This window comes from Urocitellus parryii, chromosome 7, assembly GCF_045843805.1.
Source record: "Urocitellus parryii isolate mUroPar1 chromosome 7, mUroPar1.hap1, whole genome shotgun sequence".
Classification (NCBI taxonomy): Eukaryota; Metazoa; Chordata; class Mammalia; order Rodentia; family Sciuridae; genus Urocitellus; species Urocitellus parryii.
This window is the reverse complement of record NC_135537.1, coordinates 139,850,716-139,994,894: the sequence shown is the minus strand read 5'-3', so window position 1 is coordinate 139,994,894 and position 144,179 is coordinate 139,850,716. Positions and strand designations below refer to the sequence as shown.

General features: G+C 37.4%; 2 protein-coding genes, 1 non-coding gene and 1 pseudogene across 3 annotated transcripts; 1 reads left to right on the top strand and 3 right to left on the bottom strand.

The window, feature by feature from the left end:
* Positions 1-7,769: 7,769 nt before the first annotated feature.
* On the bottom strand, positions 7,770-21,422 carry Tmigd1 (transmembrane and immunoglobulin domain containing 1). The gene is made up of 5 exons (XM_026389019.2): positions 21,341-21,422; positions 18,654-18,935; positions 13,659-13,937; positions 8,838-8,941; positions 7,770-7,814 (listed from the first exon to the last, which is right to left on the bottom strand). Exons 1-5 carry the CDS (start codon positions 21,420-21,422, stop codon positions 7,770-7,772), a joined length of 792 nt encoding a protein of 263 aa, XP_026244804.1.
* Positions 21,423-53,532: 32,110 nt separating this feature from the next.
* Positions 53,533-53,604, bottom strand: Trnat-agu (transfer RNA threonine (anticodon AGU)). Its single transcript has one exon. It is a non-coding gene; the product is annotated as a tRNA-Thr (tRNA).
* Positions 53,605-69,742: 16,138 nt separating this feature from the next.
* On the top strand, positions 69,743-141,823 carry Cpd (carboxypeptidase D). Its single transcript, XM_026388811.2, has 21 exons — positions 69,743-70,545; positions 76,730-76,977; positions 100,351-100,493; positions 101,362-101,531; positions 102,365-102,717; positions 103,538-103,729; positions 105,929-106,096; positions 114,885-114,994; positions 120,131-120,233; positions 120,890-121,032; positions 122,502-122,671; positions 124,752-125,075; positions 126,849-127,044; positions 129,895-130,030; positions 131,596-131,727; positions 132,512-132,607; positions 132,713-132,777; positions 134,820-134,951; positions 135,595-135,780; positions 136,074-136,173; positions 137,715-141,823. The coding sequence occupies exons 1-21, from the start codon at positions 69,809-69,811 to the stop codon at positions 137,939-137,941; spliced, it is 4,131 nt and encodes a 1,376-aa protein (XP_026244596.2). The 5' UTR covers positions 69,743-69,808; the 3' UTR covers positions 137,942-141,823.
* Positions 108,604-109,661, bottom strand: LOC113182766 (heterogeneous nuclear ribonucleoprotein A3 pseudogene; annotated as a pseudogene).
* Positions 141,824-144,179: the final 2,356 nt, after the last annotated feature.

Sequence of the window (144,179 nt, the reverse complement as noted above, 5' to 3'; positions counted from 1 at the left end):
AAGGTGTGTTAATCAGCTTTCCCATCATCATGACCAACTACCGGATATAATCAACCTAATAAGGGAAAAGGTTTATTTCAGCTCCCAGGTTCAGAGTTTTTCAGTCCATGGTGGTTTGATGCTGTTGCTATGGGTCTGAGGCAGCACAGGAGACCATGGGGAAGCATGTGCGGGGTGGGAGGAGGAACTGTTCATCTGATGGTGGTCAAGAAGCAAAAGAGCAAGAGGAGGAAACTGGTGTCCCCTTTGAAAGCACAACCCCAGTGACCGAAGACCTTCCACTGGGCCCCACCTCTCAAAGTTTCCCCCCACCTTCCAATAGCATAGCAGGCTGGGGACCACACCTTTTAATACATGACTTTGGTGAGGGGGAGACATTTATGATCAAAACTATAGCAGAAGGTATCCTCAGAGACCTAAGACCCTTCTCTTCGAAAGTACAGTAGAGCTGGCTCTTGCTTTAGCTGGTTCTTGCTTGTTTCTTTGGCTGAGAACAAAAATGAAGGAGTTGTAAATCCTTCCTTCCTTCCTCTCTCCTTCTCCTTTCTTTCCTTCCTGCAGTGCTAGGCATCAAACCTAGGGCCTCATGCGTGCTAGGCAAGTCGTCTACCACTAAGCCATATCCCCACCTCCCCGCAGAAATGCAAAATCTTGAACACTAGATTCATCCTCAGTTCACGAGATGCTCATACTTAGAAAGCCGGAGGGAATTAGAATTGGCCAGGGTAGCTGGTCTGGCACCCTCCCTCTTCATGTTCATTTCAGGGCTGGCGTTCTTTAAATAAAATGTCAGGCCTCACCATGGGCACTTCAGGTTAATCTCTCTCTGCCTCCACCTTATTCTCCTCTCCCTCTCTGTATTTCTATATCTGCTTTCTATTTGAATCCAAATGTTAAATGTGTCAACAGTGGGTGTTCGCTTATTCTCTGCATATGTTCTGGTATGTAGGAAGTACCTTATAGTGTTCATTTTTTTTTTTTTTGAATGTAGATTGAATTCAGGGGCACTCAACCACTGAGCCACATCCCCAGCCCTACTTTATATTTTATTTAGAGACAGAGTCTCACTGAGTTGCTTAATGCCTTGCCATTGCTGAGGCTGGCTTTGAACTCACCATCCTTCTGCCTCAGCCTCCTAAGCCTCTGGGATTCCAGGCATGTGCCACTGTGCCCATCTTTGTGTGTGTGTGTGTGTGTATTTTTAAGTTGTTGATGGACATTTATTTATATGTGGTGCTGAGGATTGAAACCAGTGCTTCACACATGCTAGGCAAGCGCTCTACCACTGAGCCACAACCCCAGCCCTGCAGCTTCATTCTTAATGTAAGAGACAGTCTAATGATTAAGGACCCAAGAGTCCAGATCTTACTTCAACCACTAATAAGCTACACGACCTGGGACGCGTGACTTAAATCCCTGGTGCCTCAATTTTCTTCCCTTTAAAAGGGGCGTAATAAAAGTAGGACCCTTGTTCTGTGATTGTTACAAGGATTTAGTGATTTATATTTAAAGTGCTTAGGACAACTTAAAGCAAGTGCTTATGTGAATGTAACTATTCTCATGTGATGCCACAATACCTCTGGTAACTCAGAGAACTCAGTTTTGATGATTCCTAACAGTATCCAGTAGAAACAAGTAGTGGTTATGTGGGATAGCTTAATCACTTAAATTTTCTGAACTTTAGTATCTTCAGTCACAAATCATAAGAAATGACAGCACTATGTATCTCACAGAGTGGCTTTATGAATAAAAAAGATAAGTATAAAAATGCTTTATAAACTATAAGTTAACATGACAATGTAAGAGGTGAATAGTATTAATTTATTCAAACAGGGGCTAACACTACAGTTGCTATCAAAAGTGACAGAAGCTGGCTTTGAACATGTCATCCTCCTGCCGGCCATAGTTGCACCCACCTGTAATCCCAGTGGCTCAGGAGGCTAAAGCAGGAGGATAACGTGTTCAAAGCCAGTTTTAGCAATGGGGAGGCACTTAGCAACTCAGTGAGAACCTGTCTCTAAATAAGATATGGCTGGGTTGTGGATCAGTGGTTGAGTTCTATCTCTGGTTACCCACCCCCCCCCCAAAAAAAAAGAGTGCCAGAAGAAATAAGAATAAATAAATCATGATTTTCCACAGCAGTACTCCAGGAATCTGTTGGCAGGAGCTCTAGATCTCCAATGTTTTTTATGTGTGTTTATATATAATAAAAATGCATATATGTGTATACATATATATAATATATATCTTGCATAATATTTATGTGTTGTATATTTAATGTATATATATAATTTAATAAATGCATATATGATTACATAATATGTACTATATATATATAATTCTCTGAGAACTCAATTTTTGGTGAATTCATAATAGAGTTCTCCATGCTTTCCAGTATTAAGTAAATGAAAATGAGCCATGATGTTGTTGCAGAGATAAACTTGAGAAAAAAAAATACCTGAGCGCAAAGACATTTGTGATTAATGTATATATTTTGTTTTCTATAGTCAATGGCATGAGATTGAGTATCATTTGGGTTTTTTTGATAAAGTGAGACAAATTACTTAATTTTATTCAGGCTTGCATATTGCTGCCCTATCTCTTCTAAGATGTGTTGTCAACAGATGTAAATCTTTTCAAAGGGAAAAACAAGCTTTGGTTACAGGTTATTCAGCATTTTATATGACAGAGTCCATGGCGAGAGGGATGGAGGTTATTAAGAAACTTGCTTCTGAAATTAAACATTATTTTATCAAACTAAATGAATGTTTCTCCTGAATTCTAGTTTTCTTTTGTTTTTATTTGGTGTTGGGAATTGAACCCAGGATTCTGAGCATGCTAAGCAAGTGTTCCACCGCTAAGCTATACCCCCAGCTCCTGTTGAATTCTTACTGTAATATTACTTGCATTAGTCAAAATAAGCTAAGTTATGCTACAGTAACAAATTATCTCTAAAAATCCAGTGATTTAATGTGAGGTTCTTGTTAGTGAAAAATTGACACAGGCAATACCATTTTGAAACCTGTCCTCCGTCTAAGAACAAGTCACCCCACAATAACTCTGACTCAGCCTGACCTAAACCACAGACAATACTCCATCATTTCACAAGAAAGGAAATTCTTATCTGAAACTGGAATCTTGAGAAACACCTTGTTTGACATGGAACAGTGACCACCACAGAGAATAAAGGTGACAACCACAAAGGCCCTTCCCTGACAAGCCCCTAGCTATGGCCTAATTGCAAAAATTTCCCCACTCCCTCATTGCCCTAGGAAACTCCTCCCCACTTCCCTAGGCTGTAACAGAAGACCAATTCCAGCCTTTGCTGGAACCCCCAAACCCACCAAAGGTTTATCTTAAGTAAACCTGTGTTGTTGTTGAACCACCTCTCCTCTCTATTTTCTTCATTCAGTTCTTTCCTTACAGTTCTGTTTCTCGTTTACATGTGAGCAGGAAGCTCTGTTCCACGTGGATGTTTAGAACCCCACAATGACAGATGCTTTGACATCCTCCACAGTTCCCATGTTAGGGGGAGAAAGAACTTAAAAGAGCATTCACCCGTTCTGCTTTGCTTTATTTGTAAGTGGCACCATTAATTCTATCCATAGCCCCTTGATGATAATGAGTACCATGCATTACCTAATGACAAGGGAACCAGAATATATGAAGAGCACAAAGATCTCCAGTAACTGATATAAATGTCTCAGCCACCATCTCCAGGCCCTAAAGGGGTAATATCCTCTCTGTGACTTGAGTACCTTTGTCCTCACTCCTTTGCCCAAGATCATGCCATATAGAAGGAAGAACATGGACTGTGGGGTCAGGCTGCCCCAAGTTTGACTCCCAGCTCCATCTTATGCTCATTGTGTGACTTTGAATAAGTCATCCTGCTTCTCTAATCCTCAATATGCTCACCTGTAAAATGGAAATTTCAACACCCACCTTTCAGCATTGTTGCAAGGATGAGAAATGATCTCTACAAACCCTGTGACAAAGAGTAATACATGATGATTATCATCATCAGGAGGAGAAGCCTCTATATAAGGCAGCAATTCCTAACTTCAGTTCTGCAACACCCCTAGATACGGCAAACTATTTCAAGGAATGTCGAAACATTTCCCAAAGGCTCTCCGACCAAGGTTATTATAAATTCCCTTTACTTACTTAAATAAATTCTCTACGGGTCATTAGAAGTAGAATGATAGAGTGATATGACCTCACTCTTGGCATATTAGGAAAGAGGTGAGGTTTCTCTTTATTGCACAACCTTTGCCCCTTCTGTGATATCCCCTTCCCTGCTTCAGCCCCCAGGCTTTAAATCAGCTTGGGTGTGAACCCCAGCTTAGTCACTGTCTTTATGTTAGTTAAGCATTCTGAGCCTAAAGTGTCCTCATCTTCAAAGCTGAGACAATACTGACTTCTTCATAGGGTTGTTTATGGGATGCAATGATGTAGATAAAATCCTGGGCACACTATACTAACTGTCCTCTAACTTAGTTTTTCAGGATCATGCCTGAGCTGTGGGGAACAGGAGGCAATGAGTGAAAATCATAACAGCAGTTTCACAAAAATCTCCATGAAAGAATGAAAATCTAGTGGACACTGGGTTATAATCTACCTGGCTGAAAAGGGCAATATATGTCTAGGATTTCTCTACTCCTTGATATTCAGGACTAAAGCAAACAGATAACACCAACAAATTTTAAATTAGGAGAACTATGCATTAAATTCAGATTGCTGACTTCTCTTTAAAAAATCATATGTGCAGCCAGGCACAGTGGCACATACCTGTAACACCAGCAACACCGGAGGCTGAGGCAGGAGGATCCCAAGTTTGGGGCTAGATTCAGCAACTAAGTAAGGCCCTAAACAACTTAGTAAGACCTGAGAGTGGTAGTTCTTTGGCAGAGAACTTGCTTGAGGCCTTGGGTTTGATCCTCAGCACCAAAATAAAAGAAAAAAATCTGGGGCCTAAAAAGGAGAAGAAATAATAATGTGTCCTTATTAGTGGAAAGATTGAGAGAGGGGTCACTGATATTGTCACTTTTCCCCTGGACTTGTCCAATGATCAAAACCAGGGCATAAATATTGGAATTTCAGGTACTTTAAAGAGGGTAGAGAAAACACTGGGGAAAGGCTGTGGGGTCCTCTTTTGAGTTCTGGAATTTCATGTCCTTCTAAGGCAGGTTCACTTTTGATTTTTAACAATAGACATAATTTTTAATACAAGCTCTGTTTTTTAATAAACTGAAAGGCGAAAGGAAATGTAATGGTCATTTATGATATTGCTCTGCTCTGTTAAAACTAGTTAATGTTCCCTGTCAGTGCCAATGTACAAGGCCATTGGATTTTATACAGGTGAAGAAACTCTTTACTGATGACCTGTAATTCTCAAGGATTGTTACATGATCTAGAACAAAGCTGATTCATAATTCTGCTAGGTGGGGCAAAGGTATTACATTTTCAGTCTTTCTTGCCAACTCTTGCCCGCATTTAACTACACTATGTAGGCATCTTTGGAGAATCTTAGAATTGTCAAGCTGATGTGTCCTTTAAGTCTCTCCTAATTCAACCTCCTCATTTTCTAAAGGTCCAAAGTTGGGAAAAGGGCTTGCACAAGACAGCAAAGACTACAACTCTGGTTTCCTGCTTCCAAGTCCATTTTGATATGTAAATTTTTCTATTTCCTTTTCTTTTAAAACTATCCCAACCTGTTACTGCCTTAGATCTTTCTTTATTTTTCCTCTTCCTCTTCTTCTTCTTCTTCTTCTTTACAGTCTCCAGGCTTCTTCTACTACGTCATCTAAGCTTTCAGATTTTTCACAATCCTCCCACTTTATCTTTACTGCATTTTCATGGGGCTTCCAAATTTTATTTTAAGAAATCCCAAAGAGGGATGTGATCTTGAGGCTTCCCCACAAAACCCTGCTCAGGGCTCCAGAAAGAAATAGCAATCTGTAAGCCACAGAATCTCTGTCTAATCCATGCTGATGTTTCCAAGGAAGCAAAGAGAGCTTCACAAGATTTGCGTCTGTTCTTTTTAGAAACAAGTCTGTTGAGATTTCATATATTCTGCTCATTTCTTCTTTTTGATTCTATGTCAGTAAGAGCCTTTCTACCACTTGTCTGACAGCAGATCTCCCTGCACCCCTCTCTTCTCTCTCACTGTGGCACATTTAGCTACTGCAACATTAGATGAAAACAATTTTTTTTTTTCAGGCTGGGGGTATAGCTCAGTGGTAGAGCACTTGCCTAGAATATGTGCATATGCGAGGCTTTGGGTTTGATCCCTAACACTTAAAAAAAGAAAAGAAAGAAAAAGAACTATCTTTGGCAAAGATACCAAAGGTGATTCTGGCCAGCATTGCCTCTTCATCAGTTCAAGCAAGTTGTGTGGGAAAGAGAAGCCTAGATTCTTATGAAAAAAGGATGGGGGTGGGGGTGGGGGAGACTGATAAATTTTAAGCAAGCTGCAACTTGAAGTTGATATGTATGAGAAAAGTACAGGCTGATTCATAATTAATATACCTAGATCTATGCAAAGGATCATGGAAAAAGAATCAAAAGATGCTTGGAATACACTGGCCAGCTCCCTCCCTTGCTCTTCACACATTCATTTCCTCATAGAGCTCATCAATTTTGTGACCATGTCAACCATGGTGAGAAGAGAAAAATAAGAACATATGCTGAATTTTTCATAATATTAAATTTATTCCACTTGGAGGACGGTCATGTACTGAGATTATAATCTTTCTTTAGTCCTAAGACATTTCTTTTATAAAATGACAGTGAAAGTAAGTGATAATTTGCACTTTTTATGTATTTTCTTGGTAATTAAAAAAAGATCACTCTATGTTGTTCCCTCATATTTATTTTTATTTTTTGGTAATTGGACTGATTTGGGAACTCCAAATGCCTGTTAATATCTTACCTGAAAAAATACAAATCAAATAGTAGATGGTTGTCAATCTAATCGGAACAAATAATTAATTCACATACACTTTAAGGAGAAAACTTAACGAAATCTTACTTTTCATTCTGAATAGCTCTCTCCATAAAATTGTCCCATAAGTATATCAGATTAGTCATAACAACTACTGTTAAGTGATTAACGAAACACTTCATCATAACCTCTGACAATTTGACAGGAGTGAATTTAATAATAGCAATAAATACAGATGGGACTACATAAATTGAGGAGATCCTGATGCACAACTCTTCCTCTATTCGATGGCATCTTAGTGTTCTCATCTGAAATGAACCAAGAAATTAATTATAATGATGATCTTAGCAACACACAAAAAAATTCAAAACAAAATCCATCCTCTCTGAGGGAGGCTTTTATTCTTGTTACTCCACTGCCCACTTCACATGCATGGAGCCAAGAGACTAAAGGAGCTCCAAAGAAAGGTAATAATTAGGGTGAAGAATGTAGCTCCTGACCTGGTTGTGAAGCAGTACTACAGCAGTCAGTGGCTCCCCCCAGGGCAGGTCCTCTCAGTCATTTGCTTTGTTTGGCAATACAGTTGCAAAACTATTGGCCAAACTTGCTTAGAGAGTAGGTGTAAGACGTGTTCTTGGTTCTAGGCAACCTTCCAATCTGTCTTACTGTCAAGTGGAGGCAGATTTTCCTGCACGGTCTATTCGTGCCCCCCCCCCAACCCCTTCACCTTCGTATATCACCCATCTCTGGAGGATTTTGCCTGGAATGACTTAATAATGTACCGCTGCTGCCCACTGCTTTGGGAAATGATCCCAGTCCAGAGTACTTACAAAGCTGTTTCTGTGTGAGGGTCTTTCTCTTTTATGCAAAGCTGAAAGCAAACACAAGAGCAATGAGTTTTCCTACTTTTCTGAGGTCCATGGATAAGTATTTTTAATACATCAAGAAAGCTTAAGGACAGGTGCTGTGGAAATACAGCCACCTCTGCACTGGCTGAGGTCTCATTTCTTTGGTCACTTAAATAGTTTTTATTGAATTTCAAAAAGATGCAACTTTTCATCAGGATGTTTTCAGGACCCCTAATCAGTCAGGTATTTCATATATAGATATCAAATTGCTTTGGATTGGTACAAAGGGTGGGGTGAATTTCTTCTTGGGAGACATTATTGTCCTGAATAACACTTAGTTATGTGTTGCAAAGAGAATGCCCCTTGCTGACTGGTAAGTTCAACAGAGGGCTTTCCGCCATATCAGCCCTTCTTTGGCACTGAATTAACTGGCAGAATCAAATGCATGCATTAACTTATGCACGCACATACTCTGAATCATGCTAAGCAATGAGGTTAACCATTTGACAATTCCAACCCCAGCCCACTCCAGCTGAAGCATGTGACTGTACTTAAGAGGTAAGCACGTAGATCTCTGAACCCAAAGCAGATGTTCCTCCTTGTGTTTACTTGCTGTACCTCAGACACCATAGCAACAATAAAGGGAAATTTAAAAGGAAGAAAAATCAACTCAAAATCGCCTACCAATTCCTTACCCCTAACACCACAGCTATTTTCATTCAGGCCTTGTCCATATGTACTTCTATTCTTTGTGAAGCAATATTCATTGCAAACACACACATATGTATATATATATTTACAATATTTATTCCTTTGAGCAACTTCATTTTAGATCTTACCATAAGAGGACCAGACAAAATTTGTTATAACTCAAGTCATTTATATAGCCAGTTTTCTGGCATTATTTAGGTGACTTTTTGTGTGGGTGTGTAGTGCTGGGGATCAAACCCAGGGTCTCATACATACAGAGCACCCACTCTGCCACTGAGTCACACCCCAGCCCTTTAGATGACTTGTTGCCCCAATAGCTCAGAATTCTTAGATACCTTCATTATTCTTTGTCGTCTAGCAAGCAGTCCAAAGCACAGTGTCAGAAAGATCACAACACATGCAGCAATAATGGGTTCTATTGGTACCACCACAGCTTTATCTATCAGAAATGCAAACACAGGGAAGAAAAATGAACAATTGAATGCTTCTAATATGTAAGTCCCAGTCATTGTCTCTTGCATTTTTATATATCATCTTCTTAATTAACTCTTCCCAACAATGCCAAAAGGTAGATAAGTACCATTGAACAGACAAGGAAGCAAGGGCTTTGAGAGATCAGTTCCAAAGTCACAAAACTAATAAATGGCAGAGGCAGGTTTATGAATTCATTCCTTTATAAAAGAATAATTTATTATAGTATGACTAGCTTCCCCAAAGCAAGCAGTCAGGCCACTTTGTGCTTTCTTCATCCACAATTTCTGCCCTAAAGAAAGAAGTAGGCGGAAGTCAATAATTTTTTCTGGCTTTTGAAAAACAAAAAAAAAAGAATTTAGGTGGTATCTCAGAGCAGGAAAGAAGGGGAAGAAGGCTTTGTGAGTAAGAAGATAAAGGGTGCAGAACTTTCTGGAGAAGGAAAGAGAGAGAAGTCTATGGTCCCTGGGAGTACTAGGGACAATTATATCTGTACTGTGAGAGTAGCCTAAAGAGGTGTCAAGACATTATAGAAAATGACTGCATGGTGCCTCTAGGGAAATAGAACTCTAAGCCCTTCCAACTTTAGCAAAGATGTTCTCTGTCTCCCTCCCCCTCCCCCCCCCCTCATTCCATTCCCTTATTATCTGAGCTCCAGGTAATAACAGAGTTATTTCTCTCATCAGACAGGCATGATGCCTGTGTTTGAAAGCTTTCCAAAAGCCTTTGAAAATATTCACAATCTGGAGGTGAGATGGGGATAAAGCATTGTCTCCAAAGCATAAAAAGAAAATATCAAAATTAGTAAACTAAAATAAAATGTAACCCTGTGCTAACTATAACCCAACTGTTAAATATCAATGTTTCAATTTCAAGAATGAAATTAATAACTTATTTATAACAAACTTCAAAATGTATTCAAGTTATAAAGCTCCTTTCAAAATGTTTATGGCAAAAAAATACTCTTAATGTGCTTTGTTTTAATATGTGTGATATGAGAGGGGAATGAAGTGCTTCACAGTAGAAATGTTTAGGGTCAAAACAAAGGTTTCTTTTTTCTTTTCTTTTTTTTTTTTTTTTTGCCTTTTTGGTACCATGAGTCACAGATTGAACTAGGAGCACTTAACCACTGACTCACATCCCTAGCCCATTTCATTTTTCATTTTGAGATAGGGTTTTGCTAAGTTGCTCAGAGCTTCATTAAATTGCTGAGGTTGGTCTTGAACTTGTGATCATCCTGCCTCAGCCTCCTGAGCAGCTGGGATTACAGGCATGTGCCCTACCACCATGCCTGGCACAAAAGTTTTTAAGTGACTTTGTCTAAGTCCCCAAATTCCAATGCCATCCAAGGAAGGGAATGGGCTCTGATCATGGCTTAGATAAAATTTTAGGAAATAAAAAAAAATAGACTATGCCATTGATTGTACAACTGAGTTTGTGGATTGAGGTGTAATCAGCAAATATTTACTGAGTGGCTAATGTATGTGAGGTGCTGAGATAGAATGGAGCAGAGATGGAAGTTCCTGCCTTCATGGTGCTCATATTCTAAAGAGGGGAAACAGACTGAGATAAGCATTATAAAAGGAATAGGGTTGTGAGAGCATACAAAGGGAGAAAGGTGGGAGGAGGGGAACAGGCAACTTTAAGATAAATCTAATCTCAAAGCCAAACCCTATGTGCCTTAATATTATTGAATAGATTTATTCCCCCATACCTGTATAATGCATTAATCAACTGCCTTTTAATTCATTTTTTTTCTTCCTATTATTTGCCCAGCTCCTATGCAGAATAATTATTGGGGAGCAAATGGATTAAGTATCCTTCATTTCTGCCCTCTCTTAACTGTTTCTAAACTTTTTCGTTCCTAAAAAATTATTCTTATGAAGGTGTGGGTCTTTCCAGCCTCTGGAGAAACTGTGTTCAGTGGGTCTTCTAGAAATCTCTGGCTCTGTTAGAGCCAGCTCTGGGACACACTAAGGGGCTTTACCTTACTCAAGGACCCCTCCACTTTGGTGGCAAGGAAAGATGTCAAAACGAAGGGGAAGCAAAGATGATATGATTAGGAAATCAGAATTCAGTCACAGGTTGGAATAATTTTTCTACCAGGATGAATAAAATGAAGCCACATGTAACAGCTTCCATTCCACAAACAAGCTGAAAACCATCTGAGCCCGTGGATTCTAAGTTTCTGTTGGAAATGATTTTGACAAACGTAACTGCCCCTCTCCTCTTGTTCTGCTTTTATGCTCTCCTTTGTAACCAGATTTGGTATCTCTACCTCTCGCATCCATTATGGTAAAATAATTTCAGCACATGGGCTCAAGAAAGACTTCCTGATGCTGAGCATGGTGGCACATGCCTGTAATCCCAGCTACTTGGGAGCTGGAGGCAGGAGGATTTCCAAGTTCCAGGTCAATTTGAGCAATGTATGAGACCCTGACTCAAAAACTAAAAATTAAAAAAAAAAAAAGGGTGGGGGTAAGGATGCAGTTTAGTAGTAGAGTGCCTGCCTAGCATGTGCAAGGCCCTGGGTTTGATCGCCAGCACACACACACACACACAAACACAGCTCTATGATGTCATTTCTGGCTTTGCATGGCTTCATTTAGAAACTACCCCACTGAGCAATGAAGCTGGGAGAGCCTCGTGGAAAACTTGGCACTGAGCCTCGGCACCAGCAGCAGAGAGCTTGTGTTATGAAGGCAGCCAACAGCCAGGGAAGTAACAAAGCAAGAAGAAATAAGAAAAACAAGTTGGTTTGGAAGAGCTCCACCCAAAACAAGTTTCTGCCCACCCGAAAGGCAATTTGCTGATTGCCACACAAGCTGTATGGGATATATTTTTTTTTTCCCCCGGTGGCATAGAGCAATTACAATTTCTTTTTAACCAAAAGGAATGATATCATTCCCTAGCTTTCAAGTGTGGTCTTACAGCCAGATAGGATGACATGGCATGAGACTCATACTACACTGCTTATGTGGCCCTGGGGAGGTAAAAAGCCACAAGTTTTAAGCCAAACCCTATGTGCCTTAATAAAAAAAACCCTTTCAAGGTTTCTCTCCTATGGGTACCTAGATTATTTGTGAGTCTGGTTTTTAAAGCAAATAGTCCCTAGGCATACTGTCACTGCTCTGCAGGACAAATTGCTGAACAGTCACAATGATGGGCAGTCAACCAACAGCAACTCTTCCCATCAGCCGCTCCCTTCATGTCCTGACCACCCCTGCTGGGCTGCAAGAGGAAATAAGAATACATCAGTACTGGGTACATCAGTCCATCATTTCTGGCAGGGGTTCAAGTTGGCTTCCTGGGAACTGGCAACAGTAGCAATGAGTAGGTACAAGGAAGCAAATGACAAAGTGAATAATGTTCTAATAAGATTTAGGAGCCTTAGCTTATCTGGCTGCTTCTTGCATACTGGCCTGAGACCAGAGAATGTGTGCATGAGCATTTTCTTCATTTGCTACATTAGGTATCTCGCCTTTCTCTTTGGTCTGAGCAAGAAATATGAGGAGGGAAAAATATTTGGAGCTTCATTTGTTCTCTGTTATTGCAGGGGTGATAAACCTGAGTAGCTATAACTGGATACAGTGGCACATGCCTATAATCCCAGCAGCTCAGGAGGCTGAGGCAGGAGGATCAAAAGTTCAAAGCCAGACCCAGAAACTTACAGAGGCCCTAAGCAACTGAGTGAGACCCTGTCTCTAAATAAAAAAATTTTTAAAAAGAGTTGGGGATGTGGCTCACTGATTAAGCACCCCTGGGTTCAATCCCTGGCGACAACATTAATAACAAAAATCTGGGTAGATGAAACATAAATCCAAGAGAAAGATTTTTTTTTTGCCTTCAATTTTTCCCATTCCCTCTGCTGACAAACTTATAGGTTTGGATTTAAGAGTGAGGAGTGGTTTTAGAGATCCATTTTAAAAAAAATAACTAGATAATCAGCATCTTTCTTCTGAGTGTTTCTGACTTCTCTTCTGTTTGTCATTAGGCTGGTAACTCAAAGATCAGTGTGTCTCACCTTGCTGCCCAAGACAATTTGTGGAAATTCTCTTCCCTTAAAGTCCATCAGCCAGCATGGTGACACACGCCTGTAATTCCAGCAGTTTGGGAGGTTGAGGCAGAAGGATCATGAGTTCAAAGCCAGCCTCAGCAAAAGCAAGGCACTAAGCAACTCAATGAGACCCTGTCTCTAAATAAAATACAAAATAGGGCTGGGGATGTGACTCAGTGGCCAAGTGCCCCTGAATCCAATCCTGGTACTCCCCCTGCCCTAAAAAAAAAAAAAAAGCCAATCAGAATTGCTTTCTACATTAGGTTCTAGCAAGGACCTTCTGGTATGGAAGGGCATAATTCCCCTAAAAGGACTGACTGGAATTCTTAATGGGCAATTCCTTGGATGGGGATATTTCTCCAAAGAAAATCCTAGATTTCCTAGATTCATCATTTGTTGTCATCAAAAATATTTTTTAAAAGATATTTATTTTTTAGTTGTAGTTGAATACAATATCATTAATTAATTAATTAATTTTTATGTGGTGCTGAGGATTGAACCCAGGGTCTCTCCTGTGCTAGGTGGGCGCTCTATCGCTGAGCCACAACCCCAGCCCCGCCAAAGTTATGTACTGAGACTCTATTATGAGTTTTTCACCATGCTGGATATTGCTTAAAAAGAGAGTTACCTTTAACAATCAGGTGAAAGTCCAAGGTCTCCATTTTCAGAGGTGAATTTGCAATACAGCTGTAGGTTCCATTGTCAGATTTCTTGACTTTGCTGATGGACAGCTGAAGAGACTCGCTTGTCTGTTGGATTTGGTGGTGGTTTTTCTCTAAAGTCAGGATGTTATTGTTTTTGTACCACATCATTTGAGCCTGGGGGTTGGATTTCACATTGCAAACCAAGTTCACATTGCTGTCTTCTTCAACTGTTTGGAAGTCATTTCCACTTAGGAGAGGAGGAACTGCAAGATTCAAGCATTTAAGTTTAATTAGAACATAAGCCGTAGTTTACCCATGTTCAAGGTCTTCCTTCAGCCTTTCTCTTGTAGTCATTCAGAAATGTATTGAGTTCCTACTTTGTGCTCAGCATGGGCTAGGAAATAAAGATACAATGGTAAACAACACACTTAAGTTCTAAACCTCCTAGAACATTTAGTGTGGAGAAGACAAATGATGAAACAGTATGCAATTATAAACATAGTGTATATGCTAATGAGTCTGTCCTGACTGGACAATTTGTAATAACTTAAGACTATAAGCCTTAGGTCTGTGCTCTCTGAGGGTAAATATAATAAACTAAGCTGTGCTAGTATTGGATGAAACAGTGTAATACTAAGAAGACAGGCATTAGTGTTTGTTAGTCCTAATCCATCTACACCACTTACTTGTGACTTTGAGATAGTTATTCAACTATTAAGGTCTCAGTTTCCTCATCTAAAAAAAAATGGGATGATAATACCTAGCTCATAAGTTGCTGTGAAGGTTGAACGAGATAATCCCTGTGAAGAATTTACTGTAGTGCTAGCTACTATTATTATTGTGGTGATGGTATTTCTGAAGGCAGTACTCACACCCTCTTATTTTTGCATTTTATCTAGCTACATTTTTTCCTGGCCAAATAGATATTTATTGTACCAGGGATTGAACCCAAGGACACTTAACCATTTAACCCAGCCCTTTTTATTTTTTATTTTGAGACAGGGACTTGCTAAGCTGTTTGGGGTCTCACTAAATTGCTGAGGCTGCCTTTGAACTTGTAATCCTCCTGCCTCAGCCTCCAGAGCTGCTGGGATTATAAGCACGCACCACTGCACCTGGCTACGGCCACATATTTTCCAATGCATATTTGCATTTCTTCAATGATCCTCTAGAAATAATGGCCTCCTCCCAGAAGGTATTCTGGTCCCAGCAGTTCTGGCATCAATGGAAGGTTAGTGAGTCCCTCTCATCCCTCTGTGTAGGTTACTCCTTACTCCTTCCATAAGAACAGTTGTAGACCCAGAGATAGTCCAACACATTTACTGTATCTTTAACAAATAATTCCAATCCTCACCCTCCACCAAAGTTTTCCAACATCCAGGGGGAGAAACAGCTGAGCTAACATTCCCCTCTTTTCTTTAACATTCCCCAACTACAACTAAAAAATAAATAACTAAAACAGTCCCTTGCATTTTCTGGCAAAGGTGCAAAAGATTAATAAAATGGTTAAAGAGTGGGCAGTAGGGGGCTGGAGATGTGGCTCAGCGGTAGCGCGCTCGCCTGGCATGCGTGCGGCCCGGGTTCGATCCTCAGCACCACATACCAACAAAGATGTTGTGTCCGCCGAGAACTAAAAAAAAAATAAATATTAAAAAAAAATTCTCTCTCTCTCTCCTCTCTCACTCTCTCTTTAAAAAAAAAAAAAAAAAAGAGTGGGCAGTAGGAAGGAGGTAGACATGGAGAAGAAAAAAGGAGCTTGTATAATCTGCACACTGAATAATTAGACCCTGAGTAGGCTGCACTATTAATAACTTTCTCAGAAGAATGACATTTTGTTGCTCTTTGGAATGAGCTTGAGTTCTATATCCATATCCAACAAGAATGTTATATGGTATTCAGATATGTAGGAAGCTGCTGGAATAGTGAACACAACTACCAAATAGGACAGTTTCATTTGTGGACAGATCCCATTAGTTATTTCTTTTAATTTAGCTATTTAAGCCCAATGTTTAAGCATGTCATCTATGCAGAAATGCTCCCTTTAAAAAAAAAATCAGTGCATTTCAAATAAATCTAAAATCCTCTTTGACTCTGGTCTGGTCCCTTTCTGACTCCCCAGAGATATCCACTGCTATGAATTTGGGATAAATCTTTCCAGATCTTTTTTTAAAAAGTAATTTTCTACACATATAATGTCCACATAGGAGAAAAAATGTATTTTTAGGAGCATGGGAAACATTTACATAAAAGACTTAATTCTCTTAATAACTTGCATGTTTTTGAGACATACTCACAATGAATCACAAAAAAAAAAAAAAAAACCTAGCTCACTGCTTTTAGAGTGCTGTAGTATAAAACATGACTATTTTATTTTACTTTGACAGGCATTAGATGGTTTAATTTAAAAATGGTAAATAATACTACAATAAAAGTATCCTTACACATGTCTTTGTATGCACACGTACATGCTTTTATCCACAGTTAATGTCTAAAAGGAGAAATGTTATATCACAGGGTAGGCATACTTTAAATTTTGATAGATATTGCAAAAGAGAGATTATCAATTTATATTTTGTGCAACAGCAAATTAAAGAAACTGTTTTCTATACTCTTCTCCAAATAGCATATTATCCAGGCTCCAATCAATTGGGTTTTTGTTGTTGTTGTTGTTGCTGTTGTTTGTTTGTTTTACTTTTAGTGCTGGAGATTGAACCCAGGACCTCACACATGCTGAGCACCTGCTGTACCACTGTGCTACACTCCAGCCCCCACTTAGTTCTTTTTTTTTTTTTCTTAATTTATTTTTTAGTTCTCGGCGGACACAACATCTTTGTTGGTATGTGGTGCTGAGGATCGAACCCGGGCCGCACGCATGCCAGGCGAGCGCGCTACAGCTTGAGCCACATCCCCAGCCCCCCCACTTAGTTCTTGCTCAGCTATTTACAACACTAATAATACTTCCTTTAGAGAGTACATAATATTCTTGTCACATTTATAAACTCATTTTGGTTTATTGGTTGATGAGTCTGTGTCAATTATTATCACTATGAATCATTGACCAGTTGGTTACATATATGTGTAGCAACAATGACATTTAAAGGTTGTTATAAAGATGATTTTAAAAGCAATTTGAGGCTGGAAAATGAAAACAATTTCTTGAAGCCACCAAATCGTATTATTGACATTGTTGCCATGTCTCCCTAAAGAAGATACCATGCGGAAAGCAGTAAATTAGGAGGCTGGGGATTCATATTCTGTTCTCAGCGCCCACTGTGATTTGGGGCCCCAATCTGGGCTTCAGTTTTCTCATCTGTCATTTCATAAAGCTGAATTACAAAACCACCAATATCCTCTGATAGCCTTGGCTTCTTTATCAAAGTAGCCAAGACATAGCTTGCTAAAAGTTACATTTTACTAGTGTGAGTGAGGCCATGAATTTGATCCCCTGAACCACCACCATCAAAAAAAAGAAAAAAAAAAAAAGAAAAAGAAAAAAAAATCACATCTTATCAATTCTTTGCAAATAAAAAACAAAGCTTGGGAACCCACAAATGATTCACTCAGGAAACTCAAAGTGCAGGATGTCAGAATTTTCTAGAGCTAAATTACTCAGCATTTTCTCCACTCATGTATTTGGGATTACAGAAAAGTTGGTTGAGTTCATTGGATCAAGTAAGTTTGACTTTTATTACTATGTTGCAAATTGAGAGCTCCTTCTACCAAACCTTACCACACCCCACCTCACACCATTGTCCTGCTCTACATGGTGCTTCACAATCTTAACCACACCTCCTCTGGTAGAACCAGCTTTCCACTGATACAAACCATACAAGTGCCTATGTAGTATCATTGGATTGTTTCCCTAAACTTTGTATTTAGTTCCAACAATGGGATATTCAATCTTTGAAGAGCTTCACATTTTCTGGTTTTGTTTTGCAGTGCTGGGGATGGAACACTGCCACTGAGCTGCATCCCCAACCCAGTACTTTTTGGATTTTAAAGAGATATTAAATGATCCCCAGTAAAAGTATTTCTAAACACAACACAAAAGCTAAATACCAACAAAGAGGGAGCTGGGGTTGTGGCTCAGCGGTAGAGTGCTTGCCTAGCACATTCGAGGCCCTGGGTTCAATCCTCAGCACCACAGAAAAATAAATAAATAAAGATATTGTGTCCAACTAAAAAATAAATATTAAAAAAACAACAAAAAAGGATTGGTAATTTTAAATATATAAATGTGAAAATGTTCAATATGACAAAAAAAAGCTATGAAATATATTAAAAATAGGTAGCAGCCAGACATAGTGTTACATGCCCGTAATCCCAGTGACTTGGGAGGCTGGGTCAGGAGAATCTCAAGTTTTGAGGCCAACCTCAGCAACTTAGTAAGACCCTGTCTAAAATAAAAAAAATAACAAAATGACTGGTGATATATATCACTGATAGAGCACCCTTGGCTTCAATACCCAGTATCAAATAAATAAATAGGAGCAATACTTACCATCCTAATTGGCAAAGGTTTTATGTTATAAAAATTAATAACAAAAAAATTAATGATGGGGCTGTGGTTGTAGCTCAGTGCCTAGTATGTGTGGGGCACTGGGTTTGATCCTCAGCACCACATAGAAAATTAAGTAAATAAATAAAATAAAGGTATTGTGTTCATTAACAACTAAAAAAAAAAAAGAATGAAAGAGAAAGAATGCAAATATTCCAATAGAAAAATGGTTAAAGGATATCAGCAGGCATTTCACAGAAAAGAAACACTAATAACTAATACATTCTTAACTGAAAAAATTAAAAGAATATTTCAAAGGAGACCAGCAGATACTCAGTGCTGGTGAAGGTGTGGGGAAGTAGGCACTCTCGTGCCTTGTTGTGGGGGCATAAATTGGACCATTTGGCAAAATCAAGACCTAGATTTCAACTACCATTTAATGTAGTGCAGTCACATGATTGATTCTTTTCCCTTCACTCACAAGTAACATTCAGTACCACTGAGACAGACACCGTCTGATCCCTCTGCAGCTTGCAGGTAAAATTGACTCCATGGTCATTTTCACTGATGGAGGAGACACAGACAGAACTGGAGTTGATATTGTTTCCAGGTTTCAAGTCCACTCTCCCATCTTCTCTGTACCAGAGAAGTTCTTCGTCTCTTGTGTGGTTTTGAACAACACACTCCAGAGATGCTTGGAAGCCACGTTGAGTATCCAGAACATAGTTTTCCGTTTTACCATTCACAGTTAAAACAGAACTACCTGGGAGTATAGGAAGATACATATTAAGGTATGCCGAGTGAACAACCTAGAATATTCATCAATAGGGGATTGGTTAAATAAATTAAGTTACATCAGTGCAACAAAATGTCCTCTCAACCATTAAAAATAGTCCTGTTGATCTATGTGACTTTACAAGGAATCGATTCATAATGTATTATTCATTAAAAAGAAAATGATTAAAAATGGTGGTTGGGCTGGGGGTATAGCTCAGTTGGTAGAGTGCTTGCCTTGCATGCATAAGGCCCTGGGTTCAATCCCCAGCATCACAAAAAAACAACAACAAAAAATGGTGGTCACCAAATTTTGCTGCACTTTGAAATCACCTTCAGCTCTATATGTGTGTGTGTGTGTGTGTGTGTGTGTGTGTGTGTGTGTGTGTGTGTTACTTGGAATCCAGGGCCTCAACATGCTAAGCAAAGCACCCTACCACTGAGCTATAACCCCAGCCCCTTTAATTTTTTTTTTTTTTTTTTTTTTTTTTACTTTGAGACAAGGTCTTGCTAAGTCGCCCAAACTGGCCTTGGACTTGTGATCCTCTTTCGATTACAGGCATGCATCACCATGCCTAGCTCACCTGGAGATTTTTTATAAAGTCTTGATGCCAGACTTTCATCACCAGACAGCCAACCGATTGACATGAGTACAGGCTGGGCAATGGACTTTTAATTTTTATTTTTTACTTAATTTTTTACTTTTTAAAAATAAATATTTTTCCAGATTTTTAAATTTGTGCATACTAATTATACCTAATAGTAGGATTCACTGTTACATATTTTAAAAATGCACACAATATAACAATATTAATTTGTTCAATTTTATTCCCCAGGCATTGGGCTTTTTTAAAGCCCCTCACTCCAGGTAATTCTAATGTGCAGTGACATTTAAGAACTACTGAATTAAAAACCAGAATATACAGAATAATCCCCAAATGATCCTTTATACATATATATGTATATATAAATAAATATATACCCATTGTGTGTGTATATAGATACATATATGTAATCTATATATTTATGGGGAAAAGCTTGAGAAGAAATCTTACATATATTGACCAGGATTTTTTAAAGTAGAGAAAAAAAATCAGAGAAGTACTTATCAGACTTAATTCGTTTAATTCAGGGGCTAGCAGTAGGAAATTAAGGGAGTGGAAATAGGGAAATAAAAAGGAAAAAGCACTATAGAAAAGTGGAAAATTATTTAAGGCATAACATTAGGTGAAAAGGCAGAATATGCATTAAATCTCTGATAATTACCACAAGTGTATCAAAATTGAATATGCATAGTAGCAGAAAATACTTGAAACTGCTTTTCTGATCACATAATGAGATTATAGACAAATTGTTCTTGCATTTCTGATGTTTTGACACTGTTTTGGCAGTGAGTAAAATAAAAAGATGTTTAAATAGTAATGATTTGTGGTATAGACAAGTTTTTTCTGGGGTGAGTGATCAGGATATATATACTTGTTTTTCCCCTTCAGCTCTAATTTTTAGAAATCCCTTCATTATGTGGCAATAATTGTGAATTTCAGCTTTGATTTTCCTGGTTCAGAAGAAAATAACAAAAGTTAGAATTTTAACTGCCATAATCCTGCCCCCTCATAATATATGTTAATATATTCTGTAAATATTGTCCTTTTTATTTTGGATTGAATCCAGGGCAAGCATTCTAACGCTGAGCTAAAGCCCCCACCCCAATTTGTCTTTTAAAAAGCATAAGCCTTTGGTAAAAATAATGGGATTGTGGCTTACTATCAAAATGTTGAATGGTTACCTCTGGATAATGGGATTTCAGGGAATTTTTACTTTTTTTTTTTGGCAATGCTAGGGATTGAATTCATAACTTTGGACATGCTAGGCAAGCACTCTCCCACTAAGTTACATTTGAAGCCCTTCTTTATTCTTTTATAGAGTACCTAATTTATTTTTAATTTTTTGGCATTTGGAATTGAAGCCAGGGCCATACACATACTAAGTACTCTACCACTGAGCCCCTTGCCTCATTTCTAGTACCATGATTATGTACTTCTTTTAAAATCCAGAGATGGAAGAAGCTATTTCCAGTTGGGGGTGGGAGAAAATTGCAGAAAAGACTCTCCTGTATGTTCAAATGAGATTACCGAAATGCATTAAAATGTAGGAACAGTTCAGCCCTAACTCTGGAGAGAATAAGGTACTTCGCCTTGTCTTGTACTATCAAAACCACAAAACCAATATTTTTCCACTTAATTTTTTATTATGTTGCCTGTCATTTGTACTGAGTCATACCAACTGTGTACATTCCAAATTGGAATTCAAGGATGTACTCAATATCCATCCATCAGGTTTTTAATCTGAAATTTTTCTTTATCGAAAAAGAAGCCAAAGACAATATTAACTTACTTGTTATCTCTCGTGACAAAAATAAAATTGTTGTGAGGAGTAATATGTACACTTGCATTAGACTGCTGCTTTTCTGTGCCATCCTTAATGAACTCAGGTCGGATCTGCTATGGGAAAAGAATGCAGTTGGTTCTGTACTTTGGTCTACAATGAGTTTATGAACCTTCTTCCTGTCTACGAGGCATTTAAAATAGAGTCCCAGATGAGTCATCCCAGCTATAACGGTACTACTTTTAGTTTTTAATTAAACAACTCTGTTCTGATTAAGTTCAAAGTACTTTTAGTATTAAGAAAATTTTTTTTTCAGGCAACAAAAGGAAAACCACAAGGAAATAGGCCATAAGATATGGGGCAGCCCTGGGGGAAAATAAAAACCAATCTTCCCTAGAGAAATTGACAGAACAACATTTTAACAGAAAGAGAAATGAAATTTCCTTCATTCTCAGATGGGCCTTACTAAACAAAGTAACTTGTTTTGAAAGACTTTCTTGATTATCTTTGATCATTTTGTTCTCTGGACAAAAGGAGTTTTGTTCTGTTTCTTCGGTACTGAGGATTGAACCTAGAGCACTTAACCATTGAGCCACATCCCCAGCCCTTTGTATTTTTATTTATTTATTTATTTAGTACTGGGGATTGAATCCAGGGGTGCTTAACCACTGAGCCACATCCCAAGTCCTTTTAAAATTTTATTTTAAAAGTTTGTTTGGGGCTGGGGATGTGGCTCAAGTGGTAGCGCGCTCGCCTGGCATGCATGCAGCCCGGGTTCAATCCTCAGCACCACATACAAACAAAGATGTTGTGTCTGCTGAAAACTAAAAAATAAATATTAAAAATTCTCTCTCTCTCTCTCTTAAAAAAAAAAAAAAAGTTTGAGACAAGGTCTCTTTAAATTGCTCAGGGCCTCACTAGATTGCTGAGGCTGGCTTTGAACTTGACATCCTTCTGCCTCAGCCTCCTGAACTGCTGGGATTCAAGGCATGCACCACCATGCCCAGCTTCCTAGAGAGTTCTTAAAACCATTCCAAATCCTAAGGACTTGAATGTGCATGGTCAGAAAGGATTCAATTGAAAAATGGCGCCTATAGTTTTAAATGATGTTAATGTCTTTGCAGCTCCCCTCAAAATATGGACTAAAATTAATAAATAATCAAGGTCTCCTTTTTCCCCTTTTTCTGTGCATTTGCTCCTGCATTCTTCTCCCTAAAATGTTCTCTTTTTCCATCTTGGAAAAATATATGTATCCATTACTTCAATAGTACTACTACAGGGCTGGGGTTGTGGCTCAGCGGTAGAGCACTCGCCTAGCACATGCGAGGCCCTGGATTCGATCCTCAGCACCACATAATAAATAAATAAAGGTATTATGTCCAACTACAACTAAAAAATAAATATTTTTTTAAAAAAAATAGTACTACTACACTTTACCATTTAGCTACAGCCCTAACAGTACTAGGAATGTAGCTCAATGGTAAAGCACTAGCAAATGCAAGGCCCAGGGTTCAACCCCCAGCACCACAAAAAGAAAGAGAGAGAAAGAAAGTAAAGAAAGGAAGGAAGGAAAGAAGAAAGAAAGAGTACTACTATTAGTAAAAACACATATGGAAGGTCATCCATGCAATGGACACTGTGCTAAACATTTCACATACATTCCTTAGTCACAATCAAGTACACAACCACCACCACCATCTTGTGGTAGTTTCTAAAGGTTTAGAGAAAAGATGCATTTTTTTTCAAGATCCCCCAAAATAATAAATGTCAAAGTCAAGATTCAAACCCAGGGCTGGGGATGTGGCTTAAGCGGTAGCGCTCTCGCCTGGCATGCTTGCGGCCCGGGTTCGATCCTCAGCACCACATACAAACAAAGATGTTGTGTCCACCGAAAATGAAAAAATAAATATTAAAAAATTCTCTCTCTCTCTCTCTCTCTCTCTCTCTCTCTCTCTCTCTCTCTCTCTCTCTCTCTCTCTCTCTTAAAAAAAAAAGATTCAAACCAGAACTCCCAAGACCATATTCTGAAGTACCCTTATGCCTAGATTAATATTCTCTTCCTTTAAAAGCTGCTGTTAATCCTTTTCAATCCCTGGCTACTCCATTAACTTAAGCAATTTAGACCTTTTCCCCCTTGACCTGACAATTAGCTGTCAAAAACTGGAAAGTACCCAGGACTACTTTGGGTATCATAGATCCTCCCCAGTCCCAGGCTTGTCCTGACAGGAACAAGTTTTATCCCTGCCCGGCAATCCCTTTCTGACTAGCAGGTCTGTATTAATCTTTTAATAATAATATATGACTATTACTAATATTGATTCTTTTGTAATTTAAAAATTTCGTCAAATATATTTTTATCACACAGTTATAATAGTGATGATTTCAGAATTTGGTCATTAGTAGAGCTTTCTCAAACACTCTCCACTACAAATACTCAATAAAACCTGGAAGTGTGGGCTTCTTGGCAGATCTTCTCCACCCCCGACAAAAGGGGAGAATTGATACCGTAGCTTTCCTTAAACTCCACTAAGACACCAGTTTTTCAAAATGAATTTCCCTCACTTGTCTCTCTATCTGTTCTTCAAGACAGGCTTACCACTTACCGGCTGAGCACTGAAAAGTTGATTTTCTTGCCTGACTGATCCTCTGCCCCGGAACCCTGAATTCTTTCCCTGTTACTATCCTTTATAATCCTTGAATTTAAACATTTTATGACAGTAGGGTCAAATAAATTAGATAAGTTGAGTTCAAAGTCTGTCTCTCTTTATGGATGCTTAGCGAAGACAGTAATTGGAAAAGACATCTTCTTAAGATCTAAGTTCTTCTGTGTACCTAGGTTTCTAGGTGGGGCAGGATATTGCTAACACGGGTGTATTGTTTCAAGGAAGCCTGAACTTGTGCAAAAGTTTGTAGCACATCTTGCCGAACTCATAATCAAGTGGGATGACTATGCTTTGACAATCTGATAGCCTGGGGATTGTGATGGGACAAGTCCTAGGAGAGGTTTGACTTTTGCAACAGACAATATACTGGAAAATTCCACAGAACTTAAATAATGTTGGAAAAATATTACTTACCTGGGTAACCTGGGCACAATGTATAAGCTGTGCCAAGCCAAGGATAGTTTTAGCTCCTGAGGCTTTCACCTGATTGGGGAATCCTTACATTATATTTTTAAGAATTAAGCTCCTGAGGCTTTCACCTGATTGGGGAATCCTTACATTATATTTTTAAGAATTAGTAATTGGGGATAACTTATTTTGCTGATAAAAATACATATGTTTGTGATATTATTACCAATGCAAATATAATCTGCCAAATACTATTATTTCCATTTATTAAAAAATAGAAGAATATTTATGTTTATTCACACATTTTAATACATTAGAAAAGCGCACCAGAGATCTGATTCTTACTAGCTGTAAGACTTCAAAAAGTTATGAGCTTCTCTATGAGCTTCAGCTTCATCAATACAATGGTGATAATAATAGTTCCCTCCCTACAGAGTCACTGTGAGGAGTAAATGAAATGGAACATGTAAAACCGCTTCACAATAAGCTCTTATTAAGTAGTAACTATTTATTATTATTATTAATATTATGATGATAGGCGGGTAGGGCATAATAAACAAGCACAGCCTCACTATGACATTGCTCAAGTAAGGATTATCACTGAGAGCAACTCCTGTTGGCTGGGGCCAAGCTCCCATTAAAGCAGATATTGAGTTTGCTTCTCTATAGATCCAAGAGCAGTGTGTTTTATTATTGTCATTTAAAAATGAATTTGGCATGCTGGGGTCTGGGGCTCAGTGGTAGCACACTTGTCTGGCATGTGTGAGGTACTGGGTTCCTTTCTCTGCACCACGTATGAATAAATAAATGAAGGACTATCAACAACTTAAAAAATATTTTTTAAAAAATGAATTTGGCCATGGACAGATGTCTTTGTTCTTGCTTCCTCCAAAGCAGAACCTGAGACAAAGCTTTGGGTGCAGATAGTATATTTAGAGGTGATCTCAGGAAGCATAGTAAGTAAGAAGATAGAGAAGGGAGAAAAACTAATAAAGGATGTGTTAATGAACAAATTAGTGCTGTCAGCGATTCTCAATATGGAGCCTTTGACGTGTTCTGTAGAACACATCTCACGATGGAAGGGAGCTTGGGTATTTATCCAACAACTTCTTTCTAGCCTCGGGGTGTTGACTCCCCAGCACCTTCAGCTTGCCCTCTGAGGGACAGTATACTCTCTCAAGCCAGAACCAAGAATGCTAGAAAAAGACACAGGAAATTACTTATTATATGAGAATCCTTTGCAGGTTACCTCTGTGTAGGCCAAGGGGGTGTGGGTAGGTTATCAACAACAACTTCTACAACCGGATATTAGATGATATAATGGTTAAGTATTTGTAGGTGTAATAATGTTATTGAAGTTATTTAGGAGAATGTCCTAATTCTCAGGAGATGCCTGCTAAAATATTTAGGGGTTAAGTGTCATGATAAGTACAATTGACTTTGAAATGACCTAGCAAAACTGGGAGTGGGAATCTTGCTCAGTGGTAGACCTTGTGCATACACAAGGCCCTGGGTTCTATCTCTAGCATCTATAAATAAATTAATTAATTAATGCATATGCATACACAAAATAAGTATAACAAATGTTAACTAACATTTACTGAATCCAGAAAGGAGTATCTAGATCTTTGTTGTACTAGTCTTTCAACTCTTCTGAATGTTTGATATTTTTTATAATTAAAATGTTGGGGAAATGTATTTAGCAGATATTTAATGAGTATCTACTATGTGCCAACTATTCTAAGTATTGGGGATACCAGTCTCATTAAAACCAATATGGTGGCTTTGTTTTAGATTAGGAAACGGGTTTCTTAAGTCACTCTATTGCCATCTGTGGAAAATTATAAAAACTCTACCAAGCTATGATAAATGGTGTTCACTGCTATCCACAACATTAAGTAAATACTATGAGAAATAGATGAGGAAAGCAAAACTCTGGAACTTCAATGGTCTTATATTCTAGAATGGAAAGTCACTAAAATGATCCTGGAGTACCTTATAGAGTACCCTCAGTTGCTGAGGAAGAATTTCCAATAAGAAAAATGGTAGCATGGCGCCCCTTTTGGAGAACCAAAGAAATGATATTACTGTCCAAGGTCATATACATTCCTGGAACATTCCTCTTTCCTATAGCTGACAGAAGGGAGAAATTATTTTTTCCATAATTAGCTAAGCCTAGTAGTTAATCATTAAGCCCAAGTAATTTGGCTGGTTTGAATATTAATAAAGTTCAGGGCTGGGGTGTAACTCAGTGGCAGAGTGCTTCCCTAGTATTCACAAGGCTCTAGTTTTAATCCTTAGCACCGCAAAAATAAACAAAACAGAGTTCAACACCCCTCAGCTTCCATAAGTAGCTTAGGCCCTGGAGGGTGGGGAAGGAAGGACAGCATTAAATTTGAAAATTCCAGAAATAGAGACTCATCTACTCCATATTCTACAAGTCCAGGCATTTTTGGAAAGGTAACAGAAAAAGGAGACTAGGAACTGGCAGCCATGATTTTCTGACTCAGGTAAGTATAAGAATCACAGGGGGCTGAGGGTATACCTTAGCGCTAGAGTGGGCTCTTAGCATTTGCAAGGCTCTGGGTTCAGGACCCAGCTCCAAAACTAGAATCACCTGAGGAAGTCTCTAGATACCTTTCCTTGATTCATTTTGATGAGTTTTGGGAATCATACCTTTAACAAGCCACCTGGCTACGGGACTAGGCGTTTGATTGGTGTGATAAAGGTGAAAAAGGGGATGTATGTAGCACAATGCCTAATGCATGATAGGTACTTAAGAGGCAGGCAGGAAGGAAGAAAGGAACAGGAAGTTGGGCAGGATAAAGTAGAGGTGCAAAAAAAAAAGTAGAGGCACAAGCTGGGTGCCCTTCTGCAGGAAGGGAATGTATGCCCAGGCCCACCCTATAGAGACTCCGTGGGTGCACATACCTCTAAATATATGGGAGTGAAAAGTAGAAGAGAGATACAAGCAGCCAAAATGTAGGAGAGGCCTGACAGGTGATGCAGCCGAGTACTGGGGCAAGGCCGTCCATGGGTCTTCCAGCCTGGTCTTCACATCACTGTGACCAACTTTGACGTAAAAAAGACAACAACTCAGTGAATGGCGAAAGGGTTGCAGTCCAGCAGAGCTGTCTGATCAGATTGCTGGCAATGCCATTGAAGGTTTTAGAGTGATAGAAAAGCTAGAAACTTGGAGGTCTTAGATAGGTTTTTGGTCCAATGTAGGGCCCCCAGTGTGTTGTCTTTTTTGACCCAGAATCCAACATAATGTCCACTAAACTTCTTAAAGATAGTCGCAGGAGTTCAGCTAAACAGTGATCAATGATCCTCTATCCACATTGTCACCCACCACTAACCACCACATATCAGGATTCTTTTTTGGGAGGCGGGGTGGGGTGAACCAGGAATTGAACTCAGGATGCTTAACCACTGAATCACATCCCCAGCCTTTTAAAAATATATTATTATTATTATTTTACAAATTACTCAGCTATTTATCATACATAAGACCGCATGACTATAATACAAAGGGGAGTTCTTTTCATTTAACATTACGATATACATAGCAAGTCTGGACTAGATCTTACAATCTGAATACAGCTATTTAACCTTTTCCATGCTGTTTATGTTTACAATGCACAGAAATCCTGCAACCCAACTGTGTAGTAAAGCACTGTATCATAGCATCAGTACACAAAAGCATTGGATTTTATGGTTTCCTTTATGTAAATATTGTTTAAAAAATATTTTAGGTTTTTTTTTTTTTTAAGAGAGAGCGGGGGACAGAGAGAGAGAGAGAGAGAGAGAGAGAGAGAGAGAGAGAGAGAGAGAATTTTAACATTTATTTATTTTTTCTTAGTTCTCGGTGGACACAACATCTTCTTTTGTATGTGGTGCTGAGGATCAAACCCGGGCCGCACGCATGCTAGGCGAGCGCGCTACCGCTTGAGCCACATTCCCAGCCCCATTTTAGGGTTTTTGTTTTGTTTTGTTCTTGTTTTTTTGGTGCTTGCTAAGATGTGCTAATTTTTATTTTGCTTAGGGCCTCGCTAAGTTGCTGAGATTCGCTTTGAACTTGCAATCCTCCTGCCTCAGTCTTCCAAGCCGCTGGGATTACAGGCATGTGCCATTGTTCTCATCTTAGGATTCTTTCATCACCAAAAATCTTAGACCTTAAATTAAGACATGAATTGCTGATGACGGTATGGCTCAGTGATAAAGTATGTGTTCGCATGTGCAAGGCCCTGCGTTGGAGTCCCTGAACACACATATAAAATGTGAGTTGCCACCTGTCTATGGTTGCAAGATTTAACAAGGAAAAACACAGGACACTCTATTAATTAATAAATAATTTTTTAGAACAAATATGTCCTGTGCAACTACTGATATGTGAATTCATGAGAAAGCCAATATTTAAAAGTGATTGTTTCCCTGAAATTCAAATTTTAACTTAGCATTCTGTCATGTATCTGTCAATTCTACATCAGCCTAACCCTTGTTTTTTTTTTAAAAAAAACAGGTGAGGAGATGAAGTGTAGGGAGGTAAAGGGATTTGTCCAAGGGACATAGCTCTTTAGTTGCAGAGCAGAGATCAAAATTGATGCAAAATTATTGGCCACCCTCCTGCATTTTTTCCCCAAATGTCTTATTTCAGAGTTCCTTAATTTGGGTTCTAGATCATCAAGGAAACTGCTAAAACTTTAAGCAAAAATGTGTGTGTGTGTGTGTGTGTGTGTGTGTGTGTGTGTGTGTGTGTATTTTTCTAGGGGATGGTCTCCCATCCTATTCTGAATAGACTAAGACATCATCTTTCCCTCCATAACCTACCTAAATCAAAAACAAAAGTTCCTCTAATCTAACCTATATTCTTCCTCCTTCATTACCTTCCATGAAATTTTAACTTGAAGAGAGGAGTAAGAGAACTAATTTATTTCATTTTATTTTATTGGTACCACACATTTAGCCCAGGGATGCTTAACCACTGAGCCATGTCCCAGACCTCTTTTAATTTTTTTTTTTTTTGAGACAGGATCTTGCTAGGTTGGCTTTGAATTTGTCATCCTCCTGTCTCAGCCTCTGGAGCCACTGGGATTACAGGGATGTGTAAACATGCCCTGCAAGAGAGAACTAATTTTACTGAGTATCTATTACATGCTCTTTCTAATCTAATCCTCACATCCACCTAGAAGGTGCCCATGATTATCACCACTGTACAGGTGAAGACACCAAGGCTTAGCAGGTCTTTGGCTAAAGATAATAAAACTAAGACAGGGGCTGGGAATGCATCTCACTGGTACAGCACTTGCCTATCATGTGCCAGGCCCTGGGTTCAATCCCCAGCAACACACACACACACACACACACACACACACACACACACACTGACAAAAAAAAAACCAAGACAGCAAACCAAGTATTAAACCTGTGTCCTTTTCCCCAAAGCCCCCTGCCTCTAGATTGCAAGCAAGCTACAAACTGTGTTGGCTTTTTATTTCTCCAGTTTCCTCCACTTCTTGGAATTGCAGCCCAGAGTCCAAGGGCTAGAACACCTTGAAGAGAATAGAATAGGTAGAAGTTGACAGTGATGTGAGCTTTGGGACTGACCACTAGAGGTCCCTTCTCGCCCACAGAGCTTCTGGAACTAGGGGTCAGAGAAGATACTTCCTTGAAGCAGGTCTCTGCTTGTTCCAGGCCTGACTGGCCTTTTCTATACCAAGCAGTGAGGGAGGAGTCAGGATATTTCAGGAGCAATACAGAATAAAATGGCTTCCCCGGAACAAGGTGGGTGATGCCCTCCAGTATCAGTCTTTTTTTGGGGGGGGGGCAGGGGGAGGGTATTGGGGGTTGAACTCAGGGGCACTCAACCACTGAGCCACATCCCCAGCCCTATTTTGTATTTTATTTAGAGACAGGGTCTCATCGAGTTGCTTAGAGCCTTGCTAAGTTGCTGAGGCTGGTTTTGAACTTGTGATCCTCCTGCCTCAGCCTCCTGAGCCACTGGGATTACAGGCATGTGCCACCATGCCTGGCTTCAGCATCAGTCTTGAAGACAAGAGTTTGCAAGTGGGAACAGGATTCTTAATGCTTCTTCCTCATCTGAAAGGAAAAAAAACACAGGATATTCCATCACTTACCATCACCAGGAAAACCTCCAATTTCCTCCTAAGTATCATCTGGCTTTGGTGGGTGTACTGACTGGACGTTAATGAAGCATCAGGGACCCTCATTAGCACAGGCCCCTTCTAAAGATCCTGACCCTAGTCATTGAATGTCATTTTATATTTTTTTTGCTAGAAGAACTCCCCTACTCCAACCCATACACAAAGTATACACATAGTAGGTCCATAGGTCCTGACTGACCCTGGGATACAGGATTTCAGGGGAGAGGAAAAGTGGGATAACTAGTTTCAAAGGGAAGCCCCCCTGGAGACCAGGAGAGGGTTTCCTGTGAAATGAGGAAGAGATTCATATTCGTGCCTAAAAACCTGGCACCTGGGGCTGGGGATGTGGCTCAAGCGGTAGTGCGCTCGTCTGGCATGCGTGCAGCCCGGGTTCGATCCTCAGTACCACATACAAACAGCGATGTTGTGTCTGCCAATAACTAAAAAATAAATATTAAAAAAAAAACAACCTGGCACCTGCTTAACCTTCAAAATACCAGAATTGTGGGGGCACCGGAAACGAGGGAGCTCCCTCCTCTTAAGTGCCAAGTTTTCTGTGGCCAGCAGGAGTCTGCCAAATCTTTATGGGAAGGGTGGTTCACCGACAGGTCTGTAGCATCCTGTTGGCTTCTTTCTGAAAAAACAAATGGTCTTGCCAACCATTGTGTGGATTTTGGAAAAACACACAAACACATACCTCCAAGATTACAGTTCCAGAGTTCCTCTGAGTTGTGACGAGCTATGAACTTTACAAAGGAATAAATCCACCTGCTCAGGGTGGAATTGAAACTGAATACAAACCTCAATAAAGCTCCTGCTCATAGTTCCTAAATAACCCCACTCAATTTAACCTGCTTCATCTACTCTTAGTGAACCCCCAATCACCCTTTCTCGTGCCTCAGCTCAAAAAATACCCCCAAATCAGGGAGGCAGATTTGAGATCCATTCTCCTGTCTCTGCCCGCTTGGCCTCCTCATGAAAAAACTTTCTCTCTTTTGCAAAACTTTCATCTTAGAGATTAGCAGACTGCAGTGGGCAAAAAGGGGATTGATTCATTAACACGATGAACAAACTGTTTGGGAGATATGAATGGTTTCCAGAATAAAAATCTAAAGCAATATCCACATGTTTAGAAGCAGACAACAGTAAAGCAGCTGGGAGGTTTTCCATTTTGATAGAAAGTGATTCTGGAAATCTGTAACAAACCATGTGCTGGAACTGCCTTATACCCATAAATAAGAACTAATTTTGTGTGTCTTTCCCCAGCTCCACAATCAGTGACTTCTCTTGATAGCTTGAAATTGGCCAGAATGACAATATTTGCATCATTGAAATTGGCAACTACTAACAGCCAGGGTTGGTCCCCTTTAGAACTGTTTGTTAAGATATTTACATCAGGGCTGGGGTTGTGGCTTAGCGGTAGAGTGCTCCCCTCACACTCTGGGTTCGATCCTCAGCACCACATAAAAATAAATGAATAGAATAAAGGTATTGTGTCCAACTACAACTAAAAAATAAATATTAAAAAAAAGATATTTATATTATTACTTGCACCACACTGCCCCCCCCACCCCCCCCCACACACACCACAGAACCCATGAGCACTCCTCCTGTGTATTTGCATCTGTATGAACACACACAGGAGCATATATATATATACACACATACATACACACTTGGCTTTTTCCAGCCAACTTAGATCTCAGGATCCCTCTTGTTATATCATGTTGATATTTGTAGTGTTTTTCTGCTAATTACAACCTGATTCCAGACAGTGATTTCTCTCTTGAATTCACAGTTGTTCTCACCCTTACATCACGAGGCCCCCTGTGCTGCAGGGATTAATACCTGACAGAGAAAACTTCTGACGCAAGAAGACAATCAGGACAGCAGATGACCCTATTTTTCCACAAGGGAGAAGCACATATCAACAACCATACAGTATTTTCCAGATGCAAACCATGTTAAGATCTGGCCAGTGGTTGATTTGTTTTCTTCACAGTGGTAGGGACCAAGCTCAGGGCTTCTTGCTTGATAGGCAAGTACTCTACCACTGAGCTATATCCCTAGCCCTGGCCAGTGTTCTTTCAAGAGATCAAAGCTTTTCCAGAGTTCTTACCAAAGCACATCCTGTTCTTCTTGCACAGAGAAATTTGAAATGAGCATCTTTTTTATCAGATGGATAGAAACTGGCAAAATCATGTGATTTGCTCAGGTCAGGCCCAATAATTGATATCATTCACGTCTCAGCATTAAGACCCTCAGCAGGGCTGGGTGTGGTGGCGCACACACAGAGGCTCTGGAGGCTGAGGCAGGAGGATCGCAAATTCAAAGCAGCCTCAGCAAAAGGGAAGCACTATGCAACTCAGTGAGACCCTGTTTCTAAATAAAATACAAAATAGGGGTGGGGATGTGACAGAGTGCCTCTGAGTTCAATCACCAGTACAAAAACAAAACAAAATAAAACCCTGATCTGTAAAAATTATGTGACAGATACAAGGGAAGGGACTGACATTTGTGTGCCTCCTTCATGCCAAGTAGTCCTATAACAAATGGTCTTGGAGGAGACTGGGGTGGGTAGGTTGGTGACATAATGCTTGCCTTGCATATGCAAGGCCCTGCATTTGATCCCAGCATTGCAAAAACAAACAAAAACACCTCTAGGACAGAAATTATTATTTTTTATTTCCAGATTAAAGAACTGAGGTCCAGGGAATTTAAGAACTCTGTTTTAAGGCCATATAGCAAGTAAAAGGTGAAACATTTTGTTAATTACTTAAATAAAATTTAAATCAAATAACATAGTGGAACTTACCAGGAGATGCAACCCCTTGTTGTTTCTCTCCATGTCTCCCCTTTCCTAAACCTGTTCCCCAGGCAACTCTTTCAAGACTGTTAAACTGTTTCTTCTGGTAGTCACTTTGATGTCTCTATCTTTAACCAATAGGTTTATTATTAGAATAATAAGTGCAGTAATTTCCTTTTGTTTATTTTGTGACTATATCCCCAAAGCTTAGAACAGTAATTGGTACATGGTAAATATTTGTTGAAACAAAACAAAAGAAAACACTTTTTTTTTTCTCCCTGTGCTGGAGGTTGAACTTAGGGCCTCTGAGCTATGCCCTCAACCCCCTTCATTTCTGATTATTAATCGACCTCCCGTTAGGAAGATCCAGTATGTTAACCACATTTCCTATCTCCCCAACTGCTTTCCATTAAGATGTCCTCAATATTTTTAGTTTCTCAACTGACTTTTGTAATGCATATTACAACATTTTTCCCCCCTCCTCATTCCATAACTACTGGTAATCTTTAGACTCCAGTGTGAAGATATTGGTTTCAGGGCAGGTCTTGCCTGACTTGAGGACCCATGACCTTCCACCCCACACTGACCACTTCTGGACTAGGGTCCCTTTACCTAATTTGAGGAACTATATTTAAAAAAATAATAGGCATGGTGAAATGAGTTTTTGAACTAGAGATATTCTTGAGCCAGCATGTACCTAAGGAAGAACAGACTAAAGATAATGGAGTGAGCCCTCAATAGTTTATTTAAATGTCAGGGCTGGAGATGTGATGTTCAGTGGTAGAATGTTTGCTTAGCATGATTGAGGCTCTAGTTAGGTTTAATTCTCAGACCTCATTAGGTATAGGTCAGAGTCTCTTGAAACAATATCCATAGTCCACATTTTTTTCTGACAAACTCCTGTTCCTAAAGGTGAATTCCGGTCCTTTCCACAACCCAGGACTTGCATTTTGCAACAGAAATACTTTGAGCCTAAGAAACTGGTAGATACCCTGGTTCTTCGTTGCTGTTGTTGGTTGACTCCAAAGATCCCAAATGCTCCTGCATGCAGTGAAAAGGAAAGTGGGGACAGCATAGCCCTGACATAAGCCTGGGTGTGGGTGACACTAAAGAAAGTCACTGACACCATGGATCAGAGGCCTCCAAAGGAAAACAGGCAGGGCCTTTGTTTTCCAAGAGCCTCCGGCTGGCATTGCACACACAACGCAAACACTGTCCACGTTGGTGCCCTATACAGATTTTTTTGTTCCTGTCCTTTCTCTTCCAGAAGTAGACAAGCTTTGTTTGTCTTTTATCTGAACTTCCTCATCCCCGACCACTCCTACTTTGTTCTTAAAGGTACCTGACTGCTCTCTGGATCTGAGTTAGGCATTTGACCTATAGGCCTTAAACCTTTTGGATTTAGGCAGCACCCAGGGAGATGGCAGGAGAACTTAGTGGGGCTCTACTGCCTCCTGTTAATCCTGCCATGTGCTAAAACCCCAAGGATTAGCTCCTGCTCTGACCTAGCCCTGGTCCATCCCTGTGGTTCAGAATAGGAGTCTAGCTCTTTGCAGATTGCCCATATTCTGGACACAGTTATCCATGTGCATATCCTGGGTCCTTACCCATACCAGTGGGAACCTGGTAACATTTAACTTTCGCTCTACACTTTGAGTCAAACCTTTCACAATGGGCTGGGGTTGTGGCTCAGTGGTAGAGGGTTTGCCTCCTATGTGTGAGGCACTGGGTTCAATTCTCAGCACTACATATAAATAAGTGAATAAATAAAGGTACATCATAACCAAAAAAAATATTTAAAAAAAAATACATTCCACAAGAAAAACATTGTAGCAAGAGTGGGGCTGCTCAGGCTATGATACAGCTAGATTTAAATTGCATAAATTTAGGATTTGAAGTTGAACTAAGAAAGTCACATCATTAGTTCAGATTTGATTCAGGAGTAACAAAAAAACAAACAAACAAAAAAACCCTACAAATGTCTTTTTAAAATGCAAATTCAAAAAAAATTTGAAAAAAAAAAAAAAGCAAATTCATTTTCTGTCTCAAACTTATGAAGTCCAAAGATAGCCCAGGGCTGGTATGGCAACCTTTGTTCCTCCCTTTGGAAGGAAAAACAACAGGCTTGAAGGAGGCAGAGGGAAAGCCACCAACTCCATATGGGTGTGTACCTGAGGACACCAGACTTTACAGTCAGGATCCAGCTGACTTAGACCTTGTACCAATCTTTAACACCCTACATTGCCAGTCAAGTTCTACCTACTGGGTTTTTTTTGTTGTTGTTGTTATTGCTTGTTTTTTTATTTTGTTTGTTTGTTTTGTATTTTGAACCCGGGGCCTCATGCATAATTAAACATGTGCTCCCCCACTGAGCTACACTCCCAGCCAAGTTTTGCCCACTTAAATCACAGAACATCTAGAATGCAGGCCCTGTCAGATGGAGGACCCTTAGAAAGTTTCACTGACCAAGACCCAGTGGATTGCAGGGCATCTTGCTCCAGGCAAAGTTACAACCAAGGAAATCTGTGGAATCTGTAGCAGATAGCCTCTGACATAGCCCCAAGGGATCCCCTCTTCCTGCTATTCATGCTGTAAGGAAGTTTTACATTTATTATTTTCTCTCTGAAGATTTGATAATTTTACTCCATCAAATAAACTGACAATAGACAACAAAACAGAACAAATTTTATTATGTGCCTAAACACAAGAGCCATACATAGAATGTGAAACTCAAAGAGAGATAAGTTGGCTGAACTGATGCAGAGCTTCACAAAGGTATAGGGCCTTAGGCTTTTGGGGGGAAGGGAGCTGATGGTTGGTGGGAGAAAGTGCAGGCCAGCAAGGGCTGTCTTGTGATGCAGAGGAAGTCCCAGGTCACAGCCACCTGGGGTCACCTCTGTCTGGGTCAGGTGCCAGACCCCCAATCTCTCCTTCCTATGAAAATACCTTTCCTCTGCAGAAGAGGGGAGTATCAAAGGGAAAAACCTTTGCCTCTACTTGCTGCTCACTTATGTAAATTTCTTTTTACAAAAGAACAGCTTCAGATATGGACTAGTGTATACAGTTTCTCTAAATAACCAATTAGAAATATGCTCAAGAAATCTATTTAGGGTGAAATATTTTAATTTCCCACAATGCCCTTGTGTAATCTCCCTTGCATGGGGGCTGGACCTCATGACTCATTTCTAACAAATTAAGTAGGGCAGAGGATGTCACCTCTGAGATCAGGTTACAAAAAGACTGTGACCTGCTCAACTTGCTCACCCTCTTTCTCCACACTCACTTGCTCTGGGGGAAGCCAGCTGCTGTGTTTTGTGATGCCTGGCCCATATGGCAAGGAACTCATGTCTCCAGCCAACAGCTAAGATGACCAAGGCCTTCTGACAGCATCCTGAGTGAGCTTGGAAACCAATCCATCTTCAAACCATATCCCATCAAGTCCTGAGATGAATGCAGCCCTAGCTGATGGGTGGACCATAGCCTCATCAGGCATCCTGAGCCATAGTCCCCCAGCTAACCTGCATTCACATTCCTGCCCACAGAAACCATGAAACAATAAAGATTTGTTGTTTTAAGCCAATAAGTTGGACATTGCCTGTTATACAACAATGAGTAACTAATACACAAATGCTACTAGTTTATTCTCATTCTCAGTTTATAAAATTGTTACTCCATCAGTCCTGAAGTAATAGTTTCAGGCAATACCGGAATGTAAACACAGAGCTGAGATAATCCATTTAAGAACAGAGAACTAACTCTACAGGCATTAAGAGTGTTATTGAAGAAATACTATAAATGACTTTCTTTATTTAAAAAAAAATGTGGGAGTATCATGATAGCTAACAGGTGTCCCTGTAGAAAGCAATCTTGTTCTCATTGCCTGTTTATTCTCATGGCAGGATGAAAAGACATTCAGTGGTGGTACTCGGATCACATTTGCAACTGTCAACCCCAATTCAAGTTCAGGGCACAGTTGTTTGCTAATTGCTTTCTGTAAATGAAGCAGTGTGTGGACTGGCATTCAGGTGCAACCTTTTATTCTTGGAGCAACCCCTTCTTTGCTAAACTAGGACCTGGGCTGGTAGTGTAGCTCAATGGTAGGGTGCTTGCTTAGGGTATGCTATTACTTACTGGCTTGGTGGCTTCTTTACGTTCTCTATCGGAGGAACCGGATAAAGGCAGGATGTAATGGGAACACCATTCTTTATTGGGACCTCTGGCTTGAGCAGAAGGAATACACAGCATTAACTGAGAGTATCAGGCTGAGTCTCCGAAGAAAGACACGTGCTAGTGTTTATTTCTTTGTAAGGATTGCAGGAGTGGGCCAGGATCTGGGAATTGTAATTGGCTTTGGGTACATCTTCTAAGGTATTTTCTGTGCAGGCCCAGTGCAAACACCTCAACCCTTGAAGGAAGGGTGGCCAGTCTCGAGCCAAATATCACATCTCTCCCTGGGTAATCAATCATCATCTTTGCCATGGGATGAGGATGAGTTGCTGCAGCTGTTAAGAGAACACAGAGGTGGGGAATGGAAGAAAACACAGATCGTTCGAGTAACAGGTTAAGGGTCTGGAGAATTTGCTTTTTGGGTGACTACTCAATAGTTTTATCCTTTATGTTGTTGGTCCTTGTAGAGTCATGGCAACCTCCTGGCTTTAATGATGGTCTTGGTTTCTGAAGCTGAGAGGACAATTTGAGAGTGACTAAGTGAGTGAGTGAGTAGGGAAAAACACAAACCAAGCACTTACTAGCCAACAAGCTATGAGTTAAGGTCCCTGAAGTGCATCTGCCCTCATTCTCCCCTCCGAGTTTTTAATTTTATGGGATATTGCTTTTCTGTCTCATTGCTAAGACCCTGGGGTCAATCTCCAGCATCACAATGAAAAAACATATGGCTAGGATTCCATCAGTATTGTCTCTAATGTGCATTTTTCTCACAAAATAATTGTTGTAAATGAAATATCTCTTTTCCTATAGCACAGGTTTGCAAAATGATGAATACAATAAAATGTCATTGCATCCTTTCCTCTTGTATATGTGAGTGCATTCCAAAGGCAGATTCAGCCTGATGCAGTGGGGCACCCTGTAATCCCAATGGCTCCCGAGGCTGAGGCAGGAGGATTGTGAGTTCTAAGCCAGCCTCAGCAACTTAGTGAGGCCCTAAGCAACTCAGATAGACCCTGTCTCTAAATTATATATATAATGGGGATGTGGCTGGGGATGTCTGGGGATGTGGCTGGGGATGTGGCTCAGTGGTTAAGCCCCCCTGGGTTCAATGCCCAGTACCAAAGGCAGATTTATGTTCAGCATATCAACCATTTCCTTCCTATGTAAAGGGACCTATCTTCAAGGATGCATACTTAATAGTATTTCCTTTTTGTGTTATTATGGAATGTATATTTGGTCTTCCTGTTTCCTGGCACACAACTCCTATAATCCTTGGAATCTTCAAAGCAATTTTAGTGACTTTTGTATGCTAATGAATGACTGGTGACTAGCAGTCCTGAGATAACTTGAGGATGAAGATTGGTCACAGAAAGGACCAAGGCAAAATTAAAGCATTGGGAATTTTTAGTCCAGGTCCCTGACATCCAGGAAGTAGGTAGGGGAGAGAGACTGAAGGTTAAGTTGATCATTGATGGCCAGTGATGTAATCAATCATGATTATGTAAAGAATCCTGCATAAACCAGGCATGGTCACTCATGCTTATAATCTTAGCTACTTGGGAGGCTGAGGCAGGAGGACCACAAGTTCAAGGCCAATCTGTGCAATTTCTTAGAGACACCCTGCCTCATAATGAAAAATTTAAAAAGACTGGTGATGTAGCTCCATGATAAAGGGCTCCTGGGTTTAGTAGGAGGGGAAAAAATAGATTAAGACAACTACATAAAAATCTAAAAGGACAGGGTTTGGAGAGTTTCCAGGTAGCAGAAAACATGGAGGTTCTTGGAGAGAGGATGGAAGCTCTTCATCCCTTCCTCAAACCTTGTTCTACTCACATCTTAATGTGATGCTCATCATATTTTGTTTTGTTTCTTACAGTGCTGGAGACAGAGCCCAAGGCTTTGTGCATACTAGTCAAGTGATCTACCACCAACCTAAACCCCCAGCCTTATTTGTATCCTTTCTAATATCCTCTATAATTAACCAGTAAACCTAAGTGTTTTCCTAAATTCTGCGAGTCTCTCTAATCCAGCCTAAGGAGAGGACTGTGAGAATCCTGATTTATGGCTTCTAGGTCAGATACACAGGCGAAACAACCTAGGACTTGTGATTAGCATCTGAAGTGGGAGAGGAGTGGCAGTTGGGGGCTGAGCCCTTAACCTGTGGGATCTGACCTTTTTCCAGATAGACAGTGTCAGAATGGAATTGAATTAGACATCCAGCTGGTGTCTGCAACAAAATTGGGTCAAAATTTGGTCACAGAAATCTGTGATTGTTGAGTGAGAATATAGAAGAAACCAGTTTTTTTTTTTTTTAACATTGTATGCCATTGAATTTTTGCAAGAGCCTAGACTATTAGATAAAGAACTTTTGTTTGCTTTCTCCTCAAGCGTAAATTGTGTCCTCTTTGGCAAATAGATTTAGCAATAGAGTGATTTATAGCTTTGTTTTGCTAAAAAAAAAGAGATATCAATGATATTGCTATGGGATTCATATTTTCTCTACTGTTAGAAATAAAATTCATCAGTTTGGAAAGTATAATTTTGTTCTTATTCTAGAAAAAATATTTTTTTTTGTACACTATAGAGGTTCCTATGTTTTGTTTGAAAATAATGCTATAAAATCTTGGATGAGGGGCTGGGGTTGTAGCTCAGTGGTAGAGTACTTGCCTAGCACACGTGAGACACTGTGTGGGATCCTCAGCACCAAATAAAAATAAACAAAATAAAGGTATTGTGTTCACCAACAACTAAAAAAAAAATTAAAAATCTTGGATGACTTTATGTTAACATATGAACAAGCTTGTAATAAATTAATATACTGAGGAATAGGGATGAACAAATTGCTAGCCCAGTAAATCAGCTGGAGTTCTCCAGAGAATAGAACCAATAGGATCTATCTATCTATCTGCCTGTCTTTCTTTCTTCTTTTTTAAAAATTTTTTTTTTTGTAGTTGTAGATGGACAGAATGCCTTTATTTTATTTATCTTTATGTGGTGCTGAGGATGGAACCCAGTGCCTCACACATGCTAGGCAAGCGCTCTACCACTGAGCCACAGTCCCAGCCCTATCTGTCTATTAACTTATTATAGGGACTAATTCATTGTTATGAAGGCTGAGATGTGCTACCATCTGCCATTTGCAAACTGGAGATCCAGGAAAACTGGTAGTACAATTCTGTCTAAGTCTGAAGACCTGAGAACCAGAACAGCTGGTGCTCAGGACATGAGAAGATAAATGTCTCAGCTCAAGCAGAGAGAGAGAGAAAAGAAAATAAAATTTGCCCTTCTTCCACCTTTTTGTTCTACTTGATCCTTCATAGGATTGGATGATGCCCAATTAGTAAGAACTGGTGAGGACTAGTCCTCTTTATTTAGTTTCCTGATTCAAGTGCTAATGTCTTCCAGATGCACCTCATAAACATTCTCTCAAATAATGTTTTACCATATATCTGGGCATCTGTTAGCTCAGTTAGGATGACACAAAAAAAAACTAACCCTCACACTCAGTAAGATGCAAATGTAGCACAGTCATTTATTCCTTTTACTATTTGTGCTGTTACTCCTTGGGTGCTTGTGTTAAAAAATATTTTCAGATGCTTATCCTACAACACATAGAGTCTATTTTAATTAGTATCCTATTCACCTTATAATGCTAATTCTTGTTAGGTGCAGGACAGGCTGAGTAAGCTGTCTGCAGGGCATGCCAAACAAAGTTAGCTGCAGGATGACCTGGCCACTCTTACCCTCTGTCTGGTTCTTTATCACCTATATGCTTCAAGCCCAAACACACAAGCCCCCACTCAAGGCCGAACACTCAACCCCCTCGCCCCCCCCCCAAGGCCGAACACTTAACCCCCCTTGTGCCAACAAGGCAGCTTGCAGACCCAGAGACCTCATTAGATTTGGGCTATAAAACTCCCTCCTGCCGGGCCCCCCCCCCCTCTCTCTCTCTCTCTCTCTCTCTCTCTCTTGCTTTCTGTCTCTCTCTTGCACGCTTTCTCTCTCTCTTTTCACCTCTGTTGCACTGCTGCAATAAAGATCTCTTGGTTGCTCTGAGTGTTGTGGTCACTTTCCTTTCAATTCTGATCTGTGATATTTACATTATTCATGATTAAAAAAAATTAAAGACAGGTTTATTGAGATGTAGTTATTATAAAATTTACCCTGTTAAAGTGTACAATTCCATGTTTTAAAATATATTCACAGAATTATGCAACTGTTATCTAATTTCAGACATTTTATTACCTCAAAAGAAACCCTTAGCTGTCACTCCCTGTTCTCTCCCAGACTTCTCACCTCTGGAAATCACTAATCTCCTTTCTGGATTTGCTTATTCCAAACATTATATTCAAATGTAATCACATTGACTTGGGAGGCTGAGGCAGGAGGATCAAAAGTTCAAAGCCAGCCTCAGCAACTTAGCAAGGCCCTAAGTAATTCATCGAGACCCTGTCTCAAAATAAAAAAGTAAAAAGGGCTAGGGATGTGTCTCCATGGTTAAGCGCACCTGGGTTCAATCTCTGGTACATAAATAAATAAATAAATAAAATCACATGACATGTGGTCTTTTGTATCTGACCTCTTTCACCACTTAGCATGATATATGTAAGATTCATCCATGTTGCTGGGTAGGGTGATACGCACCTGTAATCCTAGCCACTTGAGAGGCTGAGGTAGGAGGATCTCAGGTTCAAAGCCAGCCTCAGCAACTTAACAAGAACCTAAGCAACTTAGCAAGACCCTGTCTCAAAATAAAAAATAAAAAGGGCTGGAGATGTAGCTCAGTGGTAGAGGGCTCCTTGGGTCAATCCCCAGTACCACACACACACACACACACACACACACACACACACACACACAAGCTATTATTTATCTTTTCTGTCAGCCTATTTCTTGGCTGCCAGGTCTTTTTTCTTTTGAATCAACCAATCTCTGTTTTCCCCTCTAGCTTTCAAACCACCTATGGCTCCCAGTCTTTTTTCATATTTCAGCTCCCAGTCAGTGCCAGGGTCTTTGAACTTGAGTATCTGATCCACCCCCAGAGCAGCACTGTGTCATATTGAACTTGGCTATGCTGTTGGCTGAAAGCTGCTTGGCTTAGAAGTGCTTTTCTGCCCCTACCATAATGGGCATGGCCAGCTGGCATGAGGCAGGCTAGTACAGCCCAGAGTGAGAGACTCTGCACTTGGAGCACCAAAAGTCAAACCCATTTACCTATTTTCCTTCATAACTTATAGTTAGTAACTCTGGGAAACTTATGTACCTAACCCCTGTTTCAGTTTCATCTTCTATAAAATTTAAATAGTATTATCTCACAGAGTTATGGGAATCAAAGAAGTGAACATATATATAAAGCACTCAGAACAATATTAGGCAAGGAGTAAGGGTTGATGTGTTTGCTTTTATTGTTATTTAGCCTGGGACTCAACCCCAAACACTGAGAAATTGAGGGCACAAGGCAGGAAAATCTGTCCAGGGAGCAAAGATTCTAGGATCAGCCTATAACCAGCAGAAAGGCTGGCTTAATTAAGTCAAAGAGTGAATTGCTGAGATTGGAATGTGTGCTTGTCCCTGAATATGCAGAAGATGCAGCTCTGGGCTACAGAAGATATATTAGAACTTACACACACACACACACACACACACACACACACACACACACACACACACCAGTCCCCAAGTCTGAAGGATGGGCAGTGCTAGGGAGGAGGCAGAAAGAACTGGGGAAGGAGTGTTATCAAAAAAGAGAGTTTGGCTTTTTCAAAGGATAAATGGAAAATGGATAGATAACAAGGTTTATTTATTTATTTGGTGCCAGAGATTGAACCCAGGGCTACTTAACTACTGAGCCACATCCTCAGCCCTTTTCAGTTTTTTTTTATTTTGAGTCTCACTAAATTGCTGAGAGCTTCGCTAAATAGCTGAGGCTGACCTCAAACTTGCAATCCACCTGCCTCAGCCTCCCCGGTTGTTGGGATTATAGACATGCACCACCATACCTGGCAATAACAAAGGTTTGTTGGCAGGGCAGTGAAAGGATCATAGAGGTGCTTGGGAGAGAATTGAGAGAGGAGTGTTATCAAGAAAGACAAGAGTTTGGCCTGGTGCAGTGATGCATTCCTGTAATCCCAGCCATTTCGAGGGCTGAGGCAGGAGGATTGATCACAAGTTTGAAAACCAGCCTGGGCAATGCAGAGAGATGCTGTCTCAAAATAAAAAATAAAAAAGTCTGGTAATGTAACTCAGTGGTTAAGTGCTCCTTGGGTTCAATTCCTAGTATCAAAAAAATAAATAAATAAAAAGAATTTGGGTTTTATCAATGGAGACATGGGCCATAAAGATAACAAGGGTTTGCTGGCAGGAGAATGAAAGGATCATAGAGGTTCATAGAGGTGCTTAGGACAATGATCTCTAAAGGTGGAATGTGTGCTTGTCCCTGAATATGCAGAAGAGGCAAGCCCTGGGCTACAGAAGATATATTAGAACTTACACACACACACACACACACACACACACACACACACACACATTTAAATTATTGAACTTTACTGATTTCTAATCTATGGAGTGATACTGGCAGTCACTTGTCTGTCCATGAGTCACTTGTCATCAAGGGTAAGAGAAGTCTCCTGAGAGGAATTGCAGAAATGTGCTGCAGGTTGTCATTAAGAATATTTTTATAAAAACAAACTAACAAAAAGAAAACACACACACACACACACACACACACAAATGACCTTTAATTAACAGAATCAGGGGCTGAGTTTGTAATTCAGTGGTTGAAAATATATCCTTAGCATATGCAAGACCCCACACCAAAAAGATAAAAAAGAAAGAAGAATATACTGTGCTAGGAGATGAGAAGCTACCATAAAAATCAATTGTATCCAACAGCCTCATAGATCATTTGGGGGTAAAGGACTGAAGAGAACTGTCAACTGAAAAGATGAACTACACATTTTTTGCCTTGTAAAAAGACAAGTGTCTAAAGATTTCTGACCTTTTCTGTTATGACAAATGACTTCAGAAACTATGCTACTGGTCCAGGGATGTGGCTCTGTGCTAGAGTGCTTACCTAGTATTCCAGAGGCACTGGATTTAATCCCCAGCACCACACACAAGCACCAAAAACAAAACAACACAAAATTGATGATTTTAAAATAATAAATATATATAGTCAGTACCTTTATGGAAATAGCAGAGTTCAATAATGAATGAAAAGTAACTGCTTTTCAAAGAAATTCTATTTATTGAGAAAGCATTTTGAAATGTTTCCATAACGGTCTTATTCCAGAAAATGAGATAACGGTATCATTACTTATGAAGAACTTTTATCTGAAAGCTTAAAAAAACTAGGAAAAAATATTTTAACCTGGGCTGGGGCTGTAGCTCAGTGGTAGAGCGCTTGCCTAGCATGTGTGAGGCACTGGGTTTCATCCTCAGCACCACATAAAAACAAATAAATAAACATATTGTGTTCATTTACAAGTAAAAAAAAATTAACCTATTAATATCCCAGATGTTCATATACAATACTTTTCAGTTAGCCTGCAAGAATAATTCTTTAAGCAGTTTGGAGATTCCTGGGAAAGCTGGGAATGGAACCACCATTTGACCCTGCTATTGCCCTTCTCGGACTATTCCCTGAAGACCTTAAAAGAGCATGCTACAGGGATGCTGCCACATCGATGTTCATAGCAGCACAATTCACAATAGCTAGACTGTGGAACCAACCCAGATGCCCTTCAATAGATGAATGGATAAAAAAAATGTGGCATCTATACACAATGGAGTACTATGCAGCAATAAATAAATCATAGAATTTGCAGGGAAATGGATGGCACTAGAGCAGATTATGCTTAGTGAAGCTAGTCAATCCCTAAAAAACAAATACCAAATGTCTTCTTTGATATAATGAGAGCAACTATGAACAGAGCAGGGAGGAAGAGCAGGAAGAAAAGATTAACATTAAACAGAGACATGAGATGGGAGGGAAAGGGAGAGAAAAGGGAAATTGCATGGAAATGAAGGGAGACCCTCATTGCTATACAATATTACATATAAGAGGTTGTGAGGGGAATGGGAAAATAAACAAGGAGAGAAATGAATTACAATAGATGGGGTAGAGAGAGAAGATGGGAGGGGAGGGGAGGGGGGATAGTAGGAGATAGGAAAAGTAGCAGAATACAACAATTACTAATTGGGCATTATGTAAAATTGTGGATGTGTAACCGACGTGATTCTGCAATCTGCATTTGGGGTAAAATTGGGAGTTCATAACCCACTTCAATCTAATGTATGAAATATGATATGTCATGAGCTTTGTAATGTTGTGAACAACCAATAAAAAAAAAAAAATCATTGACCTGATCATGAATCCTAAAAATATAAGTTTTTCAAAAGAAAATACAGGAGAAAATGTTCAGAGTGGGCTTTTTTCAAAAATAAGTCAACATAAAGTAACAATAAAAATTATATATTGGTGTGACCATAAAAAAAAAAGAATAATTCTTTAATATCAGTCAATTCATTGGCTGCGTTTCAATAAAACTTCGCATAATTATTAGATGGAAATGAATATTAGGATTTAGTAATGCATTTTTGGTACATTCAGTTCTTGTAACCTCAAGAATATCTTTGTCAGCTATGATGGCAACTAAAACCTATTTTCAAAATAAACCAAAATTAGAAACTCACTTGTGTATCACCGCATCACAGCTTGTTAAACCAAAATATACGTGTATTTTTTAACACAGTGGAATTTATTCAAATAGATGGGGAACAAAAATGTTTTGACTTCTGTGAAATGAAATAAAAATTTAAATTACAAATTTATTTCTATTGCTTTTAAATTTCATGTTAAGATATACGTATATGCACATATATGTTGGTTTATATACATATACAACATACATACACACACATACCTCCTTGCATTCTATACACCATTAGTTGTCAAGGCTTGCTGCTTTTGTCTTCTCGTTGACTCTTTCTCTTGAATTTGTTCCTTTCCATTCAAAATTAATTTCTCTATCCTAATTCAGCCTCTTTTGACCACTGGCCTGGAAGGTTGTGTTGCAGAATTAACTGACTAGTCTTTCCCTTCCTAGGTTCTCATCTTTCTGCCCTCTCTTTTTTTAAAATTCATACATGGGCTCAGATTTGTCTTTCTAAAATACTGGTCTCCAAACCCTTTTGAAAGCTCACTTTATTAATAAAAATGAACATGAATTCCCTAGTATATTGATTTATTTCTACATTATGGGCACGTATGATTTATCATATGTGTATGTTGTAAAATGTACATAAATATGTCTTGAAGTCAGGCACACTGTGAGGCTGAGGCAAGAGGACCACAAGTTCAAGGTTAGTCTTGGCAATTTAGCAAGCTCCTGTCTCAAAATTTAAAAAATTGAAACAGGGCTAGGAATGCAGCTCAGTGATAGAGTGTTCCTGAGCTCAATCCCCAGCACCACAAGTAAATTTATTCATTAATAAAATATATTGTACTTAAGTACCTTCTGGGACATTCAGTGAAAAGATCTAAGGTTGAAAAAAAAGAAATTGGTTATCAGTGGCTAAAAATTACTTTTTAAACTTTTATAGGCTAGGTGTTGGGGGTCGTGGCTCAGCGGTAGAGCGCTCGCCTAGCACGTGAGAGGCCCTGGGTTCCTCAGCACCACATATAAATAAATAAATTAAATAAGGACATTGTGTCCAACTACAACTAAAAAATGAATATTTTTTTAAAAAATAAAGTTTTATAGGCTATATGGTTTGTAATTCTAACATATATTACTGTAAAGATAATATAATATTGGGCTGGGGTTGTGGCTCAGTGGTAAAGTGCTTTCCTAGCATGTGTGAGGCACTGGGTTCGATCCCTGGCACCACATAAAAATAAAAGCAAAGAAAACATTTGGCATTTGGTTTTTTGGAATTGGCTAACTTCATTTAGCATTATCTTCTCTAACTCCATCCATTTACCTGCAAATGCCATGATTTTATTCTCTTTTATTTCTGAGTAATATTCCATTGTGTATATATGTCACATTTTTTTATCCATTCATCTGTTGAAGGGCATCTAGGTTGGTTCCACAGTTTAGCTATTGTGAATTGTGCTACTATAAACATTGATGTGGCTATGTTTCTGTAGTATGCTGTTTTTAAATCCTTTGGGTATAGATTGAGAGAGGGACAGATGGGTCAAATGGTGGTTCCATCCCCAATTTTCCAAGAAATCTCCATACTGCTTTCCATATTGGCTGCACCAACTTGCAGTCTCACCAGCAGTGTATGCATGTACCTTTTCCCCCACATCCTGAACTCTAGATAGGGCAGAGGGGTTGGAGGGAAGGAAGCGGGCATGGGGTAATTAATGATGGTGGAATGTGATGATCATTACTATCCAAAGTACATGTATGAAGACACAAATTGGTGTGACTATACTATGTATACTACCAAAGATATGAAAAATTGTGCTCTATATATGTAATAAGATTGTAATACATTCTGCTGTCATATATAAATTTAAGATATTACATAAAAATGAGAAAAACAAAATAAATAAAAATAAAATAAAGGTATTGTGTCCATCTACAACTAAAAAATATTTTAAAAGATAATATGAGGGGGCTGGGGATATAGCTCAGTTGGTAGAGTGCTTGCCTCACATGCACAAGGCCCTGGGTTCAATTCCCAGCACCACAAAATAATAATAATAATATGTTATCATGGGAACCAACAGATTTGTCTTTTGAATATCCCTTGGAGGCATACACATCTTTTTCACCCTTAGAACTCCCCATCATGAGAAAGAGAAAGTAACGTGTTGTGTGGACATGGCTTGAAAAACTCAGATTCCAAAGCTACTCTACCATTTAGTAATAATACAACTTAGAGCCTTTCTAAGGTTTAACCTTTCTCATTATTAATAGTATAATAACACTTATTATATAGTTATCATGATAATTAAATGAGCCAGCAATTGTAAAGTACTTACATCTTTGCCTTGTATAGTTAAACATTAAAGCTGGGTGTGGTGGCACACACCTGTAATCCCAGTGACCCCAGAGGCTGAGGCAGGAAGATTGCAAGTTCAAGGCTAGTCTCAACAAGCCTGGACTGGGCATGATGGTACACTCCTGTAATCCCAGTGACTTGAGAGACTGAGGCAGGAGGATCAAAAGTTCAAAGCCAGCTTCAGCAACTTAGTAAGGTCCTAAGCAACTTAGGGAGACCCTGTCTCAAAATAAAAAAAAAATAAAAAGAGCTGGGATGTGGCTCAGTGGTTAAGCACCCCTGGGTTCAATCCCTGGTACCCACTTACCCCCGAAAAAACTTATGAAGCCTTAAGAAACTTGTAAAGACCCTGTCTCAAAATAAAAAATAAAAAGGATTGGGGATATAGCTCAGTGGTAAAGCAGCACAGAGTTAAATCCACAGCATAATAATAATAAGTAAATAAATAAATAAATATTAGTTCTAGGGGATGTAGCTCAGTGATAAGTTGCTTGCTTAGCATATGGGAGCTCTGGGTTTGATTCCCAGTACTGTCAAAGCAAGCAAACAAAAAACACTAAAAATTAGTCTTAGGGCCGAAGATATGGCTTAATGGTCGAGTGCTTGCTTAGCATGTACAAGGCCGTGGGTGCAATCTCTAGACTGTAAGAAAAAAAAAAAAGTTCTGATTATTGTATGGGCACTCTGAAAAGGAATTGGCTACTATGTTGTTTTCCTCAGCCTCCTATATCAGTCTAGTGTTCCAAGCACATGCATGCATGCACACAAATAAAAATCATTTACAAAGTTTTTAGTATCTGAGAACTGAACTGAGATAGAACATAAAAATTCTTATAGTTGGATCACACTTATAATAATAATTATTACCCTTATCTCTACAGAATTTTGCAGGTACAGAAATGACACCTGAATAAAACACAACAGGAGTATACCATAATTTTATATAAAAATACTTATTAAAATATATGTATATTGTATCCCTGAGGTAGAAAGCAGAACAAATAGAGAATAAACACATTCAAAGAAAAAGATGTTCTTTGCTAAAATGTAGAATCTACAAATTTCAGGGATTCACTGTGTTATAGGAAAAATTAACACAGAGACATGAAAACATGATATAGCTATATGAAGTAATTAAACTTCACAAACTAAGTAAATAATCTTACAGAATTCTAGGCAAAAAACACAAGTCACTTGTAATAGGAAGAGGTAAAACTGGGTTCAAACTTAATTCACAGCCATGATCCATGCCAGAGATTATAGAGAATTATTTACAGAGTTCAAAGAAGAAATGAGCGTGAGTCAACAATTTTATACCCAACTAAATTTCCACTCATGTATAAAGGCAATCAAAGAACACTATCAAACATGCAAATATTTATCTCATGTCAGGTACATGTAACTTTTTTGAAAAGTTATCTGATGATGAAGTCTAGTCAATTAAGTTATTCCAGAATAAAAAACTGGGAATTGGGAGAAATATATTTAATCATTTAATATTAAGTTATTTAATATTAAATATATTTTATCTTGAATCCATGAAAAACTAGGACTAAGGCAAAACAATTAGAGATATTACAAATTAGGACCCACATATATGAACAAGGAAGAAAAGTCATCAAGCAAACTGAGAAGAACATCCAAATGGTTATCTGGCCTAGCAAGGGTATCAGAACCTAGGGAGAACAAAGAGGGCATATAACAAAATCGGAGTAGAGTACCTGTGTTGAAGATTGCTTCAGTACAAAGAGTTGGAGGCTCAGGGTAAGGACGATGTTCATGTGAGGTGGTGGCTCAGTGCAGTGTCTGAGCCAGATGAAGAAGGTGTTGGTGCATGAAGATGACCAAGTGACAGTGTCAGAGCCCAGGAAGGGTAAAAAGAGCATCCCGGTGGGAACATAGTATGGCATAGGATAAAAAAGCTTGAGCACATTGAAAGGGGAATCCCCATGGAGAGGTATAAAAAAGTTTTGTGTGGGTTGGAAACTGTAGTTCAATTGTAAAGTTATTATCTAACATGTGCAATGCCTTCTGTTCCATCTTCAACATTGTGGGGGAAAAAGGATTTTGTACTTATTTGCCATTTTTCTGAAAGCATGTTGACTGTCTTTAAAATATGTCTAAACATATCAGATTCCTTGCCCTCCTGCATTTTTTTTTTCAGTATTGGGGATTGAACCCAGGGGCACTTAACCACTGAGCCACAACCCCAGTTCCTTTTATCTCTTATTTTGAGACAAGGTCTTGCTAACTTGCTTAGGGCCCCACTAAGTTGCTGAGGCTGGCTTTGAACTTGTGATCCTCCTGCCTCAGTCTCCCAAGCCACTGGGATTATAGGCGTGCACTACTGTGCCCAGCTCTTCCTCCTCCTTCTTATTCTTCCTCTTTTTTTTTTTAGTTGTGGATGGACATAATACTTTAAAAAAAATTTTTTTATATGGTGCTGAGGATCAAACCCAGTGCCTCATGCCTTATAGACAAGCGCTCTGCCATGGAGCTACAACCCCAGTTGTAGCTTCTTTTTAATACATCATTTTGGATATACATTAAGGAACATTGTCATGTTAATTTTTTAAAAATTGTATTATTTATTTGTATTCAGTCTTTTTTTCTTTTAAATATATGCATTCTAATGCTATAAATGTGTCACTTTTTAAAATTTTTTTTGGTTGTCAATATACCTTTATTTTATCTATTAATATGTGGTGCTGAGAATTGAATCCAGTATCTCACACATGCCAGGCAAGCACTCTACAACTGAGCCACAACCCCAGCCCTGTCATGCTAATTTAATAAAGCATTTTAATACCACTTAAAGAATATGAAGTGAACCTGAGAACTCCTAGACCATTTCCAATTTCATTGCCCATTCTCCTTGTTCCTCACAAAGCTGAGTCACGGTTCAGACTCTTGGAATTTTCTGGAACTCCATAGCAAAGATTGAAGCTTGCAATCAACTTTGAATTTCCTTATGGTTTCATACTTGTTACTTTTTACTCTCTTCCCCCTACCCAGCTGGGAGTTGAATCCAGGCTCTTGTGCATGCTAAGCAAGCTTTGTAGCACTGAGCCTCATGCTCTTTGTTACCTTTTCTGGTTTCCTTGCCATTACCACACAGACTCAACTTTGGGGCTGCATCAAGCTTGGGTTGCTTCACTTCCTGCCTTCTGGGAACTTGAAGTTGCAAGAGCTCTTGCTGGGGAAGCTGATGCCACATTAAAGGCACGCACATGAGAACATAGGGGCAAATGAGCCACAAGTGCCCTATTTGAATGCATCAGGATGAGAATGTTGTATTTCCCAGCCATTGCTCTTGCTCTGGTGGGGAGGCCTCTCTGGACTTATGTCTCCCAATAGCTGTTTGTGAGACATGTTTACATGATTTTCTTCTATACCTGTATGAAACCATGCTTTCAGGGTCCAGGAAATGTCATATTGGATCAGAACAATGTTTTAATGAGCTCAGGGTTTTTATCCCTGATGGTACTATCAACCCACTTTGTACTGTAGACGTTCCAAACTCTGATCTCCAAACTGGTGATTATTGAAAAAGTTTTTAAAAAATTATTATTAAACTGTGGTAAAATAAAAAACAGTAAGAATGATGTGGGAGAACATGTCCAAATGTCATTATTTGTTGTTTTATCCTGAGAGTATGTCCTTCTTACATTGTTTGTTTGTTTCAAAATTATCTCTCCATTTATGAAATGCAGGTGGTAGTAGGTGGAGGCTGGTTTTTGTTTTGCCATGTCCCTCCTTGGCAAAGCAGGAAATAGGCAACTTCTTTTCAATATTCTTTTTTTTCCCTCAATGGTGGTAGAATATACATAACTTAAAATTTATTGTCTTCAAACACTTTTGTTTATAGTTCAGTGATATTGAGTACATTCACATTATTTTGCAACCTTTCCCATGGTCCATCTCTAGAACTCTTGTCTTTTTGAAATGCAGCACCCTTGAAATAACTTCCTATTTCCAGCCCCCCAGTCCTTGGTTTCCTCCATTCTACTCTCTATGAATTTAACTATTCCAGGGAGCTCCTAAAAGTGGAAACATATAATTTGTGTGTGTGTGTGTGTGTGTGTGTGTGTGACCTGATTCTTTTATTTACCCTAATGTCCTTTAAGGTTTATTCCTGTTGTAGCGTACTTTAGAATGTTCTTTCTTTTTAGGGCTAAATAGTTAGGGGTGTATAGTATTCCAGTATATGTATCTACTACATTTTGTTTAATCATTCATCTGTCAATAGACACTTTTATGGCTTTCACCTTTTAAAATTTTTTTGTTTCAATTAATCATACATAACAGTAGAATGCATTTATGCACTTTGATATATCATACATAGAAGGGATATAATTTCTCATTTTTCTGAGTGTACATGTTGCAGAATCATATTGGTTATGCTACTACTACCTTTTGACCACTGTGAATTATGCTGCTATGAACATAGGTATATAAATATTCTTATTTTTTTAATGCAGTATTGGGAATTGAATCCAGGGGCGCTTTATCACTGACCAACAGCCTCAGTCCTTTTTTGAGACAGGGTCTCACTAAAATGCGCAGATTTTGAGTGAGTAATTTGATGAGTTTTGGCAAATATGTTAATCGATGTAACAGCTACCCTAATTAAAATACGGAACATTTGTATTACCCCAGAAAGTTCCCTTGTGTCTCCTTTTCATCTCTCCTCCTAAGTAACCACTGGTCTAATTTTTATCACCATGGGTTAGTTTTGCCTGTTCTGCTTCATATGAGTGAAATTAAACAGAGTGTACATACTGCTTTGTGTCTGGCTTCTTTGATTCACATAATGTTTTGGGGATCTATCACAGTGTCATTTCTTTTTTATTGCTGAGTATTATGCCATGGCATGATATACACGATTTTAAAAAGGCCAATCTCATTTGGTTTCCTTTCAGTTTGGGAATAAAGAGCTCTTGCTGGGGAAGCTGATGCCACATTAAAGGCTGGGGATGCTGGGGATTGAACCCAGGGCCTTTTGCATACTAGACATATGCTTTACCACTGAGCCACATCCCCAACCCCCTGAACATTCTTGTAGAAATTTTGAAGAAATTTTTATACTTGTACAAAAATCCCAATGTCTTGAAATTCTTATTCTTCAATCCACTGATAACCACAAGCTAGGGACATAGTCTGAGGCTCTTAGTCTGGTCTTAGTTGTGTTCTCTTTACTTCTGTATGCACAGAGATTTGTCCTAGCTCAGGCATAAAGATTGTGCTTAATCAAATTACCAGGGATTGAACTCAGGGGCACTCAACCACTGAGCCACATTCCCAGCCCTATTTTGTATTTTATTTAGATACAGGGTCTCACTGAGTTGCTTAGCGCCTGCTGGCTTTGAACTTGCCATCTTCCTGCCTCAGCCTCCCAAGCATCTGGGGTAATCCCAGATGTGCCATTATGCCACTATGCCCAGTACACCATTTAGTACTGAGAGTCTTTAGAATTTTAACCATTCTATTTGGTATGTGATCTTAACTTTACAACTTTTTTGGGGGGTGGGGGGTGCTGAGGATTGAACCTAGGACCTTACACATTCAAGGCAAGGGCTCTACCACTGAGCTATGTCCCCAGTCCCCTGTACAACTTTTTATAAATTCTCCCAGTCAATTTTCTTCAGGGAATATTGCTTGATGGCTTTCCTAGGACAGGACTCTTTGAACAGAAATTGAAGTAACACAAAATAAATAAAGTAGAAAGCAGAATGTTGCCTCCTGTAACCAAACCATGGAGGGTAGATGTGGTGCTGCCCTAAGGGAGTGACTGGAACCACCTTCAGATCTCTCTCCTGTGCACTGCAGCTCTCCCCTCTGCTTCTTTCTGCACAAGGACTTTGTCCTCACAATTCAGTTGTTCCCCCTAAACTAGAGCCCTGTTTTCCTGCAAGTTAAGGCATCTATCCACAGTCCACCTGAGCAGCATTTCCAGCTAGGGAACTCTGATTATCATAAATTGGGACATGTGTTATCTCTGAATCAATCAGAGCATTAAGGGTGGAGACCAGCTGGGTTAGGTTCACCCTGTAGTGGAAGAATGAAGAAGCCATGATTGGGCAACCCTACCATAACTATGTTTGGAATGGGGAAGGGGAGTTCCCAAAGAAGTAGAGTACTCTTTGAGGCAGGTGAAACAATGTCTATGTACTCTCCCTGATTTTGAAGAAATTTTTATACTTGTACAAAAATCCCAAAGTCTTGAAATCCTTATTCTTCAATCCACTGACAACCACAAGCCGGGGACATAGCTTAGACACATCTAACCTCACTTAACTTTTACATCTCTCAGCTATAAATTTATCTAAACCATCCATGAACCCATTCTATTTAGGTTAGCTGAGGAACCTCTCAGGTTCGCTGAGGAACTTTGAAGGGAATACTATCATTAAGCAGCTTGTTGCTGGGCCCAAGGGCCAAAATTCTACCTTCCCTCTTTCTGTATTCTCGTTCGACTACTTAACCCTCACTTTTGGAATCCAGCTCTACTCGGTAAATCATTGATTCTAACAACTCTTTCATTGTTCAGCTTTTAGCTTTCAAACTCTCTCAATTTCTTAGCTTTCAAATTTAATTCTCTTGGCTAGTGGAAGCCATCTCAGAAACTTGGCCTTCGCCCATTCCAATACAGCTCTTCTCTGGACCTTCCATCCACCAAGTCTCTCCCCAAGTTGACCTTATCCTCAAAGTTCACCCTTTGGATTCCATTGGTATTTGAACTCAGTTCAGTAACCTCTAATTCAAGTGTATAAGTACATGGTGAATAAGTCCACAAAGTCATTATTTTCCTGTGTTGGGAATGGAACCCAGGGCCTCATGCATACTAGACAAGTGCTCTACCACTGAGCTACACCTCCAGTCCCCGCCCCCACTCCCCCACTGCCAGTGAGCTTTTTAAAGGCAAGTAGTGTCCATAGCTGAGTCACCCCTGAAGGGAGACAGCAAGAGTGAAAGATTTCATCTTTAATGAAATCTGAGTTTTGTAATTCCTAATTTTAGAAAGAAGCAATTTCAGCATATAGGTAAGGGTTTGTATCACTTGGAAAAACAACATATTATTTTGAATTTTCTTTGGAGAAGACAACACCCTAGTCTTTTAGTGCTTAAAGCCTCTGAGGCTCTTAGTCTGGCCATAGTTGTGTTCTCTTCACTTCTGTATGCCCAGAGGTTTGTCCTGGGTCAGGCATAAAGATTGTGCTTAATCAAAATCTGTTGGATGAACTAATACATGGATGGAAGACCTCACAGAGCAAAACCAAATGCTGGGAAGGAGACAAAAATAAGGGGTGAGGGTCAGGGCTGGGAAGAAGCAATCCAGAACTTGACTGAAGCATCAGCTCTGATGCCTGTAGACATTTGCTATAATTTCTATCAGTTCTGTCTGATCTCTGGTTGCACCAATTCATCCTATTTTCTCTGGCTTCATTGTCTGTTCTTTCATTTCTTTGAGTGCTTCCCTTCCCTACTGAGTCTATGAGTTGGTGATTGCTTCTCCCAATTGCTTCTTTCATTTTGCAAACCCACTGCCCTATTTTGTGTCCCTGGCTTTCAGGTTCTCCTAGGGAACGTCCGCATTTGCATGGGCTTGCAGTATTTTGGTAGCTTCTTTCTCTAGGGCTATAAATCCCTTTGCATCATTTTCCATCCAGACCTGTAATAGAGAGATGGCTGCAGAGTGTTCCCATAAATAGCATCAATCTCCTCACCTTCTGGTACTTCAGCTTGTATTCTTGAGATGGAGTCCAGCTGGCTGGGTGTGAATGTGCTTTGTTTATGCCAGTTCAGTCTCGGCAAGTATTTTCATCAAAATTGGAGGCTGAAATTACTGGCTACCACTGCATCTCTGGTAACTAAATACTTCTCTGGTTACAGGGTGTAAGTTGTGCTTCAGATCCTTTAGGCAACAGTACACAGTCCTAACTTCTTACAGTTTTAACTGGAAGATGTCTTCAGATCTGGGCCTACTTACTCTGTCTGGGTGATAGAGCAAGCACTTGGTCCCATTCGAATCTGTTGCTGTTAGCAAACTTATAAAATAAATATTAATATAGTCCAAGCAAAAGTAAGCTATATTTAGTCTTATCTCAGCACAGAGACACATTCAAAAGAAACTCAAATCTAATCTCTGGAAGTCTTAAAAAGTCAAGTACAGTAGATCTTCACGAAGTTATCTTGAGCAATCTAGAAGGAAGTTACGGATCCCAATACAGATCATAAGTGTCACGCTTCTCAAGAGCTGCCTCCAATCCCCTTTTATTTCTAAAAATGTCTACCCTCATCTATGCTCTTTATTACTCTTTCTCTCTTTTGCCCATACTGTGGGCAGCAAGTATTTTTGTTTGTTTCTTTATTTTTCGATTCAAGGTGAAATTTACACGATATAATACTAACCATCTTAAGGGTTGGGGTATAGTTCCGTGGTAGAGTATTGTGCTTATCCTGTGGGAGGCTTATCTAGTTCCACAACAGTTTTATCACCCTAAAAGGAAACTGTATAGTAATCTCCCCTTATCTGTGGTTTCACATTCTGCAGTGTCAGTTACCATGGTCAACCAAGATATCAAAATATTAAATGGAAAATTCTAGAAATAAATAATTCACAGGTTTTAAATGGTACACTATTCAGAGTAGTGTGATGGAATCTCACATCCCTTTGACACTGAATCATCCCTTTGTCCAGTGTATTCACACCATCTATACTACCTTCCCGTTCCTCACTTAGTATTTCTCTGAGTATTTCAAAACCATAGTTGAAGTTTCAATATTTAGGATAAAATGACCCTTATTTTATTTAATAATGGCCCCAAATGGGGCTGGGGTTGTGGCTCAGTGGTAGAGTGCTCGCCTACCATGCATGAGGTACTAGGTTTGATCCTCAGCACCACATAAAAATAAAGATATAGCATCCACCTAAAAAAAAAAAAACCTAAAAAATAAATATTTAAAACAAAAATAATGGCTCCCAAAGCACAAGAGTAAGAATTCTGGCAATTTGAATAAGCTAAAAAGAAGCCTTAAAGTGCTTCCTTTTAATGAAAAGGTATAAGCTCTCCCGATAGCAAGGAAAGAAAACAAAAATTGATGCTGCTTGATGCATAGAAAAAAATCTTCTGGGAGCTAGGAAATCATGGCTAACTCAGGGTAGAGCACTTACCTAGCATGTGTGAGGCCTGGGTTTGATCCCTAGTCCCATGAAAAACAACAACAACAAAACCCTAAGCTTCCATCTATAACATTGTGAGGAAGGAAAAAGAAAATTGTGTTCGTTTTGCTGTTGCACCTCAAAATGCAGAGAACTATGGTCATTGCTCATGAAGAAAACTTACCAATATTTTGAGAGAGAGAGGAAAAGGGAGGCCACATTCACATAACTTTATTATAGCATATTATTATAATTGTTCTATATTATTATGTTATTATTGTAATCTCTTACTGGGCCTAATTTGGAAATCAAACTCTATTATAGGTGTATTAAACTTTATTATAGATATGTATGCCTAGGAAAATATATAGTATATATACAGCTTGACACTAGTCTCAGGCGTATATTGGGGGTTTGGAATGCATCCCTTGAGGACAAGGGGGTGGGGCTACTGTACCCAATAAGCAGCCATTCCACATTCCCCACTACACTAGTATTTTTAAAACTCCCTGGGTTATGATAAATGATAGTCAGGGCTGAGAACCATCAGTATCCAGCTATCTATTTTTCCTTGGGGTTTCCCCTACTTAGTGTTCCACTCTTTTTCTGAATGCAAAGCTGAGCCAAAGATCCTCTTTAGAAATAGTGGGTAAGTTCTGCTTTCTGCCCTTCACACAGGTACCATTGACTTTGGCAACCTGATTCCTCCTTTTCAATATTTCTCCCTTTTCTATGTCCACTCTAGCTTCATTCCATTCTCCTGGGCCTTTGCACCCAAGCAGCCTACTAAACAAGTCCTCTGGTAGGTGAGGCTTTCCTCCTTTCCCACCTACTCCCTAGGTTTCAGCAGATACATGCTCAAGATCCCTGGAGTGTTTGCCTTTTAATTGAAAAAACAAAACAAAAAACCTCAAGACCCAAAGAATACCTCTCTAATAGTGCATTTTAGGCAATAGGCAGAAAGGGAGAGGAAAGGACTGTTTTTGGAAATGAAGGAGCCTGTCCCAGTTGCTCTTTATTTGTAAGTAACGCACATACTGAAAAAGTATGCAGTTTGAAGTTAGAAAATAGAGTGGTTCTAGGCACTAGTTTCTTAATCTCCCTGAGCCTGTATTCTCACTTGTAAAATAAGGATGGTAATATTGAACTCAAAGGGTTTTATGTCAATAAGTTGCAGGCATAGAAACTGATTCTAGTTGAAAATACATTTACTAAAAGGTTAATGTTTGAGGATGCAACTCTTAGTAGAGACTTGCCAGGCAGGCCTTGGGGGTCAATCCCTAGCACTGCCACCCCGCAAAAAAAAAGATATGGGCTTTTCTTGTAAACAGACCTAGTTGATCTGTGAAAATGGCTCAGTATATACTTGACCCAGAATACTCCCACAAAATTGTGCAAATCAAGAAGTTCAAATATTGATATTCATGGTAAGAATACTTGTGAGGACAGGGGAGGTAGCTCAGGGGTAGAGTGCTTGCTAGCATGCACAGAGACCTGGGTTCAATCTCCAACACCACTTACACAAAACAAAAAACGCCTATAGAATTACCCAAGCCACCAAGGGTAGGCCTAGCCAACAAATCACCAAGCATCTGAGTGATGTCACTTTAAAGACACAATGGGTACCATTCCTTTGTTACAATGATGGAGTTGGTAGGTGTCTCCTTGCCAAACAGTGAGTGTTGGACACAAGGTTGGTGGCCTAAAAAAGTTCTAAATTTTTACTGCATATTTTTTTAATATTTTTTATTTTTTTAATTTTTTATTTGTAGTTGGACACAATACTTTATTTCACTTATTTATTTTTATGTGGGGCTGAGGGTGGAACCCAGGGTCTCACACGTGATAGGTGAGCGCTCCACCGCTGAGTCACATCCCCAGCTCTTTACTGCATATTTTTAAAAAATATTTATTTTTTAGTTGTAGGTGGACACAATACCTTTGTTTTATTTATTTATTTTTATGTGGTGCTAAGGATCGCACCCAGGGCCTTGCACATGCTAGGCAAGCGCTCTACCACTGAGCCACAAGCCCGGCCCCATACTGCATAATTTTAAAAAGCATAAAAAGAATAAGCTTTAAAAAAGAATAAGACTGAACTTAAGAATTGATTTTTTTAAATATTTATTTTTTAGTTGTACCTCAGCACCACATAAAATAAATAAAATAAAGGTATTGGACACAATAAATAAAGGTATTTATTTTATGTGGTGCTGAATTGTGTCCAATACCTTTATTTTATTTATTTTATGTGGTGCTGGAGGATTGAATCCAGGGCCTCACGTGTGCTAGGCGTGCGCTCTACTGCTGAGCCACATTCTAAGTCCCTGAACTTCAGAATTTAGATGTAGATTCTCTGTTTTTTTTTTTAACATATTCAGGTGGATAAAGAACCCAAGATGCATAGCCATGATTAGAGCTCATGGTTGGATTAACATGTGCATGAGCTCCTCTTGCCATACTGAGATGATCCTCACCAAAGAGGAACAAATTATACCTGAGCTAGAAGAGGAAGGTTCACAGAAGAAAACTGAAGGGTGCAGAAGAAACTGAAGAAACAAAACTTTGGCATGTGTGTTAGTCAGCTTTTTGTCTCTGTGACAAATACCTGAGGTAAATCAACTTAAAAGGAGGAAAGAATTATTTTGGCTCATGGTTTTGGAATTTTCAATCTATAGTGTCTTGGTCTCATTGCTTTGGGCCTATGACAGCACAGTGTTTCATGGCTGGGGCAGGTGGCAGAGGAGGTCTGTTCAGCTCATGGTGACTGGGAAGCAGAGAGAGAGGAAAAGACCACTATCCTAATATTCCTGCTAAAGGCACGTCCCTAATGACATAACTTCTTTCCATTAGGTCCCACTTCTTAAAGATTCCATCAACTCCCAATAGTGCCATAGGCTAGTGGTCAAGCTTTTAACGCCTAGGGGGACATATAAGATCCAAACTATGATAACATGGGAATCAATTCAGCATAAAATGAATGGAATTCAAAAGGACATTGGTTAATGCACAGATTTGCAAAACAATTTGGAAAATAAGAGATTATACACAGATAAGAACAATGCCCTAAAGCAAGTGGCAGAATTTAAGAAACTACTCTGTGTCACAAAGTACCAGCTGCTGCAGCTGGTCCTGCCAACAGCATTGGCAGTGGGAGCTGAGTGTCCTGTTTTCTCTGTTGCTCCAGAAACTATATGTTGCTTCCATCTTTACTCCACCAGTCAGAAAGAATTATCCATAACTCTGCTTCTTTGTATCACTGGCTCCCAATACAACTGTCAGGGGTTCATCTATTTGGCTAAACCTAGGTCATGTGCCCCTGTGCTGGCAGGTTAAGGCCCTGGTTAAGTCAGCCTGTAAAATGGGTAGAAGGCTCTGCCTTCTGCCAAGATTCTAAAGTGGAGTGTTCCCCAAACAAGGGGGGGTACAGAACAACCCAGAATACGGACAAATTTTCCTTTAGTCAGCTAAACTGCATGAGAAGAATACTGTGAACTCTAAAGTGTCATGCAGGTGTTGGCTATTAACACTTTGTTCATGTTCTCACTTAATTCACTGCATTAGGGGATTTCCTCTTCTTCCTTCTGTCCCATATACATTAATACCAATCTGAGTCCAGGACAAGTCATGCTCAACATTCTACTGTTTTTGCTTGTATGATAGGCAGATTGGTATCAATTGGTGGTTCTATTCTCTACTACCCCCTTGGCAAAGGCTCTGACTTCCATTTGCGTGTCTTTGTGTGTGTGTGTGTGTGTGTGAGTGTGTGTGCGTGCGTGCCAGGAATTGAACTCAAGGATGCTTAACCACTGAGACACATCCCCAGGCCCTTTTTATTTTTTATTTTGAGACAAGTTCTCACTAGGTTGCTTCTAGCCTCACTAAGTTGCTGAGGCTGGCTTTGAACCTGCGATCTGCCTGCTTCAGCCTCCAGAGCCACTGGGATTATAGATAAACAAAGTGCTAAAATCTGGAAGCTATAATCTGGGATTACAGATTACAGCATAAACAAAGTGCTAAAAAAAAATATACTTTTCTGATACTGAAAGTATCTGATACCTGCTTGTGAGCCACCAAACCCAGTTCTGATTTCTATTTGTGGATCCAGGTAATTTATGGAAATTAGACTCCATCCCTGGACCCAGCAATGGAGTTTATGTCCTAAAACTAGCCAATCAGCATATTCTGTCTCCCTGGCCATAGTTATTGGTTCAGGAGTAGGCACATGACCTAAGCTTCTCCAATCTGTGAGAAACTAGGCAATTTTGCTAGGACAAGGACATCCTCTGTTTTCTTGCTGAATGTGAATGAGAAAGCATATGGCTTTGGGAGCTCCTGTCAGCCCCCTTGGAATCACAAGGGGAATCAGAATAAAGTGAACATTGTGGAAGGCAAGGCAAGGACAAAAAGAAACCATGTGCTTGGTGACCGTTTAGTCACAGGATAAAGCTACACTTGAACCCAGATTTCTCCTTTGGACTTCTCAGTTATATAAGCCAATAAATTCCATGTATTATTTAATCTAGAATGAGTCAGGTTTTCTTATACTGAAAGTATCTGATACCTGCTTCCCTCACTCTTTGCCTTATGAGACTAGAATTGTTGTCCATTTGGTGCTGGCTAATAATGAAACTTTTGGAGATACAGATTTAAATCACTACCCTGGCCTCATGATTGGGCAGCAGCATATCTATGCCCTAGAAACTAGGTCTAACAAAAATGTGAAATAGGGCTGGAGGTATGGTTCAGTGGTGGAGCACTATCTAGCATATGCAAGGTCCTGAGTTTAATCCCTAACACCAGAAAAACAATTTTTTAAAAAAAAACAAAATAGAAGGTATGATGGCAGGAACTCTGGAGAGCTTTTGCAAATAGAACTGAAGATCACAGCTTTGCTCTGTGTCTTGTTGTGATCCTTGCCTGAGCTGGTTACTGGCAGCTTAAAACTAGAACTTTTCCAGGCTGCCCTGTCAGCTCTGAGTTGTTGTGAGCATTGAGTAAGATAACATCACAGAAACACATATTAATACAGTGGTGGTATCACTTAGACTGTGATTGACATATTTGCTTCCAGATGGTTGCTTTGGGGGTTCTTAGATGACTTCATCATCACTAGTTTCATGGACTGCAAGTTTTTGGGGATTTGATTTCCTCTTGATCAGGTGATCCAAGGGAGTGGCCACTTGTGGCTTTAATGCTAAGTTAGATCCAACCAAAAATTGAAATGGAGGTTTTAATTATGATATAGTCTTTCCCTTCTCTATGTTCATCATCTCAGAGGCTTCCCATCCCTTTAGAAGAACCCAATTCATTGGACTGTAACCACAACCATATTTTTCATGCTATCGGACAGTCTCTTCAACAAACAAAACAAAACCAAACCTCTGTTCTATGTCCCATTAGCTTTCAGGTATGGATGGCATGTTAGGAAACTGTTGGGTCCTATTAAGTATCAATGGCTGAAAACATTTATTCCTCTTCATTCTTTCTCTCACTCTTTGAGATGATTATTTCATAACTTTCTCTTTCCTCAAACCTCCAACACCTATTCCAGCATCCTTACTCTTTACCAATGGCCTTGTTTCCAAATTGATTAATAAAAGCACTCAGTGGAGAACATCCATCAGCTCTCAATACCTCCCCAGCCATTTTTTTTTCCAGTATTGGGGACTGAACTCAGAGGTGTTCTCCCACTGAACTATATCCCTACAATTTTTATTTTTTCTATTGAGACAGGGTCTCACCAAGTTGCTGAGGTTGGCTTCTAACTTGCCATCCTCCTGCATCAGACTCCAGAATAGCTGGGATTACAGGTGTGGCCTACTGCTCCAGAATTACATATACCCACTTGATTGTACCCATAGGTTCTACCTTTCCATTTGTGACCACAATTGAATGTTTGTGCTTCTACCTAAAATTAATGGCTCCACTGATCTGTAAGGGCTCATCCCTTCTCAATTAATCATTCTTAAAGACAAGTTTCTAGCAATTCCCTCTTCTCTCTAATGCATCATCAAATTTTCTCTCATTTTTAGTTATTTACTCCTTTGGGTGCTGGGTATGGAACCTAGGGCCTCATGAATGCTAGGCAAGTGCTCTGAACTACATTCCGAGTCTAAATTTTCTCTCTGTACTTAATCATTCCCATTTTAATTATGGGAAATAATGGACAACCTGTAATTTCTTCCATCTTAAAACCAAAAACCAAAACCCAAACCAAACCAAAACAAAAACCTCTCTCTTGTCCTTATATCCCTTTCCAACTTTGTTCTATTTTTTTCTATTCTTCTTTATAAACTCCTAAAAAGAATTATTTCACTAATTCCACTTCACCTTCTATTCTCTTCTGAACCCATTTCATTCAGGTTTTCCCTGCACCATTTCCCCAAAACTACTCTCAGAAAGTCCATCAGCAATCTCTGCATTATTAAACCCAACGGTTGCTCCAATTCAGTCCTCATCTTACTTCCCTTTGAGAGGCATTTAACACGATTGATCCCTCCCTCCTTGAAACACATTCTTGGTGTGGCTCCTGAAAGCTCACACTCTCTTTTCTTCACTTATTGACCACTGTTCAGTTGTTTTTGCTCATTCCTCCTCCTTTTCCCCATCTGTATACATTGAATGCCCCCCAAGGATTCAGGATTTGGTCTCCTGATGTGTTTCTGTCACTCTCCCTACTTTCTTACTCTGTTGGTGATCCCATCTCATGGTCTAATAATCATTACACCCTGGCCCCTTGAGCTGATATCCTCAAACCACATCTCTCCTAGAACTACAAACTTATATGTCTAACTGCCTATCTATTTGGATGTCTAATAGACTTCTCTAAAAACTGAGCTGTTGATATTTTTGTACGACCTACTCTTCTCCAAATCTTCCTCATCTAGTAGATGGCACCTTTCTCCTTACCATTAGTTGATTAGGTCAAATCCAGAATTTAGCCTTGGTTTTTCCATTTCTCTCACCTTCAAACCACCAGTAAATTCTGTCAGTTCTACTTTCAAAATGTGCCTCGAATCCAACTACTTCTCACCAGCTTCACCTCTACTATCATTCTGGTCCAAGCCGTTTTGTTTCTTGGTTCAACTTTTGCACAACCTCCTATGTGGTTCCTTGGTCTCTGAACACAGACTAAATTCATCACTGAGGCCAAAGTGATACTTTTAAAACTTAGTAAGATCAGGCCACATCTCTGCAAAAGTCAATGTCCCATTTCTGTGGTCGACAGACCTAAATGATCTGCAACAACTCTTACCCCCAGTCCTTTACTCTGTGATCTATCTTCTACCACTTCCCATCTTGCCCCCTGTACCCCATTCCCACTGGCCTCCCTGGACACAGAGAGTACATTTCCTCCCAACCTTCAACACTTCAGGCACACTCTTCCCTCAAGGCTTTCCCACTTGGTTTTCTTCTTCTCTTAGTTATCCATGGGGTTCAGTTCCTCATCTCCTAGGTCTTGAATGTCCTGTCCTTTGTGAATCCTTCCCTCACCATTATCCTATTGAAAATTGCATCATACTCTCCCAATCCCCTTCTCTGCTTTATTTTTCTCTATAGTACTTATCACTGCTTAAAACCCAATTTATTTCAAACATTCACTTTCCTTCTATCATAACTCTCTGTAGGAAGGAATTCCCCCCACCCCCTGATCTTTTTTTTCTCTCTCTCTTTTTGTGGTGCTGGGAATTGAACCCAGTGCCTCATGCATACCACTTTATCCCCAGCCCCAGGAATTTTCTTCTGTTTGGTTCACTGCTGTGAATTTTGCCTGACTAAATATAGTATAATTCATATGTACTGAATGAATGAATAAATGTGCTCACATTTAAACTGACTTAAGAGATGCAAAGCCTAAATCTGAAGGAAGACTCCCCAATGCTCCAATTTCTCATCTGTGAGAGAAACTATTTGGGGTCAGCTGGATCTTTCTGCTTCTCTTCCTGCCCTTACCTGTGATGGTTACATATTTCTTTGCCTGTTCAACTCACCTGAGACAGGCTTCATAAACTTCCAAATGCCTTCTAGATATTTCCACCTCTGGGTTTCATTCAGGCATCTCCAACCTAAAAGGTCCCAAACCTTTTAGGGAAAAAATGACTATTTTTTCCTCCACATATCCCCAACCCCTTCTGTTTAGTTTCTTTTCCCTGGCTGGCCTTGTTTTGAATAATGACAAAGTCACTTACCTGGTCCTCTTTACAAGCCTGTGAAGTCATCTTTTACTTCTTCCTTCCTTCTTACTCAAGCAATTGCTCAATCTTATTAATCCAAAAAAACTAAACATCTCTCAAATACAGTGTGTGTTGTATACCCCTAAACATCTTTCAATCATCCTAAATTTGCCAGAATCAGTTCTTGTCTGCATGGTAACCATTCTTAAGCCTGCCCCAGGCAGCCTATGGAATTCTCTTGCTAAAACAAACAAACAAACAAAAGATGTGATCTGTACCCTTCCTCCTCACAAATGGCTCTGCAAATTTTTCAATTTGCTGTAGAATAAAGCAAACCCCTCTTGGCATGATGCTCCAGTCCTTTCATCATCTGGCACCATCTTTCCTTTATAGTTTTGGCGCCTGCTGCTCCTCCCAACACATTTTCTATTCTTGCCACCATTCACTGCATTCCTCTGTGCCTTTATCCTTGCTGGTCCCTCTGCCTGGAATGCTCTTTTATCCATTATTTTTTTTCAGTTTGAGACTTCTTATTACTATTTAAAAACAAAAATTGGGCTGGGGGTGTAGCTCAGTGGTAGAACATTTGCCATGAGCTCTAGCCTGATAGAAAGCCTAGCATGCATGAGGCCCTGGATTCCATCCTTAGCAACACATACACATTCACACACACACACACTGAGAGTGATGATTTATTATATATCAGGTATTACATATTACATACACATCACTTCACTTCATTCTCAGAAAAACGAAATAACCTCTTCAAGTTAAAACAGCTGGAAAATGATTGATCCAGGATTTGAATGTTAAATAAAGCTCATGATCTAACAATATTGGGGAAGTTTTCTCTGACTTCTTACCATAATTGCTTTTTCCTTTTTGTGCCAAAAGCAGGTTTTTTGTTTTTAAATTCATGACTGAGAAGCAGTTTTATTATAAAGTGAAACACATGGATTCTGAAGTCAGATCTTTTGGAGCTTGCTAGCTGTGTGAAATTGAACCTCAATCTGCTTATTTTCTAAATGGGAATGATGATATTACCTATCTGATAAGACTACTCTGAGGATTAAATGAGTCAACCAGTGTAGTTCAGCATGGTGCATATTACATATCCCTGGTCTTCAGATACATCTTACCCTCTGTTATGCTTCTGTTCTGGGTGACCTTATTAGGTTCTGACGTCTAGGAGGGAAAGGTCTCCTTCATTCATCTTCCAATCCTCCTGTACCCAGCATAGCAGACCTTTCACTAGCTTGGGAGCTCAAAAAATGCTTGGCAAGTTAAATTTGTGAATCTGTGGGTGTTTCTGCCAGACAATGAGACATTTACAATTTTATGATCTATGCTGTGACTCAATTACCTCTGAATCTTTTGAAGAAAGTGGTTATTGAATCAGGCTGGCCATCCAATAGCTTCTGTCTTGTTTTTAAAAAATCCAGGTCATTGTCACTTCACTTATGTGAACAGGAAGCTTTTTACCTTCAAGCTTTTCCCAAGTTCCCTCATGTGTGAGCCAAGACTTTCCAGGGGGCGGGGAGTAGGAAAGAGACACCTGTCACAAGATTCCAGGCTCCTGGGATACAGATGAAGGTATTCAACTGTGGGCAAATACAATGCGGGCCCTGTGCCCGCCCTGCTGTTCCCCTCTAGTGAGCAGTGACCCGATTTGGAGCTTTGGGTTTTCACTTGCAACCACAGGCTCAGCGTTACCTGCTAAGAATGCTCTCAGCCCTGGAAAAAAGCCCCAAATGCAAGTGGGAGGCCTGAGGATTCCTGGGAGGGCGCTGGCTCAAGTTACACATTATTCTCTTGCGCTTAAGCTTGTTTATTTACATTTCAGCTGGCCTTACTAGGTAAGGCTGCAGGACTGAGGGGGCACAAAGAGGATTCAAAGGAGAGTGAAAATGGTAGAAAAGGAAATGCTTGATTAGAGGTTAACATGTCCCCGGGGGCTCCTTTGATTTGGATTATTGTAAATGTGCACAGTGTAATGATTAAGCACTCCCAAGGGGGAGTGGTCTCTGCATAGAGTTGGGGCTTTGTTTCTTATGAGTTGCAGCTGCTGTGCATAATAAGGTAGACTAGACCAAATAGGGCATGGAGAAGAGTTCCCAGGACTGGAGTGACTTGCTGGCTCTTATGCAGAATATTCTCATCATCTCCACCTAAGCCTGTGCTTTCTCCTATTCTAGATCTCAAGTAGCACCTGCATGTTGCTTGAGAGCCAGAGGACCATCCTCTTTCTTCTTGGATCATATCTTTCTCACAGGTCTCTCAGCCTGTGTCTCAGGCCTCCCATTCCATTCTCTATGTTATTGTCAGAAGGGTTTTTCCAAATTAGTTTAAAATCCATCTGTGACTTTCCAAATCAAGTGTGCCCCCCACCCAGATCTCGTGTGTTGATATCTCTACAACTGTGATTCCCTTCACACAGTAATCCTGATCTGCAGTATTTGCCCTCACACCTTGCAACTTTCTGTTCTTGTTTATCATTTTGCCCAGAATCTCCTTCTTCCCTGACAGCTTCTTTCTTCCCTTCCTCCTTCTCAGGTTGAATGAGGATTCCCTCACCCTCACCTGTTCCTGTGGTACTCACCACAAACTGCATTGAGTCTCTGATTTGGCAAAAGAAAGAATTGCTTCCCAGCGTCTAGCTTTGGCATACAGTATTTGCTCAATAAATATTTGAGAAATGAATGAATGAATGAACTCTACTAGTCATATTAGGGTTCAATTACAGTTCAGGGATTAGATCTTGAAACATCTGGCTCTGAAAGAAATAAATACAACAGTTTTTGCAATTATGTTGTTAGAGGGGTAGAATTTCACACTTGATAAAACGTTTTGTGTTTCTTCAAGCTAATGTGATTAAAACCTACTTTAAAGACCAGTTTTAAAGACCCTTTCTCTAGTTTTGATGAAACACTATTTCCGAGCTTTAGCCAAACATTGAGGAGTCTAGGAATTTCACTTTTCAAGCAAGTGTTTCCAGAAATGTCAAACCTACTACTTAAAAACAAGTCATTCCAAGACCACAGTAATATACATATGATTTGCTCAGAGAAGGTGAGAGAAGTGGGCTGGTGAACTATGAAATACAATCTGCCTAAGGAGGGAGCAAGTTGCAGTGAAACAATTGGGGTAACTCCAAAGAAATAAATAACACAAATAGGGCTTACGACCTAGCAGATTTTCGCTGAACATTAAAGAAACATCTTTCTACATAGCAACTCAAAAATAGAATGGGCTATCTGGTTAAGTGGTGGGCCTTCTACTACTTCAAGTGACCCATTCGCTTTGAAAGCACGCAGGCAGCTAAGGCAGGTCGCATCCAGAGGTAAGGGTGCAAAGGAAATTGGACTAAGGCATCCTTTGATTCCTTGAACGTCGATTGTTTCTAATATATTGGTTTTTCTCAAATCTTTTGGTTCTTTGGCATCTTTTGATTCTTTGGTTCTCAGCTCTAAATGTTAAAATGTTAAAGCGCAGCTGAGGAAAAGCAGCAACAAAGATGGAAAGGGAATTAGTAAGAGTATTCAAGAGGAAAAGGGAGTGATAATTTAAGGGGAGAAGCCATAAAGAAGAAACAGAGTAGAGAAGAAGCAGAGCAAGAATGGAAAAGGAAGCAGGGAGGCTGGGAAGAGAGGGAGAAAAACCTTAGGGAAGGAAGCAAGGGACCAAACTCCTCCCGGACTGCAGGAGGAGGAAAGGCACGCCCAGAGGGAATCGGTAGCTTTAAGGATAACCCCGCCCCCTGACGTGACGTAGCAGCAGCCCCTTCGGCGATTGGCCGTGAGCTGAGGGCGGGATGGGGTTGCTAGGTGCGGAGGGGATCCGGCGGGCCCCTGCCGCCCGGAGTGCGGAGCCGCGGGAGCGGAGCCGGGGTTAGCGGCGCTGCTGGAAGATGGCGAGCGGCTGGGAAGCGCGGCCACCCTGGCGGCTGGGGCGCCTCCATCTGCCCCTGTGCCTGGTGTTGCTGCTGTTGTTGAGGAGCCCGGCCCGGGGGGCACACATCAAGAAGGCGGAGGCGACGACGACGACGAGTGCGGGCGCCGAGGCGGCCGAGGGCCAGTTCGACCGCTACTACCACGAAGAGGAGCTGGGCAAGGCGTTGAAGGAGGCGGCGGCCGCGGGTCCCCCAGGTCTGGCTCGCCTCTTCAGCATCGGTCGTTCAGTGGAGGGCCGACCGCTGTGGGTGCTGCGCCTCACCGCCGGCCTGGGGCCGCTGCTCGCGGACGACGATGCGGGGCCGGACGCTGAGGGGCCGCTCCTGCGCGGCCGGCCGCAGGTGAAGCTCGTAGGCAACATGCACGGCGACGAGACCGTGTCGCGCCAGGTGCTGGTCTACCTGGCCCGCGAGCTGGCATCTGGCTACAGCCGCGGGGACCCGCGCATCGTCAGCCTGCTCAATACCACCGACGTGTATGTGCTGCCCAGCCTCAACCCCGACGGCTTCGAGCGCGCCCGCGAGGGTGACTGTGGCCTCAGCGAGGGCGGCCCGCGGGGCGTCAGCGGCCGCGACAACAGCCGTGGCCGTGACCTCAACCGCAGCTTCCCGGACCAGTTCAGTAGCGGCGAGCCCCCAGCCCTGGACGAAGTGCCAGAGGTCCGCGCCCTCATGGACTGGATCCGCAGGAACAAGTGAGTGTTGTCCGGCCTCTCTTCCGCATCCACGTGAGCCTTCAAGGGCAAGAGGCTGGTTCTGATACCCAGTAGGCGCTCAAACAATGCTTGCCGGCCTAAGGGAATAGGGATAGTGAGGATGGAGGGTGACACCCTGTAACAGGAACAGCCCAGGCCGCGGAGCCTCCTAGTCCCGCTAATTGTCAAAGAAGCGGTGCCTAGAGGATGTCATTTGTTCAAGGCATGGCTGAAGGGGAGATTCCTTTCTGGCATGCTGCCCCTCTTCTTTCAGGACCATGGAATTATAAGCGTTGGTTAGATGAGACTTTAAGGATAACCTAGGTCAGCTCACTCATTTTATAGATGAATTATCAATATTGTTATCTTGTTTCTAGAAGCATTGTACTAACCACTTTCCGGGACTGCTTTATCCCACTTGATGTTGGCCACAACTTGATGACACAGACACCATTCACATCCTGGTTTTGCATACGGGGGAAATTGAGAGTGAGAATTGGTTAAACTAATTTGCCTAGTGAGGAGTATAACTGGGACTTAGATGCAGGCAATCTGTCTCCTACTCAGTGGTCTTACGAGGGAGGGCAAGAGACTGTAGCCCAGAAATGGTAAATGACAACCATTGATTGTTTGATAGAAATTAATTCTCCTCCGGTTTTTACTTCTGACTCTAAGGAGCTTGGCTGGAGAACTTGCACTGATCTGTGATCTGCCTTATATTAGACTGCAAGGGTTTCTGATGCCATTTTTGCACCTTATTATTGGGCCTGGGCAGAATAACTAAATTGTCACACTTAATATAAACCTTGAGTGTTATTAAGTATGTGTAGGATTTAAAAAACTTAATAAGTATAAGAATGAGGGTCTCAAGAAATTAGTGTATTATAATAAGAAAATATTATAAATCTATATGAGGTGTTCACCCAGTTAAACTTGACAGAAATTGTACTCACTAGCAAAGTGTGGTTGAGCTGAAATAATATTGACCATCTCAGTGGAAGAAATAGAACTTGAACTGAGTTTGGAGATGTGGGTAGGATTTACATCTGAAAGGAAGGAGAGGCATAGAGGAGGGAACTTATTAAAAATGGAATAGTGTCTGAAGTGAGCATATACTGCTTTGTTTTTCCAAGCATCACTGAATCCCCATATTTGTGCCTTCATAAGGCTTTTTAAGTAGTAGTTAATCTTTCCATCCTGATTTGGAGATTTCTGAATGCCAGGTAAGATAAGGCAGTAATGAATGAGGAAGTTTCTGTGAGGGACTTGGAATAATTTCTTCTACAAGATTTCAGACAGATATAGCGGGCCTAGAAGATTTGTGGGCATTATGACAGCTCCAGATTCTTTTTCTTTCACCTTTCACTTTACTCTCTTTAGAAGACCCCTTGTAGATATTTCATAAACACTTTCTAGGAGGATTTTTTTTTCTTTTAAAGATGATCACGTCATGATCTCTGAACAATTGCATAAATTTGACTTTGACCTAAACTTATTGTCAAAAGCCATGATGGCCAGGCCCTTTTCGAGGTGATGTATTGACTGTACTGTTTTCATTGCTTAAGTGTTTAAATACTCTTGTCATAACCCTTGCTGGGATTTTTTTTTCTCTTCAGTATTAGTTCTGCTGTGACCACGAATGAAAATTTCCTTTTGGTCTAAGTCACCTTGGGGTTATACTGAAAGCTTTAAGTTTTTAATCTGGCCCCCAATATTTGCTCTCTTGATATTCTTTCATATCACTAGTATTTAACCATTATGAGTTTTGGTTCAGTATGGTTAGTTCGATGATAGGAGCTTGGGAGGATTTTAAAAACTTGTGTGGGTCATTTGGTATTATATAGAGAGTCATTTTATTCTGTGGCAGTGGACTACCCTAATCATACTGCACTGTTTTTTAAAGCATGTAACTCTGATCAAAAAGAAAAACAGGTGATTATATAAGGTAAAGAGTACATTCATCTGTCTGCAGTCTTCAAAAATTAACTCAAAATGTGTATTTAATGATTAGTCAATAACAAAGGAATTAAAAATGTAAGTATACACACACAATTTGAGATTGATACTTAGATGAATATTAAAAAGAAAGATACAAACAGGTTGTATGAGAAAACTGCCTTTTTCATTGTATTTTGTGAAGTAAACATTTGGGTAATTTCTTTGTTTCCTAGTCTCTGAGTTATATTAGAAATAGATTTTTTTTTTGTTATTTTGAATATGTAAAAATTTAAGACTCATTTCTTCCAGTTTAGGAAAAGGAATTTATTTTTATTTTTATTTTTTTACTTTATATACTTTACCCCAAAGGTGTTTTTGTACTATTGATAATTGAGACAAGTATTTTAGAAAATATAAAAGATTTTAATGTCAGAATGGAATAAAGATTTTATAGTTTATTTGATCCCATTTTTAAAATAAGTTGTATATTTTTTTAGTTGTGGATGGACATGATACCTTTATTTTTATTTTTTATTTTTTTTTTGATACCTTTATTTTATTTATTTATTTTTATGTGGTGCTGAGGATCAAACCTAGTGCCTCACACATGCTAGGCAAGTGATGTACCAGTGAGGTACAACCCCAGCCCAATTCCATATTTTTGACATACTAGATTTCTTTAAGTAAATTTACTTGTTTAGACTTTAATAGGAGATAGCATATAAATGATTTTTGATGGTGCTAGGATTGAACCTCAGGGCCTATCAAGCACTCTGCCACTGAGCTACACCCATAACCTCAATTTTTTGATGTTTTGAAAGATCATTATCATAGTGTTGGGGTGGGTACAGATTATTTTAGGAGGCTTGTGCATATTCATCTACCATTTCCCAAACGTTTGTAATTTTTTGGGCATCACATTCTCAATTTTTAAAGTTATCTATAGCATTGTCTAGTGAACATAAAAATTAATTTAGAAATTTTTTTTTCATATTTATAGACTCTTATTTATAACATATTTAGCAGCTACTTTATTTATGTTTTATTTTTTTTGAATTGCTGGGAATTGAACCTGGGGCCTCACATGGGCTAGGCAAGCTGTCTACCACTGAGCTACATTCCTATACAATATTGAAGTCAAGTATGAGAAACACTTGAGAGAATTGATTTGAATGGAAACCATAAAATACCTTTCAAATATGATAGGAATTGATCTGACAGAGACTCAAAAGAGTAATCTTTTAGCCATTGTGATCGATGTTACTTTCTGATGAAATCCTGGAATTAGTTCCTAAAAAAAAAAAAAAAAAATAGAATATGGAAGTCTAATTGAATTTTATTGCTCAAGGAGATTGCAAATAATTTATTTCTCTGAAAGTCCTTGGTTATGCCATTTTAAATATATTTCTGAGAAGTGTTTCAAGATATTAGAACAAAATGAAAAATAACATTTAGTAGAGAACCTTGGATTTTAAAGTTTAATTAAAAATATGGAAAGTGACATGCTTCACTTAGAATGTTCAGGACTTTTTAATTGTTGTTCATAATGTATTCCTAGTGCCTAGAACAGTGTTCAACTCATAGTTAGCACTCAAAAAATATTTGTTGCTAAATGGATTGCCTGAACTGAGCCTGCCTTCTAATATAGCTTTCTCAAAATCCATTGGGGGAAAAAGTATTTAATTGTTTTAGAAATACAAAACAGAATATTTTTTAATACATTAGCTCTATGGGGTTGGTGGGGGGCAGGGGTGAGATTGTTAGTATAGAGTTAGAAAGTTAAAATATGTACTTAGTTTTTATTTCTTTAACATTTAAGAGGGACAATGGAAATGGAAAATACATTGATAATCTGTATGTTAGTGATTCCTTAAACACAATGCTAGATATCTCCAAAGAAATTAACTATTGTTGAACAGGAGCTATAAAGTACTCATTGTTGTAGATGTTCATGTGCATTATATTCCTTAGTCTTCATAACAACTTTGGGAAGCAGGTAGCACTAATTACCATTTTACAGATGAGAGGGAATCTAAGGTTTATTGAATTTGGGGGCAGAAACTTCTGATTGTGTTACTCTTGAGCCACAGATCTGTGAGACTGAACATTTTTACCATATTTGCTTGACTCCAAAGCTTGTGCTATTACCACTATACCAAATGACATTCTCTGGTGTCTGGAAGACTGCTAATTATATTATTCTTAAACTCTTCTCTTTTTTATAGTCTGTTCTAGTGTTTAATCACAGCATTATTGGCTGTATTTTTTTCTTCTGTCATGAATAGATTCTGTCTTAAAAGTAATTTTTATTATTTGATCTCTTCTGGGATGATGCTGATCATGCTTAAAATAACCTTTGAAATTAGACAAATGATTTAATTTTTTCAAGCATATAGAGAGAAATGTTATATGTTTGTGTGTGTGTGTATATATATATATGTGTATATATATATATATATATATATATATAGAGAGAGAGAGAGAGAGAGAGAGAGAGAGAGAGAAAATATATATTTCAACCCTCTGTAGAATTTCTGTAGGTCAATTAATTTCAACCACAGAAAAGGCAGAATAAGAAAATCCAATTTAGAGTACAGTGAGAAAAGTATTTAATATTTACTTGTAATGGTTTGAACAGTTACATAAGGAAAAGACTCATAAACAGAATGTACACATTTTTTTTAACCTGTGGTTTTCACCAGGAAAGAAGTTTTTCAGTGTTCTTATATCTATAAATTTGATCCGATTAGCCAGGCGCAGTGGTACACACCTGTAATCCTAGTGCTCTGGAGGCTGAAGCATGAGGATCAAATGTTGGAAGCCAACCTCAGCAACTTAGTGAGGCTGTAAACAACAGGGTCTTAAAATATAAAATAATAAGGGTGGGGATGTGGCTCAGAGGTTAAATGCCCCTGGGTTCAATCCCTGGTACCCCACCCCCCGAAATATTTTGGGGCCAGATTATAAATTGATTCACTTAAAAGCAGAAAATGCGGGGCTATAGATATAGCTCAGTAGTAGTATACTTGGCTAGCATGTATAACGTCTTGGGTTTAATCTCTAACAAAACACATATACATATGCACACAGAAACATTAAGAAAAACTTTTTGGTGGCGGTTTTGTTGTTGTTGTTTTGTTTTCTCCTGAGGATTGAACCAAGTGGTATTTAATCACTGAGCCAGATCCTCAGTCCTTTTAAAATTTATAAATTTGAGATAGGGTCTTTCTGAGGCTGACCTTGAACTTGTGATCCTCCTGCCTTATATCTTGAGTAGATAGGATTGCAGGCATGTGTCATCATGCCTGGCAAGAAAAAGGGTTTTGTTTTTTGTTTTATTTAATCAGCCTTATCTCCAGGTTAATTCTAAAAATGTCCCCATCTCTTGGTGCAATGGAGGATTAGTCTTTGAAAGGCTGTATTATTTTTCTCTGAAAACATCTCGCTATATATCTGGTTGTTTTTTGTTTTTCCTGAAACTTCTCAACTGTGACTTCTTTCTTGAAAATGTGAATTTAGTCTAGGTATTTTGTAAAACTGGAGCAAAACAAAACTCATCCTGTTTTAAACTAGACTCCCTATCCTTAAAACTCTGTGGACAGTAAATATACAAAGCATAACTTAACTCATGTATTCAACAAGTATTATTTATACAGCCACATTTTTCTATGAAATTAACACATTATGAAATGTAAATATGAGGTTGAACTATATGAAATTGTCATTTTTTATAGGTTTTAAAAAAGGTTGAATATTGGAAAAGTCACATAGTTCACCCATTACATGAATTTGGAATTCCTTAAATAAGACATTTCCTGAAACATTAGTTAATGCTGTGTTATTCAACTACTTTTTCAATGATAGAAAATTCTTTAAAGTTACTTGTGGTTAACCTGAAACTGTTTGAAATTTTAAGTTGATGATACTTTCTTTCCATTTTCCTTTTTTTTTTTTTTTTTGTTGCTGTTAGTAGTGGTTCCCTTATAACAGGTGATAGAGCTGTCTTCTGGTCCCCAAGAGAGTTATTTCAATTTGTTTATGGGTCTGGGGGATATAGCTCAGTGTTAGTGTTTGCTTAGTATGCAGGAGGCCCTGGGTTTAATCCCCAGCAACTCACAAACACACACAAAGATGAGTTCATTTATGAATGATATTGTGGAACTTTTAAATGCATTGTGTTTTCTATGTCTTTTATTCATTTATTTATTTTTTTTTAGTGATACATGATTTGGTTGTGTTTTCAAAGGTTTGTGCTTTCTGGAAATCTTCATGGTGGCTCAGTGGTAGCAAGCTATCCTTTTGATGATTCTCCAGAGCATAAAGCAACTGGAATCTATAGCAAAACCTCAGATGATGAAGTCTTTAAATACCTGGCAAAAGCTTATGCTTCAAATCACCCCATAATGAAAACTGGTGAGCCTCATTGTCCAGGAGATGAAGATGAGACTTTCAAAGATGGAATCACAAATGGTGCACATTGGTATGATGTGGAAGGTATGCAAAACACAGAATTTGCTGTATTTCCCCCTGCTTATTTAGCTTTCTTTAGTGTAGTTAAGAAAGGAAACTTTGTGGAATTCTAATTTTTTAAAATTTTATTTCTTTTTATATTGATAATTTCAAACCCATAATAAAATGGAAAGACTACCTATAGAAGTCTTTAAATATGAGCACCTATATATCCTTTATTTAAATTCACCCACTGTTATCTTTTCTGCTCTATGCTTTGCCTCCTCACCTCCACACACATCCACACCCTCCCCTCTACATACACATATAATCTTTTGCCAATCCATCCAAAAATAGGTTGTAGTTTTCATGACACTTTGCCTGTAAGTTCCATTGCATGTTTCTCAAGTACAGTCCTCTATAGAATTATATACCATTACCATAACCAGTAATTCAATACTACCATCCTACATGCTTTCCATAATTCAAATTTTACTTATTATTCCCAAAATATCCTTTGTAGCTCCTTTTTCTCCAGATCTAGGTTCAGGAATTGGCATTTGTTTGTTGTGAAGAGTCCAGACCAGTTGTCCTACGGAACATTGCCGATTCTGGATTTGTCATTTTTTTCATGTTAAAATTCAGGCCCAATTTTCTAGCACAATCATTATATAGACCGTATCACATCACATCAGGAGACACATAAAAGCAGCTAAAAGTGACTATGTTGGACAGCTTAATTAGTATGATAACCATTAATGAGATCTTTCCATTTTATATAGAGACACATTTTCCTTGTCTATTTTAAGCTGTAGGGTGGTCATGGAATTATTCTATTTGTTTATTTTTTCTTTAATTATGATAAAATTTGCCATTTTATCCCTTTTTTTTTTTTTTTTTGGCTACTGGGGATTGAACCCGGGGTGTTTTACCCTTGAGCTACATTCTCAGCCTTCTTTATTTTTTATTTTGAGTCAGGGTCTTACTGAGTTGCTGAGGGACTCAGTAAATTGCTGATGCTGGTCTCAAACTTGGAATTCTCTTGCCTCAGCCTCCCAAGTGGCTGGAATTACAGTTGTGAGCCACTGTGCCTGGCTTAGCCATTTTAAAATGTAGAGTTAATGGTATTAATTGTATTCACTTCTATTTTCCATCATCACAATCTATCTCCAAGCTTTTTTATTATGTTAAACAGAAACTCTGAAATTGTTAAATAATAATTCCCATTCCCTTCAACCCTGTAGCCACTGAGAACCTCTAATTTATTGTTTATCTCTGTGAACTTGCCTATTCTAGATATTTCACATAACTGGAATCTTACACTATTTGTTTGTTTGTTTCTACCTAGTTTATTTCACTTAGCATAGTGTTCTTAGGTTTTTACAATATTTGTTTGTTTCTACCTAGTTTATTTCACTTAGCATAGTATTCTTAGGTTCATCTATTTTGTAACATGTTTCAGCACTTTATTCTTTTTTATGGTTTGTATTCCTTGAATGTATAAAACACATTTTGTTCATCTGTTGATTGGCACTGAGTTGTTTATACCTTGCTGGCGGTGAATAATGCAATAATGAACATTGTTGTACAAGTATCCAAGTCCTCAGCTTGTCTTCAATTATTTTGGGTACGTAGCTAGAAATGGAGTTGCTAGATCATATATTCTATGTTTAGCTTTAAAGAAACTGCCAAACTTTACCATACTGGCTATACTATTTATATGTATTCCTACCAGCAACATGCAAAGGTTTCAATTATCATGGAATGCTATTTTAAAAGAATTGTTAAAGTGAGCTTGAATTGTTTACCTGTTCTTTTAAATGTCATAAGAATGGTTATTGTTCTTTTAAAAATTTGGCAGACTTTGAAGAATAACTTTGTTTTTGTGTACAAACTTAAATTTTTAAGAATAAGCAAGAAGGAATAAGTCAACCCATGGAAATGTCATCAGTATAAATATTTTCTCTTAGAATCTGCTCATGGTGAAATGCCTTTGGGCTTTCTTATCTTTTTATTGATGGTCACATTATAAAGTGTCTTATAATGTGTCTCTTAATTTATCTTTATTTAAGCCTTTTAAATTGCTTTCTGACTTTTTATGTCAAGCCACAGACACCCAGAATGAGTCCTAAATTTAGAGACTTAGTATCTCTGTAGAGTTTTCTGATCCCCCTATAGTTTGTATCTGTGTTTCTATAATAAGCATCTATAGATGTTTGAAATATTTAGAAGCCAAACAGTTAGAGGTGATTTTGAAAACCATCTATTAAAAAGAAAGCTCTTTTTTTAATAGATAAGGGACATATTTCAATGTGTAATCCTTACATGTCAATCTTTAGTAGGTACATTTAATAAAATCTAATTTTGTGAACTGGTGATTTTGTGAGTTAGATTAATTTGGGATGATGTTACTTAAAATAATGGATTGAAGAATAATTTACTTGCCCTTTTTGGAAAAAGTTCTAAAAGGTTAGAAAGCAATTCCTAATTGACAATTGAAGAATGTAAGTCTATGTTATACTATTTCAAAAACAAATATCCTGCCTTCACCGAACTGTGATATTAAGATCAGAGATTATTTAGTTATTTATTTACTAGATTTTTCTAACAACTGAAGAAGTTAAGTTTTGTTGCTGCTATTGTTATTGTTTTATGCTTCAGCCTTTCTCTTTAGCTGAATGGTCAGACATGTTTTATGTTATTTCTACAACAGCTGCTCTTTCTACCTTAGCAAATTTCAAGCAGATTCTTCTTGAGGGAGGAGGCTGTGATGGTTTTAGTCATTTCAACAGGGCAAATTCATTTTGTTTATCTTATGCAGGACTGCAGTGAGTAAGATGCTGTGAAACCTTGTGACCTGGCATATATTCAAACCCTGATGTCCTGGAGTGATTTTACTGATACTCTGTGTGATGTATTTAGGAATTATAGCTCGAAGTATATGTAGACCTTTAAAGCTGAAAGGAAATATATTGATCTAGTCCAATCCTTTTGCTTTATAGAAATTCAAGACCTGAGAGAGGGAATGACTTATGCAATATAATTTTTTTTTATTTAGCAAACATTTACTGCAAACATTCCTGCCACATTACCTGCCACAATCCATATGCTGTACTAGGATGATGGGGACATAGTGGAGCAAACCAGAAATAGTTCCTGCCTGTGAGAATCAGATAGTGTATTACTTGGGTGGAACGAAGGGTGATTGGCCTCTACTACTTTACCTTCATTGCCAGGGTTGACTCAGCATATCTAGCTGCCTATGTAGGAGGTCCCTGCTTCTTTCAACATGCCTTTCAAACCTTCAAGATTCATGTAGGGAATGATTATCCTTAGAAGGCCTGTGAATAGTAATGCTTACCTGCTAAAACCTCATTACTCTGAGAGCCTAAAAAGGACTTGTTCATGGAGGAGGGCACCTTTTTTTTTTTTTTTTTTAAATTTTTTTTTCTTAAAGCACAGTATGTTAAGTTGAATGCCTTTTGCCTACCTTTTTTTTTCCCTGTGGTACTGGAAGTTGAATCCACTCTCTACTACTACTGAATCGTATCCCCAGTTCTTTCTTTCTTTTTTATTTTTAATTTTTAGACAAGGTCTCACTAAGTGACCAAGGCTGGCCTTGAACCTGAGATCCTTCTATACCTCAGTTTCCTGAGTTGCTAGAATTACAGAGATGTAATTGCATCACACCCAGCTCAGAGTTTTATTTTCAGTAATGATCTATAGCATGAAATAACTTTAGTTTTTTGTGTACATTTCATATATGTGTGTACATTAAACAATTCTATGAAATAATACTTTTCAAATATTTTTTTAAAGATGTTTTTGGTTTGTAGATAGACACAATACCTTTATTTATGTATTTACTTATTTTTACGTGGTGCTGAGGATCAAACCCAGAAGATCGAACCCAGTGCCTCATACATGTTAAGCAAGTGCTCTACAATTGATTCACAACCACAACATTATAAATATATTTCACTATTATTTCTTCTATCCTACCCTATTCTGTTTGTTTGTTTGTTTATTTTGGCACCAGGGATTGAATCCAAGGGCACTTATCTCTGAGCCATATCTCCAATCCTTTTTATTTTTTATTTAGACACAGGGTCTCACTAAGTTGCTTAGGGCCTTGCTAAATTGCTGAGGCTAGCCTCAAATTTGTAATCCTTCTATCTCAGCCTCCTGAGTGGCTGGGATTACAGGCATGTGCTACCATTCCTGGCCCATTTCATTTAAAAAAAATTATTTTTTAGCTGTAGTTGGACACAATATCTTTATTTTATTTATTTATTTTTATGTGGTTCTGAGGATCGAACCCAGGGCCTCACACATGCTAGGCGAGTGCTCTATCGCTGAGCCACAATCCCAGCACCCCCATTTCATTTTTTTTTAAGAGAGAGAGAGAGAATTTTTTAATATTTATTTTTTATTTTTTGTCGGACACAACATCTTTGTATGTGGTGCTGAGGATCGAACTCGGGCCGCATGCATGCCAGGCGAGCGCGCTACCACTTGAGCCACATCTCCAGCCCCACCCCCATTCCATTTTTAAAAAAATATTTTTTAGTTGTAGATGGACACAATACCTTTAATTATTTATTTTTATGTGGTGCTAAGGATCGAACCCAGTGTCTCACCCATGCTAGGTGAGTGCTCTACCACTAAGTCACAATCCTAGTCCCCCCATTTCATTTTTTAAAAAATATTTTTTAGTTGTAGATGGACACAATACCTTTAGTTATTTATCTTTATGTGTTGCTAATGTTTGAACCCGTGCTAGGTGAGTGCTCTACCAAGCCACAACCCCAGCCCCTTCATTTCATTTTTTAAAAAGTAACTTACCAGTTGTCACAAGTCAATTATATATTTCACTAATGGGTTATGACCTACAGTTTGGAAAAAAACCCTGTTTTTCATCATCATATGGTAGAATTGATTTATTTATAAATTCTAAGTAGGAACAAAACACCTTGCACATTGCATTTCATTACTTATTACTTGGGGGTTTTCTTTTGCCCTGACTTGTTTGTATGTCTCAGTCATTTCCAGTGCAGACTGAGCCTGGTTTCCCTCCCTATAATTTGAATAAGCATTGAGATAGAAAATTAGAAATATAATCGTCAGCTTTCCCTGTTGCTCATGTGTGTATTCATACTATGATTAGAAAGAATAGCTGCCATAATGCCTTATATTTGTGTTTTGGTTTGTTTATTTATTTAATTTTAAGCCACTTCTGACTTGGGGACTAAAGTTTTTCAAACTGGTAATTGTGATTTTTCTTTTTTTCTCTTCCGGAAGAAGAAAATATTCTGTGAATGAATCAAACTTTTCCCTCTCCTTTTATACTCTGGGCAGAGTTATAAACTGTGACCACATAGCATATGATGTGTACCTAGTTCATTTTTTTGTGTGTGTGAATATGAATACCTTTGATCATGTGGGCAACCATTCTTTCTCTACAGTGGAGGTCAGACTGAGCAGCATGAATGTACTCTAAATATTGAGATACACTTGACTGGGAGTAGGTGGCTGCTGGAAAGGAAAGAACATGGGGAAAATAATTACCAGTTTTCAATAGCATAACAAGTAGATCTGTCCAAGAATGGACCAAAAAAACTTATCTAGAGGAGTGTTTTCTGTGTCATTGAATAGGGCATTATATGTTAACCCATATGACACCAGAAAATTGGAATCTAAAACAAAGGAAAAATCCAAAGAACAAACCCCAGAGTACCTTATATTAATAAGTAGACAAATTCATAAGTATAGTAGGGAATTTAAGTTGTACTTCTCTCAGTAACTGTTAGATCATAAAGACATACATGAATAAGACCACAGTGGAGGCGCTGGGTGTGTGACACATGCCTGCAATCTCAGTGGCATGGGAGAGTGAGGCAGGGAGAGTATGAAGTTCAAGATCAGTCTCAGCAACCTAGCCAGGCCCTAAGCAACTTAGCGAGACACTGCCTCAAAAATAAATAAATAAATAAAAGAGTCTAGGGATGTGGTTTATTGGCTAAGCACCCTTGGGCTCAATCCCTTGTATCAAACAAACAAAAACCCCAGTGAATTTGAAAAACCATAATAAACCACATAAATAAACCAATTTGACCTAATGAACATATATAGAAAGAATCTAATTTTCCTACAGTCTCTTTACTAATGTCAGGTATAGATGACTAAGTAATTTACTAGTTGTCATGTTTATGGAAGATGTGTCTGGTTGTATTAAGTGCTTGTGTTATTTTGTTTTTTAAAAATTATGTATTAAAAGCAAAACAACAAACATAAAAACTTAAAGGGTTCTTATATCTTTGTTGATTTTACATTTTGATAGGATCAAGTCTAAACTTGAATAGATTCTGATCAACCTATATTTCTAGTCTCATCTTCTACCTCTCTGCACTGCTGAACTACTTTCCCTTCCTCAAAAGTGAACCTTCACACATCAGGCTATTCTGTCTAGAATGGTTTCCTTCAGTTTACCTGTAAATCCTCTGAAACCTCCCTTGTAATAAGTGTCACTCTCCTGCCCACCTAGAGTTTTTTTTTTGTTGTTGTTATCTCAGCAATATAATGCTTATCCAACTTATGTTAATAGTTTCTTTGTGTCTCATGTGTGAATTCTTTGATAATAAGGACAGGGTGGTGCTATTCATTTTTGGAGTTATCTTTGTGTAAAATGGAAGGGACAGTCCTAGAGGAAGGGAGACTAGGGAGGTTTTTACTGTTATTTGGATTGAGGCCTCTTTAGGAGATAATAAGGGGTTTATCTAGAGGGATGCACGGGAATGAAAAAGGAATATGTTTGAGAAGAATTGCATAGTTGACCTCTGATTAAATGGTAATACAGAATGTCAAGGAGAGAAAGGACCCAAAGAGATGACTTTGAGGATTTTGAGTCTGAAAAAATGAGAATGATGATAGAAAAAGTTATTTAAAGGATTGTCTCTTTCTCCTTCTCTCTGTCTCTGACTGACTTTCTGAGAAGAGTTGAAATTAGAGGTGGTACTTGATGTTCTGGTCACAAGTACCCAAAAGGCAGTTAGGAAATAGATTCTGAGATTTAGGAGTTTGTTTTGTTTTGCTATTGGGGGTTGAGCTGAGGAGCACTCTGTAACTGAGTTGCGTCCCCAGCCCTTTTTATTTTTTTGGTTTGAGATAAGGTTTTACTAAATTGCTTAGGGCCACATTAAATTGCTGAGGCTAGCCTTGAATTTGCAATCCTCCTTTTAAGCCTCCTGAGTTGCTAGGATTATAGGTATGGGCCACCATGTCTGGCAGATTAAAGAGTTTTGAGACATTTGGAAAGCATATATCAGAATACAGCATTTTGAAAAATGATTTGATATTGTTTCCTGGCATAATTGCTTGGAGGCAGAAATTCAACTAATACATATGTATAAATGAACAGATGGGTGCTTTTTCACCTCCAAAGTGAATTTTAGGATGTACCAGGATGCTTTCTTTAAGGAATGCTGACAATTCATATACTAATTATCAGCCTGTTCATGTGTGAGTATAACTGATAATCAAATGTACAGTGCTTTTGGTCTTAGCTGATCTTGTACATTGAAGAGTTGATTGGATCTCTTCTTCCTATTTTGTTCTCTTTTTAAAGGAGAGTTTCCTAATCTAAAAGGAAGGCAAAAAAGGTAAACCATAATTCAACAGAATATTTGCTTCTACTTGAGTCATGAGTTTGCTTTAGTAAACTGAAGTATAACCTAATATAAAATCTGACCTTTAGGAGCATTGCACTAGTGTACTTTGTAATGTGATAATAAGACCATGTGAAGATTGAGAGCCAAATACTGCTATTTAGGGTTTGGCCCTTAAATCTTTACAACTATGTCTATAAATTGGATGTACTCTTCCCCCCTTTTTTCTCTTTAACTCAGATGATAGAGAATGGGAGAATATTTTTAAAAAGAGGTAAATGCAGTTCAAAGATCTCTGAGAGATGGTGTTGACCAAGTTGGAACTAAAAACAGAGGCAGGACTGTTTAGCTCTGTAGAATCATATCACTAGCAAATATATATCTAATGGGAGTGGTGAAGGAAATAGATTTTCAGAAGATTAGTTGCTCAGAATGTAAAGACCAAGTTCAGGTAAGGTTTGGTCAACCTAAATTTAAAGATTAGGGATTTGGGGAATTTTTAAAGGACATTCATTTGGCTCAGATTTTTTCATTTAAAATTTTTTATGAGCATCATGCCATCAACTTGTGAGAACTCTTAGGGAGTGCAAAATTATCACTTAATAACTCACCTATTTTCTGTAAAAATATTAGAAGCAGTCAGAATTAATTGTGAGAATTTCTCACTATTCTTTGAACTAATAAATAGTCTTTCCTTATCTGCAGTTTTACTTTCTAAGGAAACATTACACCTGTGTTGTGAATGAATTGAAGGCTTTGCTTGTTCATTTTCAGCTTCTTTGCTTACCAAGAGAGGCCTGATTTTGCTCATTTGTTTTGAGAATGTGTTTAAACACAAATGAAAAAAATTGCTGATGCATATATAAAATATATTTTTAGTAATTATTTCTTGTTATGCTTATTATTTATAAAAATTATAATAAAACCATGCCTTTTTGATAAATTATGTGCCAGTGGTTATTATAATAATACAGTCTGGAAGACAGAAATGTAATACTAGGTCATTATGATCATTGGAGATAAGAAAAATATAAATGTACATACATAATTATTATAGATTGGAACATTTGTAGGATGGCTAAAGCATGCAGGTATATCACATTCAAATTAAAATCTGCTGGAGGAAGTGACATGGGAAAAATTCAAAGAAAAAAAGGGAAGTTGTAAAATTTCTACTGTAAAGAAGAGGTGTGTTCATGTACTTTTTATAAAGACAACTCTAGGAATCAGTCTCCGTGATGCTTTCATTTATTTGGAGGCATTTAAAGTAATGTAAAGGTTTTAGTTAAAATTTTGTTTAGTTTAGAATTCTTTGAACTTAAAAATGAAAACTTGGGGCTGGGGATGTGGCTCAAGCTGTAGCGCGCTTGCCTGGCATGCGTGCAGCCCGGGTTCGATCCTCAGCACCACATACCAACAAAGATGTTGTGTCCACCGAGAACTAAAAAAATAAATATTAAAAATTCTCTCTCTCTCTCTCTTTAAAAAAAAATGAAAACTTAAAAATTTGTGAGGTAGGCTGGGTACAGCTCAGTGGTACAGCATTTGCCTAGTATTCATAAGACCCTGGTTTTCATCCTCAGCAACACACACATACATACACACACACACACAATGTTGCATAATTTTTTAGTTATTTTAGTGTGAATAAATTGAAGATCACTGGTTTAGGAAGCTTTGAGAGACTGATAGGTAATAGAAGCTAGCTTATTTATGATTGTTAATAAATAGGATAAATAGCGGATCCTTTATACTACTATTAAGGTGTTATATTATTTTGCTGTAACTGAATGTCTTGCTCCCCAAATAAAAATTTTTCTTTGACTGGTCAAAGATATTGTGAAATCTGACTTTTCTCCTTTATTTTAAACCAAATGAAATATCATCCTAAATAAATGCATTAACTGAATCTGGCAATAGCTACAACTGTGAGTAATATAATATCTACTTACAGATCAGTGAGGATTGCTTTTTGTGGACAGGTTTTGTATTGAAAAAATCAAGACAACAGATCTGAACCAGCTACTTAGTAAGATTACTTATGATTACTTATTATTAAGTCTTTGACATTTAATATGGAAAAATAGTGTTAAGTTTAACACAGATGGCAAATAATGCCTACTTGTGGTATATCACAAAAAAATTCTTAAATTATTCATAACTCAGACAGTTAATGTCCCCATTTGTTTCTAGGTTTCTTTCTTTTTTGGTACCAGGAATTAAACCCAGGGCTGCTTAATCACGAGCCACATCCCAAGCCCTTTTTAATATTTTATTTAGAGACAGGATCTCACTGAGTTGCTTAGCGCCTTGCTTTTGCTGAGGCTGGCTTTGAACTCGCAATCATCCTGCCTCAGCCTCCCAAGCTACTGGGATTACAGGTATGTGCCACCATGCCTTGCTGTGGTCCGTCTTGGTAAATTTTCCTTTGTGGGGGAGGGAGTAACTGGGTACCCAGGGGTGCTTAGCCACTGAGCCACATCTCCAGCCCTTTTTATTTTCTTTCTTTTTTAAATTGGTTCTTTTTAGTAGAACCTATTTTGACATAATTATGAAAGCATGGAATGTATTTTGTTCTAATTCAGTCCCCAGTACCTTTTTATTTAAAATTTTAATTTAATGTTTTTTGATACTGGGGATTTAGCCCAGAGGTGCTTGACCACTAAGATACATCCCCAGTCCTTTTTATTTTTTATTTTGAGACAAGGTCTCACTAAGTTGCTGAGCACCTCACTAAGTTGCTGAGCTGGCCTCAGAATTGCAAAACTCCTACCTCAGCCTCCAGGGTTGATAGGATTATAGACATTCACCACCATGCCTGGCTTGATGAATGTTTCATATGTACTTGAAAGCATGTGTATTTCACTGTTGATGGAGGGAGTATGGTATAAATATCACCTAGATCTAGTTAGTTGATGGTATTACTGAAATCTCTAGCTTTTGCTCAATTTTTGCCTACTTGTTCTGTTGAGGAGAAGTGTGCAGCTGCAATTGTGGATTTGCCCATTTTTTTCATTATTTTGAAGTTCTGTTGTTAGGGCCATACACATTTAGGATTATATTATCTTGCAGAATTGACTATTTCATCCCTTTGTAATGTCTGTCTCTCTTTGTCCTTGGCAATTTTCCTTGCTCTGAAGTCTATGGTATCTGATAGAAATATATCTATACTATTATATTTAAAATGAGTTTCATATAGATGGTTTACAATTAGATCTTGTTTTTAATTCAGTTTGACAATTTCTGTCTTTTAGTTGCTATACTTTTGCCATTTATGTTGAATATACTTATCGATAGGTTTGGATTTTTAGGTCTTATGTTTCCTGTTTGCCCCTCTGTTTATTAATGCATTGTTTCCATTTTCCTGCTTTCTAATTGGATTGTTTGAATGTTATTTAGTGTGTCATTTAAAATCATCTATTATGTTTTTAATTATGTCTCTATGTTTAGTTTGTTTGGGTAGTTGCTATAGGAATTATGATTTATATACTTACTGTTCACAGTTTTACCTAAAATTAATATTTTTTTACCGTTTTAAGAGGGATATATAGCCAGGTGTGGTAGTACATTCCTGTAATCCCAGTTACTCAGGAAGCTGAGGCAGGAGGATTACAAATTTGAGGGCAGTCTGGGCAACATATAAGACCCTGTTTCAAAATTTTAAAAAATTAGAAGAGCTGGGATGTTGCTTGGTGGTAAGTATGCTTGCCTAGTATGTGTAAAGTCCTAGGTTCAATCCCTAGAAGAAAAAATTTAAAAAGAAAGAAAAGGAATGTATAAACCTTCCCATCACCTGTATCCTCCCAGTTTATGTTGTACTTAACGTATGTGTTATGTCTATATGCATTGACAGTGCCACTAATGCCATGGTTTTAACTTTAAACTGTCAACACTGTCTAAAGAACCTGAGGAAAATAGTTTATTATATTTACCCTTTTCATTCATATATTACCTATTTCATTCACTTCTCATTCATTCTTGAAGTTCCAGGTTTCTCTCTGATAACATTTTTCTTTTGCCTTAAGAACTTGACTTAGAATTTCTTCTAAATCAAATCTACTTATATTTTTGTTTTGTTTTGTTTTCTTTCACTGAGTATCTATGTTGCCTTTATTCCCAAAGCCTCCACGGCTTCTGCTGAGAAATTCAATCATTTGAATTGTTTTCCCTGTGTATCAATGCATCATTTTTCTTTGGCTACTTTCAAGACTTTTTTCTTTGTCTTTGGTTTTCAGCAGTTTAATTATGAAATATCTAGGCATGGATTTCTTTGAGTTTATCCTGTTTGGGATTTGCTGAACTTCTTGAAATGTAAGTTTATGTCTTTTGCCCAGTTTGTTAAGTTTTTAGCCACTATTTCTTCAATAAAATTTTAAGCATTTTTCTCTTTTTTTCCTCTCCTTTTGATACTCCAATGCCAGTGCTAGACCTTTTAGTATTGTCTGTAAAACTCTCTTCTTTTTCTTTATTATTATTATTATTTTTTAATTTTTCAGTGCTAGGGATGAACCCAGGGCCTTAATGTATGCTAGGCAAACAAACTACTAGTGAGCTGCACATCCCCAGACATCTCCCGCTGCTCCCCGCTCTGTTGTTTAGCATGTACAAAGGTAATTTCTCTTTATCAGTCTTCAAGATAACTCACTCTTTCCCCTGGTCATTTCCATTCTTTTCAACATTTACAATAATTTTTTAAATTCAGTTATTATATTCTTCACTTCTAGAGTTTCTTTTATTTTCATTTATTTATTTATTTTTGGTTCCAGGGACGCTTAACTACTGAGCCACATCCCCAGCCCTTTTTTATTTTTTAATTTGAAACAGGGTCCTGCTAAGTTGCTTAGGGTCTCACTAAATTGCTGAGGTTGGCATTGAATTTATAATCCTCCTGCTTCAATCTCTAGAGCCTCTGGGATTACAGGTGTGTGCTACTATTCCTACCTGCTTCTCAATTTCTATTTTGTTCTTTGTGTGTATGTGTGTGTTTAGTACTGGAGATTAAACCCAGTGCCCACTGGGTTCATTCATTGCTGGTGGGAATGTAAAACAGTAGAACCATGTTGAAAAACAAACTTCTTATGAAGTTAAGCTAAAATTTCTCTTATGACTCAACCATACCACTTCTAGGTATTTACCTCAAAGACATGAAGTCATATGTCCACATTAAGATCTATGCTTAGCTTTACTTATAATTACCAGTTCCCCCTGGGTTTAATCTCCAGTATGACACACACACACACACAGCTATATACACACAAGAATGGATAAACAAATTGTATTTCTTCCTTTCACTACATTTTAAGAATGGTTAATCTTATTTTCTTGGAGCATGGCTCTAATAATTGTTTTAAGGTTAGTTTGATAATTCCAACATCTGGGTCATCTTGGAATTTATGTCTATTGACTCTTTTCCTTGTAATTTGTTGAGACTTTTACTAGTTCTTTGAATATCAGATAATTTTGGATTGTATCTTGGACGTAGTGTAGTGTTCAAGATTAGACACATATTATTTTGTTTTGCAATCCCTAACCCTCTACCCTTCCACCCCTGTCATGGGGATTGAACCCCCATCCTTAGGACTCTACCACTGAGCTACACCTTTCCCCTGGGTCTTGTTTAAATCATGTTATTGGTTTTTTTTTTTTTTAAATGATAACTTTGTGTTTATTTGTTCTAGCAGGGAATGACTAGAATGACAGTTAGGTTCAGCTGCAAGTTTTGACTTGCCTTGTGCAGGCTGTGATTCCAATGTCAGTTCAGTTTTTGAAGCCTTTGTAATGTTATTGAGATCTGTCCTGTGTGTGTGTGTCAGTGAGGGGCCAATCTAAGAACTAGGTATTGACCTATTTTATAGTTCAGTGTCTATGCTTTTGATGTGCTGTTTAACATCAGATTCACATACTTGCAGCTCAGAAATGAACCAGGAATTCATAGACAACTTTGTGGAGTCCCTTTTATAAGCTTCGTCATAACTGCAATGTGACCAAGTCTCTGGCTTCCAGGTCTCACAATATAGATGATAAATAAGGACATGAAGATACCCTTTTATGGGAAAGAAAAAATATGCAATATTATTATTAGTCATTGGGGGAATACAAATTAAAACCACAGGAGAAAACACTACACACTCACTAGAATGCTTAAAATTTAAAAGATCAGGGCTGGGGTTGTGACTCAGTGATAGAGAGTTCGCCTAGCATGTGCAAGGCCCTTGGTTCGATCCTTAGCACCACATAAAAATCAATAAATAAAATAAAGGTATTATGTCCAACTAAAAAATAAATATTAAAAAAAATTTAAAAGATCAACCAGTTGTTTGATCAACTTCTTAGTTGATGATGTGGAACAGTTGGAATGTTCATTCATTGCTGGTGGGAATGTAAAAACAGTAGAACCATGTTGAAAAACAAACTTCTTATAAAGTTAAGCTTAAATTTCTCTTATGACTCAACCATAACACTCCTAGGTATTTACCTCAAAGACATGAAGTCATATGTCCACACTAAGATCTATACATAGCTTTACTCCTAATTACCAAAAAAACTGGAAAAAATTGAAATATTCATCACATAGAGAATGAATGAATAAGCCTGGCAGTGGTGCAGGCCTGTAGTTTCAGCAACTCAGGAGTGTGAGGGAGGAGGATTACAATTTGAGGCTAGCCTTGTCAACTCAGCAACACTCTAAGCAATTTATCAAGACCCTGTCTCAAAAGAAAAAAGATACAGGGCTGGGGATGTAGCTTAGTTAGTAAAGTGCCCCTGGGCTTAATCTCACATACAAGAACAGATGAACAAATTATATTACATCCATGTAGTAGAATACTTAGTAATAAAAAGTACTATTTAGCTGGGCACGATGGCACATGCTAGTAATCCCAGCATTTTAGGAGGCTGAGGCAGGAGGATCACAAGTTCAAAGCCAGCCTCAGCAACTTATTGGGGCTCTAAGCAGCTTAGTGAGACCCTGTCTCAAAATAAAACTGAAAAGGGGGGGTGGCTGGAGATGACTCAGTGGTTAAACATCCCTAGATTTAAGCCCCAGTACCAAAAATGTACTATTTATAAATATATTCAGCAACATGGATGAATCTCAAAGGTATTAAGACTTGTGCTAAGTGAAAGAAGCCTGATATAAGACTATATATACTACATAATTCCATTTATATGTCATGTTGGGGAATACAAAAATATAGGGAAAGAATTTAATGATTACCCAGGACCTGGGGCAAGGCACTTTCTGGGGTGATGCAAATGTTCCATATATCCTCATTATATTAATAGTTATACGACTCTCTATATTACACTGTATACTTAAATGAAATGACTTTTATAGCATATAAATTATACCTCCATAAACCCGACTTAATAAAAAGCTTCAAAACAGCATGTTGAGAGAGATTGTCAAAAGTGTTTTGAGCCCAGCATGGTGGAACATGCTTATAATTCCAGCGGTTCAGAAGGCTGAGGCAGGAATATCGCAAGTTCAAAGCCAGCCTCAGCAGAATTGAGACGCTAAGCAACTCTTACCATCAATCCTGTCTCTAAATAAAATATAAAATAGGGCTGGGGATGTGGCTCAGTAGTCGATGCCCCTGAGTTCAATCCCCAGTACCCCAAAAAACAAAACAAACAAAAAAGTATTTTGAAACAGTTGCTTTAATATTGAGTAAAGGAGAATTGTTTAAAACTCTGTATGCTTCAAAGAAATATAAAACTTAAGATATCATGCAAAAAGATATACATATGACCTTTTTGACTAATATTTGATAAATATGGCTATAAATATGTCTAACACTTTAAATGGTTGCATGGTAGTCCATTTTTATATGACAGTTTACAAAATTGGTCTTCCTCCAACAAATGTCCATTGTTGGACATTTAGGGTTGTTTTCAGGTTTATTTTTCTTCAATTTACACACTATAGTCTTTCTCCTTATAGATGCTATCTCAGAATAAATTTCCAGAAAGGAATTTCTGTGTTAAGGTCATACCTTCTTAAAAGGTTTTATATAAGTATTTCTAAATTGTTACCCAGAAATGTTCTATAATCCTTTGTCATTTTTTCATAGTATTTTATTTTCTTTATGATTATTATGATAGTGTTTATTAGATGTTTTATAATTTTCAAATAGCTAAATCTGTTATTATTTTGCTTTCATGCTTTCACTCACATTGATGTCATGCTTATAAAGACTTCATTCTAAGAGTATGGAAATACTTATGTTAGCATCCAATTTCCTTTATGATTTTTTTTTTGAAGCATTTAACAACCTCTTCCTCCTCTTCCTCTTCTTCCTCCTCCGATTGAACTAAAGGGATGCTTTACCACTGAGTTATATCCTCAGTCCTTGTTTATTTTTTATTTTAAGGTAGGGTCTCACTAAGTTATTCAAGGCCTTGCTAAGTTGCATAGACTGGCCTTGAACTTGTGATCTTTCTGCCTCAGCCTCTTTAGTTGCTGGGATTAAGGCATATACCACTCTGCCCAGCTATGATTTCATTTTTACATTAAATTCCGTATGAATTGAAGAGTTTGTTTTGTAGACATGAAGTAAAGCTTTTTTATTTTATTTTATTTTATTTTTTTGCCACCTACCTAATCAGTTTTAGCCATGGGCACTTTACCACTGAGCTATATCCCTAGTCCTGTTTATTTAGACAAGATCTTGCTAAATTGCCAACAGTCTCACTAAGAATTTTTGATCATCCTGCTTCAGATTCTAGAGTCACTGCGATTATAGGCATGTACCTTGCGCCTGGCTCCATTCTTAATTCTTAATGTTTTCTCATTCATTTCTCAGGAATTCTCAGTTATTTTTCCAAATTAATTTCTAGATCAGTTTATCCAGTCACAATGAAAATATATTTTTTGCATGATATTTAGAAGTAATTTGGTATCCTTATAAACTTCCTATCAATAGGCATCATAATGCTCTACTACAGTCTTCTAAGTCTTTAGTAAAATTTCATAATACAAATTTGTATCTCACATTTTGTTATATTTAATCCTATACATTTTGTGGGTTTTATTGCTGGAATCTTTTTTTCTGTTTTCTATTATTGCTGAAATATAGTAAAGACATTGATTTTTATATTGTTTTAATTGGTTGTCCTTTTACGTGACTTTTTGCTTAATTTAAATACAGTCTTAGCAAAGAAAAATTTGGGGAATGTATGTCAAGATTTAACTTATATTCTATATTTCCACTATATTCTACACAATGAGGTCAATATTATTATTATAGTCAGATATATTATTCACTGTAATATTTCCTCAATCTATAGGACCTACAAAGAGACTTATCTCCAAAATCTAACTTTTAGTTTTGGACTGTTTATAGGGTTGTATGTTTAAAAAAAAAACCAATATTTATAACGTGATCTATAGGACTAGAGGCCACTAAATAAATTTTCTTGGATTCAATTTTTTTGGGGGGGAATATTGGGCATTGAACCAGGATTGCTTTATTACTGAGCTATATTTCCAACCCCTTTTTATTTTGATAAGGGTCTTACTAAGTTACCGAGGCTTGCCTTAAACTTGCAATCCTCCTGCTTCATTCTCCTGAATTCTTATTTTAAAAAGGCTTCTATCCTTCCTTCCTACTATTACCCTAGGGATATGTTTGTATGTGTCATTGAATGGAGTTAGCTAGTTTATCAGCCTGTTAAAGTTACATATAAAAATCAGGTTGGGTAATACTCTAGAATGTTATTGTAAACTTCTTGCTACCTCTTAGCTAGTACTTCCTAAGTTTTATTGAAGTAAAACAATTAAGGGACAGACAAAAGAAAGCTAGGACTCAAACCTGATTATTATAGTGTTAAAAGTCGTCTGCTTCACTGACTGCTGGCATAATTGAAGTGTAAGCTGGCCATGTTTGCAATAACATAACTATTAAATTTTACATAGGCAAAAAATACAAAGAAAAAATATTTTCATATTTACATTGCTCTGAGGAAAAAATTAGGGGGTGGGTTCCTGGGGATTGAACCCAGGGGCACTTTTCCACTGAGCTTATATCCCCAATCCTTTTTGATAAATTTTTAAAATTTTGAGACAGAGTCTTGCTAAGATGCTGAGGCTGTCTTCAAACTTGTATCCTTGTGCCTCAGCCTCCCCAGTTGCTGGGATTAACAGGAATGCACTACCATGCCCAGCAGCAAAATTGTTATTTTTATGTGCTGTTTTGCTTCTTCACAAAGACTTTAAATGCTGGATAGAAGACATTTTATTTATAAATTCCCAGAATCTTAGTATAATGTCTTAGACACAGTGAAAATTTATTGTGACCAGTAATGGTAAGTGAAATAAGCCAGGCACAAGGAGACAAAATTCTTTGTGTTTGTATTTATATAAGGTATCTACGGTAGTCAAACTCTTGGAATAAGGTATCTACAGTAGTCAAACTCTTAGAAAGTAGAATGGGGGTTGCCAGGGACTGAGGAGAGAAGGAAAAGAAAAATTGTTCAGTGGGCACAGTGCTTCAGTTTTGCAAGTTATAGGACTCTTTTGTACAACAATGTGAATATAGTTGCATTATTCTGTTTTCTTTTGCTATTTCAAACTACTTGAAACCAGATATGGAAAAAGTTTATTGAGCTTACATCTTTGGAGGCTAAAGGTCTAAGGTTGGCTGACCCCCATCAGTTTGGCTTCTGGTGAGAGCCCCCTTAGCTGAGTTTTATAAATGGCAGAAAAATCAAAAGGGAACCAGCCATATGTAGTCAGTTACTTGATAGCAGATGGCCCTGCTTTATTTCAACTATCAAGACTTAATTGGGACCAGGCACAGTGGTGCACACCTGTAATCCCAGCAGCTCAGGAGGCTGAGGCAGAAGGATCACAAGTTCAAAGCCAGCCTCAGCAACAGTGAGGGCTAAGCAACTCAGTGAGACCCTGTCTCTAAATAAAACACAAAATAGGGTTGGGGATGTGGCTTAGTGGTCGAGTACCTGAGTTCAATCCCTGGTATCCCCCTGCAAAAAAAGACCTAATTGGGGTTCCATGAGAACTACATTAATCTCTTCCAAGGGCAGTGACCCCAGTGACCTAGTTATCTTCCTCTAGACCCCACCTCTGTTGGGTTTTGTGTTTTTTTTGGTGTACCTGGGATTGAACCCAGGACCTTGTACATGTTAGGCAGGTGGTCTACCACTGAGGTATATCCCCAGCCCCTTATTTTATTTTACAACAGGGTCTCACTAAGTTGCTGAAGCTGGCCTCAAACTTGGTGAACCTCCTGCTGCAGCCTCCTGAGTAGATGGAATTAAATGGGTGCACCACTACACCCAATTTAGATATCACTTCTTAAAGATTCAATCACTTCTCACATTGTCACATTAGGAACAAAGTAAGTTTCCAGTGCATGAAACCTTTTGGGACGAACCAAATCCAAAGCATGGCAGTAGCTAACATTATTGTAATGCATGCTTAAATATGATGGATGCCCATAAATTTTATGCTATGTGCTCGTTAACACAATAATACCAAAACAATAACCCTTTAATAGTCCCTATAGCCCTGTGTGATCTTGTTTTGCCCATATCTCTCAACCTCAGAGTACCATTTTTTCCTTTGTCCTCTACTATGAGCCACAGTAGCCTTCTCTCCATTCCTCAAACTTGCCAAGTTTTTTTTTGTGTGTGTGTTTTTGACCCCTTTGATTGAATGTTCTCTCTGACTTTAGTCTGGCTGGCTCTGTCTTGTTTTTCAGATCTTGGCTTACTTAATATTACCTTCTCAGAAAGGCTTTTCCTGACCACCTAATCTCTAGTTGCCACTGGTTGCTAGCTGTCACATCACTCTTTAAAATTTTTCTGAAAATCTTATTATCTGATATTTTTCATACACATATGTATGAAAAATATAGATATATTTATGAATTTAAGGTATGTGAGAGCAGAGACTTACTTTGTTTTCTTCAACACTGTGTCCCCATGCACCTAGAATGATGCCTGACGTGTGATCAGTGCTCAGTAAATATTTACTTAAAGAAAATTGAGGGGCTGTGGTTGTGGCTCAGTGGTAGAGTGCTCACCTAGCACGTGCAAGGCACTGGGTTCCATCCTTGGCACCACATACAAATAACTAAATAAAATAAAGGTGTTGTGTCCAACTACAACTAAAGAAAATATTTAAAAAAAAAAGAAAGAAAATTGAACTTTGTAGTCTTGAATTATCATTTCTAGAGAAAGACTTTATTTCCCCAGGGATCTAAATTTGTACTTAAAAAATTCCTTCTTGGATATTTCTATCTAAGTGTTCTGCAAATACCTCAAACTCAACATGCCCCAAACAAAAATAGTTATTCCCCGTCTCCTCTCAGTTACTCTTCCAAACCTTGCTTCTCTCTTTTTTTTGAGGGGAGTGGTGGTGAGGAGGAAGGGGTTGGAGGTTGGAGCCAGGGCCTTGCACATGCTGGGCAAGCACTCTACCACTGAACCACATTCCAAGCCCAACTTACTTTTCTTTGTTAATGGCATAATCATTAGTTTAACTAATCAGGTAGAATGTCGATTCCTTTCCTCTCTCAACTCCTATAACTTATGTCAACTCCTTTCCTCTCTCAACTCCTATAACTTATAACCATGTCAGTATTTCAACTTGATCCTTCCCTCCCTTACTACACAGTTATCACCACCACTTCATTTTAGGCCTAATTACTATTTATTTGGTCTACTGTTAAAACTGCCTAAGTGGATTTTTTGTTTCCCATCTCTCTCATATCCAGACTATACAACTTTCTATCCATCATGCTACTTCCCTATTGAAAACAACCAAAATCTGTCTGTCTCCCCCTCCCACTGCCCAGTGCTTTGGAAAGGCAAGGAAGCCTTTATTTCTAGTCTCTTAGACCCTGCTTGCTTTTCCAGCCTGACCTTTTACTATATCCCTACAGCCCTGTGCTCCTGCCCTAATACTGTGGCTTATCAGTCTCACAGATATTTATCAACATATGCCAGACCCTCCTATTCTGCACTTTTACAAGCCATTTCCTCCAACTGGAATTCTCCTGATCCTCTGCATCTTTTTTTTTTTTTTTTTTTTTTGGCTCATATGGTTTTACTCATCTTTCTTTAAGACCTAACTAAATTAAAAAGAAAGTCTCCTCCAAGTAACCTTTCTAGGTCTTCCCTCAACCCTAAAACTACTCGACTACTGGTATAGGCCCATAGTACCTCAATTACTATTTTTAAAAACTATATAAAGTAAAATAATATAATAATAATCATTTTAATAATTTTAAATGTACAATTATTATACACTTAATTACTAATTATATATTATTATATATTGTATCCACTGGCATTAATCATATTCACACTGTTTTATGACAGTTATCATGGCCCTCTATTCTCATGTTAATGTTATCTGTTTCTCTTGATGGTAAACAAAAATTTGGCCTCATTTTTAAGTACTTGATTAACATGGATAAACATGAATGGAATCGGATAATCTCCTTTAATTATTCTGAGATTTCATACCTGATATCACGTCAGCATTGGGTGATCCTGCTCAGGTAACTTTGGGAATGTGTTCAGTTTCCTTCTTTGTATTTCTTTTTCCAAATGGCATTTGTTGGAGTTCATAAAGTCCTGGATTTTTAAAAGTTTCTTTGCTCAAATTCTCCTTTACTAGTTTTGTTTTTTAAATATCTTTTTAGTTGTAGGTGGACACAATACCTTTATTTTTCATATGTGGTGCTGAGGATCAAACCTAGTGCCTAGCACACACTAGGCAGGCGCTTTACTGCTGAGCCACAACCCCAGTCCCTCCTTTACTAGTTTTTGATTCTTTACTTTTAACCTAGCTTTTTCCCCTTGGCTATATTTATTCTATGAATATGTCAGTGAAATCAGGCATATTTATTAGGTAAGATAGACACAGTTCAAAAGCAGGTGTGTCTCAAAGTGTTTAATGAAACCTCAATAGAAATGAGATTGAGAGTTTAGGCTCCAATATTGTTGCTATTTCATTTCTGACCAAGTTTTGTCAATTGTGCTATATCGTTTGCTCTTTTCTGCTCTCTAAGCCTTTGTTCTGTGATGAATTCCTTGTAGGCTGTGCTCTAGACTGTGACATTGACTTTTCTCTCCAAACGGGTTTCGGAATTATCTTTTTATCAAATGTTCTCTCCTGCCTTTTCCCTTATAATCAAACCAGCATGTATTTTTAAACATCTTAGAATCTGAGAGTTAGAAGCATCCTTTGTGTTCATCTAATGCTTACTTGCAGATAAATAAATAAAGACTCGTGTTAATGCCAAAGGGTTCTCAGCCAGTAAGTGGAAGAAGAATCTATGACTTAAGAGTACCTGTCCATGAAAGGGAAATTACTCTCCTTCTTCTGATCTGAAGGATCTTGTTATCATTGCCTGAAATGTGCTGGTAATAGAAAAATATGACCCTCAAAACCCACATTTGTACTATGCCCTATCAGAGGGGGAAGAATATCTGGGGATGATCTGGGGAAAAAGGAAGTCTGCCTTGCCAGGCACAGGTACAGAGGAGGATTTTGATGAGTAGTGGACATTGAATGAACCAAAATAGGCTCTCAAGGCATCTTTCAGGGATAGTGGAAGGAAGTGACTAAGGTCAGGGATTATTTCATATGCAAAAAAAAGGGCATTGGAGCCAGCATGTGGCACCTCTGTAATCCCAGTGGCTTGGGAGGCTGAGGCAGGAGGATGGCAAGTTCAAAGCCAGCCTCGGCAACAGCAAGGTGCAAAGCAACTCAGTGAGACCCTGTCTCTAAGTAAAATACAAAATAGGGCTGGGGATGTGGCTCAGTGGTTGAGTGCCCCTGAATTTAATCCCCAGTACCAAAAAAAGGGGGGGCATTGGAAACCATCTGATATTATAGCCACATTTCAGGAGCAAGTTCAGAGATCATAGTAAATTTATGGCCCTTTCCTTTTCCACTCTAGTCTTTATCCACCTAAAATAAAATGTGAGAAAATCAAGTGACAGGAATAATAAGGTAAAAGACTTTCTACAAAACGAGTATGTGGGCTTGTATAGGTATAAAGGTGGTGAAGATGATTGACCATGGGTGTTTATTTCCCTTTTAATTCCATCTCCCATTAAACACACTCTGAAAGGGTTCATTGTGTCTTATTTTTACCTGATTTATATAGCTGTACCATCCTAGTTACTTTCTTTTTTCTCTTGCCACCTTGATAAAGGGGAGTACAATTCAAATAGTAGGATACTTAATGATTCTTTGGCATGAATATTCTTCACAACTTTAAGATCATGTGCACCCTTCAGTGTCATTCTGGTATAAATCTTAACATCTTTGTACCTTACTTCTCACATCTGTAAAAATCACAAAATAGTAATACCTACCTCATTTAATTGTTGTAAAGATTAAATGTTAATACATGTCAAGCTTTTAGGGACAGGTCCAGCATAATTTTATAAGTTTGAAAAGAAGATCATGTGTGTAACACTCAAATGTAGAGCTGTTATCAATATTGTTATTAACTGATATAGTCATACTCTTCATAACTGTTCATCCTACTAGTTAAATATAGTTCCTTTATGTACATTCCTTTTCAATGTATAATCCAACTAACCTTCCTCCTTGACATCCTTTACAATTGAAGAAGCTTCTCCAATTTCAAGCAGCTTAATGAAAAGAAAATTTATATATGGCAAGAGAAGGGTGATTTAATTTCTTCAATCTTTTGGAGGGTAGAATTCCTTTCCTTCATTAGGTATGTTTGTTTTTTTCTTTATGTTACAGGTGGTATGCAAGATTACAATTACATATGGGCCAACTGTTTTGAGATTACATTAGAACTGTCTTGTTGCAAATACCCACCTGCTTCTCAGCTTCGACAGGAATGGGAGAACAATCGTGAGTCTCTGATCACATTGATTGAAAAGGTAATAGCTGACTGGAAGCCTGGGGTACAGAAATAATGGATTAAATAAGGGAGAAATTTGGTTACATATGAATGCCAATCTTTATTAGGTATCATTTATTGTATCTGTTTTATTAGGATTGGAGATAATTTTTAGAGATTATTAAATCATAATCTCATACAACACATTGTAGTTCTGTCCCCCACTCCTAGTTCTCTGCCACATGGTGCTCCCTTAGCCTGTCTTAGAACACTATTTCAAACTAGATTAACCAAATTTGTACTACTGGTAGGGGAAGGGCAGTTGGATTATAACTCAGTGAGCAAGTGTGTGCTTGGCATGCTTTGTAGCCTTGAGTTTGATCCCAAGCACCAAAAAGCCCTTCCAAAAACTCCATAAATTTATACAATTATACAGGTTATTACAATGTCATGTGTTCATATTTGCTGGAGAGCCTTTACCACTGTATGAATCATGGATATTAGATCAATTTAAATACTAGACTAGGGATATAGCTCAGTTGGTAGAGTGCTTACATTACATGCCATGGGTTCAATCTGACCCAGCACCACCACAAAAAAAAAAAAAAAAGCAGACAAGCTAATACAACTATTGGATATACCAGAAATTATACTTTGTTGAGAAAATTAGAAGCCTGACTTTGAAGAGAGGGAACTTCAAACGCACCTTAGTGCTTAGTGGAGTCCAGACATTTATGACTTTGGGATTTAATACTTTCTCATCTGTATTTTATTTCAAACGTATTGAAAAATATTTTGGAAAGATAAAAAGAGTAATCCTGACTTTTAGAAATTCTGGCATCAGGAAAAGAGGTGTTATATTCTCTTGCCTTCCAAATTGACTATGAACTTTGATTCTTATTTTTTAGGTCCACATTGGAATAAAAGGATTTGTTACAGATTCGGTAACAGGAGCTGAGTTAGAGAATGCAACCATATCAGTGGCTGGTATTAATCATAATATCACAACAGGCAGATTTGGTGATTTCCACAGATTACTTGTTCCTGGAACTTATAATCTTACAGTAGTTTCACCTGGGTAAGAATTTAAACTAGACTCTTAATTAAAATGTCAAGCCTCTAATTTATACAAAGACAGAAAGCTAGTCTTATACATGTTACTCACTGTATCTGGCTTTTATTTTTCCTTATTGTCTCATTTTTCTCCTTTTATATAAGAATACTATCATGGAGTGTTATGTCACATAGTGAAGCATAATGGTAAGATAGGGAGGAAAAAGAATTTTATAAGTTTGAAAAGAAGATCATGTGTGTAAAGCATTGCCTCAAGACTGACTAGATGAAAAAAAAAAGTAGAAGAAACTGGGGACTCTGAAAATGACATTTGAAGAATGTCATTAGCTTTCTAATATACCAGAGGAGTGGTATCCCACCTCCCTTGGACACCTTTCTGAAAATTCACTTTCATAAGGATTTAATTGATAACTTTTCATTTAATTTTGAAATTTACTGAGGAAAAGAGGTCAGGATGTCAGTTTGATAAAGCATGGCAAAAAATTAGATAATTGATGCCTTTGAGGAGTGTAGCAAGAGTTACAATGGAGTAATAAGCATATTCTTTCCCTTGAATGTGATTTTTTTTTTTTTTTGGTAAGCAGTTGAGTGTATAGTACCTGAAAAGGTTGATAAGAAAAATAATTCTTTAAAATCTTAAACTAAGATTCTCTATTAATCTAAGATTCTCTATGATATAACATGCTAAAGCTCTTAAATTTGCACATTTATCTGTATTTAGTTTTGAGTTTTGATAGACCTCTAAGTGCAAGAGTAGTCAGAAGTACTGTTTTTAGATTGTTAAAGTATCGTGTGTCTTAACTCCAAGCCATCTCCTTTTTCAAATATTTTTTTCAGATATATGCCGTTGACAATTAATGACATAATAGTGAAAGAAGGACCAGCTACAGAGGTGGATTTTGCCCTTCGGCCAACTGCTGTTGTTTCATTAATTCCCGACACGACTGAGACTATAGCAACTGCTAGTTCTGTTGCTCTACTTAATGTTCCTCGTGGAACATCATCTTCTCACGAACCAATTCAGCCCAAAGACTTTCACCACCACCATTTCCCTGATATGGAAATCTTCTTGAGAAGATTTGCCAATGAATATCCTAATATTACTCGTCTGTATTCATTAGGAAAATCAGTAGAGTCAAGAGAACTCTATGTGATGGAGATATCCGATAACCCAGGTGTCCATGAACCAGGTAACTGGTATGGTCTTTAATCATAATTTCAGTGCCTCTCAAAGTTTTTGGTTTATGTTGTCATGCTTTGACCAGAAAGGTCATTTAACAGCGTGAAGCATAATGGTAAGATAGGGAGGAAAAAGAATTTTATAAGTTTGAAAAGAAGATCATGTGTGTAAAAAGCATTGCTAGATACAAAAAGACTGACTAGATACAAAAAAGTAGAAGAAACTGGGGACTCTGAAAATGACTGCCACATGGTGCTCCCTTAGCCTGTCTTAGAACACAATTACAAACTACATTAACCAAATTTGTACTACTGTGGGGGGAGGGCAGTTGGATTATAACTCAGTGAGCAAGTGTGTGCTTGGCATGCACAAAGCCTTTGGAATTAAAAAACATAATCAAAAAAGAAAAAAGTATAGCCAGTATTTTGCCAGAAAAGAAGAAAATCCATTTGAGAGTCTATACTAGACACTGGATTTAATATGTACAGAGATTTAATTTCTTTTTCTAATAGTATTTTTTATATGCACATGTGTGTGTGTATGAACCTCATATGATTTAAATCTGCTCAGACATACATGTTAGTAAGGAAGATGTTTTGTAAGATGTAAAGATTTTTCTTTTGCCAAAAATACCTGTTAAATTTATTTATTTATTTATTTTGAGGCAGGGTCTCACTAAATAGCCTCAGCCTTCTGAGTTGCTGGGATTACAAGCTCACACCACCACACCTGATTTGGCTCAGGATTTTTATACATATTGGGTATAAAATAGAAAGTCTGTGATAACTGAAAAGGGAAAAAAATCTTCCATAAAATTGCTTTGTTTTCAGGTGAACCAGAATTTAAGTACATTGGAAACATGCATGGAAATGAAGTAGTTGGAAGAGAACTGCTATTGAACCTCATCGAATACCTTTGTAAGAACTTTGGAACAGACCCTGAAGTAACAGATTTGGTTCGAAGCACTAGAATTCACCTTATGCCATCCATGAACCCTGATGGGTATGAGAAATCTCAGGAAGGTAAAAAATACCTGAATATTAATGGTAATCTTTAGGTTATCACATAGCATGATTACTTTGAAATAGAAGAGAATTGAACTTATTTCCTTGTAATTTCTGCCTGTTTTTATTCTTGTAAGTGGTTTTACCTCTTATATTCTTTTTTTATTATATTTTTTTATTTGCCAGTGGATTTTTTACTTTATTTGTTTATTTATATGTAGTGCTAAGGATGGAACCTAGGGCCTCACACATGCCAGGCAAGCGCTCTACACTGAGCCACAACCCAGTCCCTTTAGCTCTTATATTCTTGTAAGATGGGCCAGACTGTTCATTATGTGATCAAATTTATGTTTAATAATATTTTTATTTCATTTTGGCAATGGTTCTTATGTGTTAAAAATAGTACAAGATCAAATTGTTGTATTTTAAACAGTAGTTCTTATTATTGAATTAATAACTTTATTTTTAAGTGAAAAATCAAACCAGATATACTTGAAGCTCTGTTATTGACCCTGTTCTGTTTCTTAGGCATATTCTTTTTATTATTTTGGGGTATTGGGGATTGAATCCAGGGGCTTACCACTAAGCTACATTCCCAGCCTTTTTTTATATTTCACTATGAGACAGGGTCTTGCTAATTTTCTTAGAGCCTTGCTAATTTGTAGAGTCTGGCCTTGGACTTGCAATCCTCTAGCATCAGCCTCCTGAGTTGCTGGGATTACAGGTATGTGCCTCGGTGTTGGGCTCCTTACACATATTCTAAATCTGCTAAATTATTGACTTCCCATTTGTGGAGCCCACCTTTCCTTCCTCTAGGCAGGTGCACCTTTCCTGGGGGCAGTATGGTAAGGTCTTGGAGAGGTTTACAGACACTGTCTTAGGCAGAACAGTAGTAGAGTGAGAATCTATCTTTTCCTAGCCCATGATTCTGTAGGGAAGTTTCATATTTTCTCTTTTCTCTCTGAAGGTTTGATAATTTTAGTCTATTATAAACTGACAATGGCATTTGAGATTCAAATGCAGGCTAGGCTGTTGAAGCTTATATATAGCTATACAACAGGCCTTCTTGGAATGGAAGTGACTGCAGGCAATGGAAGGTTGAGGGGAGGATTTACACAGAGAGGGTTGTTTGTTACACAGATAAATTCTCCCATGTAAAAGCCACCTCTGGTCACCTCTGGGCCAAGTGTCATATCTCTAATCTTGGGGTTATCAGAAAAGCTGTTGCATGCATTTGCTGTTTACTAATGTAGATAGATGTAAATTTCTTTTTTTAAAAGGACAGTTTTCAGAGCTTCTATGCAGTTTCTCTGAATAACTAACTTGAAATATGCCCTATAAATCTATTTGGATTTGGATATTTTACTCTCCTACAATTACTTCTAGGAAGTGATACTTGTGAGTAGAATTGGCCCCACACTATGAATATGCAGGCACATGACTATTAGCGCTGATCTGTCCACTGGGAGAATAAGCTGGTTGTTATTACTTAGATGCTGTCTTGAAAAAATAGGCTGGGATTAATCCTTACATATTATTCAGATTAACTCCCTAAGGAACTCATTCTTTATCAGCATCACAGATTCCTCCCACATGCCCTCTACCCGCTTTCTGAAAGGTGCAACTCTTTGCCATTCACATGTAATTTTTTTTTCTCATCTTAATGACAGAGTTCTCATTTCCTATTAAAATGGAATATGCGCTGTTAAGTGTAAATTGAACCTTTTTCTTCATCACATTAAATTTCCAACTGTGTACTAACTTTAAATTTGTATTATTTTAATGTAAGCTTATCAAAGTTTTCATTTGATCTGTTTCTTTACAATGTCTTAGTGAGCTGTATTAAAAGTACAATAGAGTCCCCCTCTGATCAGTAATACTCCCTCAACATTGTGATCATGTCATTATGTGTGGATTATTGACAGTTGAGCAATGCTTTTAACATAATTTGTGTAATTGGATTTTTTTTTCTTTCAAAGTATCACCAAAGGGCAGAAATGAAAGGATGGTAGTTTTACTGTTCTGTTCAAAACATCTGGAAGAGATATATCTTTTTTATGCTGTATTCTTAAAAAAAATCTATTTTAAACACAGTGGGATTGATAATAGTGATACCTGGTGTGTTCATAGTTACCTTTGAATTAAGATAGCTGAAGCAGTATGGGTTGGATTAAAATGTAAGTATCATGACTTAAATTTTATTCTTTTATCCCACAGGAGATTCAGGAAGTGGAATTGGCAGAAACAACAGCAACAACTTTGACCTGAACCGAAATTTCCCGGACCAATTTGTTCAGATCACAGATCCTACCCAACCAGAAACTATTGCTGTCATGAGCTGGATGAAGTCCTATCCATTTGTCCTGTCTGCAAACCTGCATGGAGGTATGGAAACTTTATAGTCCATTAATTAGTTCTTCTTGAGAGCATTTGAAAACCATGGTGAAATTTTATCTGTTTATAGTCTTAGGTTTTCTTAAAATGAATATTCTGTTACTGCTTCCATGGCAGATAGCAATAACGATATTTTCTCATTACTTTTTAGGCCAATTTCCTGACTTTTTCCCTGCCTTATTTTTCTCCTTCCTCCCCTTCTTCTTCCTTTTCCCTCTACAACCTTTTACTCTTCCACATTTCTCTTTTCCTTTCTCTTCTCTCCTCATCTCTCTGCTTTTTTCTTCCTCTTTCCATCCTCCCTCCTCTTCACCCCTACTCTCTTGTCATGATCCTCCCCCATCCTCTTTCTCTAGCAGTTCTTCAGATGTTTTATATTTATTTCTCACACTTGAAACTTGATAACATGCTTTGTCGTTCATAAACATCGAACACTAATAGATCCAAATGTTTAGTCTTATTTTCTTTCTAGAATTTCATAAACTCTTCAATGTAAGCTTACATTTTGACATTCTTTTATCTTTCACTTGCTATATATATATGTGTGTGTGTGTGTGTGTTTATGTGTGTGTATGTGTATATATATATATAGATATAGATAGATAGATAATGTATGTATGTATATATCATTAACTATGGCATAGTGACCTCGTTCTCATGTAGGAGGGTCCAAGCTTATGTACCTCCACATCATTCAGTCGGAATAGATCAGTTGAATAGAATGAGAGGCCAACATTGAAAATTATCATAAAGTTTAGCTACAATTGTGTGAATAAGGACAAAGGTATCAATACCTAAGAGAACTAAAAACATGTACACAAACTTGTACGTTAATGTTCATTGAGCATTATTTATAATAACTAAAAAGTAGAAACAACCCAAACAACCATTAACTGAGAAATGGATAAAATGTGATATAGTCACAAAGGATTATTATTTGGCATGAAAAGAAATCAAGTACTGATGCATGCAACAACATAGATGAAACTTTTTCTTTCTTTTTTTTTAGGATGTGAATGAAATTTTAAGCACTAGCTGATGCAAAACAGTAAAACATTTTGTATATATAACCTTGTTATCTATAACTCTTCTCAACCATGGTCTTCCAAACAAATCCATAATTCACACCAACATAACTTAGGCTGAAGTATACACAGGAATAACAATGTATTCTTTGGGAATTTAAATAAGAACTCAAGCTATCTAAATTTGGAATTCAGGTCTTTGGGAAGTGAGAAGCTTGTACTAAGCAACTGTGCTATATTTCTGCTGCATCAAGTTATTTTGTACAATTGTACCTAAACTATCCTTGGTTTATTCAGCAAAATGTATTGGGTAAAACCATGAAAGCGTGCCAGCCAGTTAGGGTTCAGTAGCATGATTTTTATTCTCTTGCTATGAAAGCTTTATCAGGGGGAAAAATTAAATCAAGGAAAACAAGTCAAGATGTGTGGGCCTCATGTCCTTTAAAAATAAAACAAAAGCAAGTACCCACTAATTGGCTCCAATGTTAGTAGGCTTAATGGACCCATATCTTAAAAATTTAACAATGGTTTTTAAGGTGGGAGGGGGGAAAACATCCACTACCCTTTTGCAGAATTTAAATAGAGGGCAGCAGACATTCTTTACACCCAAAAACTATAGCAGCAGTTTAAATGTGACCAAGATAAATGTAGAACAGAGATGTTCTAAATACAGCAGAGCTCAGCAAATCTATCACACTAAAATCATGATTCCATTGTGAAAGAAAATGAACAAAAACTAAATAGGAATATTGAGATTTTTCATTTGAAGGTAATCTTAGTGCTATTAAGTTCACTTAATAATTTAAATATGCTAATTTAAATACCCAATCCTATTTATCTAAACCCATTTCAAACAAACAAATGTCTATTCTCTCCATGAATCAGCCAGTGCCCATTCATGTCATGGTTTGGAAATGGGAGAATAGGTTCCTCTTATATTGCAAGTCAGCTGATGTTTCTTTACATTTAAACTTTAACAAAATAGTAATTAACAGTAATCTTCTTTACTGTTAACTCACAAGGAAACATTTTGAAAACTGCAATTTGTTAAAGTTTCTGAACTAAAATGTAGAAAAACTGAACTACATAAATATTGAAAAGTTTAAAATTCCTTAATTTTTATTACTGGTACCACCTACCACAACTTATAGGGCAATATACCAGTGTAATGAAAAGAAAAAGAAAAAGACAAAGCTACAACAGATGAGGGACCTCAGAAATGTACATCTATTTGAAACTACATTGCATTAATCAATAGCTGCACTTTTTGCAAACTGTGGCTATGAAAGTACTGAATAAGAAAGGTTTCCTATTTAAGCTGCAGTAACTTTTCTGACTATGGATCATCATTCCTTTGTGGCAGATTTTTACAGTTCCTCTAATGCATTTGGGATGACTATCTCAAAGTGGCAGTTTTCCTGACAACTCCTTGCTCTCTCTGCTTCTAAAAAATGTAGGCCTTTTCTGCTGTTTTTAAAACCTTCTTTGACCATATCCACCACTTCCACCACCAGATCCATAACCACTACCTTAGGGACTGCCAGAACTTTTCCCACCAAAACTGCCCCCCCCTCATGGGTTCCTAATTTGATTGCTGTTGTACACTGTAATTTCCAAAATCATTATAGTTCCCACCACCAAAATTTCCTCCTTTGTTGTAACCATTATATCCTCTTCCTCCACTGCCATATCCACCACCTTGGTTTCCATATTCTGGTCCACCACTACCATAGCCTCCTCTACTGCTATAACCAGGACCATCACCCTAGTTGCCACCATCACCTCCAAATCCATTTTATCCACCATCACTTCCTCTGTAACTACCTCTGCTGCTACTACCTCGACCACCATAGCCCCTCTTCCACCAAAAGTTTCCACCACAGCTAAAGTTACCTCCACCACCTCCAAAGTTTCCTCCACAACCCATAAAGTTGCCAGATCCACCTTCATAACCTCTTTGTGACCCAGAAAACTGTATCTCCTGTTTAGAAAGGGCCCTTTGCACTTCACAATTATGCTTATAAATAGTGTAGTATTTCTGAACAATAATTTTGTCAACTGAAACATGATTATCAAAACTTACAAAAGCAAATCCTCCCCTTTTCCCATTTTGCCTGTTTTCCATAACTTCTATGGTTTCAATCTTGCTGTACTTTTAAAAGTAATCTCTCAAATTATATTCTTCGTATCTTCTTCAATACCACCAACAGAAAGTTTCTTCACTGTTAGATGGGCACCAGGCTTTACAGAATCCTCTGTAGAAACAGCTCTCTTTGGTTCCACTACACGCTCGTCAACCTTGTGTGGCTGAGCGCACATTGCCGCTTCTACCTCTTTAACACGAGAGTAAGTCACAAAATCAAAGCCCTGAAACATTTTGTTTGGGGGTCTCTCATTATCACACAATCTGTGAGTGTGCCCCATTTCTCAAAATGTTCTCTTAAACTATCATCTGTAGTTTCAAAGCTCAGACCACCAATAAACAGCTTCCTCAATTGCTCTGCTTCCTTTGGATCCTGACTGCCCCCCATGGTGGCAGCAAGGGCCAGAGTTGGAGTCAGAGTCGGGTGGTGGTTTTACCTCCATTTTGAACCATAGATGAATCATGAAAAACATTATGGTGACAGAAGCCAGTCACATATAATATGATCACATTTATTTGAAATGTTTAGAACAGGCAGATCCATCAAGACAGAAAGTAGTCGCCTTGGGTTGGAGTGAGAAGAAGAATGGGAGTGACTGGGGTTTCTTTTTGGAGTCATGAAAATGTTCTAAACCAGACAGTAAGTGATGGGTGTATAACCCTGTGAGTACTCTAAAAACCTTTAAATGGGTGAGTCATATGGTATGTAAATTATATCAATAAAGCTATTTTTTAAAAAAAGAAAGAGTGAAAACATAGCCCTGTGGACAACAGGGAAGAAACTTGGTGTGAACATTTGTTGGCCTATTCCAAAAGAAGCATTGCAACTGAGATTTGATAGCATATAGAGTAAACTTTCTTTTAGAATAATAGTACATATTTATGGATATTTAGATTTGAAATGTTTAGAACAGGCAAATCCATCAAGACAGAAAGTAGATTAGTAGTCACCTTGGGTTGGAGTGAGAAGGAGAAGGGGAGTGACTGCTAATGGGTTCTGGGGTTTCTTCTTGGAGTCATGAAAATGTTCTAAACCAGATAGTAAGTGATGGTTAAATATTATAGTTAAATAATATAGTAACCTTCTTTTTAGAATAATAGTACATATTTATGAATATTTAGATTTAGGAAGTAAATTGAGATTCTCTAAAAATTGCTTTTGAAGATTACCAGTAGAAGAAAAAATAATTCTACAGTTAGTAATCATGGGCTGTTCTAAGATAGTTGTATTGGAGTTGTAAAGTTACATCCTGGCTTGCAAAATAAATTTTTGATGTTTTGAATATCTTATGCTATGTTTGATAGAAAATATTTTTCATTTTGAATTTTTAAAAATATTTTCAGAATAATTCATTTGTCATGTTAGCTAAATCCAAAAATTCAATAATAGTTATATTTCAGGATATATTTACAGATATCCTATCAAGTCCTTGCATATAGTTGAGACACAGGCATATTCAATCATGTGGATGTTTTTCTTTCCATGACATATTTTGTTTTCTCACCTTAAGAATTCTTATATGATTCTGAAATCTTAGCACAGAAATTAAAAAGAACAAAATATATTTTTCTTGATTTCTTGATTTCTTTCTTTCTTTCTTTCTTAAGTAGAGGTAAAACCCTTCTCTACTCTTTTAGGTTTGTCAGCTGAAATTTGTGATTAACAGGTAATTAACAGTTTAACAGGAGGAAAGCATATGAATTTTGTTTGATGTTAATATTTTTATTGTGGCATAGGGGATGGGGGAGGCTTCATAGGAAAAAAGTAAAGCTCCAAAAGAAATAGCAGTTAGACTTTATCAATTATGTGATATGTTGTGAAAAGTGTCTAGTCAAAGGAAAGATATTTGGGCTTCTGGGGGCAGTAAATTGTAGGAAACTTACTGCGAAATACATGGGTAAACTTATGGAAGATAGGGCTTGTTTTAGTAAGATTTGTTTGTGTACACTTGTCTTGGCTTTGACTTGTTGTCTCTAATGGTAAGAATGTTTTCTTTTTCCTTGTACCCAGAAGGTAGCTTTCTCACCAGAAATTTATACCAGGCACCTAGGCAGAAATGAGGAGAGCACAAAGCTCTTCCTATATCTGCTGTTTCCCAATTGTCTTCAACTCAAAATAATGAGCCAGAGTAATATATTTTGAGTGCTATATTTTGATCCCCTTCACTGCCAACTTAACAATTTAGAATTTTGAAAGATATAGGAAAAAGTAAGATTTCCTTTTTATAAATTTTGATACCAATTTTTTAAAATTGTCATGAATTCTTGATGAACTGTTTTAAAGTGAACAATTCCAGTGTCAATTAGTACATTCAAAATTGAAAAATCTGTTCCAAAACACCTCCAGGACCCAAATGAAATGCCATACCTGTTAAGCAATTCCTTCCCATTCTCCCCTCCCTTCAATGTTAGGGAACCAACCATCTGTTCTCTCTCTCTAGATTTATCTGTTCTGAATTTTTCATGTAAATGAAACCATACAATATTTATCCTTTTGTGTCTGGCTCCTTTTATTTATTTATTTTGTATTGAGGATTTTTATTTTTTGCTCTTATATCAAGGTTGGTTAAGTAAAAAAAAATACTAATGTCACCTCTTCTAAGGCTCATTCTCAAGGCTCCTGTTATGTATTCCCTCCACTGAGAAGTGTTTTGGATCCCCCACCTGTGTGTACCCATAATTACTGCTATAAGGGTTTACATAGGATGTTAATTTCTATCTTTGCTGAGGGCAGAACACCTTGAAAGGAGATATTGTTTAACTTGTGCCTATACTAGGTACATTTGCTACATATTAGGCTCATGGGACATACCTTTAATTTCTAAGCACATGATGAAGCTCCTTATTATGAAAATCATATCTTAATCATCCTTAAATCACTTGCTTAGCACTCTGTCCAATAAGTATTTGGTGAATGGATAAAATCTTTATAGACTCTTTTTTTAACAGACTCCATATTACAATTCACAATCATCTTCAATGGAGAGAAATTCTCTATATCTAACTTAAACTGTGTGTCCTCTTTTCTTATATTCTGCATAAATATTGAAAAAATGGAATTCTCTTCCTCAGGACTCATGGAGCTTAGCATGAGTCCCTTCTTAGCAGAATGGTGCGCTCTTATTATATTGTATAGAAGTTTTAACGTTCAACAAGACTTATAGGCTCTTCAGTCCTAGAAAGAATACTAGGCAAGCAAAATAGTTTTGGAATGTTATCCACTGTTTATGTTCTCCACTGGAAAACAGGCTTTGTTCTTAAAATTAATAGAAGAGTTGATTTGGCTTTTCATTCCGTGTCATATGACAATGAAATCAACATTTTCATGAAAATAACATCATTTGGGAAATGTAGCACAAGTAAGCAGCTAAAAAAAATTGCTGTCAGCAGTAGTGAACTCTTGTTTTCTTTCAAAAAGAAATAAAATTCTATTCAAAGCAAGTACATGCACATACTACATCCTAACTGTTTGCTATTCAGCAGAGTCAGGGACACTGCTATATAGCAATCTATACAGTTCTTATGACCAGCTGATATGTGGTAACTTGGAATCAGTATCCCCCTGCAGCTTCTTTATTCATTTGACCGAGTTGGTCCATTTACCTATACTTTTTTTTTTCATTTTTTGTACCAGGGATTGAACCCAAGGGTACTTAACCTCTAAGCCACATCCTCAGCCCTTTTTTTGTAGTTTATTTAGAGACAGGATCTCACTAAGTTGCTTAGGGCCTTGCTATGTTGCTGAGGCTGGTCTTGAACTTGTAATCCTCCTGCCTCAGCCTCCCAAGTTGCCTGGCTAATATTAAGTCTTTTTATGACCCCACTTTTTTTAAACTTTAGAAAATTAGCCACTTGAGCTGGGTGTGTTGACACATGCCTGTAATCCCAGAGGCTCAGGAGGCTGAGGGAGGAGGATTGTGAGTTCAAAGCCAGTCTCATCAACTTAACAAGGCCCTAAGCAACTCAGTGAGACCCTCTCTCTAAATAAAATATTAAAAAGGCCTGGGGATGTGACTTAGTGGTTACATGCCTCTAGGTTCAATCCCTGGTACGAGAGAGAGAGAGAGAGAGAGAGAGAGAGAGAGAGAGAGAGAGAGAGAGAGAGAGAGAAAAGAAAATTAGCCATTTGAAAGTAGTGAATAGGAGTTGATGCTGATTTTTTTTGTTTGAATTTTTTTTTTGAATTTTTACATATGGGCCATGGATCCAAGATAAAATTCCATGTTTTTCAGATGTTAAATTTTAGTCAGAAGAGGTGCTAAAGTCTCTTGTTCTTGTTAGAGCTATTTGGGGTTTGAAAGAAAAATTTTTTCACCTTATTTATTTATTTTTTATATGGTGCTGAGGATCTGAACCCAGTGCTTCACATGTGCTAGGCAAATGCTCCACCTCTGAGCTACATAACCCTAGCCCAAGAGCACAGTTCTTTATACTGTTTATTTAATTTTTTTTCCTGTGAATGTATGTTAGCATTTATTATTACAGGATTACTTCCTGAAATGAAGTTGAATATTCTATTCCCTTTATTCCCATTCCTTTAATGTAGCATATTAAAAAAGGGCAAAGATGAATGGATCAATAGAAGGTATAATAAGTGGACATGTGGACAAAGAAAACAATGTGACTATAGGGAAATAAAAGATACAGTTCTGTGGAAGGCTCAGAGTTCTGTGTAGCTCAGAGGTTTTGCCTAAGAAACACCCTAACCACTTTATGCCTTGTGGGATGCTTGAAGGGAGTTGATATCCTTTACATGTTCTGAAGTATCACTTCTTTATCTTAGGTCAGAAGAAGTCATACGATTAACTCCAATTGAGTAATTTCTAGTAGCACAATAGGAGAAATTTTTAGTTGTTGGGGGGAGAAGGGGGTCAGCGCTGGCTCTACTTTCCATAAGATTCATAAGTCATTTAACTTCCCTAGTTTAGACTCCATATCTCCAAAATGAGGGGAATGGATTAGTTGGATCTCAAAGGTCTCTTATTTTAAAACTCTATTAAAATGTCTAAATTTTACTAAAAAATTATCAAAATTTGCTCTATTTTTCTGGTCTTAAATATTATAAAAATAAAATTGTTTAAATTATACCTGTATACGTCTAGTTTCAGCTTTGACAGGTAAATTACAAGAGTAAATTCAGATAAATTCCCAAGACATTTCTAGTGAAGGCACCTTTTAGGTATCATGCATAGCTATTTACCTTCTCACTTGCCTACTTTGATTTTTATTTAGGAAATTGCTGTATTTTCCTTTTTCTAGGTTCCTAGGGATTGAATCTAGGCTTTGCACATTGCTAGGCAAGCGCTACCACTGAACCATACCCCTACTTTTTTAAAAAATATTTTTTAGTTGTCAATGGACCTTTATTTTATTTATTATGTGGTGCTGAGAATCAAACCCAGGGCCTTACACATGCTAGGCAAGTGCTCTACCACTGAGCTACAAACCCAACCCCCATACCTCTACTTATTATTTTTCATTTATATTAATATTAGTCATGGTGAAATTTTATTGATTTCCTGTCTTTGACAGTATTGTGAAAAACTTAACTTTATCTTAATGATCCATCTTGAAACCTGTAACATAATGTATTTCCTCTTTTCCCTTATAGGTTCTTTGGTGGTAAACTACCCTTTTGATGATGATGAACAAGGGCTTGCCATTTATAGTAAATCACCAGATGATGCTGTGTTTCAACAAATAGCACTTTCTTATTCCAAGGTAGGTTTGTGTTTGAGCATCAAATGCTATAGAATTAATTCATTTAAAAAATGCTTTAAAATAGGTTCTGTAAGTCAAGTGCTTTCTTTTTTAAGCCTTCCATGACTCCTTTCAGTCAGCCTTTGGCCTTTTTATTCTGTTTCCCATCTCACTTTTGGACATGCTATATGCATTTCTCCATTAGCCTTTAACAGGTAATGTCTTTTTAGTTATGGTTTTTAGAATAGTACCTGGAATATATACATGCTAGTTTATTTCATTTGACAGACATTTAAGTTGTAAGTCCAGTAAATGAGGCTAAAGTGGAGGATTGATGAACTACAGGTCTAGAGCCAAATGTAGCCCACCATTTGTTTTTGTAAGTTTTATTGGCATACAGATATATAGTATATACATACTTTTATAGATTGTGTAGCTGCTTTTTCCTTTAACATCTGAAAATAAGTCAGTGTAATTCACCGTGTTAACAAACTCAAGAAGTAAAACCTTGTAGCCATCTTAGTATATTTCAGAGGACAAATTGAGTAGTTGCAACAGAGACTTTTGGATCTGTAAAGCCTAAAATTTTACTGTCTTGCCCTTTACAGAATAAAAAAATTGCTAATGACCGGTTTAAGATATTTTAAATCCTATAGTAGTATATAGCACAGGAAAGCAGGCAGAAGTTTCAGTGTCTTCTAAATTTCCTGTAATGAACATAGATTTGTTTACCAACCAGAAATGTTAAAATTTGTGTGTGTGTGTGTGTGTGTGTGTGTGTGTGTGTGAAAATTTCATTTAAAAATATTTCTTAGAAAACATGTTCAAAGTTGGGGCTTGGGTAGGCATATTAATTTTAGTTTTGGATCTACTGATTTAGTCTGTGATTTATTAATTATATATAATGAAGATTATTACTGCAACTCTTTTAAAATCACAGCCTTTGGGCTGGGGATGTGGCTCAGCGGTAGCGCGCTCGCCTGGCATGCGTGCGGCCCGGGTTCGATCCTCAGCACCACATACCAACAAGGATGTTGTGTCCGCCGAGAACTAAGAAAAAATAAATGTTAAAATTCTCTCTCTCTCTCTCTGTCCCCCTCTCTCTCTCACTCTCTCTTTAAAAAAAAAAAAAAATCACAGCCTTTTATCATTCCTCCTTCTTCATCCTCTCTGAGTGAACATTATGAGATTATTCAGAGTTGCTAATAGAAGAGCACTGCTGTGGATTTCACCTTAAGGATTTATTGCCTTCTGTTTGGGCATACCATTTTTTTGGAAGGACACAAGTAAAGTAATAGCAGAAGAATGGATATTGTTTCAATCATTGAAATCCAAATTAAGTGATCAGATTCTGCACATATTCCCATCACATTCTGTGTTAATTTTCATGATTTTGCTTTTCGACTCCATTGAGCTTTATGGTTCCTTAGCTTTTCTTTCTTAAGACAATTGAACTTTTTGATTTCCCTTTCTACCCAGCCTGGGCCCATGGATGTATTTTCAGTAATGGTGTATCTGGTACACCTCTTTGATATATCTGCCTTCCCAATATCCAATCCTCAGTAGTTGCCACCAGCTCTCTTCTCCATCCTGATAAGTGTAACCCAGAATAGTCATAGAGTCATGGCAATTTGCTACACTCCATATATATGCTCTCTAACCCCAGCTGAGCCTTCAATCCTAGTTGGAAGCATTTCATATTTGGCTCTTCTGACCCTATGGTGGTTCTAAGCCTTCATCCTCTACTCTCGGTAGATCACTTTGCATTGAGCTAAAATACAACTCTGAGTAACTTGGTATGAGTTCATGTAGATTCTGCCTTTTCCATTACTATTTGTGTGTGTCCTACTCTTATTCTCGTTCATTTCTTGATCGCACTGCATCCTGCCTTCTCTGAAATCTTAAGCCTTAGTATCTTCTATTAATGGGATAGGTGATCATTAAAGTCCCCAGTCTTTACTCACGGCCTTTTTTTCCCCCCTTGGCTAATAAGCAGCTTACCTAAAAATAATATCTTCCATTAGCCTTAATAAACACCATAAAGATACCTTTCCATAATTTTTTATCCTTGCGCTGCCAAATTTCTCAAAAATAAATAATTTGGGGAGACTTCTAAGTGGCCAAAGACAGTAATGGATATGTAGCAGTCAATCTCCCAGAATTTTTCCCAAAATAATATAAAATGACTTTACAGCTACCAAAATTCTGCCCTTGGTATTACAAAAGATCCTGAAACTGCAAAATAACTGTGAATTTAAAAAAAAATCAGGAAATCCCTACATGATCTGCCATGTGCTGGTTTCACCTTTATCCTAGCATGCAGCTTTGTGGTAAGGAAAAGCTGACTGTGAAAATCTATGGAGAAGACAGAGAGGGGGCCTAATGAGGGTGGGCTTAAAGGTGATTTGGAATGACTGCACATTACATATGTTCTAGAGCCAAAAATATTAAAAAAGGAGCTGAGCAGATAAGAGCACTGAAGTACTAGAAAGAGATTTCAAAATGCACACAACTTAAAGGAACTGGTGTGATTTAAAGGGATAAGCAGTTTAAAAGGACGAGTACATTTAAAGGGAAATCTTCCAAACTCATAGCTCCTGTTAGAGGAAGAAAACAAAAAAAAAGAAAAAAAAAGAAAGAAATAATAAGATACCCTTTGGCAATTAGATGGTGAAGAGGAAAAGAAGATGAAAAAAGGGGTAAATGTAGGGTTTTACAAGTCAGAAAAAGACCTGTAAAGTTCAAGGCCTTATAATTTTACCTTTAACACCCAAACAAAAAAAATCACACTGAAGTACCTTTACTAATTATGAAAGAAAAGGGCATCATTAAACTAGGAATCATGTAAAATAGCCCAATATCATAAAAATGAACAAGAGGAAGATAAAGTTCATGAAAACTATTGCAAAAAGTCAGGAAATAAAATTTTACACATATAAACAAGGAAACCCTCTTATTACCAAAAAGCAATCAAGAAGCAGAAGAAAATTATAAGTTGGCACTCCAAATAGATTAATTATACCCAAACATGTATTGAGAATATGAAACAAAATCTTTACTACAAATAGTCAAAAAATGAAAACAAAGGAAGAAGGGGACAGACAGAATAAAAGAAAGTTGATGGTGTCCAAATTATCTATTTTTTTTTGACATTTGTGCTTTTGGTGTAATATCTAGGAAATAAAGGTTATTCCTATTTTTTCCTAAGTATTTATAGTTTATACATTCAGGTTTATGATCCATCTTGAGCTAATTTTGGGGTACAATGTGAGGAAAAGGTCTAGATTCATTCTTTTGCATGTGGATTTTCAGTTTTCTCAGTACTGTCTTTTTGAAAAGATTATATTTTGCCCCTTGGTTTGTAGAATAAGCCTCCTAGAACCATTAATATATCATGTTATCCATCAAAATGACACTTTGAAGAAAGTCAAAGTGTTATTCGTTACTGTCTTAGAACTGTGGTGTCCAGAATTAGCTTTATACTAGATGATCCATTAAGATGCAAGAAGAATGTTACATATTCTATTTATATTTTTAAATATATGCTTTAAATTTAAAATTTTATCCACATTTATAATATACATATTATAGAAAATGTATGACTGGCATTAAATAAACACTCAATAAGTAGTATTTATTATGATTATCTCAGGGATTATTAATTTATCCTCATTTCCACATTTCTGAAGCCCCTATCATCTATTGAAATGTACCTGTGCTGTGTCTTATTCTATTAGGTCTATAAAATTATATTTCCTCAATTCTAAGATGCCATCAATTGTAGTACAGATCATTGATTCAATAAAAGTTTTAAAACATAATATGCATATTAGTCCAATGGTACACTAATATATATGTGTGTGTGTGTGTGTGTGTATAATATAATTAGATGGATGGATAGATAGCTATTGACGGAAACGTAGATAAAGATAGAGGCACAGAAGATCATTGTACAAGCCTTTCCTGGAAAACCAGAAAACAAAAGAGCATATGTACAAGCTGGGCACAGTAGCACATGCCTGTAAAACCAGCAGCTCTGGAGACTGAGTTAGGAGGATTGCAGATTCAAGACCAGCCTCAGCAATTTAGTGAGATCCTGTCTCAAAATAAAAAATAAAAAGGACTGGGGATGTAGCTCAGTGGCAAAGCATCCTTAGACTCAATCCCCTCCCTGCCAAAAAAAAAAAAAAAAAAGCAAAAGCAAGCATGTGTACAATTATTACCGAATGTTATGAGATCACCAGCCTTTAATTGGTATATTAAATTTCTGGAAGGGGACTATTCATATATTTTAAATTTAAAAGGTTAATTCTCAAGGTGGTGGGGAAATGGGAAATTATTATTCTTTTCTTCACACTTTTCTTTTTTCTATTTCCAATAGAAAGAAGTGAATTTTTGATCATCTCTCAAATCTTAATTTCTCCCAGGAAACTTCCCTTGCCATTTTAGTAAGAAGTAATATTTCTGTCCTCTGGATTCCAGTAGCATTTCTTTGTGTCTCCATGGCAGTTTTTCTTCCCCTTCATTGAATAAGCAATTGTACATGTACTAGATGCCAGACATTGGGCTAGATGCTGAGAACACAAAGACACAAACTGTTTCAAAGAGTACTGACTTAAGGGAAGAAAATATATAACCTGTTGTAATAGGATAATTGTACATTGTGCAGGCAAAGCACAGATGACCCATCTTAGTTCCCCTATATGTCGAGGAAAGCTGCTTATTCCACATTGTATGTGTATTGTCTTTTCTTTCAAGTTCCTTGAAGATATGAGATGAATGTATGAATATGAGCCAGTTTTTAAAAAAATTTAGTTAATAGATGGACACAATACCTTTATTTTGTTTATTTATTTTTATTTGGTTCTGAGCATCAAACCCAGTGCCTCACATGTTCGAGGCAAGTACTCTGCCACTGAGCCACAACCCCAGCCCTGATAATTTTGATTTTGAAAAATAAATTCACATAGTCAAACTCTGGCATAGAAAATTATACATTAAAAAGTCTCAATGCTTCCTATGGCCCCATCTCCTCACCTCCTACCCCCTTACATAACCTATTGTAGTCACTTTTATTATTTTCCTATATCTTTCCTATTTTTTTTTGATGGGGACACTAATAAATACAAATAAAGATTCTTTTTTCTCTCCCCCCAGGAAAATTCCCAGATGTTTCAAGGCAGACCTTGCAAGAATATATACCCTAATGAATATTTTCCTCATGGAATAACAAATGGAGCTAACTGGTATAATGTCCCAGGTAAAAATTATCAAGGCCTTAAAACTTGGACTTTCTACTTTTCTAATCTTTTTTAATTTTGAGAGAAAATCACTCTTTTAAAAAATATTGTTTAGCTAGGTTGCAATGGTATATGTCTGTTATTCCAGTAACTTGGGAGGCCAAGGCAGGAGAATCACAAATTTGAGGTCAGCCTGGGCAACTTAACAAGACCCTGTCTTAAAATAAAAAATCAAAAGGACTGAGAATATACCTCAGTGGAAGCTCACCCCTAGGTTCAATTCCTAGTACCCCTCCCACTATTTGTTTAAATAGTTTAAAACATTCAAATAACCTTTTCAGCTATTTTGAATTTGGTGCTTTTTGACTTTTGAGCAAAAGTAATGCACTTTAACTTAATAATAAGTGTTGTACTTGACTTCTGGCTATTGTAAAGAACCTTACATTTACCAGTAGGAAGAATATAAGCTACACTTGAATTCTTCTTAAACATAGAGTCCAGATGTTTTACCTGGACCACAAGCATCAAAGAGCCCTCCTATGAATGCCATTATTGTTATTCAGCCAGTGCAGATCCAAAATGAATTTGGCTTTTTTACTAGGTACTCATCCTGCCTTTTAAGAACTGAACTATTTAGACCTTCAGAGTAACTTATTTTAATTTTTTTGTCCTTTAGGTGGTATGCAGGACTGGAACTATTTACATACAAATTGCTTTGAAGTAACTATTGAACTAGGTTGTGTGAAATACCCATTTGAGAAAGATCTGCCAAGGTTTTGGGAACAGAATCGAAGATCTCTAATCCAGTTTATGAAGCAGGTGACTATTCAGGAGTGAAGTATAGTTTCTTTCAAGAGCAAGAAGATTTTCGTGTGGACACATGGTTTTCATGTAGTGATTTTAGAATATACCCTTTTAAATTTCAACTTGTTTTAGTGTATTTACCCAATCTTTGTATTCCAATTTATTTAGTACATTTATGTAGAAAATTCATGGATGCAAATAAGTTTATTTGTTTATAGGGAAAAACATTTAAAGGAAGTAATTAAATAATCGAGGTGCAATGGTATGTGCCTATAATCCTAGCAACTGGAGAAGCTGAGGAGGGAGGATAGCAAATTTGAAGCCAGCTTAAGCAATTTATCGAGGTCCTAAGCAACTTAGTGAGATCCTGTCTCAAAACAAAAAATAAAAAGGATTGGGGATGTAGCTTAATGGTAAAGTGTCTGTGGGTTCAATATATAGCTCAAAAAAAAAAAAAAGAAAGAAAGAAAGAAATTAAGGTAGTGACATTTTTTTCTTAATGGCTAATGGTCACTTTACCCTGACCTTATCAAAGGCCAACATAAAGTGTTTGTCAAGTGATATATGGGTTATAGGGTAAATATTTTTATTCTTTTTCTTATTGCCAGTGATTTACTGTGAAATGATTAATTTCCTTTTGTTTGGATATGCATGGTAACTATGGTAATTAGGGTAATCTAATACATTGTACTAGTACTTTTCTATTTTAATCATTTTCCTAAGTGGCACGGCATAAAGTCTGGGGGTCGGTACTAATATTTAAAAACATTTTATTCTGAAAAAATGTAAACATTCAGAAAAGTTATAAGACTAGTATAATAAACACTCATTCCTACACCTAAATTTAACAATTTTTAATATTTTTCTGAGTTTGCTTTTTATATGTGAAACTCATTTCCACCCAGTTTTGGTTAAACTGTTTCAGTATAAATTGGAAGTGCTCAGGTTTTTTACCCCAAAATATTTCAGCCTCTGTCTCTGGTGTATCATCTCCAAATGCCATAACCCATTACCAAAAATTAATAGTAATTCTTTGATATTACCTAACACCTAGTCCATATTCAAATTTCCACACTCATCCCCAAAATGAATTTTATAGCTATATTTTTATATTGCATTTATTATTTCTTTTTTACTTTCTTATAGTCCTTCCATTTTTTAAAAAAATGATGTTTTCTTTTTAAAGAGGCCAAGGCCTATTTTCTTGTAGAATATCCTATATTTTGAAATAGAATGTTCCAAAATTTAAACAGTGTTATTTATATTTTCATGATATAGGTAAATCTAGCCTAGAAAAAATTAGCCTTTAGAGACTAAAATGTTTTGTTTAGTGGGCATTTACATTTAGCCTTACTCTGAATCCTAAATTCCTATTTGTTCCATTTGTTTACATTATTATAATCTGTTAATTTGGATATGAGCTCCCAAAGTAATTAGATGATGATCTTTACCATTAAAATCTGGTATTCTTGTCCTTTATCCAGGTTCATCAAGGTGTTAAAGGATTTGTCCTTGATGGCACTGATGGCAGGGGCATATTAAATGCCACCATTAGTGTTGCTGAAATTAATCACCCAGTGACTAGTTACAAAAATGGAGATTACTGGCGTCTCTTGGTTCCAGGAACTTATAAGATCACAGCATCTGCCCGAGGGTGAGTGATGAATGCTTCAGAATTGAGGGATTCGGATAAGACAAACCTAGTTCCATTCTGGAGGATTATTTCCACAAAAGTCCTAGAGAGCCTGCTAAGCAACATAAAGTTTAGAGCTGGTTTCACTACCCCCTAGTGGCAAAGTGAGTACAGTAACTGTCAAGTGTAAGAAATCTGTGGAATTATTTACCTTTATCTTTCTCCACTCTGATTTCCTGTTCCCTGCTCAGATGCAGAAGCCATCATAAGGGATTTCCTTCACTATTGGTATCAATTCTGGAAAGTACCTGTTATAGAAAAAGAAAATACCCCTGTTCTGCTGCATACTGTAGTCACACTGTACTTTACAATGATTCTCTTTCAAACAAAGCCTTTTAAAACTCACACTCATTTTTTACTGTTACACATTTGCCTTAAAGCTTCAGTGAAATTTTCTCCTGATTGCAGGTTCTCTAAGTGAGGCCATTTTCAATATTTTATTTTTATAGGTTTTCTTTCACAAAGACTTACTTATTAAATTTTTTTTTTTTTTTTCCCTTAAAGCCTGGGTCTCACTTTTTGGCTCAGGTTATTCTTGAACTCCTGGGCTCAAGGGATCCTCCCACCTCAGCCTCTCAGGTACCTGGGAATATAGATGTGTATGTACCATCACACCTGATGTAGATTTATTTATTTAAAAAAAAGTGAATTTATGACTTTTTAATTGAGGGGGGGAAAAGAAACTCTAATTTTAATTTTCTTCTACGAATGACTTAGAATTGGAACCACTTGACTGTTTAATCTGAAATCTCTTATTTTTACCCATTATACTACTTTTCAAAATATTTTTTGTTTTGATAAGTGTATGAACTACCACAAGACAGTTCCCTCTGAGCTTTTTTCTTTTTTTAATTCATTCTTTTTAGTTGTATATGACAGTAGAATGTATTTTGACATATTATACAAACATGGAGTGTAATTTCCCATTCTTATGGTTGTACATGATATGAAGTTACACTGGTCGTGTATTCATATATGAACATAGGAAAGTTATGTCCGATTCATTCTTCTGTCTTTCCTATTCCCATCCTCCCTCCTTTCCCTTCATTTTCCTTTGTCTAATCCAATGAACTTATTCTTCTCTCTCCACCCTGCTTATTGTATGTTAACATTCACATATCAGAACATTCAGCCTTTGGCTTTTTGGAATTGTCTTATTTTCACTTAGTATGATGGTATACAGTTCCACCCATTTACCCACAAATGCCATAATTTCATTCTCTTTGTAGCTGAGTAATATTCCATTGTGTAACCAGTATAACTCCAATTGTGTACAACCACAAGAATGGGGAGTTATACTCCATGTGTATATAATCTATCAAAATACATTCTACTGTCATGTATAATTAAAAAGAACAAATAAAAAATTTAAAAATATATTCCATTGTGTATATATACCACATTTTCTTTATCCATTCATCTGTTAAGGGCACCTAGGTTAGTTCCATAGCTTCTGGCTAACTTATTTCTGAGGAGTTAGTTTAAAGGCCCATTAGAGTAAGGGTAACTTTGTGAAGACATCAAGACACTTATAGTTATTGTTACCTTTTTATTTTTTAAAAGGCTTTCAAATATCTGATGGTCCTTAAATGGAGGAGTTAGAACCTTACACTAATGAGTAATGATGTCTTTTCTGTTTTTCTTCCTTTTGGCAGTGTTAGATATAACTAAAGCAGTAGGGTATCTGAGAAGTAGGGCAACAGTGATGTGTTTGGTGGTGAATGTTCTTAAGCTCTCCATCTTTTCACCCACATACCCCGATGGCAGACAAGTGAACTTAGATTCTAAGAGACATGGGTGTCATCCACTGCAAGCACAAACTTTTATTTGAAGTCATATTTTTAATCTTAACTCATTCATATTTGACATGAATGTCTGGTTTTTTTGTTAATGTTTTAAAAATCAAATTATCTCCAAGTTAAAAACTTGATTCTTTTGGGAAACAATTTACATTATTCCAAGGATTCATGTGTCCTCCTTTCCCAATACTTGGATACTCCAGCTGAAGAAGCATGGCTCTGATCTGTCTGCTTTATTATAGGTATAACCCAGTTACTCAGAATGTGACTGTCAAGAGTGAAGGTGCTATTGAGGTCAACTTCACACTTGTTCGATCCTCAACAGATGGCAACAAGGAATCAAAGAAAGGAAAGGGGGATAGCACCAGCGCTGAAGATGCGAGTGACCCAACTACTAAAGAGTTTGAAGCTTTAATTAAAGACCTTTCAGCTGAGAATGGTTTGGAAGGCATTATGTTAAGCTCTTCCTCAAATCTGGCTCTTTATCGATACCATTCATACAAAGACTTATCAGAATTTTTGAGAGGACTTGTAATGAACTATCCACTTATTACAAATCTTACCACGTGAGTGTCAACCTTCTTATTACTGCCTTTTCTTTTTTTTTAAAGAGGTTTTATTCAGCATCAGCCACCTTGAACAGGTCTTATAATTTATTTAGACATATTTGGGAGCTAAATGTACAGAGAGCTGGAGTTTACTTATTTTGCAACAGATAGTTGATGGAGATCTTTTAAACAATGAATCTATGAGGGACATTGGAGGAGAATTATTTGTTAGATTAGCAATGAATGTATCACCCTGAGGCCTGAGAAAATGTAAATTTACTTTTCTAATGAATGCTTAATTTTAACTAATTTCAAACCCTTTCTGCTTTTCAGCTGCCATTCACATACTAACTAAATATTATTTGGTTTGTTTTATTTCACTAGTGACAAGGGAAGGAATTTGGAACTATGAACACACCTGTTAGGACCATGTGTAACCTTTTTCTCAAATCAGAAAATGAAGTGATTACTATCATTTCCTGTACGCTTGTCTTTATTTACAGTCAGTTCCCTGAAACTTTAGATACATATTTGATTGAAGCTTCTTGGAAAAATATGTAGTACTAGTTTATGTAAAACTGACAACTTTGAGAGCTTTTTTCCTTCTTTTTATGGCACTTCTCTGCATTACCTGTTTTATTATAGTAGGTCCTCTTCTGGTCTTGTTACAGTTAACTCCAAAAATGTTTCCATGATTAGTTGATTCTTATGGTTTGTCTGCTGTGGGTGGGGCCTTCATGTTTTGCTTTGAGCTTATAGTTCTCTTTTGCATACCTAATTAACGTTATCTAGCCTTTTTTTTTTCTATCTCTCTTCATTGGTCCTTTTTAATTTTACCAGAAAAGCTTCTGAAATTCTGATTTATACTGTTTGTAGATACAAAGTGTGATGTTTACTTTGGCAATACCAATTACCTCCCTTCCTTGACTAATTCTTGAATCTTTCTGCCTTGTTCAGGTTTTAAAATCATCCATCTTAGTGCCATAGAGAAGGTATAGGCTTTCTTATTTTAAAATGATCCCCAAATTTGGCATTATTTTGCTATCTATTTAGCTTACATTTTTTTTAAACTTTTATTTCAAGATGTGCTTTTCCATTAACTATTTCCCCCAAATGGGGCATACCTGATGGTGGTAGGGGACAGGAGTTTTAGGTGGAACACCAGTCTACAGGCAGTATCATTGATTGGCATCATGAGAAGGCAATAATCTTTTATTCTAATATCCTTTCTCAATTTAATGTTAGTACATTTTCTTGTCTAACTCTAGCAAATCTCCTCTTATATAAAAGAAAGAAGGCCTTAAGCTCACAGCTCTTGAGCAAGCAGAACATTTCATCATTGTTTTGTTTTTATTGAATTATTTTTATTTTAAAACTGATGTGGTATTTACAGTAGAGTATAAATTGTCTTATTTACATATATATGAATTTAAAAGGGAGGTTCTCTACATATATTTCAATATTTCCATAATGAAAATTTCAGTGAGTTAACTTAAAAGACATAGATCATAGAAGATGGGACAAATGTTGTGAAGATGGTAGAAAAATGACCAAATTTGGAGGAATGCTGAGTGAAATCAAATTCCTTCTTAAATCTGATACTATTTTGCTTGTATTTGACTTTCTTTGGTCAAGGAAAACCAATTTTCCTAAGGTTTTCTGACACAATGACTTCTGCTGTAAAGACTTTTTAAAAGCCTTTTCATGTTTTATTTTCATTTTAAAAATACATAAATCAGTATTAATATTATAATGCTTCCTAACTTGCTTTTTGTTTCTGGCCTTTGAAAGTTTGGGACAGAGTGCTGAATATCGACACATCTGGTCTCTTGAAATCTCCAATAAACCCAATGTATCTGAACCTGAAGAACCAAAGATTCGTTTTGTTGCTGGTATTCATGGAAATGCTCCAGTTGGAACTGAACTGCTTTTGGCTCTGGCAGAATTTCTCTGTCTGAACTACAAAAAGAACCCAGCTGTTACTCAAGTAAGGGATAGTCTGTTCTGACATGCTTTCAAAGGAAAAAACTACCTGGGTGCAGTGGTGCATGCCTGTAATCCTAACAATTTGGGAGACTGAAGCAGGAGGATTGTAAGTTTGAGGCCAGCCTCAGCAATTTAGTAAGACCCTGTCTCATATTAAAAAAAAATAATAAAGAATATAAAAGTCTGATGATGTAGCTCAGTTGTAAAATACCCCTGGGTTCAATTCCTAGTCCCAGTGGGGGGGGGGGGGGAGAGTTCAGTGACATGGATGTCAGGATGCCATTTAAAATTTTTATGTTTCTTAAATTAGATTTTACACTGAGTACATTGTGTTACTCTTTTAAAAATGAATGATCTTTGTATATGCTCATTGTTAATAGTATCTTTCCATTCTTTTCTTTTTATGGTGCTGGGAATTGAACTTGAGGCCTCACACATGCTGGGCAAGCACTCTAGCACTTAGCTACATCCTTAACCCTCTATTATATATCTTTGTATATATTAAGAGGCAGAGAGGAAAAAATTCTAAAAGTTGGCATTTAGTTCTTTACTCCTTTGTTTAAGCCAAGGTACCCTTCTAATTTTTACTTATCGTTTTATATGTTCTAACTTGAGGAACTTCCACTTTTAGTTGCTTATAACTAGAACATTATATTGGAAAATGTAGTAAAAGTCATAGTTTGTCTTTTGATGTAATACATAAAAATTGTTGGACATACTGGCTGCTAAAAGACTTTACAAAAGGTGGTTTGGCATTGTCTGCTTTAGCCATTAAGGACTACAGAAAAGAATTTTGATTTAGGTGCTTAGTCATGTAAGTATAAGGAGCCTAGTTTGGTATTGTCTCAGGGAAAAGAAGGAAAGGGTGCATTATTCTAGAAGACTCATTAATTGGCATTGACTTTAATGAATTTAGGAAAGGGGAAAAGAAGTAGTATTTGTTTAATATATACTGTGTTCAAGGTACTATATATTAGATACTTTACATATATCATTAATTTAATTCTTAACTCTGTGACAATGATTATCTCCAATTACAAATGTAAACTGATTTGGGTATTTGTTAACTTATAGTATATGTTACAGTTAGTTGTTGGTAGAATTGGATTTAAACCCAAGCATAGAGTCTATTTTGGTGTCCTTTGTCCTGTAAGTCAATAAATAAATAAATAAATAAATAAATAAATAAATAAATAAATAAATAAATAATACAAGAGTGTGTCTCACTCTAAAGCCCCATGGTTTTCTTGTAACATACTGCCTTCCCTAAAAAGAAATTTTGGAAAGATTCAATGTCATGATCAGGATCAGAAGCGACCTGTATAACTAGATAAGCTGAACTTAAATCAGCCTTGCAAAAATTATTTTACCAAAAAGACTATTGGTGAGTTGCAGATAGTATCTCAAAGATATTTTTCTTTTTCTTTCTTTCTTTTTTTTAATGAGAGCATATCTTAGTGGTTTTCAACCCTGCTCTGTGATAGGAACACCTGGGTGGTTTTAAAAAATATCAATGCTTGGACTCCATCCCCAGAGGCATCAGTACTTCTTTAAAAACTCCTCACATTCCCAGAACCTTCAACCCCGCCCCCTCAAAAAAAATCTACTTAGATTTATGTTGTTTTGTTCTGTTTGTGGTACTAGGGATTGAATTCTGAGCCTTTTGCATGCTAGACAAGTGCTCTACCACTAAGCAACACCTCCAGCCCATGTTATTCATATATTTAACCATATCTGTAACCTACTGGTCTTATGGTTATAAGAGATGACATATCTTAGGTGAACCACCTAACTGAAATTTCAAAACTCCTAGTTTATGAGAACTTGCCTTACTGATTTAATTGGACTTGAATTGCATTCATAAGTTGAGATCACTTTAGAATGCTTTTGTCTTGAGTTAAGGCTCAAAGAAAGTACCCAGAGAGTCCCAGTGGCTCAGGAGGCTGAAGTAGAAAGATCACAAGTTCGGGGCCAGCCTCAGAAACTTAACGACCCTGTCTCAAAATAAAAAATAAAATTAAAAAAGCTGAAAGAACTGGGGATGTAGCTCAGTGTCAAGGTATCTCTGGGTTTAGGGACTGGGGTTGTGGCTCAGTGGTAGAGCACTTGCCTGGCATGTGTGAGGCCCTGGGTTCAATTCTTAGCATCACATATAAATAAAGAAATAAAGTAAAACATCCACTGGGAACTAAAAAATAGTTAAAGAAAAACAAAAGTATCCCTGGGTTTAATCCACAGTACCAAAAAAAAAAAAAGAAGAAGAAAATAAAATAAAATATATACATACCTGGTAATCTGCCAGTGGTAAAACACAGGTTATACTTTAAAAAAACAATCTTCCCCAGGGAAGAGATTTATGAACCAATGAATTAGAGTCTCAAATATTTTTAACGTATAATTATTACCAGAGTAAATAAGTCAAAGATCACTTATTCTGATTTATTGTTAGAAATTTTAGGCTTTGGATTGTAAAATAAACATTCTGTGTTCTAATAACTCTGCCATCGTAGCACAAAAAAGTCACATGTAAACAAATGGACATGATTGTATACCAATAAAACTTTACAAAGGATAGAAGGCAACAGACTAGATTTGGGGTGCAAGTATTGTTTTCTGACCCCTGTGATATGTCATCAGGAGATCCCTGGGAACATTTTACTTAGTGGTTTTTTGCTTCTTTTAAAATTTATTTGGAGCAAAAGGAATTTTATTTTACTTTACATTTTTTTCAATTTAAATTCCTTTTAAATTAACTATATTTAAAATGAACAATGAGGCTCTCTATTTGAGGCACAGGAAAGTATCTGTTGATTATACATGAAGCTAATAAACTTATTAATTTCTGTTTTAGCTGGTTGACAGGACCAGGATTGTGATTGTTCCTTCTCTAAATCCAGATGGGCGAGAGCGAGCGCAAGAAAAAGAATGTACTTCAACGATAGGACAAACAAATGCCCGTGGAAAAGACTTGGATACAGATTTCACAAGTAAGACTACTTTTTACACCATTAAAGTACTTTGGAGATAATTCTCTTTCTCTTTGCTAGGAGATTGGTTGATGCCATTTTGTTGGTTGGTAATGGAGCACTTTCATATCTAAGTTATGATTGCAAGGTATAAATAAATACACCCAAAAACATTTTGAACTTTTCTCCTTTTTCATATGCAAAAGTAATTCAAGTTTTTAAAAATAGAAATTCAATCGATATCATTGGGGTATTTCATCACTGGCTGTGTTGGATGTGTATTCTGTCCCTCTTCCCTTCCCTATATGTATACTTACACACACATTGTCATATGTGGATTTTGAGGAACCTGTTTTTTATTTACTTGAATGGGATTGTCAGCTCTATGTATTTTTACTCTGTAACTGGTGATTGAACCCAGGAATGCTCTACTGCTGAGCTGCATCCTCAGCTCTTTTTATTTTATTTTTTTGGTGATCCTCCTACCTCAGCTTCCAAGTTGATGGGATTATAACTTTTTTCATTAAATATATGATTAACATCTTTCTATTTAAGTACTTATAGACCATTTTCACCATTTTTTCCACATTTTTTTATTGGTGAATTATAGTTGAACATATTGTTAGGATTTATTGTTACATATCCCTACATGCACACAATATTACAATATAATTTGGCCAATATGACATTTAATTTATGGCATTGTATACCATTAATATATGGCAATTCTTTAGTTTATTCATCCATTTTCTACTGGTGGATATTTAATATGTTTCTATTTTTTGCTTTTACAAACAAAAAACACCTATTTTTTAAAAAATTTATTTTATTTCAAAGGTAGGTGATATATTTTCTAAGTTGGTATTGTTTTTATTGTTGTTGTTTGGTACTAGGGATTGGACAGGGAAACTTTACCGCTGAACTATATCCTTAGCCCTTCTTATTTTTAATTTTGAGGCAGGGTCTCTCTAAGTTGCTGAGCCCCTCACTTACTTGCAGAGACTGGCCTCAAACTTGCAATCCTCCTGCCTTAGCCTCCCCAGTATCTGGGATTATAGGCACCCACCACCATGCCTGTCCCTAAGTTATTTATTTATTTAATTTATTTTGGTACTAGGGATTGAACTCGGGGGCACTCAACCATTGAGCCACATCCCCAGCCCTTTTTTGTATTTTATTTAGAGAAAGGGTCTCATTGAGTTGCTTAGTGCCTCACTGTTCTGAGGCTGTCTTTGAACTCCTCCTGCGTCAGTCTCCCTAGCCACTGGGATTACAGGAATGCGCCACTGTGCCTGGCTTCCCTAAGTTACTTTTAAAAGCAGGATATGCACATCTTTTTTCAGTAAGAATTTTCTTAAACTTTCTTAACATAATTAATTATACACATTATCCTGAAGTATGTAAAACTCAAAGTAACCTACCTTCTAGAATGTGTATTTCTTATTTGAGATAGTAGTTTATGGAGAAATAAGTATTTACAAACTTCGTAAGTCAGCATTTTGATTGTGTTCAAGTAGAGAATAATTTTCTGAGATACACTAAAATTTAGAACTTGGTATTTTATATTTGATCTTTCTTTTTTTCAGATAATGCCTCCCAGCCTGAGACTAAAGCCATTATTGAAAATTTAATTCAAAAACAAGACTTCAGTCTTTCTGTTGCTTTAGATGGTGGTTCTGTGCTAGTCACATACCCATATGACAAGCCAGTACAGACAGGTATGATCAATGTTATTTCACATATATACTTTTTAAGCATAGGTGGAAATTCCAAGTAAAATAATGTTCCTTCTAAATTTTTTTAAATGATGAGTATTTGAGCATATTCTATGATGAAATAGCTAACCCAAAAAAATTGTATATATATCAACAGTTCAAACAGTTACTTGAAGATGATAGTTCAGATTTATGAAGATATAGCTTTATTGAGTTTAGCCGTCTTGTTCAAACATCTGTTCAGTTCAGTATATGATCATTTATTAGGCAATTATTATATGTGTAGATATTCGGAATAAAAATGCGAAAACAACACAACACCTGCCATAAGAAACTCTTGTATACAAATCAAATATTAACAGTATAGAATTGCCCTCCCTTGCCTTCAAACTTGACTGACAGGTTGCAATTTTGTGGTGAGTTGAACAGTTGCTTGTTTGTGCTGTTTTTACTACATCTTATAAGGGACATTGTTATTGGAGGCAGTTTGTGCTGTTTTTAGTACAACTTATAAGGGACATTATTATTGGGCTGCAGTTTGCCATACCAAAACAAATTTGTATTTTAGCCTGTAACATAACTTCACCATTAGTACCTTTGAATGTAAGGATGATGATTATCTTCTGTGCCTGATTATCTTGGGCTAAACAAAATCATGTAACTAATTGTAATTCCTTAGTAATCTTCAGCATGGTGCAAGATTTATTAAAAGAAAATGAGTTATATTTGTGATATTGGATTTGGACAAAACTCTTTTAGATTTCTTATGATTTTTTTCTTTTTATAGTGGAGAACAAAGAGACTCTGAAACATTTGGCATCTCTTTATGCAAATAATCATCCATCGATGCATATGGGTCAGCCCAGTTGCCCAAATAAGTCAGGTAGATATTTTCTATACCCTTTGTTACTAATTGTTGTTATGGTTGCTTTGGGGAGGGTCTTGCCTTATGATCTTATTGACCCTACGTCTCTCAATGATTTTATAGATGAAAATATTCCAGGAGGAGTAATGCGTGGAGCAGAATGGCACAGTCACCTGGGCAGCATGAAGGTATGCTTTATAGAACGTAGTTAGAATAAGAATTATGAATATTGGCCACTGAATGAAAGAATAGGCAACTTTTCTGATATAGCAAGTGAATGTCATCTGTCTCATGGCTTTCATTTATTTATTTATTTATTTATTTTAATGTTGGTTGTTCAAAACATTTCTCATGGCTTTCTTGACATGCCTAGGCTTAAATTAACCTGACAGTAATCTTTTTTCCCCTCTGGTCATTGTAACAATTTTTAACTGTATGACTTAATGACATTCATTATACTTACATTGTCCAACCATCACCATATCTATTTCCAAAACTTTTTCATTGTCACAAACAGAAATTTTGTATCTGTAAGCAGTAACTTCCTATTCCCCTCTCCCCACAGCCCTGGTAACACTAATATACTTTATGTCTCTATGAATTTTACTATTCTAAGTATGTCATATAAGTGAACTCATACAATATTTAACCTTTTGTGTCTGACTTCTTTCACTTAGCATGATGTTTTTAGAGTTCATCCATTTTGAATCATGTGTCGATACTTTATTCCTTTTTATGGCCAAATAATGTTCTAATCTATGTATATACTGCATTAATTTATTGATTCATGAGTTGATGGACATTTGGGTTGTTTCTATCTTTTGACTGTTGCAAATAATGCTACAGTGAACACAGGCATGCAAGTGTCTGTTTGATCCCTTGTTTTATACCAGAATGGAAGTTGAATCTTACTAAAAATCTATATTTAACTTTCTGAGGAACCACCAAACTTTTCCACAGCACTGAACCATTTTATATTCCCACCAGCAATATTCAACAATTCCAATTTTTTTATATCCTCCCCAGCACTTGTTACTTTAATTATAACTGTCCTAACTGGTGTGAAGTGGTATCTTGTTGTTTTGATTTGCATTCCCTAATGACTAATAATATTGGAGCATCTGTTCACATGCTTGATGGCCATTTGTATATCTTTTGGGGGAAAATATCTATTCAGATCTTTGACCCATTTTATAGTTTATTCGCTTATTTATTTATTTTATTTTGATACTGGGGATTGAACCCAGGGGTGCTTTACCACTGAGCAACATCCCCAGCCCATTTTTTATATTTTATTTTGACACAGGGCCTCTCTAAGTTGCTTAGGGATTTGCTGAGTTGCCAAGGCTGACCTTGACCTTGCAGTTCTCCTGTCTCAGCCTCCTGAGCCTCTGGAATTGCAGACATGTGCCACTGTACCCAGCTCTTTGACTCATTTTAAAACTGTATTGTTTATCTTTTTGTTGTTGACCTATGAGGATTCTTTATATATTTGCATATTAAATCCTTACCAGATATATGACTTGCAAATATTTTCTCCCATGTTGTATGTTGTGTTTTTAAATTTCTTGATCATGTCCTTGGATGACAGAGAGGTTTTTTTTTTTTTTCCATATTTTTCCCTTCACATTTTTTCACTGGTGCATTATAGTTGTACATAATGATGAGATTCGTTGTTACATAGTAGTACATGCACACAGTATAACCATATAATTTGGCCAATATCCTCCCCAGCACCCCCCTGACATATACACTTCTCCCACCCCTGTGACCCTTTCCTCCATTCTCTGATCATCTTTTGCTTTTCATGTGATCACCTCCCCTCTTTCTTTTCCTTTTTCCTCTCTGGCTTCCACATATGAGAGGAAAACATGATCCTTGATCTCTTGAGTTTGGCTTATTTCAATTAACATGAGGGTCTCAGGTTCCATCCATTTTCCTACAAATGACATAATTTATGTTTTTATGGCTGAATAAAACTCCATTGTGTATGTATACCACATTTTCTTTCTTTATTTATCTGTTGATGAATACCTAGACTGGTTTCATAGTCTGGCTATTAGGAGCTGACATGTCTTCAACTCATTATTATACAGAGTGTTTTATTTATTTATATTTGCTGTAAAATGCATTACAGATTCTCTGTTTACATCACCCAGGTTTCCTTTTTATTCCGTTTATTATCTTTCTTATCAATTTGCCTGTATTTAATTTTTACTTTATATTCCAGGATTATAGTGTCACCTATGGCCATTGCCCAGAAATCACCGTATACATAAGCTGCTGCTACTTTCCTAGTGCAGCACAACTCCCTTCCCTGTGGGTAGAAAATAAAAGATCTCTTCTTAGCATGTTAGTAGAGGTGAGTCTTTCTTTTTCAACTAAGAAGCATACTCCCAGGAGTATGTTCAACCTTTATCAAAATATTGTTTTTGTCTTTTATAAAAAAATTATATTTTTTATTTTAAATACCACAGTACGTAAAGAGATTTGTTCATGTTATATTGTCTAAATAGATGTCATGCATCCATATATCTGAAATCTCCTATAATTTGACCTTGTGAGATGTTGCACGTTCTTCAATCTGGCTGTCACACAGTTCTTGGAGTCAGGGTACTATGGTGGGAAGGCATTGGAAGATTGGGTCCTAATGCTTTAGGCTTTGACTATTATACCAGAGTTGTCTTTTATTTTATCTCTATCCCTATGACTCTGAGCATTAAATGAGTAACAAATGTGATCAGGGTCAGTGGGGAAGAAGGAATATATTTCATTTGTTTGTCTTTAGTCATGTCTCATCTTTTGCCTCAGAATATCTGGCATGAAACATAATTTTTAAAAAATTTTGTAGTGGTAGATGGACAGAATGCCTTTATTTTATTTGTTTGTTTGTTTTATGTGGTGCTGAGGATAGAACCCAGTGCCTCGTGCATGCTAGGCGAGTGCCCTGCCACTGAGCCCCAGCCCCAGCCCCAACATGATTATATTTTAATCATTTTTTTTAGGTTCACAAAGGAGTACATGGATTTGTCAAAGATAAGACTGGAAAACCAATTTCTAAAGCAGTCATTGTACTCAATGAAGGAATAAAAGTACACACAAAAGAGGGAGGTTATTTCCATGTACTATTAGCCCCAGGTGTCCATAACATCAATGCCATTGCTGATGGGTACCAGCAACAACATTCACAGGTAAGAAACTCAAATTGAATAGTATTATGTAAATTCTTCTTCTTAATAATACTTCTATTTATTGACACATGAAAGGAATAAATAAATAAAAAGTGTGACCACTTCTTGATTTCGGTAACTTGTTATCTTTTGGTAGTCCCTTTGGCAACAAAAGGGAAATTTTTATAGCATTTTGTATACTTCAGATGACAATGAATCATTTCTGTGGTTTGCTTTAAAGGCCTTGAAAATGTGGCAGGGATATAATATGCCTTAAGTAAACTTTTTCATAATGTTGCATTTTCTCTTTCTAGGTCTTTGTACATCATGATGCAGCTAGTTCTGTGGTAATAGTCTTTGACACAGATAACCGGATATTTGGTTTGCCAAGGGAGCTTGTGGTAACTGTAGCAGGTAAAGAAATTTTGACTTTTAGTACTTGAAGTTAGAACCAGTCTTGCTATTTCAATCTGAGAGTGGATCACCTCCATAATCACTTGCAGCTTATCATTTTTTCTAATGTCTCCTTATCTAATCATGACTTTCCTAAATCGCTGTTTTCCCATGTTCTCCTGGCTTGCCCCCTCAGGTGTCACCTCCACAGAAAGGTCCTTTTGATTACCCTATATCACATAGTATCCATGTCACTATCTCTTCCCTATGTTTTTTCCATCATAGCACTTAGAACTACTTGCCATCATATTTTTATGTGTGTGTGTGTGTGGTGTATACATATCTGTGTATACACATATGTGTGTGTACATATGTATACATATATTTGTACATATATATTTATACTCATTTGTCTATATTCCATCTCTCCCACTAAAACATAAGCTATGGGTAGCATGGAGTTCATCTGTATCCTTAGAACAGATAGTAGGTTTTAATGAAAAGTTGTTGAATGAATTTGCCTTATATTTGCCTTTGACTTACATTAGTTCTGGTTTTCCAAGGTCCAGGAAAGAGGAAATGTTTGGGATTTTTCTAGGTTTAATTTGCACATTGTTTGAATTACTGAAAGGTAAGGAAGAAAAAAAAATGTGATAAAATAATACTTAGCTGTTTTTTCTCTGTATAACACAAAGAACCTTGGTTCATTTTTAAACACAACTTGGACTTGAAGCAGAATTACTAAGTTTTATTATAATATGTATATGGAAGAGACCCTTGGTGGAAAGAAAGTGGTATATTAGGAATGTGGTACAATCATAGATCCTATAATGGAGCACTGAAAGAGTTATTAGCTTGAACCAGATAAAAATGTGAAAAACTTAGTGGTTAAAGATATAGTAGCTAGGATTCAGCCATGCTTTTAGTCTGGCTCTGCCACCCATTAGCTATTATTCTATTACTATTGTAACTAAAACTCTTATTTTGATTTTAAATAAAGAAGAGGTTTTGGATGAAATGAAAATTCACTAGAAAGGAAAAGTGGAAGTCAATGATTGATAGATAACAAGCAGGTTGCTGGTCTAAGGGTGTAGCTCAGTGGTAAAGCACTTGTCTTGCACATGTGAGGCCCTGGGTTCGATCCTCAGCACTACATAAAAATAAATAAATAAAAATAAAGATATTGTGTCCATCTACAACTAATATATATATTTTAAAAAAGAAGGTTGCTGAACAACAGTGTAAGTTCATTGTCATAAAAATAATGTGTGTACATACACATGCATAAATGAAGATCAGGAAAAATATGCACTAAGGTAATTGAAGATGACCTCTGGGTAAGAAACATAAAGATGTGGATGTTTTTCATACTGGTTTTTATTATTTTCACTTATCTGTATTTTCTAATTTTGCATACTATACATGTACTGCTTCTACCATAATAAAAGGTGGTTCTTACATACATGAAATAAAAATAAACAAGGAACATATTTTTTAAAGTGCCATAATAAGTAGCTGTTTATTCATGTTCACATCCCCACATAATGGTTTTTGTTTGGCAGGAGCCACCATGTCAGCATTGATCCTAACAGCCTGCATTATTTGGTGCATCTGCTCAATCAAGTCCAACAGACACAAGGATGGCTTTCATCGGCTCAGGCAGCATCATGACGAGTATGAAGATGAGATTCGCATGATGTCCACTGGCTCCAAGAAGTCGCTCCTAAGCCACGAGTTCCAGGATGAAACGGACACTGAAGAGGAAACATTATATTCTAGCAAACATTGAAAAATACACTTTGCACATCTCCCGGCTTAAGTACCAAGCAAAATTACAGTTCCTCTTGGGAGACACTGCATTAAGAGGAGAGACTGTCTTGCTTCTTCAAAGAGCTTTGGGAAGTTAACCTGCTAAATCTGTATTCTCTGTGAATTTCTCTGGCAGTTTTGAACTTCCCTTCCTTAAAGTACTCTTAACCTTTTTAAAAAATCTGATTTCTATTTATGCAGCAGAGATGGGACAGCCACTTTGTTTTTCTTCTTAATTTAAGACAAGCTATTTGGAGCTTATGTAATAACAGCATAAAGCCAACTAGTGGATGTTGTATTTTGTACACCAGGTGTTTACTAGTGGCTTTAGCTTTTTTTGTTTCTTTCTTTCTTTTAAAGGCCAAAAGAATCCAGACACATTAAAGCAGGGACAGCAGTCAGATTCTGACATAAAGCTTTAAAAACTCAAGGTTTTTCTCAACCTACTGAGGAGTACTCTTCTCTAGTTATTAGATAGCTGGAGTTTCTCTTATTCAGGTTTAATGGATTGAATGATTTTTAAACATATGTAACATTAGGAAATGAATAAATGGGCTTCCGCATTTGTCTTTCTACCTGTTTCCAGGCTAGATCAGAACTGGTGGCCTGTGCAGTAAGCAAGATTTTACTACCTACCTCTCTTGTAAGGTTTAGCAAAGTTCTAAATATCCCCATTTTAAGGGAGAACTCATTGACTTTATTGTGCAAGGTCTGAATGTCCACTTGAATGGAGCTGAGAGGGAGATCTGGCAAAAGGTGAAACTCATGTTGCCTATCTTTTAACCTGCTAAAAATCCACAGGTGCTGCTGCTTTTATCTGTGAAGCACTAGTTTATTCTAGGAATGCCTAATTCTTTAATATTTCCTAAATTTGAACCTTTTTCTATGTTGGACACCTATGGTTTTCAGATGACCCGGCCATCTACAAGATCTGAATTCTACTGAAAATATCTGGAAGTGTGGAAGAGACCTACTTGCACATTCTTAACCTATCTTGAACACAAAACATCTACACTTTGTGCTCCAGCCTGAGCCTTCACTCAGTAATAGCATACTATCATTAAAATAGCTCGGCCAGTCTTGTTCACATAGTCCTCTGCAAGTGATGGGGTTCTTTGTCCTAATGTTTCATTTGATGGTCTCTTTTTTTTTTTTCCCTGACCATCCAATTTTGTTAAAAGTTCATTTGAAAGCTTTTAGTGATGGCTCCCTCCATTTAAAAAAAAAAAAAAGAAAAAAAAGTGTAAACTATGGACTGCCGTGTGGTTTAACACTGTGGTGTGAAAGTGTCATCTTCACTGCCAGTCAGGCAAAGAACTGTAAGTTTTGCATTTTATTGTGTCTGTCTTATACAGTGGAAATGATGCTTTTTGTAAGTATGAGTCTTACCAATGATTTAATGGTTTAATACCTTTGAATGTTTTAATGGCCAAGTTGCTGCTGAACTTGTACTAAATCAGGGGATCAAAAAACTAGCTCTCATCTTTTCAAATTGTGTTTCATATCCATTAATGTATCAGTTATCCCAAAGCTTTTATGTGGAGTTGTTTACTCCATTCACCTAGGTCATTCAACCAGGTTTTGTGAGAAATACATCCAAAGTGGCTTTATAACAGAGATTTTGCTTAGCATGAATAATGAGGTCATAATATTTGTTAATAAATGTTGGTGGTAAGTTTGAATGACTTAAGGTTAAACCATTTTGGTATTAATCCTGGTATTACAAATCTACGTTCTACCACCTCATTCTCATATCACCACATTCACAACAGTTTGTGGGATGCTAATATTAAATATACATGACTTAATTTCTTCTAATAACACTTTATATTTCCTTAAAGCTTTATTTTCAAGAGTGCAAAGTCAGAGAACCAACACAGGGCCTACTAGTGGCTGGCCTTGCTTGGGACATTGCAACTAGAAATTAAACCAAGTTGATACAACAGCCTTTGCTTTAAAAGCAGTGTTCTTCACTAGAGGACACCTTGACATTTACTTCTTTCTTGATTAAACATGTCTTTAACATATATCTCAGTGACTAAAGGCCATGCCTTTTAACTATGTATAATTTTTTTTTAATGAACACACAAATAGTTCTTGAAGTAGTTTTTCCTGAAAGGAAAACCAAATTCTGCCATAAATTTTCAGTCTTTAATTACTTGCTAAATAATGCATTTAGCTGGAAAACAAGGCCTTCTCAGCCTGTTACCTATGAACATGAATGTACAGGATCCATGACTACTAAGACTGTGTTTTCAGCCCTGCTCTGTCTTTTATTTGTGGATCTAATCTAATATTAGACCACATTAACAACTGAAGGCATTGAAGCCATATGGGATGGGGAATGCATTTTTTCAGTGTTTTTCCTAGAAACTTTCCATTTCCTTGGAGTCATGTAGGAAAGTAAGTATCACAGTATTAAGAAATGTGCCCAAATCTGAGTTGTGCCTTTCTTTACTCACAAGGCATGGTTTTGTCCTGGCAATCAGTCTGTAAGCCTTCTTCCTTCCCAGCTCCTTAATAAAAGCAAAGTGATTGAGTAGGTAATATTCAAAGTGTCTGCCTATATAAATGTACTAATTATGTGGTTCAAAAAGATGAGCCCAAGCAATTCCAGGGAGCCAGACTCTGGTTTTGATGTAAATTTGTTGAAACACTTGGGTACTAGTGAGATCCCATCCAGTTGAGAAATGCTTGCAATTCTCATTGAAGGGAATTTGCTTTGGGACTTTGTCATCTTCCAGAAAGGAAACATTGTATTTTTGACCCAGTGTGATTGGTCAATCTTTGGTAACTTTCATTGAATGGGATTTGCTAAATTAGTGAATATTGAACTTAAAACTAATTATGAGTTGACAAATAAATAAAAGGTAGTGCTTATGTCTGAGCTTATTGTGTTTCTGAGCTCACACAAGGTTACTCAGTAACCATGACCTGCTCCTCCATTTCTATTTATTCTCGGCATTAAATAGTTTTATCTTCTTGATGCCAGAAGACACTTGTGCCAAGTTTTGTCCCTTGCTGTATTAAAAGCTTCTTGGCTGTGAATGCTATGATAGTGCCCTATATTATGGTTCTCTGGTGGAACTGTTTTAACACTAGCAACCCAGCATTTCCCCTAAGTCTTTATTGTTATTACTAAAAATCCCAGTATGGTTAATGTTCAGCAGCCTTCTATCAACTTTCTGATAACTCTTTGGGTTTTGGATTTGTTTTAATTAGAGCAGATTGGGGGATGATTAGGATCCTTGATTAATATCAACCGAACTTGGATTTCTAGTTCATGAAGAAATCTAAATCTCTCCCAACACCCAATTCTCCTATTTTGGGTAATAATTCCATTAGCTTCCACTTGACTTTCAGAATATTGTCCTGGTTGATTTCAATTTGATAGATTACATTATAAAATTTGAAAGTCAGTTACCATTTTGAGGCAATTGGATACAAATTATGTAAATATGTACGATCATGATTTTTATAAATGGCATAACATGAGTGTACTAGCTACATTCTATGCTGGCCATGCTGCAGATTTTCTGGAGGTATAACATAATGATATTTTTTAATGCTCTTTTCACCTCTCTCTTTTTTTAGAATGATGCTCCCCAGCTCTAGAACTATATATATAGCTGTTTATATGACATGCCCAATACCCATTCATCTCAAGTGCTACAGTCTGGTTGATTTCATGCACTGTGCCTTCAAAATGAAATTTTTAAAAGGGACTTTAAATGAAGTTGAATAGTAGTTTTAAAAAGTCAATCTGTGTAATTTATGTGAAATCTTAACTGTAATGAGGTCCTTTCTGTTTTTTATATGTAAACAGATTACTAATCCTGTATAAAAGTTATTTTATGATGTTTGTCTTTGTGTTTTGTCTCATAATCTTTTATCAAAAGGAATAGGTCAGACAGAGTTATAGTTCCAATTTGAAATTTATATATATCTAATTTTTCTGCCTATCCTAGGGGAAAAATAGTACCAGGATGGGAATTCAGAGTGTCACCTATATAATGTTTCTGTCTTTATGAATTGAAGTATTCATGGCATATAGTCGCCACAGTTCACTTCTGTTTGTAATTCACTAGATATGTTCAATTGTTCTACAATGTCACAACAAATAGTAGCAATCCAGCATTTTAACAGTATGCTTTAACACTCCCTTTTATTCCATGCCCTATCTTTAGGACATAAAGAAGGATCAAAACATAGCTGGGAAAGATGGTACACACCTGTAATCCCAGCTATTTGGGAGGCTGAGGCAGGAAGATAATAAGTTGAAGGCTTGGGTAACTTAGGGAGATCTTGTCTTGAATTTTTTTTTTTTTTTTAATTCCAAAAGGGCTTGAGAATGTAGCTCTGTGGTAGTGTTTGCCTAGTGTTCACAAGACCTGTATTTAGTCCTCAGTACAAAAAAAAAAAAAAATTTGAAAGGTTTACCTAGTTTAAACATGTTAAAATTTTAGTCCAGAGCTGGGGATCTATGTAGCTGAGTGGTTGAGCAGTTGCCTACTTCTAGGTTTTACCTTGTATCACAAAACAAAAAGAAAAGTTTTGATGTTTTTCTAGGTGAAACCTAGTTAGAATAATGTGTCCTGGCACTTTTAGGAGTGATGATGAATTCAGTATTCCCTTGTTATTTAACAATTTGTTGATAGTGCTACTATAATAGAGATTGGGAAAGAAAGTTATATAAGAAACATGGGTTCTGCTGAAAAAAGAACTAATAGTCCAGGCTAGAGAAATAAAAGTGGAGAAAAGCTTTACTTCAATTGTATTTCGTTCCTCTAAGAAGAAAATCTGTAAGGAAGTGAAGCAGAGAGGTTTGAGCTTGGACCAACTTATGACTGATTTTGGGCTCTGCCATTTGCCTCATATGTGACCTTGTGTTGCACAATTTTGTAACATTCTATATCTCAATTTCTCTACTGGTAAAGGAATAATCCTTGATAGGATTATAGTGGGGATTAAATGAATTAAATGCTAATACACTACTCAGTTATAAATAAGTGACAGTGTATAGGCCTCCATCTCTCATTCTTACTTGCAGTTTGAATGCCAACCAAATCTACACTATTTATTCCAAACTTCAGGTAAATACACCATTAATTACTACCCACAATTTAGAAAGCAGTGAAATCAGACAGCCCAGTTTTCACTTTCACATTACAGTTTCTACCTATGTTAACCGGTAGAATATTTAAAGCAAACATGCTATTTCTTTGGCACTTTTGGCTGAGGTCATATGGGATCCTGTTCCTTGTTTCCTATTTTTGTGTAAACAAATGGAGACAAAGTGAACAAGAATGAGATAGATTAGCTAGATGCCCTTCAATAGATGAATAAATAAACTGTGGTATATATACACAATGGACTATTACTCAGCAATAAAAGAGAATAAAATTATGGCATTTGCAGGTAATGGATGAGTTGGAGAACATCATGCTAAGTGAAATGAGCCAATCCCAAAAAACCAAAAGGCAAATGTTTTCTAATAAGTGGATGCTAATCCATAATGGAGGGTGGGGCATAGGATGAGTGATGGAACTTTGGATGGGGCAAAGGGGAGGGGGGGGAAGGACAAGGGGGTAGGAAAGATGGTGGAATGAGATGGACATCATTACCCCAGGTACTTGTATGACTGCACAAATGGTGTGACTCTACTTCATGTACAACCAGAGAAGAAAAAAATTCTCCATTTGTGTACAATGAATCAAAGAGCTTTCTATTGTCATGTATAACTGATTAGAATTAAAAAAAAAAAAAAGAATGAGATAGGTTGGCCTGTATGGAGTTAAAAAGGTGTTCAAGTTTAGAAGCCAGCCTGGAAGAAGACTAAAGACAAAAGGGTGAGAGTAGTCTGAAGATGTGGTAATTGAAAGTGGGAATAGATTGAGATGGAAGCTTCAGCTTCAGCAAATGCACTGATTCAAATGGAAGCAATATGAAAAGGCAATGATAAAGGCAAAGCTGTGATGGAAAATAAAAGCAGCAGATGGAGAAACTGAAGATGAAACATGTAGAAAAGAATGCAGAGTAAATAGAAATTGTTAGGATAATATAGATTATATTCTATGATTGTCAGTGAGGTTGAGCCAAAGTGAAGGGGGTTATGGGGAAGATTTAAATTGCAAGATCTGAATCACAAATTTCAAATATTTGAAGTGACTCCAATATTAATAACTAACTGTTGCTTATTATATATCACATGGTTCTTA

Coding starts and splice junctions, on each gene's coding strand:
- Tmigd1 (XM_026389019.2), bottom strand. CDS start 21,422: ATGGCACAGAAAAGCAGCAGTCTAATGCAAGTGTACATATTACTCCTC. Junction 18,936..21,340: donor TTTGTCACGAGAGATAACAA/GTAAGTTAATAT, acceptor CTATACTCCCAG/GTAGTTCTGTTTTAACTGTG. Junction 8,942..13,658: donor CTTTCACCTGATTGTTAAAG/GTAACTCTCTTT, acceptor CATTTCTGATAG/ATAAAGCTGTGGTGGTACCA.
- Cpd (XM_026388811.2), top strand. CDS start 69,809: ATGGCGAGCGGCTGGGAAGCGCGGCCACCCTGGCGGCTGGGGCGCCTC. Junction 131,728..132,511: donor TGACAAGCCAGTACAGACAG/GTATGATCAATG, acceptor TTCTTTTTATAG/TGGAGAACAAAGAGACTCTG. Junction 136,174..137,714: donor GCTTGTGGTAACTGTAGCAG/GTAAAGAAATTT, acceptor TTTGTTTGGCAG/GAGCCACCATGTCAGCATTG.